This window comes from Erigeron canadensis, chromosome 4 (genome assembly GCF_010389155.1).
Source record: "Erigeron canadensis isolate Cc75 chromosome 4, C_canadensis_v1, whole genome shotgun sequence".
Classification (NCBI taxonomy): domain Eukaryota; kingdom Viridiplantae; phylum Streptophyta; class Magnoliopsida; order Asterales; family Asteraceae; genus Erigeron; species Erigeron canadensis.
The window spans coordinates 44,533,684-44,670,992 of record NC_057764.1 but is presented as its reverse complement, the minus strand read 5'-3'; the positions used below and the strand labels follow the sequence as shown (position 1 = coordinate 44,670,992).

The window sequence follows — 137,309 nt, the reverse complement described above, 5'->3', positions numbered from 1 at the left end:
TATTTATGCTCATATATAAAGCATTTCTTCTACTCTCCTTATGAATTTTAAGACTTTAATTTTTAAGTTAATCTTTATAAATTTTAAGACTTCAATTTTTAACTTAAGACACGATAAATTCATTTTTAACATGATGGATTAAAACAATCCATTCTCATCTTGCATTAACGACAAGATAATTATTTGACACACTGATTGCATAATTAAGAATATGACCAACAGTCCTTTCACATTTGTGGTTCATGTGGTCCTTTCATATTTCTCTCCCTTTCTCTCTTCATTTTTCTTTATCTCGACGGATTTTAAGAATTCACCAGAATTAAAAAAATTTTTGGAGTTAATCACACATCTCAAAACATTAGTGAAAGTAGAAACTATGTTTCCGCCGCTATGCAAGGGCAATTTTTCTAGTATTTTACATATATATAACTCTATACTGATAAGTTAGGTTGGAAACCCCAAAACTTAAAGTAATCCTTAACAAATTTTTAAATCAATCTCAATAGTTAGAGTCATTAGCTCAAAACGATGATGTCATATAATTTGTTTAGATTTAAAGATATTACCGATACGTGTACGGTGCCTAGAATAATCAAAAAAACAAATATTGTAAAAATTGCAACATCACCATTTTTCAACATTTTTTTAATACAATAGTTAGTTTTATTTTATAAATTACGAGAACGGTACCGGTGCGTTGCGGCGGTGATGGAGGTGATGGCGGGGTGGTGACGTAATGGCGGCAGCGGCGGTGGTGGTAATGGGGTGATCTACCTGACGGGCTCCGTTCTTAGCCATACGGGCTCTGCCCTCGGATTAAAAAATTCATCGAAAGTATATTGAATGACCATTCTAATGAAAGAGCATGAAATTTTAAGAACACCCATATAACTTTTATAATTTATCGATCTACAGTTTTTGAAATAAAAGATGTTGAATGAATTAGAAGAATAAAATGATTTATGAAAGAGAGATAAAAAAATGATTTGTTGAGATTTGAGGAGAGAAAAAAGGTATTATAGTTATTTTAGGTAAATATAGAATAAATAAGAGGAGTATAAATAGAAGGAGTATTTTGGGGAGGTACTTAAAATCAATATTGAAAATATGGAGGAAATTTGATTTATAATATAGTATGAATTATTATTTTAATTGATATATTCGTTATATCAAGTTAAAATGTATCAATAACACAATAGCATACATTACATACATTTTTTAAACATATTTTTGTTTTAAAGTTTTAACTAAATACTCGCGTAGACTAAAAGGACACATGTTGCTTAAATATTACGTCACGTATCCATTAAAAGATATTTCAATCCTCAAGATATTGCTTCACATATCAAAATATTATTTTCAAAAAATTTGAAAAGTAGAAAAAATAAAAGGAGGGTGAAATGCATGGTATTAATGAATGGTTGTTGTAAAAAGGAAAAGTCAAACGGGACAAACCTCAAAAGGACAAATTTTACCCCTTCAGTTCAAAGTCAAAACATAACTCTCATTAATGTTGTTGACTGACCGTTGACTCATAAGCAAAAAAGGTGAAATTTTTAGGTCATTAGGGGTGAATTTCGCCCTTTTGAGGTATGGTATCAATAGCCAAATTCTCTGGTGTTAATAGTATGCTCCATTCATAACTCTTGTTGGCTCAAATAAAATTCATAAAATATAATAATAAATAAATAAGTAATGTACAATGTTTATTATATATGTTAAGGCCTAAGGGTGTCGTGGACTCGTGGTCGTAGCAAATATTGAAACGCACACATAAAACCTTTTAAGTTTCAAATTCGTTGAAAAAGAAAGAAATGAAAAGAAAAAACTTAAAAGGTGTCATAACTTATCCAAACAATTTTGATAAGATGGCCCATGTAAAATACTGGGCCCTTCGTATTGTAGGACTTACTAGGCCTGATTTACCTTTGACAGCAACAACTAGAAAAACAATATCCAATCTTCTTTTACGTGTATAGCGGGCAACCTAATCTCCATCTAGTTTATGTTAGCCACCCAAATACTAAATCTAGAACTAGAAGTAGCTCATAATTCATATTTAGGATTTTACTAAACAAAACTCTAAAGATTGCGTGGATTAAATAGGTGTATACGTACATAAAATTTAGGGATATGCATGAAAAATATAATTTTTTATGCACGTTAAATGTAGCTCTTTTGACTACATCTAGTATCTTTCTTATATTTAATCCATCGAGTAGACAAGTATGCAAAACCAAATATACAACCTATATAGATATAAAATTAAGGGTTTTGCTAAAAAAAGCTTTAAGAGCTTTAGTTAAGGTGCATTAATTAGTTGTGCACTTACCATAAAATTCAGGGACTGACATTTAATATGGAAATGTGTAACATTTTTATGCACGTTAAATAAAGCCTTAATGGCTTCATTTAGCATTTTCTTAGAATTAAATACTAATTGTAATGAACTTTCTCACGTGATTCATAAGAAATATAATATTATTGGCTTTCGATTGACTTAAATAAGAAAAAATGAAAGAAATTAAGAACCTTAAATTTGAAATATCATAAATCCCTCAAATGAAAATGCGAGATTGTTACCTAAAACGATTTCGATAATCTAGTAAATTAAACGGGTAATCCGAGTCCTTAACATCTGAACCAAATTCCCCGTTTTTAACATTAAGTATTTTTTACTTAATCAACTACAATCACTCATTTTTCAAGCATTTTATTACTTTTTATCTATAATGATTTTTTTTAAAAAAAAAACCTTGATATACTCAAACTATTAATCTCTTGATTCATTAGTTTAAATATCTTCACATAATGTACATATAATATTGTTAATGAATAACTTGCAACATACATTTTCCAACTCTTACACTAATTACCATACCTCCTTTTAGATCAACTAGTTTTATATAAACATCGTAGCCACCACCACAACCACCGTCTCTATCGCCGCCATCACCACACCGATGCATCACGCGGGAATGTGCTCAGGCTAAACAATTCCTCTTTAATCTTATTATTTTTTAATCGCAACTATTAATCCCATCCAACTATTAAGAACTTTAACCATATAATAATTCATATTACCAAAAATTCAATAACTTCATTCTATTAACAACTTTGTTTTAATATTGACCATGCAATTGTTTATTGTTGTAACGATACGTTGTAAAGTACATGAGACCACGATTACATCTATACATGACGACTTTGACGTGTTGGGCTTAAGTCCTAAAACTTTAAAAGCCCATAATAATAGATTGTTAAGATTCGGCCCATAAGTACGGTGGTTACAAATGCTTCCTTGAGCTTTAGCTCAATGGTTGTATGATCATCTCCTTGCATGAGGCATTGAGTTCAAGCCATGGGGAGGACATAGGAATTAAGTCCCTTTATAAGGATTTGACTTGGGTATATAACTAGGTTCAAGTCTGAGGGGCATGGTTTATCCCTATTAGTCTTCGTGCCTTCGGGCAGATTAGTATGGGTTTTCTCCTCATCGGGTATTTGAAATAGGCATTTCTATTTCGAGAGAGCTCTCTAGCGCGAACCCGGTTAAGAAAAAGTATGCTAGACCTCCCGCTGTCAAATCACGACACGAAGTTTCCAACGAAATTCAACTTTCAAAAAAAAAAAGAAGTTAATTGGCTAAAGGAAGACCAATGAAACCCACTCCGGCTCAATCTAGTAGCAGCTGCAAATCTACAATACACGATGATTAAGTAAATGTATTCGTATAATCGTATTTACTATTAAGACCAAAATATTTACTTTGTTGATCTTAAATGTTGGTAAGGGTCTAATCTTTATCTTAAAATTAAAATTTTTTTCTACAACATCTTAAAACGTTTAATAATATACGACTAAAAATTTATGAGAGACAGTAGGGATGAAATCATATTTAAGAAGTATTATGTTTGCCATTTTAGCTAAAGACGACTAAAATGGTAAAAAAACATTTTCCATATTTTTTGATTGAGTAAAAACATATTGGTAAAAAAACATTCACCAACTAGCTTTTGATGGTAGTGTCAAGTTTGAGATGCATTCTTAATAGTTTATACACTCGGATTTTGTTCCCCGTAAACCTTAAATCTGGTTATGGTTAGTAAAACACTAAAACTCTATACGATGTACCAAAACTATCCAATCCATATATTGTCAAACTTGAAATGATTATAAATGACGTAATACATTAATTTAAATTGTTAGAGAAAAGTAATTCGTAATACCTAACAAGCCTTCGTGTAGTTTAATCATGTATGATTGTTTGGTCCTGCAAATTTTAATTGCGAAGTCTCCAACTTGCAAGTAATTGGAGGTCCTTACCAATATCAATATCAAACAATAAATATGCATTAACTATAATATTTAATCATGATATCCCATCGATTCATAATAAAATGTTTGAGTAAAATTCATTCCCAGTTTTAAATTAAAAAGGTAAATCTTTTAATATGTTCGTTCATTTACTTGACATGTCACCGACTTATTTAGTTATTGAACTTATAAACGTTGTGATTATAGATTTATAAAACCAATTGGGGAAATTTGAGAATGTGAGCAAATTGTTGACTATATCGGAGATAGAGGTTTTCAAGAAAATAATCAGGTTTCTTATGAAATTGAAGCTAGATATAGTAAAACCAAAGTCACTAAATTCAAAATTGCTAATTAAAAAAAAAGCTATACATAAACATAATGAAAAAGTTAATAAACATAAAACCTTGTTAAGGTACCTCATACTAGATGTCATTGTCATTTCCCCATGGAAGTTTGGTCCATAAAACATTGTTTTTAATAAATATATCATTGTAAATCCCTCATTAGCAAAAATAATAACAGTAAATAATTTCGGTTTAATGGTTTTGTTAATGAAAGTTGAAACGAATTCAACTTGATATCTTTGAGTGAGTAAGACAAATTTGGAGTTTGTTTGACATGGGAGGGCATATATGTGGTGCAAATAGAAATAGAAAAAAATTCAATCACACACTCACATCACAAACACAACCCCATTCCATCATCCACAAAATTTTTACACATGCGCATTTACTCACCCCAAAAATTCACCATTCTCTTTGCTCTCCAATGCCAGGATCCATTCATGTTTCAGGTTCTTTTTTTTATTTTAAATTAAAAAAATCTTTCTTTGTTCAACTTTATATTCATGTTTTCTTAAATTTTATATATAATACCCTTATGTAATGATGTGTGCTGTTTATTTATTTATTAATTTCATAGTTGTCGACTTGAAGGAGCTTCCACCTTCATCAAGTTTTGTCAAGGGTATGTCTTGGGTTTATTTCTTGTTTTGTGGAATTCCTAAATGGGACAACTTTCTAATGTTTAATCACTCATATGGCATATGTATTGAAACGGTGTAGTTTCATTGGGGAAAGTTGAGCATGAAGCTAGAGAAAATGAGACATTTTCTTTGTAAGCTTTTGGTTCTCGTATTTGTGTTCTTGTTTATGAACATTGTTTCAAGATATTGATGTTATATCAGTACAGCCCTTTGACAAATTTGAGAGATAATTTGATCATCACAATTCAAGATGCAGACGGGAACCAAGTGTCGCATTCAGGTTCATTATAATATTAGTACACATTGTCTATAAGTTAGGTTGATCTGAGTCTAATTAAGGATGGATTGATATTGTGCAATAGGTGTCACAACTATGTTGATAATTGAAAAAGGTACATGGGATGATGTGTTTCCCATTCAAGGAGGTGGACTTATACGTATGAAGTTGGAGTTTGTTCTTAGTGATGAGGAGAGGAACCGAATTCGTTTGATGGTACAACCTCTGTTCTTTTCTAGTTACTCAGGAGGTGTTTTGACGGGCATTTTCAAAGTTATTATTTAACTATTCATTTGCCACTTTAAATTTTGTGTAACTAGATTGTGTGAAGAGGATGTTACTTGTGAGTCACGAGCTACCTTATATGATTGCTATGATACACAAAGCAACCCAAGGATTTTTTTGTATATTTATTTTGTAAATTTATATCGTTATATGTAGAGAGAATCTGCAATGAAGAAGAAGGAAGCTGAAATTCTTAGTAGCAGGCTAAGAAATGCAGATAGTGCCCAAATTCTTGCATCCTCTTTGCGCAGACATGAGGTCTCAGGTTTGATCTTGCATTGTCTAAAGAAACACTTAAGCACAACTTAGAGATGACAATTTCAATCCTTTTAAGTCTCATGAATGGGTTGACTTTGGTTATGTTTCACATGTAAGGGTCATATTGGCTAATAAGTAAAGGGGCTAATTTGGTATAACGGGTTAAATGTTGCACATTGTTTAAACCTTTGATGCAGGGAACCTCCTAAATCACTTTACTCAAAAGATCTGATAAATATTGAAACAACTTATTTTTTGCCAATATACGATACACAAGTTGTTTACAATAAAAGTAAACATTTTGGACATAGCTTGTATATCCTTCAGATGCCATGGCGCATATGCATTTTGACCCATTACCCAACCCCCCTGCCTAGTGCTTGACTGCTTGCCCTGTCCAAATCACCACCTCTAGCACAGATGGAAGAACTAAATGACTTCCATAGGACACATGTTTCTTTTGTTTTCAATCGATCTTATAGTGAAACTTTTCTGAAAGGTTTTGTCTAGATGTTTTAAGGGCTAAGTCTTCTGAAGATTTCCAAAAAAGCAGTTTCAATAATGCTGCTGCAAAAAACGGTCTATCAACCTCTATCGATCCTTCCGTTAAGGTTTTAAAATCTAGTGATGGGATAGAAGAAGAATCTTTCCAGAGGCAATTATTTACAGTTAAGGATTAAAATGTGTAGCTCAATAACTTAACTGTTCTACTTACTGTAAACAAGGCTCGTGTTAGTTGGATATTCGCCTACAACAATTCAAAAACTAATTTTTGCGTCATTTGTTGGTTCAGTGATATCCTACGAATCGGTCAGTAGTGGACTGAAAAAAATGCATGTTATTGGTTGTTATTGTGTAGGTGTGTCAGTGGGTTGGGGGTGTAGAAATGGGATTTTTTTTTTTGGTGTAGGTTGGAAAGTGTCTGCTACAACTGTTTTGTCCATTTAAATATTTCTGGAATAACAAATGCCTTAAGTATGCATGAAGACTACTTTTAGCCCATTTGAAATGTTTCTCTTTTAGCAATTAGTTATTATTTGGCCCGTTTAAGATGAATCGTAGCGCAAACTGACCTTCATAAGTAAATCAGTGGAAAGAGTCTCTATCTACATTTTTAACACATAGATTTAGGTGTGGCTTTGTAGACTTTACTATTTAACACACAACCATTGTGTTTTAGAATGCTACAGATAGGAAGGATGAGACTTCATCCTCTCTCTTGACAGAACGGACTGATTCACCAACAGCCTCAGCAAATAAGAACAAAGCTGCAGAACCAAATACTTCTGCTAATTTTTCTAAGAAGATATCTGAGCAGAATCATGAATACAAAAGTATAAGTGAGAGCACATCTACTCCTTTGTTACAAGAGACCCAAGCTAGTTCAAACAAGAACAATGAGATTCAGTTAGAATTGCCGGAAATACCCAAGATTTCTTTAGAAGGGGATCAAGTAGCAACTGTAGAAGCTATCGATTCTCTCAATCTCATGAAGAAGAATAATTCAGCCAAATCAAGCTTGGACCATGATATGGGAAAACAAAGCAAAAGTTCTCCTATCTTACAAGAAAACGCAACGAAACCAATAACAAGCGGCAAGAATCAATCACAACAAGCGGATGTATCCACAAGCTTTCATGGTTCATCTGCTCATGATGTGGGATCTTCAAGATCAACTATAGCTGAAAAGATTAAATCTTTTTCCCCTAAGCTTATAGATGAACCGGATAAGCAGGGCTCATCAGAAAAAACTCCGCGCAATATTAAGAAGATGATTAGTGTATTTGAAAGTAGCGTGTCTCAGGTGTGCCTGTCCACTCTATTTTGGCGTGTTATTAATTTATAAAGTTACAAGTTTATACTTTTAGAGGTTGGAAAATTGTCGGGTCAAGCTAGTTGGGTAACTGGTCAAATTGGGTCGGGTTTTCTTGCCAAAAATTGTTCTACACTTTTTTGAACCCCTTCATTATTATCTAAGTTTCTTAGTTTCAGTCTCTTGACCCGTTGGTGATAAAATATCACCTCAATTGACCCATTTGTAGGTAAAGTGGTCAAACGTGTCACCTAACTAGTTTCTTTTGTTCGAATTGATTTCAGGATAGAGTACCTCTTAAGCCTTTAGGTACAAAACCATACAGAGCTGGAACCTTACGTTCATTAAACGATATGTTGATAAAGGATTATAATGAGAAGTCTGAATCTAGCCTCAAGAACTCAGAAACATTGAGTCGAACCAGACTCAGAACTTCTTTTAGTACAGGGGATCTGAGAAAAAACCTCTCAAGCATCATAACAAAAGAAGACCAGGATGCTTCTAACAACAGTTTTGTAGAACCAAGTGAAACGAATATGCAATTGAACAAGAATGATCCAGAGGGAAAAGTAAAATTGCCAAAAGATTCTGTAGTGGCCACAGATAGAAATGTAACTGTAAATAATGAAGAGAAGACTGCTTTCACGGAAACTAACACAAATAGTGTACAAAATTCATGTGAAGAAGATGCTGCGACTTCAGGAAGAATGTCTCCAGGTGATTTTAAAATTTTACCAAAAAAGATAGTTGTCGTGGTAGAACGACTACAAAAGATAATTTCGAGTACTTTGACCCTGATGGTTCCAGTCCATAGATATTTCTTGATGAGAAAAGACTTTTATGTATGACAGCCCATGGTGATACAGGAAGGAGCCTATTAGGTGGTCGCAAAATCGGAGAAATAGGCCATGAAGAAAAAATTGTTGCATCTAAACCTCAAGTTGTCATGAAAGTAAGTGACTTTATACTTATATTTCTCATCATTAAGAGGTGGAAAATGGGTGGGCTGGGAATGGGTTGACATGGGTTCAAGTCAGAATGGATGGCTTGGATTGAGTCAAACCATAAGCACTTGTTAGCCTTTTGTTTTCCGATTTTTGTATATATTAAATGTGTTAATTATTATGATAAAACTTTATCAACTCTTTTATGAAAAATGATTTAGAAAGTTTTATAGGCATTTTGAATACACATCTGAGCAATTTTCATTTATATAAGGGTTTATTCCATAAAAAGGTAACCTATTTACATGAAATTCCTATTAAAGGTAACCTATTTTGTTTTCGTCTATTTAAAGGAAATTATTTTCAAAAAATTCCTAATAAAGGGTATATCGTTAGTTTTTGACAGACGGAGCTCGTTAAGTGCCACGTCATCAGTTTTGATGACGTGGCACTTACCGAGCTCCGTCTGTCAAAAACTAACGATATACCCTTTATCAGGAATTTTTTGAAAATAAGATCCTTTAAATAGACGAAAACAAAAAAGGTTACCTTTAATAGGAATTTCATGTAAATACTAAATAGGTTACCTTTTTATGGAATTTTCCCTTTATATAATTGTTCTAACTTCATCCATTTTCCCCTTAAACAAAAACAAATATGTCACAAATCTATGTAGGTAAATCAGTTTGCCACCTTTTATAAACTAGAGGTTGCAATATGAGTGGATCAGGCGTGTTGGATTGGGTCAGATCGACAACACTTTTTGTCCATTTTTAAACATTATATTTGATAAGCATATATATATAATTATAAAAGCTATATTTCTAGATAGTACTCTCTTTAGGAGGTTTTAAACATTTAACTACAATCCATTTTTTAGTTTCTATGCATTTCCCATTTGACCATTTGGATAGAATATAATTTAAACGACCACTATCATCTATATTTTGACATGAAAAAGTTTGTACCCTTTCCTTGAGTTTTAGGATGAGGTGGATCATGGAGGTGCTGAGGTTTTGAACCAAGGTGAAAATATGGCTCATATTTCAGAAAATATGAGTCCTACGATCGAAGATGAAGAGGCTTATAATGGATCGCTTGGACAGGTAAATTTTTTGTCTTATCATGTCATAGTAAAGTATTCAGAGGACTAGACTTAAGAAATGGATATCCTTTTTTTTTCCAATCCTAATTTTTGTTTTTATCTTCAGGCAATCAAAATTGCACTTGTGATAGGATTTGGTGTCCTAGTTCTGCTTTTCCGACAAAGAGAACCTGGGTATGTTTCCACCTTCAATTTATCTTCTCCAAATTTATTGAATTTGAGCTAGAGGTATTGGTTTCAGTATGTTTATGTACAAATTTGTCAAAATATGGGTTATACGTTCTGTGGGTAAAACTACAATCTAGACAAAATGAAACGGCCAAGGACTAAACGGTTAAAAATCTCCCAAAGCATCCAAATATTTACAACCTCCTAATCACCAAAATGGTCTGTATGAACCTAACAACATTTGTTAACCACCAATCCACCGTGATTGATCCACCCATTTATTGCTTATAGGGGCTATTTGCTGGTGGGTCATGTGTGCAGTATTTACCTTAAGTTTTGTTGATTACTGTTTTGGTGTCTCAAAACAGTGATTTTTATAAGTTGTCTATACTTTTAAATATACATGAGTTGAATTGAATTTCTGTAACTTGGAATGTGTATCAATTTATACAGAAAAAGCAAGAAAAAGGAAAATACCCATGCGTTAAAGAATCAAGTGTTCATGAATAAACGAGGATCACTCGAAGAACAACGCAGGAAGATTGGTACTTTGAAGTTATCTTAATTGGATATCTTCAACTGTCACACAATAAATTATGGGTCAAAAGTTAGAATATATGCAGAATTCTTTCGGAAAATGTATTAAACGGGAGGCGGATATTTGCTCATCATCAATTGATCATAGCATCTGATGTAATATTTCTCTTGATGCTATTTCGATTATTATTATTTTTTGTGTCAATGTATGGCCAAGCTCAAGATGCATGCTCAAGACAGATTAGCATATCTGAAAGAGCTCAAGCTTTTTAGCTCATTAATTTTAAGGCTTTTTAACCGTACCTTGGGGGGGGGGGGGGGGGGGGGGGGGAATGGAGCTTATGTCTTTAAATAATCCAATACACGATGGCCCAAATTTATAGTCATTTCGAATGATGCATCGAAATACTGTTAATAGAAAGTGTCATGTTCATGACATAGTTTTCTCTCAGCTTTGATCCGGTGAAAATACCATGTGCGATGGATATCAAACTCTAACGAATAGGGATCCAATGAATAGCCAATGGTCCACAAGTCCTATGTCGAACTTTGATTTGATCCGAATATGTTATCCCGTTGTCAGATGCTGCCCGATCGATCTTAGCACAGACGCAATAACAGTACCAAAGTTTGTGCTTTTCACCTTTTACTTTTTAAGCTTGTTCGCTATCGTACTTTTACTTTAGAGAAAACAAGTATTCAATGATCACCATGATACAACAACGTACTAATACGAAACGACAAATAATCTTGAACATAATGATGCTTATTCCCTACGATAGATTTCAAACACATAAATTCATAAAATCGTACTAAAGAAGCATAAAATGAGAAACACACATGATCATGCAGTACAATATATAGTCTTATTAATCAGTGTACTTGTTTACATGGAATGTTTCTTTGTATATTGTACCACATCTTAATCTTAATCTATCTAGATTAGTTGTTAGGGTAAGTATTGATCTGCAACTTCGAAATTAAAATATCATATATTTTATAGTATTATATTTTGTTAAACAAAAAGGAAAAAAAATATCCGGTTTGTCCTCAAAAGGTAACAAAAAAAACTCTGGTATATGGTCCTCCACTGCAAATTTATTTGTCTCAACTCACCCCATTGCTTCCAAAACCATTTGTGTCTTATCTCTTTGCTTTCTAGAGTTTGCCAATGATCATACTGATATGCATATATATGTACTCTTATTTCCATACTCACTCATATTAACTTTGCAAATAAATAATGGCAACCAATTAAGTAAAACTTTTTTTTATATGCATAGAATTATTGAGGAAAAGATATAGGGGGTTCCCATCCAATTATTCTTTTTTTCTATGGATAAAAAAAAAGTTTTCGTACTATATAGTATGACTTCACATTTGCACTTGATCCATAAAATGAGCTAGTTTTGCTAAAGGGTTAACTTAACGAATGCCATTCCGTGTGATATACAAATTAATGGAATCAAAGGAATCATAAAGCAATGTTCTTTACCAGAAAAATGGGCAAAAAAGAGTGTATGTGGCGAACACATGCATGTTATGTTGAATTGAGACAATCTTCAAAATATGTATCAATTATCAAAAGGGTTATTTACTGAACTGGTACCTGGACTATCCACCATATTACTGATTTCATACCTATAACTTTAAAATTACTCTCATCATACCCCAACTTATCAATTCTCCACATGGACGATACCTGACCTGACGGGCGTTAGTTTGACCGTCAAGTTGGGGTATGACTACGGTAAATTTTAAAGTTTTAGGTATGAAACCAGTAATATAGTGGATAGTCCAGGTGTCATACAATAAGAAATGTGTAAAAGTTCCTTACGCTTTTGGATACTAAACCCAATTTTCCGGCACTACAATATTATATTATTGATAACACACACACCAATTTTAATTTATGGGCCGGGCACAAACACGATCTACTACAATCCAGACCTTCAATGAGGGCGTGTGAGGTATACAATTGTACAAAGCGCTTTCATTCAAAATTATTTAAAAGATCGACTTGAATTGAATTGTGCGAGTGAGATAGATATGTAATAATAACAATAATCATAATTATAATAACAAACTTTAAACACGTTGAGTTATGCTGTTAGAAATCAAAATTAGAGTCATACACAAGTTTTAGCGGCCAGTATTGAGTAATTTGAGCCGTAGAACTACTTTATTATAGGTCTCCTTGCACATGGCCTCTATTTATTTTTAGTTATTTATTTATTTTATTTTTAGACAAATCTTGTTTATAGAATAGCTTTATAAAATCTTTTTTTACATGTCTCGACCAGTCTACATTACTATTTGTAATAAAAAGTCACATATTAAGAAAAAAGAAATGATAAATATTTTAATAATAACTTAAAAATCTTTTTAATTATTAAACGGAGATAAATAGAAAAATTAAAAAATATAATTAGTGGAATTCACGTATCATCATTTAATAATTTTATGTGGATTTTTAAGGTTTAAATCATTTTTCTTAAAAAATGGTGTTCATATTTAGCCAATTTGCCTACAGATATGATATCTGAATTGGATGATTGGAGGAGATCATACCATTTTAATCAATATTACCAAGATTATATTGTAAGTTATATGAAATTAATAACTACTAGCTAGCAAATTGTAACATATATATGACATTAATAATAATAATTATTAGCAAGATTATATATATGTGTGGGCCGGGTTTCATGCTTGTATCTAAAAATGATGTCTCCATCTCTATCGGGTTGTTTCAATTCTACCTTCAACATGCAATTCAAGAGGGAGTGATTGGTAAGTAGCATACGTAGACATCCTCTTCATCGTACGTTTCTTCTCTCTTTATTCTATATATTAAATTAAATTAATTTCTAATTATATCTCTCCATAAATTAGTGAAATAAACCCAACAGTTAATATCTTCTTGTTAATAGATCGTAAATCGATACATATCTACTTACCTACTTACTACTGTAGTATATATTATTTCACGAAAAAGTGGATTACGGAATCACAATTAAACTCATATAATCTAGCAGACGCAAATCATGATGAGCTATCCGATAGAGATCGACTCGATCTAATTAAAAATAATCAAAGTTGACCCGGCCGACCCGTTTAACTTGGGTCGAGTTGGGATGAAGTATCAATGTAGCCTTATTTTGCTATTTTACGTACCCGGCCTTGTGAATCGCCTTAATAAATGATTAATTATGTTCTAAGTAAACTAAAACAAGTTTTAAAGTGAAACAAGTTTCTTTTCGTGCATCATAAAAATTAATGTGCACCAATAATATATACACTTATTTTTCGTGAATATTAGTGCATTAATCTTATCACATGATCTAAAGATCAAGATCTTGTATTATTAGTTTTAATTTAATACTTGTTCACCCAACAATATTACGTATTAAGTGTGGAGTCCTAGATATCAAGCATATATATTTGAAAGTAGGGATGAGGAAAAAAACCGTTGACCCGCACCCGACCCGGAACCGGCCCGAACCGACCGGCCCGAAGCCCTAACGGGCCGGGTCACGGGTCAAGCTTTTGGTGTTTTCACGGGTCACGGGTTGGACGGGTCGGGTGAAGGCAAAAACTGAAAAAATATGAAGGAAAGCCGTGACCCGCCCGAACCCGACCCGAACCGTGTCTTCACGGCCGGGTCACGGTTCACGTTTTTATGCTCTCGCGAGTCGCAGGTCGGGCCGGGTTTTCGCGGGTCGGGCCGGGTTTCGAACCGTGCTCATCCCTATTTGAAAGACATAACTAATGAGTAATTGTCCTCGACCATAAGCACGAATTGAAAAGAAATCCAAGGAGAATAGATTATTCATTACTCCCTATTATATTATTTCCAAATGAGCTTTAATAACGTTAAGTTTATATCATATCACACTATGATCGAATCTATGAAATGCTACCATAATAGAGACATATATATTACCCGTATGATTTATGACACTTCATTTATTATTATTATTATTATTATTATTATTATTATTATTATTATTATTATTATTATTATTATTATTATTACGTGAATAAGCCTGTGCAACTGACTATGTATAATAAAATTCAATCGATAAAAACAGAATTTCTCAAGTCGCTCCCAAGTAAATTAAAAAGCCCCTCAATGTTGCATACTAGCCTCATTTCCTTCGTCATAGCCGAGCAAAATATGAATATAAAGATAAAGATCTTGTTCGTACATGATTGCTCACACGAGGTATATACTGAGGCCATCCGGAGCAAGGCGTTATTTTACATTTTTTTTGTCAAGAAGCCTTATAAAGCCTTATAAAGCCATGTACATTGCCCCAATGGGCTTTATTGATTAAAAAAAATACTCTAGGCGCGTTGTACAAGACGCTTAAAAAAAAGGAACGTTGTGCAAGATTCCAAACGGCTACATGTTTTTTAATGTTTTTTTTTTTCAATTTAACCCACAAAAAAATAAAAAATACATGTTTGGCCCATAAAAAGGGCATTATGAAGAAGCCTTGCTCCATGTGAATATGAGAGAAAGCCCCTTGATGACTGGATTGACACTTGTCAAAAGATGCTTCTAGGAGGGGCTTTATGAGGAAGCCTTGCTCCGCTTAGCCTGAGATTAAGATGCTACGATCGATCCTAAAGTGTCGCTGACTCAAGAAAGAAACCGAGGCAGGCGTTACAAGGAGCAGTAATTTTCAGCACCCCAGAACTGAAAAACCAACTTTAGTTGCAATTGGGGAGGTGAATTGTGATATAATACACAGATGAATGAATTATATATAGTGGTCCTTACAAAAATCTGTTATAAAAACTTGTACATCGACCATTAGTACGTTGTGAAGTCACAGAGACAGCAGCAAGTAACAACAAAGGCACATATGATCAAAAACAAAAACCAATTGCCAGATAGGACTTGCCTCTAGCAACCTCTGATAAGCCACCGCCTTTTTTTTCTTTTTAAACACTCAGTTAGTATCTTACATCAAGAGTTAGTATCTTACATCAAGGAAACATCTTCATATGATGGTGAAACCATATACATACTTTATACAGTGCCGATTTCACAATACAAGTAGGTTAGGTATATGCTTGAGGCCCCCTAACTACTTGGCCCCCCAAAATTTTAACATATTAGACTAGAAGTATGATGAGTTTAATATAGGGCTCTTTTTATCTAACAAAAAGAATCACTTTTTTTATTTCGAAGAACAAGATTCGTTTTAAACATATACACTTTTTTTTGGAAATTTAAGTTACATTCCTTGAAATTCAAAGGGACATTCAAATTTATTTTTTAAAAAAAAAAGATATATTCAACATTTATTATTTTTAATTTTTCATCTCTTGTTTTATGTAATCTTTTAGCTCAACTCATCGCTCTTGTTGTTGTGCACCATTTGGTCCACTATCCACCACGCCATCACCAACCCGAAATTGACTTGTTTATATTAATCTCTTAAACTTACGTATGTTTTATTGTTTATTTGAATCTGAACTTTTATTTGATTGGTGCTGCAAGTATTATAGAACAACACTTTTTATTTTAGTTAGTTAGGCCCTCAAAATTAATCTTGTTTAAAACTCCCAAAAAGCTTAAGCCGACACTGACCCTCGACTACGGGATGTAAACTATGCATGAGAGAAAAACCTCAAGGGCATGTCAGTCTGATAAGTTGAACCCGTGACCGAAAGTAAAACCGAGGATTTATCACGTGTACTGAGTATAATGAACAGGGTATTAGCTTATCTTGGTTCCCGCAAAAACTATATGACTTTTTTCCGTATAGTGCCATTTGTCATGTAAATTATTGATTTCTATAAATTATATATGTGAGGTCTAATCCACATCCAACTAATTGAATTTTTTTAAGCTAGTTTTTTAAGAGCATAAATCATTTTCTATATATATATATACAAGGTCTAAGTGATATACAAGGTCTACTTCACTTATTTAATTTGTATTACAAGTATTATTATATTAATTTATTAGGTAATGATCAATCCTCCTAATTTGTTAACCTAAAAGTCTTTTTAATCGATAGGATTGTGACATGTGAAAAATCAGGGGTGAAATTAAGAAAGAGAATTAATGGATTTCATGTGTTAAAAAGTAGATATATTAAAAAGATTTTTAAGAGGATTGGTTAGAAGAATTTATCATTTTCCTAATTTATTACATCATTTGCACCTGGTAACTGGTAAGTAGTGTGGTAACACTAACTTTTGACTTTTGAGTCAGCACTAGAATATATCATCCATGTCCATATCATGACCATATGACATACATTCAATTCACTGCACGCATCGTACTGTTGTACAGTACAAATGGTTTCTAGAATCCGTATACGCTATTCTCCTAACGGTTTCTAGCTTTTTCTGTTTGTGAGTCAATTAAGTCCTTTTCTCATATACAAAAATTAAAAAATTGATCGTCCGTTGCATCCATAGTATCAACGGGGTTAAAACAAGTTTATGGTATATACGATTAACATTTATATGCCCTTTCTTCGGCAATCCAAAGCCGCTGGTAGGTGAAGCCGGCTACTTATTACTATGAGCCTTGTCGTATGCATTAACTGAAATTTACAAACTTTAAGGGTGCGTTTAGTTGGGGAAAACACCCCTTGTTTTCTATTTTCGTTTTCTAATAAAACATGAAAAACAAAAAACATATTCAAATCATAGCATTTCTCTTTCCGAGTAATGCTAGAGCCATAAACTAATAACAAATAAACTTTTACAAACTCATGTCTAACCAATCAAATCAAGGGAGAAAATAGAGAAAAAGAAAATAACTTAACATATAATTGGTCCACCTAATTTGCCAAATCATTTTGTAAACATTTGTTTGTATTTAGTTTGTATACATACCATTTCTCTTTCCAAAAATGTCTTCCATGAAAAATAGAAAACACAGTTTTCTACTTTTCAATGGAAAATTAGAAAACATTTGTTTATCGTTTTCTACTTTTCATTTTCTAAATTTTGAAAACCTCAAATTGTTTTTCAATTTCTAGTTTTCAATGCGTTTTTAAAATTTTTATTTGTTTTTTAAAAATAGAAAACTCTTTTTATATTTTAGAAAATTAGAAATAGAAAACTGAAGACATTTTCTACAACTAAACGCTCCCTAATTTTTTTTTCCAATTTGATTTGCACTATGATTTTTTGGGAAACCATACATATCACTCATTTTGCTAATACAATTCTAGTATGATATAAATATAAGCCGCATAGTAAAACAAATTTCATAAATTAAGAGCATGTGTTAACTTGATATTTTGGTTCAAAAAGAGGCCAGGCCGGGGCCATGGCGATCAGCATATAAAAGCTTAGAGTTCATATGATAAAAAAGAATAATGTGACGAGTATTAATGAGAGATTGGCTTATTATGTATCTTACTATGAATAATGTGGGTGTGTGGGGTGTGAGATTGGGGAAAGAGGAGGTCATTATGCTACAATCTTGTCTCAAGCCTGGACAGACATTGATTGATTTTTGGCAATACTATATATATATGATCATGGGATTAATTCATCTTCCCATGCAATATCCTATCCCCATAGTAACTTTCATATATTTATATTATATTATATTTTATTTGATAAAATAATTTCACTTTTGATTTTTAACATTAAACTTCAAATTTCAATATTGATTTTAAGTCTCAACAATGTACACATTCAATTGCATGATTTACTAGACATCATAGCCACATTACATCAATAATTTCCACTACTCACTGGCGTCAACAACACCATCACCAATCTCCGCTGCTACCACCACCCATCACCGCCATTACATCACCGCCACCATCGTGACCTCCATCACCGTCGTAACGCGCAGGTACCGTATATATATATAGAAAAAGGTTTATATGAGAACTATTTGAATTGAAAAAACCATGAGAATTTTTATATTTTAACTTGGTGTTCATATGTGAATGGTATATATGTGAACATATTTGTTCAAATATGAACTATCAAGTTATATTTATAATTATCAATGTTCAAATGTGAACAGTTCTTACATTAGTCTTACCCCCTATGACTTATCACCCTCTATGACCTATCACTCCCACCAGCTACCCATTATTAATATCCTTAAGGGCGAAACCCGTACCGTACCTTACATGTATAACTCACTAACTCGAGTTATATATTATTTTTTTTATGCATTGGGTTAATTAAAAAGTGAAAGAAAAAAGTGAAAAAAAAACCCTAAAAAATAAAATAAAAAACGGACATTCTCTCCTTAAGAACCTTCACTCTGGATAAATATATATATATATATATATATATATATATATAGGGAAAAGTTAAATTAGAGACTCCTTATTTTAAGGACTATTAAGAACACTTCTCAATCATTCATTTTTCACCATCTCTGACCACCACCACCACCATCATCTCCGACCACTACCATGATCCTCTGGCAACGGCGACTACCACCACCATGACTTACACATGTGTAAGTTATACAACCACCATCACCACCACCACCACCATCTCCTACCACCACCATGTTCCTTCGGCGACGGCGACCACTGCCACCATGACTTACTACATGTGTGTAAATTACAACTTATACATGTGTAAGTTACATGTCACTAATGGTCCCTAATTTAACTCACCCCTATAGATATATAGGGGTCAAGTGAGAACAAGTGATCAAGTGAGAACCAAAACAAAGATGATAACTTACATATATATAGTTCATGAGTGAAGGGATCAAGTGAGAACCAACATATATGGTGAGAACCGTGATAACCATTGAAAAATCATCTCTAAGGGCTTTGCCCTTAGAATTAAGGGCTACCCCCGCACCGTAACAACCGTCACCATCTCTTGAATCGCCGCTCATCAAATCCATACCATTCTCATATGCGTCCGGTGACAACTCCTTTAGAACGGACGAGGGTAACGCCTGTACCGTATCCATACGTTTTCTTAACACATAACCCATATGATTTTTTTGTAAACATATTTTATTTATTATTTTTCTTGGAATGGATTTTTGTTAAAAGAAAATAAAAAACAAAAAAAAAGTTTAAAAAAAATGAAAATTAAAAAAATAAAAAATCACACAAAAAATAAGAAAGAAGAAGGGAAATTAGTGGTTCTCACGGTTCTCTCTATATTTGTGGTTCTCACGTTAACCATACCCTAGTGCATGATATATATATATGTGTGTGTGCGCGCGCGCGCGCGCCTGATCGAGATCGATAGAGCTACTAAATAACACATACATTTACGAATTAAGCAATAGCAGGCTAGCAGCATACCAAACACATTTGTTATCTATAAGCATAGAGGTTCTAGCTATAAGAACATAGTTGTTTAATTTCCGGATAGTTTAAGTGAACATGTACAACAAAATTTATTTTGTTTAAGAAAAGCAAACCAAGTTCAATACTTGATAGATAGAATTAATTAGTTTACTAATTGTATGTTTTAAAACTGTTCCATCATTTGTAAGGGACCGTATAGCTAGAACGACCTCTATGCTTATAAATGGAAAAAGAGACATAATTCACGCATTCGAGCAAGATTGCCTTTCTTCGCTATGTAAATAGAGGGCCGGAGGAAGAAGTGCCAGAACCTCAACAAAAGAATTAAGGTGATAGAGTCTTACAGGAGACATACCTGCTTGGTATCCTTCCATTTTTTAATTTTTTATTTTTAGTTTAAGTGATTCTTTTAAAGAAACGTTAAAAAAAAATATAACCAAAATTAATATAGCAAAAATCGAAAACCCAAATTGACAGAAAACTAACGAACCCAAACTAACAAATTAAATTTGATCACTTAATAAAACCGAACCGTACAAATCTCTACCTATAATAAGAAAAACTAAAGATATGTATGGTGATCATGTGAATGAATGTCTATCACAATGATGTACATGTGTGGCCACGAATTTATATTATCAAATTGTTTTTCATTATTAGAACTCTTGTGACCGTACCCCATGAGTAGTCATGAGACCGTTTTTGGGGTTCAGCATTTCTGCAGAAAGATTTGTCAATGTCGTGTGGCTTATATTCAACTTCAAGCAACTTCCCTTCCATTGGTTGATATATAATGATCATACTAGATAGCTAATATGTGTTTTTTTTTTCTAAGTAAGTTAAGGTACTACCCAAATTGACTTGTTCAGTAAAATTTGAAGGTCAAAATGTCAAATTAACATTCATATATATAGCTGCATCTTTCGTTTTTGTTCGGATTGTTTATTGACACTCTTTGTGTACGTGCTCTAAAATTTGTGTACTCCACGACTACATTATATCCCACTTAACCAAATTAAACATATAGTTTATCACCTCATCCATATATATATAATTCATGTGAGAACCATTCCATAAATAGTTATAATTTAGAGGTTAGTTCTCAAACTTCTTTTAATTCAAATAGTTTTCATATAAACTTTTCCTTATATATAGTTGTACGATGTACGATGTACGGTACAACTATATATATATATATATAATACTAGTCCTAATACCCGTACGATGTACGGTAGCTATATAGATTGTATCATAAAAAAATTTGAATATGTCACATACATGATTCGTGAGTATGAATTTTTTTTTTAAAGTAAATCAATAATCAAAGGTAATTATAATAGGCAGTAATATATATATGTTTAGTTAGAGTGTTAGAATTTACTTTAATTTTTTACAATCACATCAAAATCAGAACTTATAAGCATAACTAAATAATATAAGTAATAAGAGATGAAGAAGTGAAAAATAAAAACAAATTTTATTAATGAAGGTAAAATTTAGAGTTTAATTCTAAGTCTAATAAGGAAATTAAATTTATGTACAATTAAAAAAACTAATTTATAAAATAAATAAATTTAAAGGAGTTTTAAAAACATGTTAGTTTATTAGTGGATATTTATTAATTTAATTTAATACTCCTAATAAATATTAATGTAGAGTTAGTGTGCCTTAAAATTAATAACACGTGAACGGCATATACATATGCAGCAACTAGCTAGCAAGGCAAAAAAATCTCCTTTTAAATAGAGTTGAATAAGCGGCCATTTAGGTTCCATTTTCTTGCCAATAGCTAGACATATATAGTAGTTTGCTTTCTTCCACTTTTTCCTTGGTGTTTAATTTGTTTGTGTGTTTGATCGTATATCAATTAAATTAATTAATTACACATCCATATGATGACTCCAATCTTCTTTAATTCATCATCTTCTACCGATCACACTTATTCACCATATCATCACCCAATGGGTAGTGATGATCACCTTGCTGGCAATAATAGTCACCAATTCATGAACCCTAATTATTCTCAAGCCTTGTCGTCGTCGTCTATGAATTCACTAGCTGCCACCCATTTATTTTTAAACTCAGCGGTGGTTGAAGATGATGATCAAAGTAGTGGGACATTTGATCATAGAGAAATAGAGCCTCCACCTCATCATCATCAACAGCTACAAGCAGTAAGTCTATCTAATTAACTCGATAATCAATATATACGAGCTAGCTAGCTAGTATGTGTGTGTTTTTAAGTCTAATTAACCTCGCTCCACAAAAAGAGTAATTATGATCGCAACAAGTGTAATATTGATGGATCAAATTTGAAGTTTTAAAAGCAAGCTAGGTAGGTATGTAGCTAGCGAGTCATATAACCGTACGTTCTTAAAATATATGCAAATTAACATTCTAGCTATTATATATATATGATCACTTATTCTTGGATCATATGAAAATAATCAATTTTTGATATATATATTTCATGTCTATATATATATATGTTAGGGTGATGATAACTTTGGATCACAAGCTAATTACAACGACAAAGATAACTCAATTGATGATCATCAGAGCAATATTGATATGACGATGAACAGTGATCAACATCAAATGATCAAGTGGCCGATGATGTCTTCCAAGATGCGAGTGATGCTAAAAATGAAGAGATCTGATCCCCTGAATTATATAAAATTCTATACTTCTTCGGCTACTAATTATAAATTAGAAACACCCAAACAACCACATGTAGTAGTAGATCGTCAGAAGAAGAAGGACTACTCACCAGCAACCTCCTGCAGCTATCCAATAGTTATGGAAGAAACTGATAATAATTCATCAACCATTAATACTACTACTGCTACTGCTACTTCTTCAAACAACAACAACAATAATAGTAGTAGTAATAATATTCCAATGATCAGGGTTTGCTCCGATTGTAACACCTCCAAGACTCCTCTATGGCGAAGTGGACCTCAAGGACCCAAGGTAAGTTTTATATATAGAGAAGACTCTAGATATATACAAATTATGATCCATCGATGCTAGAAGTAGTTATATAAACTTGGCATAATAGTATACAAAAAGTTAAAAAATCGTCAAGTTATGTGTATGTTACAATAACTACGTACTTTGGGTCTAGCTAGTAGTTCAAGCCATTATTCCCTTAATTAATTAGTACGTAGTTGCGTTATATAACTTATGTTTTTTATCTTTGTTTTAATGTATATATAGTCACTTTGCAATGCTTGTGGAATCCGACAAAGGAAGGCAAGAAGAGCATTAGCAATCGCGGCGGAAAATAATGGCAATAATAATATTCTAGCAGCTTCAGCATCAGGTGATCAATCAATGGTAATGGCACCATTAAATAAGGCCACAAAATCTCATCCATCTAAACATTTCATCATCAAAAAACCAAGTAGTTATACTACTACTAATAATAATAATAATGGGCAAGTAATTACAAAGTTCAAGAAAAAGCAATACGTCTCCAAGACCACCATGGTCACTACTACTAGAATAACTCCACCATCGTCACCATCACCGTTACCATCGTCATCTCTGGCTCCAAATCCAAAGAAGAATGGTGTGGAGGATTTCCTAGTAAGTTTGAGTAACAAGTACTTGACGACGACATTTAATAATAATAATTGCCAAGTCTTCCCACAGGATGAGAAAGAAGCCGCAATCCTACTAATGGCCATCTCTTGTGGCTATGCTAGCTAGCTAGCTTAATTTATAATAAAAATATCTTATCAATATAGTTTAATTATATTTTTCTTTTCTTATAATATGCAAGTGATAATCATCAGTTATAGTAGTGTGATTCAAAATTTATATGTTTGGAAGGAATAATTACCTTCAAATTTTCAATTTCATTAGATAATTAGTTATTAGTGATATATACATGAAGGCTAAATGATGTGTGTGGCCGGTGAGTTGGAGTATTTTGTATAAGTTAATTTATACTATATGTATGCTGACTAACATATATATATGTTGATCATAACCAAAAGTTGTGACAATAATATAATATAATGGAGCTATAACTCATGTTCCTTCAAAGCTAGCTATTCCATAAATAATAAAGTTTAAAATTTTTGTTAATTACTTTTTGTATATTTTTGTATTCGGTTGATCAATGTAAAAACACAATCTATATATGTATAAATAATATAGGGATATAGTAGACCAGTCATGATTCAGAAAAAGATAATCAAGACATATACGAGTAGTATATATATATTAGTCCACCATCTATCTATACTATATTATAAAACAAATTTTTCCTAGATTTTCAACATTAAACTTGAAATTTTCAATATTGATTTTAAGTACTTTCTCAAAATACCCCTCCTATCTATTCTATATTTATCTAAAATAACTATAATACTCTTTCTCTCTCCTCAAATCTCAACCAATCATCTTTTTTTTCTCTCCTCTATAAAATCATTTATTCCTCCAATTTATTCAAAATCTTTTATCTCAAAAACCGTACATCGATAAATTATAAAACTTGTATGGGTGTTCTTAAAATTCCATGCTCTTTCATTAGAGATGTCATTCGATATACTTTCGACAAATTTTTAAATCCGAGGGCGGAGCCCGTACGGTTAAGGCATTTGACTATCATACTCTATGACATATCAACTCCTATAACCTATCATACTCTATGACCTAGGTATCACCCCACCATCTCACCGCCGCAACGCGCGGATACTTGCACTCGTGTATATATATAAGTATGATTCGATGAAACAGAAAAGCTGGCCGATCGAAACACTATACTATACTAAACATTTGTAGGTGTATAATTATTTCTTGATTCGACCAGCTATCCTTTAATTAATCAGATATATATGCATGTGTTGCAGAATTAATATATAGAGACAGCTTCGATACAGAGAGAGAGAGAGAAAAAACGTTTCTGTTGCAGATCGAAAAGTGTGTGTGTCTGTATATGGTTCATCACGAGAAGCCATGCAGCTAACTATGGCCATCAGATGTACTTTTTTCAACTTGCAAGCTACATGTCGGTATTTGGCGGCTGCTAGCTGCTCACTGCATTATGCTTCCATTTACCCTAGATTATTATGTATACTAAATTAATTAATTAATTAATAGTTACTCGCGGTCTCACGCATTGCGGCAATAACTCTTAAAAAACGGTTAAGTCGAGATACCACGTTGATGAACCAATTAATTAGTTAATTTTATACACTTTATTTTACGCAATTTTGAAAAAAAGTGCATAAAATTTAATTTGTTGAATCGTTCGCACTTATAAATGAGTACAACGTGTATATTTACATCAATAAGTGCGTACAAATTTAAAAGTTTCACATTTAAAAGTGTGAGGAAAAATGTTCACACTAATAAGTTTGTACAATTTTTATACTTTTACCGGCATCATATGGCTTATACGGAGTGGGTCGATAGGTATCTAATTGTGGTACCAGGGCTAGGGTTCCCCCGTTACCCTTTTTTTTTTTACTTTATGCACTTATAAGTGTAAAGACCATTTTTTTCACGCACTCGTGTAGAACAAGAAATGATTTTGCACTTGTATGTATGCCACGGTCTTTGTCATTCATAATCTACTATGTCCATTGGGAGAACTCAATCCATTACTGTTGGTGGTCATATCATATGCTTAAAACCATCCTCCATATTTTATGTGATTAGAATTTTGTTACATATGTACGTCAGCATAATCATAAACCATTATATATAACTGATATATTAGCCTAATTATAGTCGTATAGAAAAAAAAAACAAGGTAACGAGAAACCTTCACGCTGATATCACAATTGGATATCTATGGACTCATCTGTATGAGTCGTATGATGACAGTTACATTATACGAGTAATAATCATATTTGTAATTTGTTGACTTATATCTTTTACATAACCTTTTGTATGATTTGGATTATCATTTATTTCTAATGAATTAATCTATACTATTAATTTATTATTTATTAATTTATAAAAAATTATTTTTATTATCCCTTTTACATGAGTTCCAAATACAAATCAACGTCATCACCATCATTACATTAATTACGTGGATACCTTTATGTATTCTTTAATTTTTTCCATCAACTCTTTGTCTCTAGTCTTTTATTTTGGCATTTCTCGTGTGCAACATCACCACTCCACATGATATCATTATTTTACGACATCGATTATTTGCTGGTTTTATTTAGCTCTATAATAGCTTGTGATAGCTCTATAAAAATTCCATCTCATATAAGATTTAAGACTTGGAAATTTTGTATAGTGATATAGAATTATAGATTATGGGCTTATGGCCTTGGCGTGATAGAGCTCAAAACAGTGGCTAGCCAGCCATTGTACGTAACTCCTATTTTTTGTTGGCACTACTCAGTACTCACTAACTCTTGTCAACTCTATCGTAGTGGGCCGAGAATAAATAACCCAAAAAGGACAATCTCTGAGTTTTGACTGGGTCTATATAAGGAAGTGTTTAAGCCCTTTAAGATGGGTGAATCGTGATTCGTGAGTGTAGGTAGTTTTTGTTTGTGTTTATGGTTATCTTTCTATGATCGAATAAATTTCGAACCTACTACTTCAATTCGTTTATCATTATATTTCCCGATGACACAATTCTTCTATAAACGTGAGGTACTCTATTCTCAAGAAATGTAGCTTAGTCGTTGGTTTTTAAATGGAAAAGCTTTTTGGAATCGGATATAACATAGTTTTCTATGCATGGTTGAATCCTTTTAAACGTGAGGTATTCATCCTCCGTCAAAATCATCCCCTTTTACCTATTGTAAACCAACGTTGTTGTATCTTGATGGTGGTAGGGATGACATGGACGAATCTTTATTGTTAACGATGATGGGGTGATCATAACACAATCCGATTTGGAGATTAGGGTTTGTCACCATCAAAAAGTGAAAGATGGAAAAATGATTGTTATTATCATTAACACCATACATTGAGTGAACAAAATAGAGAGGTTTTTACATCAATTTAACACTTTCGTAGGTCACTACATTACATAACCATTCACTCATAGTTGGTTACACTCCGGTGCCTTAATCCCTATTCATTTTTACGTCCAACGTGGCATTACCGGTTACAAGTAGGATGTTACCTGGTATGATACATTAAAAGAACAAAAATGAAAGGTACTTACATCACATAGCCAATTTGAAAGATAACTATATTACATAACCATTGAGTCATAGTTGGTTACACTCTGGTGTCATAATCTTAAAAAAAAAAAAAAAAAACACCATCAAAACGTCCAAGGTCTCTCTTTTTCCCTTTACCTTCTTTTCCTTTTTTTTTTCCAAAGTATATTAACTAGATAAACGAATAGTTACTAAACCTCGTTAGTTTACATTAAAACATTAAATAAAATTAAGTAAACATCATATGCAATATATAATTCCCGTAAAGATCCAAATATATTTGGTAATCAATTCTAATGCATAAATTAATCAATCACTAATATTATAATATAATATTATAATAATAATTTTCCGTATATTTCTTTCGACTTTTGTTTCCATATTTTCATGCTTAAGTTGATTTTAAGCTTCTCATATATTAAAAAAAAATAGAGAATTAATAAGAATGGATTATTAGCAAAGGAGGGAATTAAAGGTGTCAAGTGTATCCCAACCTCCTCTTTTAATTATATTATAGATAGATTATTACACTTTAGATTTGGTTATTTTTTACTTCATAAGACCTAACAAAATAACATATAACTTTTAAAAACTACTTTAAAGTTTATATTTATTTTTTGGAGGCTCACGTTTTCACACTTTTCAACCTTCTTTTAGTCAAATACTACACATATTTACTCTCTCAATTATATATATAAATTATATATATTAGGTACATAGTAGTAAAAAATTTCATAAAACATGTACACCTTTCATATAAGACCAAGTTTTACGAAAAAAAATAATACAAAATCAATTGTATAAATATTCATTTTAAACACCCATTGCTCGTCTTCATGTTGCCATGACTCTTTCGTGACACCTAGCTGTCAGTGGTATCACTGGATGAGACACGAGTGACATTTTCGTAAGTAACATTCACGATATATTCCACTTATTTTATATCTCGAACAATCATTGTTTTTGAACGATACCGATTTATTGATTTATCTTGAAAAATCTTAATTGAATGGTTAAGTTGATTGATCTAACAAGAGAAACTGATGCTACTCGTATGGAGTTCCAAACAAGATTTATTACAGTAATATTTTACTTATTCATTTTATTTTATTCAATATATTTATTTTATAGTTTTGGTACATTCTGGTTCACACAAAATTTTCTCTCTTACTCTCACTTGTTCATCAGAAATTTCTAACACACAAACAAAAACGCTCTTCATCAAACTTACTCGCTTATGTTACTTCCATGGAGTTTGATTAACTAACACTCGCACACTATTTATATATCATTATATACAAAATATATCCACATCATCTATCCTATCTATATCTATATCTATTGTATCTGTGTGTTCAATGGCGGCTTTTGTTCGGTTGTTATCATTTAATTCATCTTTGTTATCACCGTCATTAAAATCTCTTCAACAAAATCAACTACTTTCTAAAAATAACAGCAAAAGGGAATTATTAGTTGCTGCTGATTCTTGTTTATCTTCTGATTTCATCGTCAATTCTCGATTTGGCTTAAACCCCAGAAAGCAATTGTCCCAATTCAAGGTAAATTTTTGTATAAATCTTGTTATTTTTTCCATAAAGTTAGGGTTTTTATTTGTGGGTTTTTAGTAAAAGTCAAAACCCATGTGTTGATTTCGGATGCCCTTGTTTATTTAGAAAAAAGTTTTAATCTTGACTTATGTTTCTTGAGTTCATGGATTGTTTTGGTGAAAACTTTCATATTTGGCTTTGATTTTAGTGAAATTATGGACAATTTTATATGAATTCTTCATTTGGGAACTGGGTTTGGTTTTGAAGTTATTGTCATGATGCTTAGAAATCTTATCCTTAAGTTTGTGTTGTGGGCGAGAAATTAGGTTTTACTTAGTTTGTATTTTGGTAATGGTCATGAACAGAAGTTCGAATTTTTACTTTAGGAACCATTATTTCCCATATTGTTGCTTAGGTTATAGTTGTACTTAGGCGAACGTGTTTTGTCAATCTAGATAAAACAATGTACCTAGTTTTGATTATAGGTGTTGAGTAATTAATGGATAAGCATTATATGGTATTTCCACCAACAAGCAAAGTTATGCTTAATGTAATGATTTTAATGAACTTAGTGGTATAATTTGTAGTGATAATATAAGCTTATGTGACCGTATACTTCATGTTCGAGTTCACTAGCAACATAGCATGGCTATGATTATTCATTTCAACATGGATGGGCTCATGGGCAATGTGTTGAAGGATCCCCACTCATTCATTTCCTGTTTAGTTTCTTTATTGATTCCTCATGCAGCCCCAACTACCAGTTTGTGATAGAAACATAGTTCTATTCTTGTATATTCTCATAAAGTTGACAACATTTCTTATCCCTTAGTTTGTGCTCTTAGTGTTTAGGATGCATTTAGTTTTAAACTTTTAATTTTGGGTTTGACCATACGTAATGTTTTGTTGAAATCATTGGTTATTATTAGATTTAGGAGAAGTTATTTTTGTAGATTTAGCTAAAGTTATGTGCTTAAAGTTTGAATTGTAGGTGTTTGAGTAATAAAGGGCTTTTAGCTTAGAAAGTACCTCAACTTGTCACGTTTTACTTTATTGAGGTCCAAACAAAAATCTATCCTATCTAGGGGGAAAAAACCGGCTAAACCACCTTTGTTGGGTCTACCATCAGGTAGCCGGTCATTTTTAATTTCGAAATGCACTTTCTTTTTAATTAATGCCCAGTCATTTCCACGTGTACGCCTGAACCCCACTTAATACCTATAACACTACTGTATTATTTATTTATATATCTATATTTATATTTATTTATATCCATATACATATAAACACCTGCATAATCCACAAATCAAAACTAAAAATCAAGATAACAAATGAACTTATCATTCATATCAGATTTCCCATATTGTATAGTATACACACATTTCTCACGGAAGGAAATCGATATTTTTCACAAATCGTTGTGCACAAATCTCGACTTATATACGAGTAATATATATATATATAAATTGTTGTGCCTACATATATACAAAGTCTCTGTGTTGTTGAATTAGAAATTGCTTCCAAATATTATCACCTATTCGACGAGGAGCCTGGTGACATGAGGTTGGCGCTGGCGTGAAGCATCAGTGATGGTCGTTGGAGCAATAGATACAGTGGTTGTATCTATATCTTACTTGAGTACGACGCATCGATACCTACGAGACGCAACAGCAGCAAATGGATGGCTGGATCTAATGATCGAATTAGCATATTGATCTACAAAAACTCTAACCCTCCCTTTCGGCTCTTTTCCTGATCTCCGATGTGTGGTTTCGACATCGGAGATTTATGTGTATTAGGAGAGCGATGATTATATAGTACTATAGATACAGATTAGATGATATAGATATAGATTTATGTGTTATAGAAAAAGATTCGATATAGATATAGAAGAAACATGTTAGTGAAATGATGATGATGATGGGATGAAGTTTTATATATAAAAATCTGTTAGTGAGATTAATGGTATGTGAATCTTTGAAGTTTGTTGATCTGGATTGTTTTTGTAGTAGTTGAAATACTAGTTGCCAAGATGATTTTAATGTTAGGGCATGCTTGGTTAAGGGCATTAAAGGATAAATAATGGGATTGATTATAATTAACGGTGCTTGGTTTGTTATTACCTAATTAATCATTAACCACTAGTGGGTAATACACCATTACTCTCTAAATTGGGAGTATTGGACTAGGTAATCAGTTTATTAAACCAATTTCTTACTTCTCCTAAATTTACTCACCTTTCAACCGTAAAGTTCCTTTACTCTCTTAAAATATTTTTTTTTTTATTTGAAACTGCTTTTTGTTAATATTCTTTTAGCCGTAATCATTTTTTTCTATTTTTTTCACTTCAATTGTTTAGTAACTTGAGTAAATTTATATTTTCGTTTACAATAGGTTCATATATATAACACTATAATAAAACAATAATGATATTATAATATATAAACTACTAATATACATACTACGCATATCATTATTATTATTATTATTTATAATATGTTAGTATTACAGTACTATTATTAATATTGTACCAAGCAGTATCAATTAGAAATGAGTTATCCATTATATTCCTCAGTATTTTCATTGTCTTTCCCTTTCTCATTACTTACTTTTAACCAAGCACCCCCTTAGTTTATTACGTGTATTATGATCTGGATTGATTAAGTGGGGTCCTATTGACACATGGCTGCCAAGTAAGTGTTTACCTGTTACATGTCATGTCTCAGCCGGTCAATTCCCAATATAGGTGGTTTAGCCGGTTTTTTCCCCCTAGATAGGACAGATTTTTGTTTGGACCTCAATAAAGTAAAACGTGACAAGTTGAGGTACTTTTCAAGCTAAAAGCCCAGTAATAAATGAAAAACTATGAGTTTCTTTTGCATGTGAATGACATTATTTATGATACTAATCTTATTTATGCTTGGATTAAGGGTCTTCATGAATTTGGGGTTTATGTTATGGTGATAATATAACCTTACATGACCAAAATGGGAATGATGATTCATTTCAACATGGAAGGATGATTTTTGTGCTAAAGATTCTTCACTCATGCATCTCTCATTAAGCTTTATCATTTCCATTTTTAGCCAGCCTCTCTAGCAAGTGATATGAACATAGCTCCTGTCCTTATATAATGTCATGCTCTTGAAGTCATTTCTTAGTTCAAAAGGAAACATAGAAAGCATGTATCGGAATTATGTCGAGGATGCATACATTGATGTTGTTTTTACTTTTTGCTAGGCAGGATACATTGATATTGTTATGTTAAATGTGAACGATAGTCAATTCATATTCCATTTCTTTTTGCTTGTTTTGATGCCTGTTTTAGACACAAGCAACAATCACCGAAACAGAACAGCCAAAATGGTGGGAGAAAAATGGAGGACCAAATATGATTGATATTCATTCGACACAAGAGTTTTTGAATGCCTTAGGCAGTGCTGGAGATAAATTAGTCATAGTTGAATTCTATGGAACATGGTGTGCTTCTTGCCGTGCTTTATTCCCAAAGGTGAAGTTCCCATGTACTTATGTTGCTATTAACGCTTGTGTATCTCATATTCATGTGATCAAATCTTCACTTTGATGGTTTGACTTTTGACATCAGCCTTATTAACTCATGACTTCAAATTTACAGTGATTTTGCGAGTTCCTGAGAGAACTTTGATATCTATGAATTATGATAAACATGAAAGAGGGTGTAAATTTGTAAGATTCGTGTAGCTTTTGAATTTTGGTAGTCCAAAATTTAAAAGATACGATCTCTTTGTGTATGTAACAATCTATTTTTCTTTGTCTCAAACTGATGATATCGAATTGGATTCATATGATTCTGTCGTTGAAAGAATATTTCATACATTTATACAGATAGTAAAACCTTTTTATAGAGCTGTTTGGAACTTTGGATGTGCGTTTTTAGTGCTGTTATTCCGAATTGAAGTTTCTTTATCTAATGTTCAGCTTATTACTGTTAGGAAATGATACATTTATCTCAATGAAAATCTTTATCTAACATTACCGCGTCTGAAAAGCAGAATCAATCAGTTAGTATTTTTAATGGAAACTGGGTGATAACTTGACAAACTTGTATATTCAAGTCCAAACTATGTGCCCAGTTAAATGCTGTATTTTACAATATGGGGGTATTTTGTAAAGATTTTATATAAGATCAAGTAATCATGATTCATAACTTGTATTATCCATGACATTGATTGTTATTTTTGGCTTTATAAATTTCAGCTTTGCAAGACAGCACAAGAACATCCTGAAATTTTGTTCTTGAAAGTCAACTTTGACGAGAACAAGCCAATGTGCAAGAACTTGAATGTGAAGGTCCTCCCGTATTTCCATTTTTACCGTGGATCTGATGGACAACTCGAATCTTTTTCTTGTTCACTTGCTAAAGTAAGGAAATTTTCTTGCCCTGATAGTTCATTATCATTATGAAGCTACATGACATGGTTGGTTTATTGTGGATGTGGCATTATATACAGGTTGTGTAACGGGTCAAAACTGGGTACTTTTTAGTGCATACCTAACTGGTCGGGTTGGCTTGATCCATAATCACTTTCTTTTCATTCTTTAATTCTTATAAACAACTAATATGTTCATATGATACATTAACCAACCTCATTAGAAACTGGTCTTATGTAAATACTTGCAAATTCACTATTAACAAACTACATTACGACAAGTCTTACAATAGCAAAATATAAAATTCATCATGATTTAGCAGGTCATATGTGTTTGAATATACTTTTTCAACTTTCAATCTGTTTGACATGTATTTTAAATAATTTTTATTGAGTACCCATTTGACTTGTTAGTTATAATTAATATCCAAATTGGCCCTTTAATGGGTAAATGGACTGAAATTGCTTCTGCCATCAGTAGTTATTCTACAACCCGCCAATGCTTGTGGAACCGCAGGCTCTTTTTACATTCTGTGTCATTGCTTAACATTCTACATATATTGCATTTGCAGTTTCAGAAAATTAAGGATGCAATTCAGACACACAACACTGATCGCTGCAGTATTGGACCAAACAAAGGGGTTGGAGATATAAACCTCGAAACAACATCAACTCCAAAGAACAAATAGGTGGAATCACCAACATTCTGGAAATATAAAGTCATTGATTCTATGAAATTATATAAGATGTTCATAGCTTTTTCATTACTAATTCTGTAATGTAGTAGCCCAAATTTGAGATTTGGTATTTAATATATCATTATATATGTATTCCTCGTATATATCTTTCTGTTTCAATACAATTTGAGTGAGGCATATCAGGCATCTTTATTTGTCCCATTTCTGAGGTTCTTTTGTTTAATTATTATACGAGTAATAGGCATGAGGAAACTCCAGTTGTGTTTGGATGGGGTTTTATTAAGAAAGTTTATACTAGAAAAATGAATAATATTTTGCGTTTAACATTAACAAGGTTATTGCGACTTCATTAGGTACGCACTCAGCCAGAAATCTGGGCACTCTATGGCCATCACCAGCTTGTCACTTGCCCTACATCAACAAACCAACTAGTCTTGCAATTCATTAGATACACATAAAGCCAAAATTTTGGGCACTCTATGGCCATCACTATCTTTTCACTTGCTCTACATCAACAAACCAACTTGTCTTGCAATCGCCATCGCTTGCTCAACATAAATAAGCTGGATGTATCTTGGAAGGTGTGAGGTTGCCCGAATTATATATCGTGATTTAGCCGTTATATCTTGAAAATAGAACTTTTATTAATGATCGCAGGTGGAATGGTTAGATCAAATTATGCAATGTATGAACGTCTGCACGGATATCGAATTGTAAACGTAAACTATTTATAGAGGTCTAATGAAGACGTATTCTTGCACGCCACACAACTATTCACAAATTTGTTTGACTTAAACTCAGAATCTCTTGATTGTTAGATCACAGAAAAATATACTAGGGCAAACACTCTTTAATAATTTTACATTGTATTCTAATTACTATTAACCAACACGGTACTCGTGCAATGTGTTGACGACGGTTTACTGGTAATGATGGCGACGCCTATTGATGGTGGTGGCGTTGTCAGGTGGTGTAGGTTAATATAAATGTATTGGATGTAAAAATGACAGTGGAAATAGTTTAAAAGATGTGGTTTAAGGTGTAAATTAGTTTATTTAAGGCAAATCAAGTAAATTTCGTAATCTATTCCCAAGAGGAGTGTATATTAAGGACAATCGGGTCATTTTACTAACATTTTTTCCATCTATTTCTGAAAATTAAGGGTTGGGAATTTTTATGAAGTAGCAAATAAGTAAAGATAAAGATAGTTGGTACTCGTTTAGTGCTATAGAACCCAAGACAAATATTGATGCAATCATTATGGTCTCATACGTAAAAGCACACTAAAATGTGGTTACCATAAAATCATAGTAAAAACATTCATTAAGAATGGAAGTTTTACAAGAACTCAGCAAAAAGGTGGAGTTTTTCATCTTCGCGAACTAGATGCAAACTTAAGCCTGAGTCATGATACAACGAAAAAGGCAAGATCTTTTGCCCTTTACTTGCACTTTACACACTACCCTAGCAATCTGCATTTGATAAAATATCTAACTCTTAGTAAATTAACATAAAGCATCAGGTATAAAATGCTCAAACAGGTTAAATCAGGCGAATGACGCTTGATCATGCCACAAACAGCCTTTGTTTGTATAAAATTCTATTACGTACCAGGGATTCATTACAATGTTGCAAGAGAGGATCCCGCTTCAGTGAAATAAGATGCAAGATCTACTGCCATGTCATCAAACATATTGATGAAGGGGTGTGACTGGATATCAAGAGAGAAAATAAACATGTAAGTTGGTGTCATATCTTGAATGATAATAGATTGTTTTATACTTTGTAAAAAGGTAAGTGTACCATTAGTTCATTTGCTGATGGTCTATCCTTCGGATCTTTCTGCACACTAGAATAACATATAAATATGTGTTTGTTAGGAGATGGAGATGGAGATGTGAAGCTTTAGCATATGGGTTGTGTACCAACAAAAGCTGAGGAAAGGATCTGGGCCCCAAGTGACCGTACAGGACCAACACCCATATCCTAACCAGCAGGCAGCAACTTAGGTTTAGCCCAACTAAGGCTGGGTCTCTTTAATTACTACACAGATAGGTGGCCATTTCAACCCATTTACCTATCAACACTTAGATGACTTCGATCTGCCGATTTGGGTTACATCTTTATCTCTGACAGGTTACATGGATTGAAAGGAAGGCTAAAAAAATCCTGATCTAACAGTTTAAAAATCGCCAAAAATGCATTAAAATGTATATGACTTCCTAACTTGTTTTATTCCAAAAAACCAAGTTATTAGATAATAACTTGGTTTTTCGTAGTAGTATTTGGTTTATAAAGAGCTTTTGCTTATGGTGTGACGTCCACAGCCCACCATTGAATACTTCAACTTTGTTAATATATCAAAGAAAAAAACCTTGGTTTATGAAGACATATCTTGCACTTCAACATATTTATGATATTCTAAATAAATGGGGTAGTGGACAAACACAGTTTAGCAGGCAACCCAATATACCCCAATCTGGTGTCCCATAGTAAATGATTACAGCCTTTGACTCATTACCCAAGTTGCATGAACCACCAATTTGGCCAACTCTAGTAAAGAACAAAAAATATCTATCAAGAAACTATATGTTACCATGCTTCAATAAATGAGCAGAACTGAGGAGAAAACTGCTCAGGAGATGCCCGAGGTGGCGGTTGACCAACAATGGTTTCCATAAGCTCATAAACATTAACCCATCCTTCCCCTGGTTGTGGTGGAGAGTATGGAAAGTGACCTGTCGCACATTCCAGTAAAACTAAACCTAAGCTCCATATATCACTTTTATAACCATAGTTGCCTCCAATAATTCTTTCTGGCTGAAACCATACAAAGATAAACCAATCTATCAGCTTCAGTTTTTCTAAAGAGACTCAAACATATACAAAAAATGTACAAATTATAAAATCAAACACATAGTATTTATATGGTCCCATCAATACTTCTCGTCCTTCTCACATTTTCATTTCTTAGGCCTATATATGTGGAGATGTGAATGCAGTTCCAATCTATTGATGTGTCAAGAAATGGCGATGAGCCAACAAAACAAGGTATATGCACATGTGTTCTGAAAGTGAGTGCATGATATTAAATAAGCAAAAGCACATCATTAATTGTAACTAAACGAGTTGTAGAATCAGTTGTTAAAAGAGGACATATGTTTTTGAAGATAGGTAATTTCATACTATCCTTAAATAATTGGTTTTGTTGCAGCTAGTATGCAACTGATTATCCGAAACCATCACCTTGACCCTTAAGTAATCAGAAACGGAACATGTCTATCCACATAATAAAACTGATAAATTGTTATAATAATAGTCAGTTGTAAGAAGCAAATCCAACTTGCTATAAGTAGTTACAGAGTACTCACAGACATATAATTGTACGTGCCAACAAATGTATTAGCCAGTCCAGATGTGCTTGCAAGTATCGCGCTAACACCAAAGTCAGTGATCTTGACTTCACCTCGGTGATTTATCAGCAGATTTGACGGTTTTAAGTCCCTGTGAATGATATGTTTTTCGTGATGAAGGTACCACAGACCCTTAAGCACCTGTTTGTCGTTGTGTTTCATAGGAGCAACTATAATTATATTTCTTCATTGGTAATGTTTACATTTGTGACACAAAAAAAAAACTATATATTTCCAACCTGCTTACAGATGGCTGCAAGATTAGGTTCTGGAATAGATCGAACAGTTTTCAAAAAATCAGCTAAAGATCCTCCATCCATATACTCCAAGATAATAGAGACAGCACCGTTATCGTAAAAAGATTGGTAGCAGACAACAACGTTCGTACACTGGGATGACTGGTTGATTTTAAGTTCTTGTGCAATCTGTTTGCGGGCCGATTCTTCCACATTCATTTGAATCACCTGAATATCAAATAAACACGTTAGAAGAGGACTTTCAAGTGCAGCAAGAACTTTGCAACATTTGACAGGGGGCATAGCTTTAAATGGGCGCTTCACTTTGGTAAAATGTCTAAAATACCCCTCAATGACGAAAAATTGGTGTATCATGTATTGCAGTTTTTCATGTAAGTGACTTTCTTCCAGGTCTAAAATATGAACCTTGGTCAAATTACCTTCAGAGCAAAAAACTGCCCAGTCCACTTGTGCTGCACCAAGCGAACGATTCCACCATTTCCCTTTCCAACAACTTTAACCGCATCGAAATCAGCCAAACTTAACTGATTATCCGATGGCTGAATAAGGGGTGGCTGAACAAAAAATATGCAAATGTAAATATGAAAAGAAGGAAATTGTTACACAAACAAAAGGAGAAATGATAGTCATTAGGATACATATAAATCAAAGAACACTGTAACAAGGGGCATCCTTCATTACACTTCTATTCAAAAAGCAACTACTTGGCAGTACACAGTCATGGAGGGCCCAGTAGATGTGGTCGGCTGGTCGCTCTACTACACAACTTACAGGTATTGAGGTGTTTACGAAAGGGGCTTTGGCATAGAGTATTAAGGTAACCCAGCAAAGTCCCATTATAGACTACAACTGATGTTCGAGATAATAAGATGCTCGAGAGTTTCACAATTTCTGATTATTTATAGAATTACAAAATAAATTTCTAATGATCAAATAATCATAAGCACAATTTGTCTGGAATAATTTCATTGTTATCCTACATTCACAATGTCAGCACAACTACACTCGTCTTGTTTACTTCTACATCTTAAATCACATCGACGTATTACAACTTTCCTGTAAAAATATGGTTCAACTTCAAACTGTTGAATTAAACAAGACTATCACAAAGATCACGGTCTACCAAACTAACCCAAAAACGATGTAATCTTAGAAACTAGACATAATAAGGTAACTTTAACCATTAAGAGTTTAAGACTAACTCAAATGAAAATCAAACAACGTAAGGCAAACATGCCAGGATTAAATAGATGATTGATAAGAGATTCAGTAAAAAAATACAATTCTTCAATGTGATCCTGCATCCACCTCATTGTTTGACACTATACCACTATTACACTCATCTTGTTTACTTCTACAACCAAATCATATAAACCACCTTACCAATATAACATACCGATAAATTTCACACTGCTGGATCGAACAAGGCTCTACCAAAGTTCATGCTCTATCAAACTAACCCCAAAAAGGATGTAACTTTAACAACTAGAAATTGAATACAAAGAAGCCCAGATCCAAAAAATCAAGAAACTTACAGTTTCAGATTGGCCTTGAGAAACAATTCTAACACCATCTCTATTCACTAACAAATCACCATCCATAAAAGTCCCAGATTCAGTTCTACAAAACATAAACATTCAAAACAACATAAATAATATAAAGATGCAATCTTTACAACACACCCACAAACTTTAAACACAATACAATATATAGAAAAATAAAGCAAGAAAATTACAAGAACTTGGCAAGTGAAGTTTCATCAGGAGGTGGGAGGTTTAGCTTGAGAATTGGGGCCAAATTCCCCTTCTTCATGCTGTAAAATGTTTAAATTCCACAAAAAGATTATAAAGATTGAATCTTTTTATGTGTGTGTTATTATAGTTGTTTTATAGTTGTTTTTGTATATAAAATGTGAAAAGTCTTTGGGAAGTCTTCTTTATGTAAAAGTATTTAAATTAATCAAAATCAACTACCTTTTGTGAAAAGTTTGAAAAGTCGGATTGAAATCCGCTAAAATTAAAACCCACATTGGATTGAAATCAAAAGTCAAGATTTAAAAGCCATATTTTAATTGTGACCTTTAATTTTGATCTAAAGATCAAAATATTCTCAACTTTACCTGTAGAGTTAGAAAACAATTTTAAAGGATTTTTATCCAAATACTCCTTTTTATGTGTGTGTCAATGGTGGCTCTTGTTCGGTTGTTATCAATTCATTTTTGTAAGGAATCAACAATTGGTATTTGGAAGAATGTAAGACTTTAAGGTCTTGTGAGAAAAATGTTCCTCGTAAGAAAAGGTTGTTTTTTTCAAAACTAGCTAATCAACCATCATGAGCATTTGAATAAAATTTGATTTTTTAACGATACACCACAATTACGTGTTTAACTTTTTATTATATTGCATACTATTATATTATATATTTTGAGTAAGCGATGTTAAGACTACAATTTGTTTAAAAATTATAGCATATACATCGCATTAGTTATGTTAAAAATCTAATTATAACTCAAATCTCATACCATTAACTCTCAAATGATATTGTGGTAATCAATTTTGATCTACATATTTGTTTCTCATTTCAATGGAAGTCTTCCGTAATTACCTACTAGAAATATTTTAAAGTCATAATATGTTGCAATAAGTTTTTGTTATTCTTTTTTTGCCCACTTTTAAATATTACGAGAGTAAGAACCCGTGCGTTGCGGCGGTGAGATGGTGAGGGTGATAGCTAGGTCAGAGAGTGTGATAGTCAAATGCCTACGGCCTCCGCCCTCCGCCTTCGGATTTAAAAATTCGTCGAAAGTATATCGAATGACATCTCTAATGAAAGAGCATGAAATTTTAAGAACACCCATACAATTTTTATAATTTATCGACGTATGATTTTTGAGATAAAAGATTTTGAATAAATTGAAGGAATAAATGATTTATAGAGGAGAGAGAAAAAAGATGATTGGTTGAGATTTGAGGAGAGGGAAGGTTATTATCGTTATTTTAGATAAATATAGAATAGATGAGAGGGGTATTTTGAGAATGTATTTAAAATCAATATTGAAAATTTCAACTCAATGTTGAAAATCTGGAAGGAATCTGCTTTATAATATAGTATAGATTAGATAATATCATAATAATATTAAGATTATGTATTAAAAAGTTTTGTTTGAAATAAAATGACATCATCACAATCTTGTTTTATTAATATAAAAGATAATAAGTTCGGATTAGATATACTCGAAAACAATGTTTTTTAAGCTCATGCCATTAAAAATACATTATTCATTTTTGTTTATTACTCTCATTAAATATTTGATATGAAGTTTGAAATTATCTTGTGAAAATGGATTAACAACGAAATGTAGATTTATAGACCATATTTTATGAGTATAAGAAACTAACTAAAGTACGAAATGTATGATATGTGTCTCATATAACAAAGAATATCTCATAGTGTCAACGTATATATTCGAAGGTGTGAAATTGTCGGACTGATATGTCGTTAGCCCGTCATAATTTTTCAAAAATAAAATGGTTTGTAAGAATCAGGTAGGGAAATGGTTAGATCAAGCTATGCAATATATAAACAATCATAAATTAATTGTATACTGCAATAGCTTAAAAATATTAGTTGAAATATGAAAATGACATAAATTGATAGAAATTAAAATATACGTGAAATATATGACATGAATATTTTAGTTTAGAAAAATAAGAATAAAACTAAAATTAAAATACATTATTTGAATAAAAAAAAAACTCAGGGTGTAATCGAACGAAATCAATGAAACACAGTACTAATGCTCTGTTGGAATATGATCACGTAAAATGAACATATGTCCGAAAAGTATTTAAGCCTACGGGGTCACACCTCAACGTGAATGTAACTATAAATCGATTAATATATTAAATGTAATTTATTAATTAATTTGATCCCGAAAAACTAACGGAGGTTCGTTAAAAGAGTTAAAAGTTAACGGTACTTAACTAACGGACTTAACGGAGAAGAGTTGGAATTAGGAAACAATTAGGAAACCCCTCTAGAATGTTCTGGGGGGGGGGTCGACTAGGGCCTCAAAACCCTCAAGACTTGGTCATTAAGTTTCCTAAGCCTATAAATACAAACCTATGTTTATTTGTTTTGTATACAATTAAATCCAAAGGGTTTTTCTCTCCTCTTTTCTCTCTCCCTCTCTCGGCCGAAAATCAACCCACAAAGGGTTTTGATTTTCGGTTCTCTTAGCTAGGAAAAAGGGTTTTCGGGTTAGCTAGGTATTCGGGTTTAAACAAAGGGTTGTTCGTGATCAAGTACTAGCATACATACGTTCCACCGTTGAGTGTGCAATCGTAGAGAGGTTAAGTTAAACCTTGTTCTTGTCTTCAATCTCTCCATTATAAGGTACATCTTCTATACTTTGGTTAATTAATTAAACTACATAGATCTTGTCTTCCGTTGCGTGCTTTGTGATTTGTTGTGATAATTAGTTATATAACCCAACAGTGGTATCACGAGCCTACTATGTATGTTTTTTGATTACCAAAAGATCAAAACTTGAAGGGGGTTAGGGTTCTTGATCTTCAAAAATTTCGAATATATATATATATGGTTAAATTGTTTTTGTAATTTAATTACATTATTTAAATAAGAAAAAGGTTTTATTTAATATATATATATATGGTTCAAAAATTTATTCCAGAAAATAAAAAAATAAAAAAAGATTTTTTTTAGGGTTCCTAATCCAAGTTTTGATTAAATTACATGTTTATGTGATAAATTGTATGTAATTATGTGTTGTACCTTTAATTTTAATTGTTAAAAAGAAGTAAAAATCATGAATTTTTCATGCAAATCATTCATGATTCTTACTTAGATATATTGATATGAAATCTTGATCATTAGGGTTAATTATGCTAGATAATTGTATAATTAATTGTGTGACAATGTGAATTTTTCGTATAAACTTTCTGTTTTGCGACAGTTTACTAAAAAATTCATATCTTTTAATCCGTAATGAGTTAGAGGTCGTGCTTTGAACTGTAGATTCTCAACACATAGGGCTAAAACTTTGTAGTTCTGGTCGAAATCTGAATCGGACCAGAAACAGGGCTAAAACTTCTTTGTGCGTTCAAATAGAGCTACCGAGCTCTCTTGTGTTGCTAAGACTATACAAATGATTTTATTAAATATTATGTTTAGAAGATATGCATGAATCTCCTAAACATAACCTTTTGATCACATGTTAAATTGTATGACCCAATAAACTTAAGTCATTGCCATCCAATTTGTCAAGGACACATGGGGTCGTTGTTTTACTCACTGGTACACAGTGGTGAAATAACGATTGCATGGCAAAACCCATTCACTGGTACACAGTGGTGGTCAATTTTGCACGTTCTTAGTTGGACGACTTAAAGCGAGTTAAGCGGTGAGACCTTGACCCGTGGCAAAAGATGGGACAAAACATGACTACAAAAGATCGCTTGATGAATCGAGTGTCTTACGTAGGTCTCATACTTTCTAGGAATTGCACTTGTAATGCAATTACTGATCGTCACTTACCTTTTGAGTGCAATCATTTCTAGCAGATCAACTGATGAAATGGTTGCATGTCGATTGGATCCTAGCCTTGATGAGATTAATTGTTTATTCCATAAACATTTGGGTAATTAATTTCTCAAGGACTGATTATCGAAAATACTGATTTTTGAACTTAATCTGTTTTGTAGATGGCGATGAATCCCTCCACAAACACCAATGCTTTTCGGCAAATGTTTGAAAGAGAAAAGCTTATTGGATCAAGTTTCAATGACTGGTTTCGTCAACTACGAATTGTTCTGCGAGTTGAAGAACGTATGGATGTCATTGAAAAACAATGGCCTAATGAACCGGCTGAAAATGCTACAGCAGCTGAAAAAGCTGACTATAGAATTCAGTACACTAGATTCAATGAAGTTTGTTGTTTGATGCTTGCAAGCATGTCTCCTGAGCTACATAAACAATTCGAACTTTACACTCCATATGATATGATCAGCGAGGTGAAATCTTTATATGAGAAACAAACCGGAGTGGAACTTTTCGACAATGTCGTGGAACTCCATGACATGAAACTTGAATCTGGAAAGCCAGTTAGTAGTCATGTGCTCAAGATGAAGAGCATTTTTGACAAAATGGAATCAATGGAGTATGCTTATCATAAAGATGTTAAAGTTGGCATGATTCTCAAATCTCTTCCAAATGAATTTGAGAGTTTTGTGCAAAACTATAACATGCACTCTATGAAAAAGGGTGTTAATGAACTCCATGCTATGCTCATTGAATTTGAGAAGAAGATTCCTAAAAAGGCCAATGACTCTAATGTTCTTATGATCAAAGGGGGTCGGATCCAAAAAGCTAAAAGATCGCGAAGAGCTAGAGGCAAAGCTGATGGCAATGGAAAGGGCAAGCAAGTTGCAAACCCTTCCAAGTCAAAGAAGACTCCTCCAGCTAAGAAAGAGCATCCGGCTAAAGACCAGAGTTGTCATCATTGTAATGAAGTCGGGCACTGGAAGAGGAACTGTCCTAAGTATCTTGCCGAGTTGAACTCGAAGAAGAAGAATACTAGCGGCGCTAGTACTTCAGGTATCTTCACAATTGAATTATTTTCCTTAACTAAGCGTAAATTGTGGGTTTATGACACTGGCTGTGGAACTCACATCTGTAATGAATTACAGGGGCTTAGGAAAAGGAGGAAACTGAAGCCCGGAGCTTTGCAGTTGATAGTGGGCAATGGTCTACCAGCAGCTGTTGAAGCAATTGGAGAATTTCATTTAGTTCTTCCTTCCGGTTTAATTATTGTTTTAGACAATTGTCATTATGCACCTTCTATTACTAGAGGTGTTATTTCAGTTTCTTTGTTGAAAGACAACAGATTCATTAATATTTTTAATGATATTGGTATTTCAGTTTCTAAAAATAATGTTCATTATTTTGATGCTATTGCTTTTAATGGTATTTATGAAATTGATATGCGTGATTGTGTTTCAAATAATTCAATGTTTAATGTTAGCAAAAGAGCCAAGACTGACTTGGACTCTACCTATCTTTGGCACTGTCGTCTTGCACACATTGGCAAAAATCGCATTGAAAGACTTCAACGTGAAGGGATCTTAAAATTGAATGATGAATCATTTGATAAATGCGAGTCATGTGTTTCCGGCAAGATGACACGAAAACCCTTTAAGCATACGCCAGAAAGGGCTAAAGATCTTCTTGGACTCATTCATACCGATGTTTGTGGCCCATTTAGACATGTGTCAAGAAAAGGAGCTAGCTACTTAATTACTTTTACGGATGATTTCAGTCGTTATGGTTATGTTTACTTGCTTAAACATAAACATGAAGTCTTTGAAACATTCAAAGAGTTTAAGAATGAAGTTGAAAATCAACTCGGTAAATCCATCAAGATTCTTCGTTCGGATCAAGGTGGTGAATACTTAAGCCAAGAGTTTAAGGATTATCTTAAAGCATGTGGCATTGTCCAACAGCTTACTCCTCCATACACTCCTCAGCATAATGGAGTGTCTGAAAGGAGAAATCGAACCTTGCTAGACATGGTGAGATCAATGATGACCCGTACAACTCTCCCATTTTCGTTTTGGGATTATGCTCTAGAGACTGTTGTACGCATTCTCAATATGGTTCCAACCAAGAAGGTTGACAAGACACCATACGAATTATGGCATGGTGATGTCCCTAATTTGTCTTACTTAAGAGTCTAGGGATGTGAGGCACTTGTGAAGCGCGATACGCCTGACAAACTTGAACCCAGAACTACTAAGTGCATCTTTGTCGGATACCCTAAGGAAACGATGGGTTACGACTTTTATGATCCCGCTAAAAACACTGTTCGTGTTGCTCATTATGCTGAGTTCTTTGAAAAGAAGTTAGTTCAAGAGAACAGTGGGAGGATTGTAGAACTTGATGAGACTCAAGAGGAAGATGTGTCACCTTCTGAAGATACTAGCAATCATCAACTTGGGGGGGAAAATGTTCAAAGTGATGAACCTCAAGTCGATGATAATGAAACGATTCCACTTCGTAGGTCCGAAAGGACAAGACGTCCTACCGAAAGAATATGTCTGATGGTAGAAGAAGACGTTGTTGGAGATCTCGATGAGCCTCCCAATTTCGAAGCTGCATTATCAGATCCAGAATCTGACAAATGGATTGAAGCTACGAAGGTGGAAATGAAATCCATGAAAGACAATCAAGTCTGGAGCTTGGTTGATCTTCCACAAAATGCTCAGACTGTTGGGTGTAAGTGGATCTTCAAGAAGAAGACTGACATGGATGGAAATGTACACACCTATAAAGCTCATCTCGTGGCGAAAGGTTATACTCAACGTTTCGGTGTTGATTATGAAGAAACCTTTTCTCCAATTGCGGACATTAGAGCTATTAGGATTCTCTTAGCCATAACTGCGTACTATGACTTTGAGATATGGCAAATGGATGTTAAGACTGCCTTCTTTAATGGTTACTTGGATGAAGAAGTCTATATGGATCAACCGGAAGGTTTTATTGATCCGAAACATCCCAACAAAGTATGCAAGCTTCAAAGATCCATTAATGGACTAAAGCAAGCATCAAGAAGTTGGAATAAACGGTTTGATGAAGAAATCAAAAAGTTTGGTTTCGTTCAAAATCCCGATGAGCCATGTGTATATTGCAAAGCTAGTGGGAGTAATGTTACTTTCCTTGTCTTGTATGTCGATGACATATTAATCATAGGAAAACACATTCCGATGTTGCAAGATGTTAAATCCCATCTTGGAAAGTGTTTTGCCATGAAAGATTTAGGAGAAGCGGCATTCAATCTTGGAATCAAAATCTATCGAGATAGATCAACGCGATTAATTGGACTAAGTCAGAGTGCTTATATTGATAAGATCTTGAAGCGATTCAAGATGGAGAACTCTAAGCGTGGGTCTATACCTATGCAAGAAAAACTTAGTTTATCTGTCAAACAAGGTGCTTCTAAGCCTAGTGAGGTGGAGCGTATGAGTAGAATTCCTTATGCTTCGGCTGTAGGATCTATTATGTATGCGGTTAGATGCACTAGACCCGATGTGGCGTTCGCGCAAAACATCGTAAGCCGATATCAACAGAATCCTGGTGAAAGCCATTGGATTGCTGTTAAAAATATTCTGAAGTACCTACGAGCTACTAAAGATATATTTTTGGTGTATGGAGGAAATCCAGACTTAGAGCTCAAAGTGACCAGATACTGTGATGCTGGATTTCAAACTGATAAAGATGACACGAAGTCTCAATCAGGATTCATCTTCGTTTTAAACGGAGGAGCTGTGGACTGGAAAAGCAAGAAGCAAACCACAGTCGCCATGTCTGCAACAGAGTCTGAGTACATTGCCGCCTCAGAAGCCGCAATGGAAGCAGTCTGGATAAGGAAGTTCATTAGCGGGCTCGACGTGATCCCCTCAAATGAATTACCCACTGATTTGTACTGTGATAATACCGGTGCATTAATCATTGCCAACAAACCCGGAGTTCAGAAAGGTGCCAGACATTATGCTAGACGATATCACTATGTTCGAGAGCAGATCGAACTAGGAGAGATCAATTTACTCAAAGTTCACACAGATTTTAACTTAGCTGATCCTTTCACAAAAGCTTTTTCTAGGCCCAAGCTTGAAAGGCATGCCGATGGCATAGGACTTAAATTAGCTAGTTATTTCATGTAAATCTGTTGTTTCGGTATTTGGATAAGGGATGTTAACCAATTTATATTTTCCATAATGAAATAAAGTACTTGATATGTTTGATTTCATTCAATATTAAATTGTGTCCTATATTTGCATGTTTAATCCTTGAATATTTCATTTAATATTTTATATATTATTGAATATTCTAAATTGTCCATTGTCGATTAATTATATGAGAATATAATTAAACGAAGACAAATGTGAGTGATTGGTTATATTCTTGGAATATGTAATGGATGGATCCCACCAAACTCACATGATATCCATAGCAGATGCATATTGGACTACCCCACTAACGAATTATCGCTTTATGGATCATCGTCATTAAGTGAAATTCGCAAGTGGTTACTTTTATTGATCCTTTGACTTGAGATACAAGTAGGTCAGCATATATGAATCGCACTTACTTGATATAGTTCTAACTCACCTGAATAAGGGGGTACATAAAGGGCTATTTTCAGAAAGCGTCGTGAAATATGATGACTGACTCGTGTAGTCAATATAGGATTTGTTCCTTCAATTTGAAATTGAAGTATGATACCGTTTGGCGCCCTCATTAGGACTAATTAAGATGTTTGCATGGCCGTGCCCAAATAAATCCAGATTGTTCTCGATTATATTTGGTAATCATTAATTAGTTATAGAATGAGAAACATAATCGTTAAATTATGAAATGATCTCGATCCATATTCATATTTAACAAAGGTATCTGAACAAAGGGATAATAAATGACTTAACCATTTAAACAGTACTTAAATGTTTTCGGGAGCATTGGGGTGTTGCTAGACGCTTACCAATGTTATTACCTTCATTCGTTACGAGTTCAAGTGGGAGCTGTTGGAATATGATCACGTAAAATGAACGTATGTCCGAAAAGTATTTAAGCCTACGGGGTCACACCTCAACGTGAATGTAACTATAAATTGATTAATATATTAAATGTAATTTATTAATTAATTTGATCACGAAAAACTAACGGAGGTTCGTTAAAAGAGTTAAAAGTTAACGGTACTTAACTAACGGACTTAACGGAGAAGAGTTGGAATTAGGAAACAATTAGGAAACCCCTCTACAATGTTCTGGGGGGGGGGGGGTCGACTAGGGCCTCAAAACCCTCAAGACTTGGTCATTAAGTTTCCTAAGCCTATAAATACAAACCTATGTTTATTTGTTTTGTATACAATTAAATCCAAAGAGTTTTTCTCTCCTCTTTTCTCTCTCCCTCTCTCGGCCGAAAATCAACCCACAAAGGGTTTTGATTTTCGGTTCTCTTAGCTAGGAAAAAGGGTTTTCGAGTTAGCTAGGTATTCGGCTTTAAACAAAGGGTTGTTCGTGATCAAGTACTAGCATACATACGTTCCACCGTTGAGTGTGCAGTCGTAGAGAGGTTAAGTTAAACCTTGTTCTTGTCTTCAATCTCTCCATTATAAGGTACATCTTCTATACTTTGGTTAATTAATTAAACTACATAGATCTTGTCTTCCGTTGCGTGCTTTGTGATTTGTTGTGATAATTAGTTATATAACCCAACATGCTCGAGCTTGACTCGATTATAAAACTCAACTCATGCTCGACCGAGTCTTCCTTTTCAAGCTCGAGCTCGAGCTTGCTTTACTAATCAAGTATTATACTGAATTTTAAATCAAATTACCCCTATAAGCTCGATAATTTCAAATTCAATTTGGCACTTTTGACCCAACTCGATTAATCTTGACTCGTTAGGATAATAATTATCTAAAAATATACTCCCTCCGTCCCAATTTAAATGTACTATTTTGACTTTTGAAATCTTTTGTTTGTAACTTTGACCGTAAATTATTTTGTATGTGTTATACAATAGTTGATGTAAAGTATATAAATAGATTGAGCTTTACATGTATTTTTCATTGATATAAGTATATAACTTTCATTAGGTATTATATTATGTAAACAAATATATTTACAGTCAAAGTTCGAGGAAAAAAAATCAACAAGTCAAATTTGAACATTTAAATTGTTTGAGTAAAATTATAAAATAGCAGAATATTTAAATTAAAATTATAAAATAGCACAAGTTCGATTAAGTTTGTCAGCTTTTCGAGTAGGTTAACCGAAGTAGCTTGAGCTGTGCTCGAATAGTTTGTGTGGTCTCGACATCTCGTTTAAACCCAGTAACCCACCACGTTATTAATGCAAAAAATTCCGAATAAAAAGAAAAAGATTTAAGCAGAGCAAATTCAGCAAAACTAGCGGTTGATCTCCAGTCTACTAAACGGCCGATCAGACTGGCCGGTGTCTTAAGTCTCTCCGGCGGTTTGTCTTCTTTTCTTAATCTACATATCTCTTACTTTATTTTAGAAAAGTTACTTTTTTTACTTACACAATAATTAGTAAAAACCATAATTTGCTTTGCATTTTGTGGGTTTTCAAGAAACTCCAAATGCTGAAAGAATTAATAGTTTCCATTTGTTTGATTGGTATAGTTCTTGATTCAATATCATATATACGTATGTTTGTTTTGTATGTATGCACACCAACTGTTTGTATAAATGCTCAACTCACCCAAATGTCCTTATATTTATCTAAGAAACCCCAACTGTTGGATTGGTGTAAGAATCTGGTATTTTTGCTTAGAATTGGATTGGGCATCTTCTTGAAGAATTTATTTTATTAAAGTTTTGATCTTTTTAATTTTCATAAAGTTTTTTTATAGTTTCAAGCTTCAGTTTTTAGTTTAGGCATAACTATGAGGAAAATTAAAGAGCTAAAAAAAGTTCAGCACTTCAATCTTAACCGGATCATATAAGTGGCCTTTCACATGTACACATATTGCATTTTTGATAATACATTTGAGTTGTTAACAATGAACATGTTAAGCTTTATTTTATTTGGATCTGTTAGAGTTTTACATTTAAACTATGGTTGTTACAGATCAGGTAAGTTTTTGATATTTGGGAATGGCAACTTATTTGTGGAGAAAATATGCTGATTACCTGCACACTAAGTGGGAGAAAGAAGTACTTTGGACAATGGTTGATCCGTTCAAGCGTCCAAAATCATTTACACCTCTTGTTACAATCTATGTATGTGCCTTCTATACTGGGGTCATTGGAGCTGCAATCACCGAGCAACTCTACAAGGTACTCCTAGGGGTTGTTTGGATTTGCATTTCGAAAATAGTTATTTGACTGTTGCAATTTCAAGTTACAATTAAGTAATAAACTTATGCTTCTTTTGGTAATATAGGAGTCAGGTAATCAGTTTCATACTAAGTTGCAACTAAACATATTATCAAAGGGCGGGCTAAACTGTTAAAAGTACTTGTATACTTGTAATCGTATTTTACTTGAAGTTTGAATATTTGTAGAACACCCGACTGACAACCAAGATCATTGAAAATGATCATTACAACATTAAGCAATATATGCACATCCAAATATTGTCTCCTATAGCATGCTTTATTACAATTGATTATTTGTTTCTCGGAATTCAATATCATGTAGCCATTATCAAAAATCACATTCAGATGCCCTCTTAGTTTTGTCCCAGGTTGAGCCAAGAACATCATAATGATTTTTCTATATTATAGCTAACCATAAGGCCTTTTTTTAGTCGGATTAATGTAAATTGGATTCTACTATGTTTATCTCACAAATTGTCTAATAGCATGTCAGAGTGTGCCGATTAAAACTCATTTAAAAAAGGATGGCACGATTTTTAATAGTTTTTCTTTAACTTCTATTGGCCTTTATTGAACAGGAGAAGTACTGGGAAGAGCATCCCGGCGAGGCAGTGCCAATTATGAGACCAAAATTCTATGGCGGGCCTTGGAAGATTTACAAAGGAACCGTTCTTCCACCCAACAAGTGAAAATCAAGACTTAAATGGAGCTCAAATGATGGAAGAAAAACGTTATAGATGCTACTGATTCCTTTCATATGCAGTGATCTTGGTATGTCTAATTGTCTAGCTAACATAATCTGTACAAACAGTAAGTAACTACATTGCGTTATTTTCTTTGCATTGTTTAAATAATTCAGTGATATATGTTACCTTCTAATATGGCTATTAGGTATAATCATCTTAGGACTCAAAAGCTTCTTTTGTAAGATCATATTCATTTGTAGGAGCTCGTTCATCCCAATATTGTGTATGGTACGTCAATTTCTTGCTTGATCAGGAAAGATAATGATGAAACCATGCTTCTAGAATTTATTTTTTTAGTGTGTTTATAAATATGATTTAAGAGGTGGCTTTTTGGAGAGCCTCAAGGGCATCCCCGGTAATCTTGCGTACCCAATCTCCTAGCTTCTTCACTTCTTGATCACCACCAGACATTTCATTAAAGCAATCATTGCAGGTGTCTACATTGGTGGCGACTGCACTAATATCAAAATTAGCCTTTACAAGGTTTTGGCTTTCAAGGCTATCAAGAGTCTTCATTATATCATCAATGGCGGCCCCAAAGACCTCATCACATTCTGAAACACACTCTTTCGACCCCGGTGATGATTTGGGGTTATCTAATCGCTTCTTGAGTGATGCATTGAATTCATCAATAGTTTTCTGCACAGCTTGCATTTGTTTCGACACCACATTAGCCACTTCAGGCTTGGTTACAGCTTTTGCCTTATCAGTGGCTTCTTTGATGTCAGGAAATGAGAATTCAGAAGGGTTAGAAGGCTTGGTTTCCTTCTCGTCCTTTTTGGTTTCCTTCTCATCCTTTTTGGTTTCCTTCTTGGTGTCCTTTTTGGTTTCCTTCTTGGTTCCCTTTTTGGTATCCTTCTTGGTTTCCTTTTTGGTGTCCTTTTTGGTGTCTTTTTCGGTTTCCTTCTTACTGTCCTTTTTGGTTTCCTTCTTGGTGTCCTTTTTGGTATCCGGTTTGGTGGGTTTCACATCGGGCGTGGGCAAAGGGGCCTTTTTGGTTTCCTTTTTGGTGTCCGGTTTGGTGGGTTTCGCATCCGGTGTGGCTAAAGGTGTAGAATGAGCATCCTTGCATGTTGCAAGAATGATGTGGGCGGAAATTAAGATTAAAATTAGCGTCTGTTTTGCAAGAGCCATTGCCTCTTTTATTAGAGACAATGGGTGGAAGTTGAGGAACAAGGTTGGAGGGAGGTTTTATACCATGAAGGATTGGCAATGCGTGAATATAGCTAATTCTTTCTTAAAATAGAAACCAAGGGTTACCATAAAACTAAAAAGGAAAAGGTATACGGAGTATTTATTAGTGGCTATATGTGTTCTGTTGGTTGAGTTACTGTAAAATCAGTTTAGACTTACTATTGTTGTAACTTAGACGCACTAGCTCCGGTTCTATTATACATATAAACACGAGATCACATAGCGCCTTCTTTCGCTTATTTCTTGGTGTGATGAGAGTGAGTTAGCTAAGGCAGGTACCATAATCTCAAACATCAAAGCTTGTATGGTAAACAAATCTTCGTACAATAAACGTTCATTTGTGGTTTTTAAAGAAAAGGCGACACTTCTACTTAACACTAAATTTATTCATCGAAAGGGAAGCAAGATTCATCAAGCATTTGATATACAACACTAACACGGTTTGATAGCCTAATTTTTTTTATCTGAAGTTGTACACTGGTAAGTTATAATTTCAGATGGATAATTATTCGATTAACATGTTGATCAATTACCATAATTATCTTGCATCATAATCTTAGATCAATCAAATTACACACAATGAACAACTGTCAACACACATTTGGGTGAAGTATATTTCAACAATAACCTAGCAGTATCCTCTTGCCTCACTACCACCCCCTCTTTCTCCACCAACACGGCCGCCATGATCCGCTCATACCCACCGCCTCCAGCCACCATGTACGCGACCAACGCCGCCTGAACCGGCATCATACTTGGATTATAAGCCGCAGACTCCATGTAAGATCCCTTATACACATTCCCATCACAATCCATCAATGCCACCCCTGACGGGCACCCACTGTACGGCGCGTGAGAGCCACGCGCCGCCTCCAGAGCTTCCAATTTCAAAATCCCATCATTCTTTTTTGCCAATTCGCAATATCCATTTGCCAAATTCGATAAATTCCCATTTTGTGTGATAAAGTTTTCATCTTTGAAACACAAACCGTTGTCATGCTTTTCAAGAATCAATGGCATTTCTTGATCCAAAAGATCAAAAGGGCCAAATGGGTGTGGCAAGATCGACGAAATGGGCTTATAATCATTGTTTTCTGGATGCTCGTCCGTGATTATGATCTGAGTATCGGAAACTTCCCGGAGTTCTTGGAGAAACTGCCGGCAATGGCCACAAGGGGCGGCGGAAACAGCCATGTAAAGAAGCTTTGGGCCGCCGCCGTGTGCGGCGAGATTAGTGATCAGAAACTGTTCAGCGTGGATAGAATGATGAAGGGGTAAACCTGGGAATTCAATATTAGCACCGAAAAAGATCCGGCCATCGGAGGATAAGCCGACGGTGCCCACGTGGAAGTTGGAGATTGGGGGACGAGCAAGATCTTGAGCTTGTTTAACGAGTGATGGAAGGAGTTGTGGGACAGTTAAGCCTTTTGATTTGGCCATGGATTCAGCTTCTGCTTTTGAGATTATGTATTTATTGGCTGCCATTGATTTTGATAATTTTGCTTATTATTTTTTTAAGATGTGTGATCAAGAGAGAGATCAGAAAAGATGGGAGGGAGGGAGATTGGAATGGAGGATGGGAGTGACGTGCTATATAGGGATTGAAAGTTATACTAAGCCGGTTCGTGTTTGGTAGACTAAAGCAAAAACATGACTAAATTATGCAGTGGATTTAACTATTTATAAGTGGAATGAAAATAATATGTTCCTTTGATGATTTGTAATGAAATACTTTGTAATGTTATATTGTTACCTTTATGATTCATCTCAATAGAAGTTATTGGTACAATAGGATGAAAAGAAGAGAAAGAAAATAAGACGCACTTATCTTGTTTGGTTAATGGTTACAATGGATAATGGAATCGATAATAAATAAGTAAAAATGGTTTCCATTCTTTTCATTTTTTAATTGTAGAGAATTGATGATAATGGGGAAAAAAATGTTTAATGATATTATATGTGTTAATATAGATTATTAATTAAAATTTTATTATTATTATTTTTTTGTATCAAACAACATAATTCATTTTTTTTTTTAAATACTCATTATCTTTCTCATTATTTTCATTATCAATTACTTCTTTATTCCTTATGATTCCAGCCTACCAAACAAGTTCAATCAAACATACCAAGATCGTCTCCAACAAGAAACCCAATTTACATAACACTTTGATCATGTTTGCAAATTGGTTAATTCTACCGAATAAACACACTAAGTTCATTTTACCTTAATCTCAATACACTAAAAGAAGGGGAAGATTACATGGAGGCCACAGTAGGTTAATGAATTTCATGATGTGCAAAAAATAAGCAATAACTGGATATGTTTAAGACGAATGGAGTGGGAGTCGGTAAAGGATCGACAAATGGTCGGTGTGATCGGTAACACCGCCACTCATTAAGCTCGGGCCGAAACCGGGGGGAAGTTTAGGAGAGATGGAGAAAGCCAGTGGTGTTTCGATGAAGGAAAATCGACGACCATTTTGGGCCCTACAACGTTCCAAAAACGTTCGTTATCACTTATCTCGTTTTATAATTGCATGGATATAGCTTAGTACATGTTTGAAATTAGCTGAAATTTATTTGGCATGGTATGAAATTAGTGTGAATCTTCACATTTTATTTATATTTGGCTTTTTGACTCACAATGATTTGTATACATTTTATTTTTAACATTACACATTTGATTAGTACGTATATTTCTCTTATAAAATATCATTCAGTAAAAAGCTCATTCCTAGTTATATTATAAATCAATAAAGCTTAGGCAACCTAGTAAAGTACTAGACTGGCTGTTATAACCATGCACACAAGTGTAAAAATAACCAGAAGTAAAACCTATTTCCCATACATATTAGCCCCGTTTGGATATACATTTTACATTTTAAAAACCCCAGCCCCAAAAAGCTCCTAAAAGCCCCGAAAAGTCTTTAAAATAAAAGTTGGTAGAAGAAAGGTTGAAATAGAAGTCCCAGCTCCTAGCCTCATTTCTAAACTCAAGCTCCAAACCCCTAACCACAAGTCCAGCTTCAAGCTTTTGTGCCCAACACACCCATCATATCAAGAATTGAAAAAAAAAAGCAAATAAATAAAAAATCAACTACCACTTACTAAGGTGTCATTTGGTTCTAAAGAATTAAAAAAAAAATTAGCGTAAATGAATCTGTAACGTGACATGACAAAAGAAAAAAAAAATCAAATTTCATAATTTATGAGGGGAGATGTTTACCTCAAATTACCCAACTTGACTAAGTTAGAAAGATTTTGACCATTGAATTTCAATCAAAGCTCAATATTTAAAATATAATTTTAAATTTTGACCATTGATTATAATCTAATAATGGATATTTTTTTAATTTAGACCCTTAAGTTGAAATTAATTTGAGAAAATCTTCACCCATTTATGAGAACCAAACAGCTCCAAACGTTTGTAACGCTAGATTATAGCCTTGTTAAATACTCCGTAACAAACAACAATTAGTATCTGATAACCTTTATTTTGTTTTATACAACAGACTCGCTCACAAGGTGTAAGTTTGTATTCTTAATTTGCATATATATCGTTTGATAGTAAGAAACTACGAATAATAATATTCTGAAAAAAACTATTACTCCATATATAGTTGTTGACCAAGTTTTAACTTATGCTTTGATTTAAGTATTTTACGCCTCTACAATATACATATTCTCGTTTTTTTCCAATGTATTACAAATTTATTTGATAATTTGAACATGCATAAAGAATCTATATCTATCTATAATATCATTAAAAGAGGGAGTTGAGGGTACACTTGACACCCTTAATCTCTCTCATTTAGCCTAATATTTTCTCCTTATTAATCCTCTATTTTTTAATATTTATTTAATAAAAAATGGCCGACGCTTAATAAAAAAATCTTATAAAAAAAATCTTTATTATTAAAAAAACCTACGGCAAAAAAAAGTAACTATGATCAACTACCAAAAAGGTTTTTGTTTCTCTTTTTATTTAACTAAAGTTGGGGGAAAAAAAAGGTAAATTGAAATCAATATTTATATGGTGTTAATTTTCATATGTTTCTTATTTAGCTTTCGTATTCATTAAGTTGTAATATTGGTCACACACTTTTTGTTTCTTTTTTTATTTAACTAAAGTTGAAAAAAGAAAAGGTAAACTGGAATTAATTTTTATATGGAGTTAATTTTCATATGTTTCTTCTTTAGCTTTCGTATTGATTAAGTTGTGATATTGGTCATACACTTTTTGTTTCTCGTTTTATTTAACTAAAGTTGAAAAGAAAGGTAAGTTGTAATCAATATTTATATGGAGTTAATTTTCATATGTTTATTCTTTAGCTTTCGTATTCATTAAGTTGTGATATTGGTCATACACTTGTTGTTTCACAATTGTTATAAGATTTATATTGCTTGAGACTACCCATCCAATTGACGGGTTTGAGCACTAGTAATATAACTAAAAAAGGAGGTTGAAAGTACACTTGGCACTCCTAATCCTCCTCCTTTAGCCTAATACTTCATCCTTATTAATCCTCTATTTTTTAATATTTATTTAATAAAAAATTGCCGATCTTTAATTAAAAAAATCTTATTATTATTATCTCTCTCTCTATATATATACCACCTATATTCTCAACCATAACAAAAAACCTACTGCGAAAAATAAAACGCTGTGATCGATTACCAAAAAGGTTCTTTTATTTATATATTTTGTTCATATTTAATCATTATTTCTAATGAATTAGTACGTATTTTTCAAATTATATACTATACACTATTTGTTTCTCTTCTTATTTAACTAAAATTGGAAAAAATAGGTAAACTATAATCAATATTTACATGGAGTTGATTTTCATATGTTTCTTCTTTAGCTTTCGTATTAATTAAGTTGTGATATTGAGTTAATTTTCATATGTTTCTTCTTTATCTTTCGTATTAATTAAGTTGTGATATTGATCATACACTTTTTGTTTCACAATTATTATAAAATTTATATATCTTGAAACTACCCGTTTAATGGACGGGTCTGAGCACTAGTAAAGAATACACTATGTTTAGCAAGATTGTTATATTTTTCAAACTCGAAAATAAAAAGAATCAATTAAGTCTTCCAAGCTTTTTTGTAATTGGTTTCTCTAATAAAATATCACGTTTCTAATCTTTTCGAAAAAACAAAAAAATAAATAAAAACTCTGTAATTAAACGCAATCTTTTTATGTAATTGGGCAAGTATGCATAACAATAATAAATCACTTATTACAACTTTTGGATTTTATTCGAAATAAATTATATAAATAATTGGAAAATGATAAATAGGTTGCATTAGTTTATACTGGGCTGTCATTAATAAAACCCTAATAAATTTATAAAGAATAACACGACTATCTAAACTTTTATAAATATATATATATATTAACAAAGTTTTTTTTGGTTTTCTCAAAATACACAACCTAATCACAATAGTAAACTAAAAGCTAAAAAAAACAAAAATAAAAAAATAAAACTGTAATGCAATATAGAAAATAAAACTAAAATCTACAACAAAAAAGACAAAAAAAAAAAAATTTCTTTCATATATGCTATTGTTAAGTTACAAAATATCATATTTGCCCAAAAATATCATATTTGCCCCCAATTAAAATTTGAAATATTATATATGTCATTCCTACTACCCTCAAATATCAAATATGTCAGTGTTAAGGAAAAAAAAAATCATATGAACCTAAATACATTATTAAATATTATATATGGGGTCATTATTTTCTAAATATATGTAACATGTCATTGAAATCTCTTATATTAATAAAAGAAGACTGTGATGATGTCATTTTACTAAAAAGAATTTTCCATAATATGTCAATATATTATCTTAACGTTTGTATGACATCATCCAAAAAAATAGACAAAACAAAACAATTTCAAACTTATTTCAAGATATAATGATTTTAACATAATTTTAGTATATGGAAAATTTTTATTTTACTTAAATATTTTGGAGGAATAGAAACTAAAAATCAAAACCCGTATAATTAATTAAATTTTTCATTGTATTTTTTAAAAATTACATAACTATTTTTTTTTCGATGTCATTGTAACTTAAGTGAAATATTAAGTGTTATCAAAAGGGTTGATATTGAAATAGAAAACAAATTTGTAGATTAAAATTTATTATTGTAATTTTATTTTGAAGTTAGAAGTATGTGAATTAAATAATCAATTTATTATCAGATTTTTAATACAACAAATGTGATTTATATAATTTGACTTCTTAACAAACTGTATTTTTAACAACTTTTATTCAGCTACCCGCATAATATGCGGGTTGATTAGCTAATATATCAAATATATGTCATTCCTATTAAATATCGCCAAATAAAATTTTAAATTATTATATATTTTGTTGTTAATTTTGAAATACATCAAATATGTCATTGAAATATACCCAATATGCCCAATTAAACTAATGTATTCTAAATTAAAACATAAAAGTTCTTTAAAGTTATTAATAAAAAATTTAGAAATCACAATTACATACGTTTTTTCTCTTGCTTTTATAATTTAATCCATATTTTTTTCCCTAACTGTGTAAATTTAATTCAATGTTACTGACATAATTAACTTCATTGATATTTTTAAATTCGTTATTCAATTCGATTCATGATATATAATTAAGTACTGGGTGATGTTCTTATTTTTGCATAGTAATTAGCCTCTGCAGTCCGCAACATTTGATGCAAGAAAAAAAAATCATAAATTAAAGAAAAAGTAGATAAATGCAATTTTAAAGTTTAATGTTAATTTAAAGTATTTGATATATTTTAATGACATGTTAGATATATTTCGAACATAATGACCCTATATATAATATTTAATAATTTATTTGGGCACATATGATTTTTTTACATAACAATGACATATTTGATATTTGAGGGTAATAAAAATGGTATATATGATATTTTAAAATTTAATTGGACAAAATGATATTTATAACTTAACAATGATATATATTAAATTTTGCAACAAAAGGGAACCAAATTAGAAGTCAATATTACGATATTCCTTTTTTTTTATTGCAATATTTTGCTATCTTGGAAAACTCGAGTCCTGCAACGTATCTCATCACCCAGAATTTCAAACATTGATACGAACCAGAATAACGTCCAATCTTATTTCTAGATTGACTTGTGACAGCCAAGGTCTAAATATTGTCCCACTCCCCTCATCGGGTTCCTATTTGTATTGAAAGTTTTTCTAAATGAAGTCGTAATCTTTATATACGATAGCATAATGGTGGTGCGACTAGGCTTTGTGGGTTCGAATGCCAGTTTGAGATAGCAACGCCCTTCCCCACCTTTTTTTTAATCTGGGGTGTCTTTCTTTTCTTTTGCCCTCTTTTTTGCGGCTTATCCTTTCTTGGCCTATGTTTTATCACAGGTAGTCATTCCCCCATTCCTTTAGTCTTTCAACAGTCCATCGACTAAAAGAGAATGATTGTCGGAAGCGGAAATGACTTATGTCGCGTCTAATTTCACAAAATCTAAATTTATCTCTGTCCATTTCTAACTTTTTTTTCGATCAGAAATCCTCTTAGGCTAAAGCGGACAACAAAATGCCTACGGCTAAAAACCACCGACATGTCAACATCAAAATTCGAATTGGTTACACTTCGCCAGGATCGAGGAATTGTTGTAATTCTTTCTGAATAGCCTGGATTCTCCTGTTGAGCTTGCTTCTCGGGTGGCTCGCACCTTGGGTGGTGCGGCTGAGCCAGAGTGGGCTTAGCAAATTGACTCGCAGTTTCGAAAACAGGAAAGTGTACTTTGTTATTGTGATTTTGACTTTCTAGTCACGATTTTGATTTTTTTTTTATATATTGCGGTTTTTGCTTTCACATTGTGATTTTAAGTTTTTAATTATGAATTTATCAAGTATTGGATGATAACTGAAAAACACTCAATTAAAATAGTGTGTATATATAATCAATAGTGTTGATGCCATTTTTGTGGTTTTTTAATAGATGTAAGAAAAGAAAGTTTTCTTGGCGGTCTTGGTTATGTAATCCTAGTTAATTGATGTATATTTTTTTTCAGCTTTTTGTCGAAATATTATGTTTGTAAATAAAACTTTGCTGTTAAAAAAAATGGTATATATTTATAAAAATTTGATTAGTCGTGTTGTTTTTTCGCAAAATTTGAATTGGTGACATATTTAGTAGTTGGTGAAAGCTTTCAAGCATTATCCTCATTTTTAATTTTTAATATTAAATATAATTATTATAATCATTATTTACTTATCATTGGATAGAATAAAAAACAACCACAACATATCATTGTCAAACACTTTTGGAACTTCAAGCATCTTCCAACTTTATAATAATTTGTCTTGCTTCATATCTTTGCTTTAAATTGGTTCTACATTTAATTATATTTCTCTTGGATATCAGATAACTAACTTACAATTCTTTGATCATCAAACATATCAATGAATATTTCGCAAGTCGTGTATATTTTACTATGAAAGTTTATAAGTTAAAATCTCTAAATGACATACATGTTTCATGTTTGTCTAAAAGGTAAATTTACTAAAACGAGAAGATCCCTGTGCTTTCAATGTTTAAAAGTTCCGTTTCTATATGCAAGTCCATTTTTGAACAGAGAATAAATGGAAAGAGAAAGACTAATTTAGTCTCTTTTTAATCTCATAAATAAATTGTGTGACATCTTTTCACTCATGATGCCAACCATCTCATGGCATCGATCACAACACCACAAGTTGACCAAAAGTTAAGCCTAATGATAAGCATTTGTGGTTAGGCGACCACTAGTCTCACTCGGAACCACCACGAGTGATTGATAATTTTGGATGATATTTTTATCAAGTAGAACGGAGCGACCTTATATTGCCACTTATTCACATAATTTAATGGTAAAATCATCCATTTTATGTTTATTGACTTCATTTTTGTACCCAATGATAATATAAGAGTTTTTTTCCAAACTAGTATAATAGAGAAATTTATTTACCAAACTAGTATAGTTTAAAATTATTTACCATTTTAGTTAAAACTTAATTTAAACTAAACCCATTCATTAGCTATTCTCCATCTCTTTTCTAGATTAGATTTAAAAACTTTTTTCTCTGTAATGATTGTCTTGTGGTAACAATTGTAATATTTCCCATGTATCTATGTTTAATTAAGTACACATAGCAAATTTGATAGTGACATTTTTTTATTTTATTTTTTTGTGTGTTTTCTCATCTTTATTGTGATGTTTTTATCGGCAACTAGTACAATGAACCAATTGAACACGGTCCTTTACATGACCCAAATTAAAATTTTCAATATAATATATATCTCGTGCTGCTGTTGCGAATAAATTCGATGTTAATCATGCTTTAAAAGATGAAATTAATATGGATGATGTTCTTGAAGAAGATGAAATTGAGGATGAAAGTGAAACACAAGATTATCGAGATGAAATATCATATGGTAACATCGAAATATCTTCCACTTACACCAGTTTAGATGAAAATAATTTACAAGTTAATAACGATTGGTTAAAATCATATTCTAAGCGTAAAAATAATTTTGTTCTTGAGTTGAAAAAAATTCTTTCAATATTGACACTTGAAATCATTTCATTTGAACTATAATTCTCTTGGCACTTGGTATCATATTAAAAAAGTTTTGATGATGATGGTCACATCTCAAGTGTAGGTACATGAGGATTGACCAATGTCATATTTTAGTTGTTGGAGTAGTCTTGTATCATATGTTACAAACTTATAGTATGGTCTTCGTAAAGTGCCAACGGATTCCTTTTTCAAGTTGTATTTAATGTTTAATAAGGTTTTAACTAGAATGGTAAATATTTTTGAAACTATACTAGTTTGGTAAATAAGTTTTTTTATTATATTAGTTTGGAAAAAAACTCGATAATATAATATAATTAATGGCTTAAGTCGCCACACATTCGAGTCAATTCTTAAGTAGTTATCCTTACATTATATAAATCTCACTTCAAAATTTGTTAGTTATTGTCTATGTGGCATGCTTAAAAATGCAAGAAAGCCCAAAAATCATTACAATATTGCTCCTAGGAAGGTCTACGGATTAGTTACTTTTATAAGAAGTTCAAATTTTCGAAAACGAATTAGTTATGCTTTCAAGAAGTTCAAATTTTCGAAAATTTAAATGTATAACCGTTCGTGTATTGCTTGTGGCGGTTACTTCCTTGCATGTCTATGTCTATATAAGGCCACTTCCATTCAGTTTTAAGACATATTAAAATGTAAACACATGACAGATCAATTTCAGCATGGCTTCACTAAACCATGTTTCAATTAGAAATTTGCGTCCAAATAATAAGCCATGTACGATAACGGTTAGAATTTTGCGGCTATGGAAACAACCTCTATATGGAGATGTTAATAACATAGGTAGTATTGAGATGATCCTGATGGACGAACATGTAAGTATTCATTGTTTGTGAATTTTTCTTTTTTGATTAAATTACTTTTTAACATAACTTTCTTTCGAATTTATAACTAGCTTTTTAACATTCTAATGTATAAACATTTTCATTTTGACAGTTTGATAAAGTGGTTGTTGTTGTTGCAACAATCGGTTTTATTCCAACTGACCAGTTATGCTATTCAATGGAATGTGTGAACTGTTCTCAAGAAGTTAAGTTGACCGATCTCTACATTGATGAAGTCGACATTATTGATGCTTTAAGGGACAACAAAATGTGGATTTGTTGTTCATGTAACAAGGAAGGAGTTCTCATCAATCCTATGTATATATTTATATTTCATATTAAAACTCTATAATCATTAAGTTGTGTGGTAAAATTGTATCTCTGTTTTTTTTTTGGTAGGTTTAATGTGCAAGTTAGGATTGTAGATGTCACTGTTGCTATTGGAGTTAAAATGAATGATCAACAAATTTCAAATCTTATACAAAGAACAGCCTATCAAATTTGTGATGAAAATTATGAGGTATATTTGGTTTATTTTAGTGCTAAATATGACTTTTCTATGCATTTTAAGTCATTAATTTTTTTTAAAATGGTCATTAGTTGTAATAGGAGTACATTTACTTCGCTACATGCATGCTTGAACTAGTGTTAAAGAAATTATTTAAGGTTATAGCGCATCCATGTGAGTCTATATATCAAAGTGGGGGAAAATTCATAATACCTATCACATCCAAGTAACCAACATAATCCTTCTTATATGCGCCTACTATGGGCAACCAATTTTATAATTTCTCTCCGGCGTGCAATGTACGCGTTTTAAGTCCTCGTGTATCATTAATAAATCCCAAGGTATATCTAACATTCTTCTTCTTTAAATTAATCAACTCATAAGAATATTTGTATTATGTCCAACTCAGTTATATTTATTCATTAATACAATCTTAAAATGAAGTTTAAGAAAGATTATTTAAAGTTGTCCGTGCATCGCACGGGGTCTAAGCACTAGTTATATTATATACAGAAAGTCATGGTCTTAATGTTATCATTTTCTAATCTTTTTCATACAAAATAATCTTACTAGAAACTAGAAAGGCATCACAGTCTATAATAGAGTTTCCTTTTCTTTTTTTTTTGACATGCAACTTGTGCAAAAAACTCGGAGATGCACGAATCGGTTAGCATATGCTTATCATAAATGTTCGGTAAACGAAAATGACAACACAACAAACACGTTTTTCATGCGTGTGAGGTCTTCCATTCGTAAGTTTTTCATTTGATCATAACAAAGTAACCGGATGGAGTTTTCCCTATCTAAATGACTTGAGGATGGCAAACCAATTTTTAATTTGATGTAACGACCTAATCAGGATTTCATTTCCGTGGCCGGTTTCAATCATTTTCCTGACTACCTAGATAATTTGAAAAATGGTACTTTAAAATTGAGATTTACATGGAAATTATATTTCCATGAAAATCATTAATCACGAAGGGGATAAGTATAGATTTGACTAGACATCCTCCAAAAAACCGGTTTTGGGGGAACCGGTTTCCAAAAAACTGAAAAACAAAACAATTTCTCCCAAACAGGTTCCACTTTTTGGAAAGACCGTTGGTACCAAACCGGTTTTGGTTTTCAGTGTTTAGAATCGATTTTTATCTGTTTCATATCGGCTCAATTTTGGTATTTGAGAAAAAAAAACTGAAAGAAACCGGTCAACCTTTTTACTAATCCTGTTTGGTCAAAATCGATTTCGTTTTCGGTTTGGAACCAGTCTCTCCAAAAAACGGTTTTGGGCATGTCATATGAGTATATGACTATAACGAGCCGTGTTTTGTTTTGGGCCCATATCATCGAGTAACTATTGTTTACTTAACATTGATGCATATTGAAAAGTTTTCAGACGTAATCGAACTATCTTGACAAGCCCATTATTATGAATTATGATCCATCTAAATCTTATGAAAATGCCAAAACTTAATATTTCCATCTTTAATTAGTTTAAACCAACCCAGTCTCCAGCTACGCGTAACGTGTTCAAATAACAATATTTTGTACACATCAAATATTTTGTTATAATTGCCAATCGGTTTGGAAATGCATGCCCATTGCCCAGATCAATGTTATTGTTATTTTTTTTTCAATCTCTTAATTCACACAGAAAATGACGAATTTGAAATTATAACCAACACATGTTTTTTACTTATTTAGGTGCCTCTAATCTAAGCGTTTAGTTTAAACCAACGATCGAGTTACAGACATGGTGAACCGTGAAACTATAATATTTACTTATAATACGTATTATATCCTTAATTAAATTAATTTATAACATCAGCCGTTAATTACTAAGTTAACTACACCACTTCTTTTACATCAAGAACATACACTACTCGCTGTTCTAAAAATAAAATAAAATAAAATAAAAAAGAACATACACTACTCGTCCCTCCATAACCACTAATTGTCACCGCCGCCACCAGTGATGGAACTTGAACATTTACTATAGAGGGGCAAAACTCAATGAAACATAAAATCTGGCTTTGTTAAAGGGACTAATATGTGATATAAAATTTATTTATAAAGATATATAAGAAAATTAGTATTAAAAATAAAAGCTTTTGGAAGGGCTGGAACCGCCTTTGGTCCCTTAAAATTTTCATCTTTAGCCGCCATCACCACTACTTGTCCATCATCATTCGTCGTCATCGTCGCATCACGCGGATACTCTGTTACCATGCCATATATAAACTCAATACTCATGCGGATACTCTGATTTTGGTACCAACGCCAACTAGAAAAACATGTTATTTGCTCTCGTTGGGTCAACAAACTTAAACTATTATATATAGTTGTGCTTTTAACAATTAGTTTATAGACAAAGTTTTCAGAAAGATACTGAAAAAATAAATAAGATTACATCAAATATATGGGACTATTATTACCATAATGACTACGACATGCTAACATTCTTAGCAGAAGCGGTACCAGAAAAAAATCTCAGAGGAGATAAAATTAAAAAATCCGTGAAATATAAATATAAAAGGGGTCAAAATGTTAAAAACCTATAAGAAAAATTTTAAAAATCGATGAAAATTTTGAAAATACATGACAAAATCTAAATTTTGAGGGGCGCAATTGCCCCCTTTACCCCACGTGGTACCGCCCTTGATTCTTAGTACTAGCAGATGACCAAAAAAAAAGACATTGAGACGATAGAGTCAAAAACAATATTATTCTGTCGTTGTCGTCATTTATTCAAACGCCACATGATTTCTTTCATAAGACCATCACCAAACGAAACATATCAGTATATCACCTTCAAGAATTTTAATACTTACTAGCAGCAGTAATATGTGGGATCTATTCTAAGTTTCTAACAGCTCAAAAGGTTGGGTTAGATTGAAGTTGAGTTGTAACCAAATTTTCATACGAGTCCTGAGTCCATATTTCTTTTGCGAACCTACAAGACTCGAATAAGTGTGACATTGTTTAATTTCAATGCAATAAACCCGGCATCTGATTGTTGAGACATCAATTCCTCGACGAAAAAGATTCATCGTGGTACTGGTTGGTATTATGTCTCTTAACATTCGCCACCAAAAAACATTAACCTTCTTATTGACATGAAAATTGATATTCCCAAAAGTCTATTTATTGCTAAGAGATACTCCCAAAATTAAAAGTCACTAATCCATTATGTTAACATGAAAATTTGAATTATTAATTGGTTTGAAACAGAGTTTGTTTTGATTTGACTAAGGGTTACATACTTACATATTAGTACTGTAATTTAAGAAGGAAATTAAGCAAACCCATGGTTTGGAAAAAACTAAAAAAGGCATATAGACATTATCGGTCTTATAAAGTCGGTGCGTGCAAAGCCGCATAGTTGACAACAGACCCACGATGAATCACAAATCCAATGCAACTTTATTCACCAACTTCAAGAGAAACATCACACACAAATTCCCATTTTCGTGACATTTTATTTTAGGGTTAAGGACGTGACGTCGAAGTGTAACTATGGTAAAATATTTATAGTGGGAATTAACTATCAAATTGGATATTGTGTGTTAAGAACTTAGTAAAAATATTCAAATTATGAGCCGACCAATCAAAAACTTGCACGTGGCGGCTCATATGGGTTGCCACATATGTCAATATTATATAAATTGGACAAATTATCAAGTTGTTAACATACAATTCTAAAACCTTAGTTTGTTCCTACTATAGACATTTAGTTATAGACTTATAGTTAGTTACATTTCAAGGTACTTAACCCTTTATTTTATACTAATAATAAGTATATGTTAGATTAACACAATAATTCGGAACACTAAGGGAGAGAGGAGTCATGTAGGGCTGTAAACGAACCGAACGAACACGAACGAGACCTTGTTCATGTTCGTTCGTTTAACTTAACGAACGGTTCACGACCAGATAAACGAACATAATGACTTGTTCATGTTTGTTCGTTTGTGTTCATGAACGAATTTTCGCGACCACAAACGAACGAACACTAATGAACAAACACAAACGGACAAAAATATTTATAAATTTTTTATTTTTATTTGAACTTTTTCTTAAATTATTAGGTATTAATAATATATATTATATAAAAATATATTTATATTTAAACTATTTTCTATTGTATAGGTGATTATGTGTGTGAGTATATATATGTAGAACATAACGAACCAAGGTTCATAAACATATTATTGTTCACGAACGAGCGTTCACGAACAGATTATCGAACGTTCATGAACGTAAATGAACGAACAATAGCTTTGTTCATGTTCGTTCATTTAACTAAACGAACGAACACGAACGAACTTCCCGCCGAACGATTCATGAACTGTTCGTGAACTGTTCAGTTCGTTTACAGCCCTAAAGTCATGTAGTTGGATTCTCCATCCCTCCCAAATTTCCACCAATCAAATACCTCCAACTCAATTTTCTTTTTCAACCCTCCCAACCATTTTCAATGGCATTCATAACCTTCTCAACCCTCCCAAATTTTATTTTTTTTCCTTTTCATTTAATTTAATCAAACACTTTCTTTTTTAATAAAAACTTAAATATTTCATTAAAATTAAACTAAACATCACATAAACATAAATTAAAAAGAACATAACAACATGATAACGAAGACAACTAAATCAAACTCGCAACTGATGGTGGTTGCATTGTTGGATCGTCAAGGTATGATAAGTCATAAGCCGATACATGCACCGTGAGATCATATCGGAGCCGATGATGCACGTCCTCGTCCTGTAACTCCCTGTTTGCTTCCGGGTTATAAACTCTTGGCACAGGTGGATCCATAATATGAATTGGTGATATTGCCCGCCCGTTGTCTTTGATGATCATGTTGTGTAGTATAGTACACGCAGCGACGACTTTTCCGATCTTTTCCTTTGTCCATAGTCGGAGGGGACGGTCCAAAATCTTCCATTTTCCCTTGAGAACACCAAACGCCCGCTCAACATCCTTTCTTGCAGTCTCTTGTAGTCTTTTAAATGTCTTTTCATCTTGTTCCACTGGATGCGGATAAGCATTAACAAATGCAACCCACCTAGGGTAGATTCCATCGTTAAGGTAGTAACCACGCTTTGTAATCATGTCCATTTATGCTAAATTAACTGTCAGGCGCAGATCCATTACACTCGTTTTGAAACAACGGCGACTGCTGCAAAACGTTGACATCGTTGTTCGATCCAGCAGGACCGAAAAACGAATGTCAAATCCACAAGTCATAGGAAGGAACACATTCAATCATAATAGTAGGTACCTTGTGATCACCCCTCGTGTAATGCCCTTTTAAGTGTTTAGGCACATCCTCCATTCGATGTGTGTACAATCAAGACCACCAAGCATTCCTGGAATGTGGTTTCTTTCTTCGTGAGCTTGTGTGATGAGAGCAACGAAGTAGTCACGCATTAGTATCGCGTGATCTTCTTCTCTGTCTCGATCGATGTACCTACGAGTGTCGGAAGAGGTGCCAATATCTTCAAGCTCGGCATACACTTGATTAAAAAACTGAAAAGTACTCCCTGTAGACGAATCGTCTAACTCCGGTGGAACACAAAATGAAGAAGACGAGGAAGGGGAATCCATTTTTTAGTAATGTGGTGTTTTTTTGGGTGAAAGTGTGAAGATATGGTTATGTTTGGTGATTTTTTTGGTTAAAATGTAGTGTATATATAGATAAAGAGGTAGGAAAGTTTTTATATTTTTTTTATATGAGTTCAAACGGTCAAAAAGGTGTGGCCCCCACCTCCCACGCTCCTCCCAACGTTCAAATTCCTCCAGCCCGTGGCTGGCTTTTAGCCCGCTGAACCTCATGTCGTTCGCATGCCGCAGGGATGGCGGCGATGTGCAGTCAGCGGCTTGGCCAACCTGTCAAGCATGTCGCTGTCACTCCTTTCCCCTTAACTATGTTCTATTATTATTAATATTAATTGGTCATTTTTTTTTGCTTTTCTGACTTGTTAGTAATAAGTCCTAGAATTTGAAAAAATTAGTCTGAATACGTCATCATGAAGAATAAATAAATCAAATTTGAAATAATGACAAAATATAACAAAGGATGGACAAAATTGATTTAAATAGATATAATAGAAACATGATATAAATAGATAAAAGAAAACCATAGGTAAACTTGAATCCATACATATATGTAAGAACAGAAAAAAGAAAGGGTGAGATTTCTTCAAGTTGGCTAACATGCATATTAATTAAACTTTGACCCTTCAAGGGTCAAGATTTAAAGATGGACCATTAATTCCAATTCAAAGGTCAAGATGTGTCCAACTTGATCAATCAAGTTGAAAACAATTTGGGGAATCTCCTCCCGAAAAAGAAAAAAAAGGGGTTTTTTAAAGTTATCACAACTTAACTAGTCAAATTAGAAAGATCTTGACCCTTAGATCAAAATCAAAAGTTCAAACAATGGTTTGTAAATCATTTCCCAAAAGAAACATATACACACCACTACTAGCCACCATTCCACATCATTAATAACCGAAAAAAGCAGAACTAAACTAGATAAAGCACCTAGCTACTTAAAATAAACTAATTAATCGGAACACAACATTTTGAGAAATCCGGGTGCGTAATAAAACAAGATATAACAACACAAAATGCATTCTACATCAAGTCCATCCTTGTTTATACCTTTTGAAAATTTCTTCAGTTTGTGCGTTTCTATAGGCGCTACAAGCGATAAGATATAGGCATATAAGAGCCACAACGGCTACAATCAAGATCACGTTGGCGGTTCTCCATTCCTTCCTTAGGTTTCCCAGCAACCCGGCTTTGCAAGAGTCACAATTGTAGCACAATTGATTAGGGTCGTTGTTCCATATTGGACAATCCACATCACCAGTTGGGTTAGTCGGGTTGATCCACATTATTGGGTTCACGTATTGGTACCCACACGCAGTTGGAGGCTTGCAACACCCCGACTACAATTAAGAACATCAATTAATTAAAGAAACAATTTTTTGTTCATCATTAGTCAATTAATCACGTCGTATCATCTAGTAAATTTATATATATATAAACATTTCAGTATATGATTGGTTTATAACTTTATATCATGGGGACACATCAAATACCAACACTACTGGAAATGACAAGAAAAATGGATGCCATGTGATAAGCTTTTTCTTTCTAGTTTATTGGATAATGACAAAAGTAACAACGCTAATGCAGTTTGGATTCAAAGAGATTTAATCATTGCCACATGAAAGCAGGCTCAAATATTACTCATCGTTACGACTACACTCTAATAACATTAAGTCTAATTTTGCACTAGTTCATTTCAATAATCATGTAGACAAGATTGATGAGTATAATTTATTATAGATATAAAAAGTAGGCCCATAAAGCAATTATTTGATTTTATCACTATAGATTGAAAAAACTATGCATGGTCACCAATTTTTCAACAACAAACATCATATATGTTTATCACATGATTGATCTAAATGACAGTTGTGAAGAAACAATATGGTTCATGGTAATCGTCAAATTATGATATGTAATTTGTTTATAGATAACTTTGAATCTTAAGAGCAAAGAATATATACATCTTTGTGGTCATGATGGTTCACGCGTGATGACTCCAGGCTACATACATAGCGGGTAGTCGCTCTGGGATTAGTCAACTCGCAAAGTTGGTTAAATAGATATTGATAGCTTTAAAAAAGGAAGATAAAAAACCTTAATGTGCAATTTGTTTGAAGGTGTCATAGACGATACAACAGTATTCGAATTTCAACATATGAATATTATAGTTTGATTTAGAAATAGAATGATACAGAAAATTAGGTATAGAAATGACAATGCTCATCTGACCCGATGAACATCTTATTCCATATGTGGATATGAATAATGAAATTAACGAATATGGATGTAAATATAATTTCACCCGCTCCATATAATCGTAATTCCTAATCAGGTATAGAGGACCTTAACTAAGGAGTGGCTAATTTTCAAACTAGTTATATGATTATTAATAATCAAATCATACCAATCAATATGGAAACATACATGGCTTTGGTATAATTAATATGTTAAAATTTTTACAGCCTTATGAAGAATGGTCAAAATAGAAGAAAAGAGAAATAAGCTAGGTTACTCGATCACCTAGAAAGACATATGTAAATTCTGCTTTTAGAACACACAAGTTAAAAACTTTATGTCATTTTCAACCAGTAAATTTGTCAACCCCCCCTTTTCTTTCTATTATCATTTCATGAAATTAATGAAATAAAGAACAATGTACAACAATCCATGCACAAATAACAACCCATGGGCATCTAATCTCGTATAACAGAACACAAACAAACACAAGGTCAAATAATCGAAACCCAAACAAAACAAAAAGAAGAAAAAAAAGGTACCTGAAGAGGAGAGATATTAGTAGCGAAAAATTGATCAGCAGTATAAGAATCTTTCTGGGTCATTTTAGTACAAATCGAAGAAGAACTCAAACACGATTTAATGTTCCCCCAATGATCCATATCCGTAACATGATCCCGTAGCCATTCAGAATACCCACCCAATCTATATTCCTTATAGCTCCTCCCGGGAACCGAATACGCGCCAGATGGGCGCGTTACTACAAACGCTAATATAAGTAATATTAGGCCCGTTATTATAAGTGCAGCGTTACAGAATAAATAAAATGCTAATAAACCTTGTTTGTTCCAATAAGCCCCAACGAAACCTGTCAAGGCTAACAGCAAAAACAAGATGCCGATGATTAGAACCGGCCAACGAAGCCAACGTATGCATTCGTTGTCCGGTTTTGAAGCGAGCCAAATGCCCGCGGTTATAATTGGGATGGAACATAATATGGCGATGAAGTTTAGAGTTGCTATTATGTTGTTACTTACTGCCATTATTATTATTGTTTACTTTCAGAAGAGTTAAGAGAGTGTATAGTGTAGTGTGAAATGGGAAAGATTTCGAGAATGATGGGTTCATGGTCATGTGTTTGTGTTTATACTACTTTACTCTTTTTTTTTTTTTTTTCTCGTGTGGAGAATTTATGGGATCATCTTAAATAAATACCCTAAAACTCCTTTTAAGTATTAGATTGAGACATGTAACAAAATTAGCAGGTGAAATTAGAAAAAAGAGTTAATGGATAACACTTGTCACATTTTAAATCTTTTAGAAGAATTTTTAAGCTAACTTTTAAGAAGATTAATCATTTTTCATAATATATTGTTTTAAATTCCTACGTGTCTATCTATTTGATAACGATCGATTAACTTGATACGTAATGAATATTATTTTATAAATTTTGAAACTTGAACGCTACCTATTATTTATGGGATGAGATCCCCTTAAGTTTACGTAACTTGAGGGATAAAGTTGAGACGATCTTGACCTTTAAACTCAAATTAAAGGTCAAGATTCAAAAGTGATAAATGATTCTTAACCATGGATTTTCATTCAATGATCAATATTGCTTCAACTTTACCCCTCAAGTTACTTTTAACTTGAGGGAATCCCCAACCTTTATCCATACTTATGAAACATTTACATTCTATTCTCGAGTTTTTTTTAAAGGATAAGAAAGAAAAGAAAAGAAAAAAAAAGCTATATATCAAAAAGTCTTTCTCGAGTCACATGGAAAACTAATGAAATGAAAAGAAAATACAAAGTTAATAGTGTTCTTGGATTCGAAAGAAAAGAAAAAAAGTTATAACTTAACAATTATGTCATTTTCTTCATAAGGTTGTTATTAGTTAATAAGGATAGGTAAAAATAAATTAAAAAGTTTTTATCCAAATCCTCCCAAAAATGAGAGAAAATTTTTACATTAAAAAGGCCTTAATTTTCTTTTCTTCCCCTTTCTTTTATTTAAAAAAAGAAACTCAAGAATGCAAAATAAAAAAAAATTCTAATCCTTTCATTTTCTGCCCTTTTAAAAAAAACTTGAGAATTGAGTGTTAGTGTATTTAAGGTTTAGAAAATGACCACAAATTAAGCACATATCTAAACACACCGAGACGAAGTTAGCGTTTCTAAAATTATTTTCGACCTAAACTGATAAATTTAATATTTCACAAAATCTAATGTATTTATTAGTTATCCGAATGTCATGCATTCAGACGGTTTAGTTGGGGTTTATCCTCCTACTAGGTATTGAGGGTGAGGAGACTCTCAAACACGGACCCTGTTAAGACAACGTAAGCTAGATTCCCTATTGAAAACAAATGATCTACACCTTTAATATATATATATATATATATCCGGTAAAAAATACATAGTACTTAAGTTTAAAATTAAAAGATAATAAACTTTGTGTAAGAAATGATACTCGTATTAATTTACAAGTATCAATTTAGACATACTTGTTGGTTTTAGCTAAATAAGTGCTTATCTATCTTTTATATAAAAATAACTTGTTATTTTCACAAGCTAAACTCTAACAATCTGAAAATTATACACATTTTATTTCTACAAATCCCTTAGAGTATCATATAGATATTAGCGGTTTGAATGAATTGTAAATTATTAGATTTTGTTTGTCGTCGATACACTATGCGAATATAGTGCTAAAATTTGCTAAAAACTTAAATAGTCTTTTTTTCATTTAAAAATAATAAATCGTTTGTTCCATGACTTCACTCAAGCCACACTATTCACACACATACGTATATGTGTATATGCATATACTGATATACAATGCGCGCGCACACACAACGCACGCTGCTTCACACACGGCTTGGCAAACCGTGCAAAGACAAGTAGCTTAAATGGCAGCGTTGTAGTAGATTAGTAGCGACTTGTATACAGTGGCAGTAATTATCATGAGGATTGAAGTACCTAGACTAAGGTTATTATATTCATAAAAAATCATAGTTTAATTACTTAATTAAATAAAATCAAATACATATTTATTTATACGTATATAACACATATTTATTTGGTATACACTTGACACTCCTAATCTCTCTCCTTGAGTCTAATTCTATCTCCTAATTAATTCTCTATTTTTCTATTTTTTAATTAAAATTTTATAAATACATCATATGATATATTGACAATTAAATAAATAAATAAAGGTTTTAATTCTATTCCTTAACAATTATTGTAATTATTTATTTACAGATTTCATATTTCCTGTTTCTTTAAATTGATACTGATTATTTTGATTTATGTACAGAAGCTTAATCTCATTTGACCATTATATCCTTGAGTTTATTTTCTCTAACTTATTCGGTTATTCACTTGCTCCATATATTTATGCTTCAAAACCTATTCATGGAAGCAGCCATATCCTTTACAACAACTTCATTGCAACATCACCATAAACTCCATTATAATCAAAACAAGAATCATGAAATAGAAAGAAAACCGATTAAAAATTCTAGAATTTCTTTTCTCCTAATTCATACCTCCACATAAAATAAAACTAATACAATAACATTCAGTTTTTATCGTTGTCTTCAAATTCAAATCTGCTTAGAGTTGGATAGGAAAGAACAAATCTACACTAACAATTGTAAAAGATCAAGAGTAAAGATGATAGTCATATGATGAAAGTTCATGTTTGAATACCCAATTTAATTTATATTTTCTTTTTTAGGAAGAAAGTGGTTAAATTTATATTATATGTTTTAATTTTCTTGTATATTTGTTGATTTACAAAGTAATCTTAATTTTTGAATCACTGGTTAGGTTGTTAGTTTGATTTTGGGAGGAATCTGGAAATCGCAAAAAGGGAACGAAATTGGTTTCTTTACGGAAGACATAGATCGTGGTTAATAAATTAATGTGAAACTGGGGGTATATTAGTCAACAACATAAACTTTCAGTGTATGAAGTAAAAATCAGCTCCCTTATAAAAAGTAATATATTTTCATCCTCATTCTCTGTTTCCATTGTCATAGTTAAAAATCTAACAATTTTAGAAGAAATCAAATACGAATACTTTCGCGATAAGGACTCATCTCTAAATTATTTGTGGTATATATATTAACAAAAATCTCTTTAAAACGTACAAACTAAAACTCATTTGTGTGAATAGATTCAGATTTTAATCCAGATGATGAAGATTTTGACGATATCGATGCTGATAATGAAATGTTTCATAGCGATGAATCCAATGATGAAAGTGAATGAAACTATTCGGGTGAATAAGAAGACGAAACTATGTTTGATGACGAATATTTTGATAATGAATATGATTCCGATATGTATGATAGGTCTTCCCTAATGAATTAGTTAATAACGTATTATTTCTTTAACTTTTTGTCTTATTTGGATAGTTTAAAATTATATTTTATCTATTTGAATTTAATTTAGTTGATATCTATTTTTAAAACTTATAATTTATATATTTTAAGACTACCCGTATAATAGACGGACCTAAAGACTAGTACACTACTATAGATACTTACGGTCTGACACTCTGACGTATATAGGCTTTAGAGAAAAACGAGAGTAACATTAGGATCCAAAATAAGCAACTTGGCCTAAAATGGTTGGGCCCAGTTGCAATGATCATTAAGTCATAACATCCATCCAACACGAGCTTTTTCCGGGCTACTACTAAGCTATATTCTTTTAAGTTGGGCCATATTTAGCAATTGCTTCTGTCGATCCAATAAATCAACAAAGTGTTTGGCATATTTGATAAATTAGCTAAAGAGTAAAGAAATAGATAGGGAATCAGAAGATTATAATATTTGCTAAACGAAGCCCTAAGGGCTTTTGTTAACATGCATTAAATAGTTGTACACTTACTATAAAATTAAGGGGGTAAACTTTTGATATGGAAACGTACAACCTTATAATTGACATTAAGTGAAACTCTAAGGGCTTCATTTAGCATTTTCTTATTATATATATAGTTGGTAATTGTTAGTTGCTACTGTTGGCTGTGAGTCCAGTATTAACTTGATCTCAAAGTGAAACCAATCTTTTTATGAAGTCTTACCAAATAAATTCTCCATCACTATAATGATCACATCTTTCATCAATTTACTTTTAAGTTCTTACAATAAATCTTTTACTGAATGATTTTGATTCATTGCATATAGCTATAAAAGTATATAATACGAGTATATACCTATATAAGTATATAAAAAAGAAATATACAAACAAGAAAGAAAAACAAACAAAATTTTGTTTGAAGTCTAATATTGGCTTTTGCTGATTTTGGGTCTAGTGGGTTTTATAGTCCATTATTAGTTCGTCCCAGAGCTTCAACATTACCAAATACCGATAGAAACTAGAGAGGAACGAAATTTTTTTTTTTAGGCTATCTATAATAGGGTGCCCTTAGGTGTCATTGGATATTCTTTGTCGTTAAAACTTGTCCAAAACTAATGATTTTTTTAAGGATGCCCTTACCCAAGGAAATGCCCTTACTTGTCCTTACCTAATATATCTTTGTTTTTAGTGGGAGGTAAAAGGGTATGTAAGGATATGTAAGGATGTTTGTATAGTTGGAGATAAGATTATAGGATTTGAAGGATTTATAAGAATGTATAAGAATTTGTAAGGATATGATATGACAAATCAAGGACGCCTAAAGACGTCTTTAGCATTGGAGATTTCCTTAGCTTACCTCGAAAAAATGTAGCTTTAGTTTTATAACTTTATCTATGCAGCTTAACCATTATGGTAGTGGTGAAATCCTAGATTTTGTATGTGATTGTCTCAAAGAAATTTATTTTTAAATCCTTAAATGAAATTTAAATTTTATTTAGAGTTATTAGATTAAAAAAATTGATGTTATATACTTTTTTGAAAAAAGAAGTTTATATGTAATTTGGTCATTAATAATAAAAAATAATTCCTCCATTTTATAATTATGAGTTCTAAATTTTATATTATCTTATTTAAAATCAATTCTTTTGATTTTTTATAACATTTTTTTATGTCGTACTTATCAAATTATGACTTCATATATATATATATATATATATATATATATATATATATATATATATTTTTAATTATAACGTAAATTTTATTGATTATTAATATTTACTTTTACATCGTTAGTATCTTATGGTATTCAAACAACAATATTATCGATATGTATACGGTGCCTATTATAATAAAAGTCATATAAAAGATTGTAAAATGATAACATTACCATTCTCAACATCTTTTACTTATGTTTGTTAAATTAAAATATTATAAAACTTTAATATGTCATTAGTTATATATGTCTAACTAGTCCTAATACCCGTATGATGTACGGTAGCTATATAGATTAGATCATAAAAAATTTGAATATGCCTTATACATGATTCGTGAGCATGAAATAAATTAAGCTTAAAGTAAATCGATAATAGAAGCTAAATTATAATAAACATCAATGATAAAAATAATATGTGTTTAGTTAGAGTTTTGGTTTTACTATAAATTTTTAACATCACGTCAAAGTCGGAACTTATAAGTATAATGGATGGCGACAAATAGTCATGTGATTTCGGATCGTAAACTCAAGTTTTGAAATATTCATGTTAATAACTTATTATAAATGATATATTTAATAGAAGTTAAAAAATTGAGAAAGAAAAAAAAAACTATTTATTAATGAGAAAACGATAAATCAAATAAGGTTATAATGTCTTTTGTACTAATAAGCCAAGAGTTAGAGTTCAATTCTAAGTCCAATAAGAAAATTGAATCTATATACAATTAAAAAAACTAATTTAATAAATAAATTAAAAAGACACGTGTCGATCAAGGATTACGCTACATGTCGTTTCAAGAATATCTTAATCCTGTTTTAGTTTATTGGTAGATAATCGAGATGTTAATTTGTTATGGGAGGATTTGATAAGAAAGAAGCAAATACGATACTGTGCCGACATGGTGACATATATTTACAAACACTATATGGTGAATCATGGATTAAAAACCCCACATGCTAATCTTTAGGAAACCTTGTATATCCTTAAATGTGACAAAAGGTATCGTGTTTGATGTGAAGCCATGAGAAGGTAACTACTGTGAGGACCATTTCCTTCTTTCAGAAAAAGGTACTGTAGCTTTAATTCAATTCAGCCCCACAATTTTAATTCACTAGCTTTGTAAAACAAAGTTGTCTTATATTATATCAAGTTATTTATTTGTTTATTATTACTTATATTTAAAACTTTCTTAATTGATCTAAAGCGGTGTTTTGCCTGGTTTATATTTTTATGCTTATACTTTTATTTTACAAAGTTGTTTATATTTTATAAGCTTACAAGTTCTTTTTATAATGTTTGGATTAGCTTACCTAGCTTATCACCTATTACAATGGTTTGTGTTATAAAACTATTGTTAGAGAAGCTTATCAAAACTAGCTTATATAAATCCAAATGCATATATTCAATTAGCTAGGCCAAACACCTAAATGGTTTATCTTATAAAAATTAAGCCTAAAAAACAAGAAGCCCTCGTAAATAAGCTAGACCAAACACCCCCTAACATGGGCGGTACCACATGGGGGGCAAATTGCCCCCCTCAAAATTTAGATTGTGTCATGTATTTTTAAATTTTTCATCGATTTTAAAAAATTTCTTATAGGTTTTTAACATTTTGACCCTTTTTATATCTATATTTTATGGATTTTTTAATTTTGACCCTTCTGAGATTATTTTCTGGTACCGCCTCTGCCCCTAAGTCAAGAGAACATGAAGAGCAAATAATACATATGCACCAACATGCCCAAAAATTAAAAAAATACTAAACTAAATACACACATATCTAATACGAGTAAAAAGGTTAGAATATATAAAGGTCAAACCCTGTTACAATATAAGAGTAAATTTCTAAATGTTTGGTATTTTCATGAAAAACATGGTTTGGGACAATTTCAATAGCAGATTGACGATCACTGTACACACTTATAGGTAGAAATGTTTAAAGTTTTAATTTTAATTCATTGAGAAAGTTAACAAGTCAAATTATTTTACAATTAACAATTATTATAGTAGTGCATGTATATATTACCAACCATATGGGATAGTTTGATATCTGATGCTCAACCGACACATATTATCTCATGTGATTATAAGTTTGGTATACAAACAAGTGTTGCTAAAAGCTTTAATAAATGAAATACTTAATGATTGATTCATTAAGTTTTTTTTTCTAGAAATATCAAAGTGGTATAGAAAAGGTTAAAATTGATGTGAGCAATTTGCCAAGATCAATTAGAGAACATGGGATAAGGCTTGGATGAGATTGATGGTGACACTATTGGACATAACACACACCAACATATAATTCCGAAATACTAGATGTGTTAAAAGAAATGAGTGTAGTAGTGGACATAGTTTTTTTTTTCTTTCTGGCTAATTAAGTATATCAATATCAAGATTCCTTTTAGAATATAAAATATCACAATTTTTTTATTTAATTTATTTACGCATATGCACTTTGGTTTTCATTTTCATATAAGGAGAAGGGTATGTAGACCATCCGTTTTATTCGTATACCACAGATTCGTAGGTTAAAAAAGTAATGGTATGTACGTAATTATACCAAATATGTAGATTGCAAGTTTCTTAACTTGGTTGGATGTGACAAAGTTGTATCCTCCACACAAAAATGTGTGACTATAAATGATGATACATAAGATGAATAAACAAGCACAAAATAAATAAAAAGAAAATTAGTAAACGACAGCAAGAAATGGTTAGGAAAGGAGACAAAGGCTTTTGTTTGTATAGATATTTGTTTCTTTAAAGTGCACATATAAAGGTTATAAAACAGGAAAGTTAATGAGAGTGGTCAATTTCTTTTGAGGCAAGTTGGTACTTCACATTGAGTATCTCTTGTTACATGGCGTTTAAGCTTTTAGACTTTTTAGATTATATATCAAATTAAAAGATTCTGAAGGAGATGTATTTTGTCAATCTACATATCAAAAATTTCAAGGGTGATCAAATAAATCGTGTTTATTAGTCATATATAGTAGGCTATATATATATATGTGAGGACAATAAGTCATGATACAACTTAAATTATACTACTCAAAAAGATTCATGTTTCATCATGTATAGCATGGAGAGTAGAGTTTGGGTGAGATGAATTTTGTAGATTAAAACTTGAAAAACCTTCATATATATGATTTAATTAACTTGTCCAAGTTAAATGCATCTATCATTTTCAGAGACCCAAAAATCTTTCTTTGATGATATTGGTATATATACATCATATGTAGGATTGAATAACAAGGAGACAAAACCTTAGAATTAAAATCCTCTCTAGACTCATCTAAAAAATCTGTTATCAGATTTATTGAATCTTTCTGTATCTTGTCTTCTTTTTCTATAAAGGTCCACGTAATATCGGTTTTTTTTTTTTTTTATCAAGATTAATACCTTCGATTGTAGTTGCATACAAATTCTGATGCAAACAGTACAACTCCTTGTTAAAGTGTGGTCCATATATATATATATGTGTGTGTGTCTTTCGCAAATGACATCCCAATTAATTCTTGTCTAAATCCAGGGTCGACGTAACGGTAGTACCTTTGCTACTATATATATACACATTGTATGATATATCTTTTCATTGTTTTGTCTTTTCCCATAACTTTTTCCACTAGTGACAAGAGAAAGCCAGTGAACCAAGTGTTTTACATCTATCCTCAATTTTTCAAGGCCCGAATACGTATAGTACGTACCTAATTTAATTAGTAAAATCCCGGTACAAATTAAGGAGATTTGTAAAAATAAGTTGAGAAAAGTAACGTACGTGTTAACTGATATTATGTGTGAGAGAGAGGGAAAAATACTAGCTAGGGAGAAAATAATATGTTAATGCAATTTGTAAAATCAATGATCCTAATAAGTACATTGAAAACATTACTCGATCGATTATATAATATTAATGCAATACGTATTCAAGTTCCATGTATAACAGATGTAATGTTGGTTTTTATAAAGCAAGCACAAACTTTAAAGGGGGTTAATAAAGTCATTAACAATATTGCTCACAAGATTTTGAAACTTTTGTTAAGAAAATTATTTTTGTATGACGTATTATTTGCCGTTAATGCTATTAGTAAAAGCTTTATATAATTGATGTTATAAAACAATTACACCGGTTTAACTTTTCTGGAATATATTGATAAACAGATGACATTTCTTTCAATGGATCGAAAGAAGTACTTTTAATTAGAAATTAAATTTAGGGGAAAAAAAAGTACTCGTAATATACAATCAACAGTTTCGTCATGTAAAAGAATAAATGGACTGACAACTTTATCGAACTGGAAATATCATTCAAAACTAGTTTTAAAAACTTATCTAATAAAATTAGAAGAATAAACTTGACGTAAAATATCGACAATTAAGTTTATTCATTAGAAAGAATTGAAGTCAAGAACTTGCAGTTTTGAGTGCAATAAGTTGCAAAGTTTTGAGTGCTATTTTCGGCATTGGTTATTAATGGTTAGTGTACGGGCCAAAAACGACTTACTTGAAAGATCGTTAGTTTCATAGTATGAGTGTAGCATAAACGTACATGAGAAATACGTTCGTACACAACCTTTATCATGTTATTCTAGTTGAAATATTTTTTGCATAAATTTTCTTTTATGTGTTTATATATTATATAACACGTAACCGTACGCATGATCAACAATAAATAAAGGTGGTCGCGCGTGGATCATTTTTAAAATTTTTCTTACTTTAGATTCAATAAGAAAAATAACGGCCTTTCATATAATTTTTTCTTTAGATAGTTAATAATTCGAATGTCAACAGTGGTATACTAATATTTAAAGTGGGTAGTATGTTGGACTCCATACACTATAGAACAAGAGTGATAACGACACATATATATGATCCACAATCAAGCGATAAAAGCTCAAAATTATGAGAAATCAAGATTCGATCTTAGATATTAAAGCGAACATTTTCTTTGTTAGTTCTCTCAAAAATAAAAGAGAGAAAAAAAAAAAAAAAAACAAACAATAGTTTTGGTTTCAAATGCATGTGTTCGTAGTGTGTGAACTGCTTATGGTAAACAGTTAATTGTCTCTTTAAAATTTATTAGAAAATTGTTGGTTTTACACAGATGTGTCATCAATCGATTAGTTCACCGAAACAACGAACTACCTAAGGAAAGTATATATGGAGAGTTAAATTAGGTCTTGACATCGATGGGATCCTTTTTTCTATAAAAATAATGGGTTCATGATAGGGTGATCAATCATGTAAGATTATTACGTTATCACACCTCTAAAAAGATTATTAAAGATCACAAATCCTTTCAGCTCACATTAGAATAATATTACTACTTGGTCATTAATGCATAAGATAATGTAATAATATTTTCTTTCACATATAAATATCTATACTATTTTATAAAAAAATAATATTTTTTGATTAAAAGAATTCATTAACATATCTTTAATGAGTAATTACGATAAAATACATTATTAGTCTCTTAATTATCTTTTAAAATATCTTCATTAACTATTTATATCAATAATATAAACCACTCGACGCTGTCGTCACCATCAACCTTCGCCATCACCACTACAAGTCGCCAGGGAATAAAGCCCTTGCTTTCTCTACGACATTCTACTATTCAAAAATCATGAGCCATCACCAGCGATTGTCTTCGTCGTCGTATTGTGCGGGTATTAATTGTATTAGTAAAGATATATCTAAAATTAAACTTAATTAATTAGTGCAAGCCATTGTTATAATACGCGATTCATTATAAGTTGTTCTTTAATTAGGAACACTTGACAAAAAAATATCTCAAGATCACATGGCCCATATATAAAATTAAAAACATCACATGATGAAAATGTACGTTTTTGTAAGATCAGATATATATATATGCTAAAAATATCTGAAATACCGAGTGTTATAATAATAATAATAATAATAATAATAATAATAATAATAATAATAATAATAATAATAATAATAATAATAATAATAATAATAATAAATGTGATCATGCTTGAGTAGTACGTGACAGGTGACACTAGTTAGAAATAAATCAAGCCCGATCTAGCTACTTCAATATAGGGTATATATATATATACTTTTAGTTACAAAAATATCTTAATCTAACCAATTAAAGGACCATGTCAATCGAAGGTCTAAAAATTGAAGAAAATATATATATATATATATATATTTACAAACATGATCGATCGATGATATATATATATATAATAATTAGAAATTATTCTTTGTTTTTTTTGAACATAAAATTAATTAATGGTAGGGAAAAATTAAATGAAACTCAAAGTAAGTAAGTGGTGGTTAAGTAACACTAATAACGGGGCCAAGTTGAAGGGTAGTGGTAGATGACTGCTGCTTGTTTTGCTGGCGGTCCATTATGATTATTGGCTTTGGAGCAGTAGCAAGTGTAAGTTCTAAATCAAGATTATCACTTTGACAAGTAGTAGTAGTAGTAGGATGCTGCACTACTACTACAAGTGATGAACATTTTGATGCTGCTGCTGATTTCTTCATGTCGACCACCGTTGGATTAATGTCGTTGTAGTAGTAGTCGTTAATATTATTAATATTGTTCTCTTGTTTTAAAGAGCTGCTGCGGCTTGAATCTATATTATTGTGATCTTGATGATGTTCTTCATGATCAATAACGACTGAGCTTGTCGTCATCTGTATATCACTACTTTTTTCTTGATTTTGTTGTAGTAGTAGTGGTACGTTCTTGTTCTGATTGCCTCTAACCTGCTGTACGTGACCATCAAAGAGCTGAGCTAGCTAGCTAGAGTAACTTATAAATTAATGCAACCACATTTTCGACTAAATTAATTTGTTAAGATTATTAGATATATATATGACTCAAAAATTAATTAAGTGGGGTTTTTAAATCAAGATTAATTTGTGATGATATGTATGTCTGTAGTTTTGTACCATGATCTAAATTAAGGTACGTACGTATAGATAGAAGAACACTACTTAAAATTAAACTTTATAAATATATAGTCATTCAATATATAGATGAGTACTATGTAGCTACCTACCAAGTCAAAGAGGCTGGAACGGCGTAGTTGTTTCTTGTTAAGAAGAGAAGCCTGGCGGAGGAAGTACTTTTGAGCATGGCTGGCGACTTGAGTAGGGGTCCTTGTGTTGACAAAGTTTCTTGATATCCCTCTCCAATCCCCCTTTCCTAGCTTCTCCAGTCCGCTTAGGAACCGTCGGTGTTCTTCTTCCGACCAAGGTAGACCTACATCGATATCATATCCCCTTATATAGCTAGTTATCTTTAGAAGAGAATATTGAATAAGTTGTACGTACACTTGCATCAAATACACAATGTAATCCGAGTAATTAATATTTATATACAACACAAAGATAACTACTACTTTTTTTTCTTTACATGCATAGTTTAACTAACTTAATTAGTATTATTGTTAGTTTGAGTATTGCATACCCTTTTTCCTTTCTTGAGCTCTTGCAATGAGACCATCGGATAGATAGCCAACCGACACAGTCTTTTCGGAGCTGAGGTCGTTGAGGGAGACCCGAGACGAAGATAAAGAAGAGGAAGAAGGCGAATGTGATGAAGCCGAAGCCGTGGGTAAAGGTGAATTAGAAGAAGAAGAAGAAGGATCAAAGCAATCCATGCTAAGGCATTTCTTCATCATGACCATAGAGTGTGGGGAGTCAAGTTGAACTCCAAATAGCCTTAATCCACCTCCTCCTGATCCTACCATAATGGTGGTGCTATTCACATTAGTAGTAGTAGTGCCTCTATTAATATTGTAATTAGTGCAAGTTCTTGAGTTGTGGCCTATGTTTCCACAATGTGAGCATTTCCTCCCCATTATTATTTTTTGCTCAAAGTTCTTTTTCAAAGAACAAAAAAGGGAATAAGAATGACCCACAATCGCTCCACACCTAAAAAAAAACACACCTAAAGAGAGAAAGAAAGATAAGTGTTTGGTTTGGCACAAAGGTAAATGATAATGATGATGATGATATATGTGTGGTGTGAAGTGGGTTTTTTTTGCAAAAAAAATTGGATATATGTAAACCTAAGATCAAATTGAATAAATGATTGGATGGACATACCTTTTTACAACTTGGGTTCTTACCTGAAACAAAAAAGATAACATTTATATGACTAGAATCACTTATCTTTAATTTTTTTTAGGTAAAAAGAATCTTGAAGCATTATATTGGCATGTCAAAAGGCTATCACAACAAGATATGATATGATGTGTGAGTGATTAAATTTGTACACACATAATAGAGTTTTGATAGAGCAAGACATTCTTTTGTCCGTTTGGGGTCCATTAATTAATTATTAATTGGATATACTATTACTATTTATTTGTGAGTTTTAGTCAGTAAAGATATATATAAATTAAAACTAGTTTGGATAATGAGCCTGGTATTTTACCTAACAGCCGGCGTCCATTATTAAAGTATGTAGGTCATTGAAGCTTCAAATAACTAACATCATAGAAGTGTAAGTACAAAGGTGGCTCGACAGGACTATGGGACTAAGCGATTGCTTAAATTTTTAAGGCCTCCGAATCTTGTATATTAGACTTAGTGTTTAAATTTTGGATTAAGTATCATTATATATTTTGTATTGCAGTAACGCCTTTTTGATTTTTGCATCAACATCTGTATATTTTTTTTATTATTTGTAGTTCAATAACAAAAGACGAACTACTTTTCTTTTTTTTTTACTTTAGTTTATATGGTAATGAATTAGGCCCCCAAAATTGATCTCGTTTGAAGCCTCCAAAAACCTTAAGCCTCCACTATGTAAGCATATGTTGACATAATGTACAAATAAACATTGTCGACCATCAAGATTGGAAGCTTGTTTTGATTAATTGTTTGAAAGTGGTTTTATAGTTTGATCAACCAGATAAGAAAATGTATGCATTTTTGTTACTGCATGAGTCAAAGACGAAGTCAAACTTTAATGCTAAAGGAGATCGATCTGTTGCTTAATGCATCAATTACAATTCAACACCAAAAAGAAAATTGTTTGAAATATAATTGTGGTGTTAAAGGGTATTAATGAAAATAAGCTATATATATATATACCGTTAAACCTTAATTTTTGTAAGCAAGCCTTTTATATAACAAAAATCTATCTTTATCCTTATCTCATTATTCAAACACATATAAACACAATTTATAAGATCCAAATCCACATTTTATCATAATAATAGCTCATATCAATCGATTACATGACCAACTAGCTAGCTAGAAAAATAATTATAAACATATATTTTGAACTAACATTTTACATAAAAAATTGTACGTACGTGTTAAACACTCTCACTACCATATGTATCATTCAAACTAGTATTGCTTTCAAATTCGTTACTTACCCATTTTTTCTCTTTGGGATAAAATTAAAGTGTGTTACTATTCTTGATATATTACATATCACGAGCTTTCTTACGAAATATGATAACTTAATAAGTTCAAATGCACAAATAACACATTCTAATTAAACGTACTGTATGAAAAATGAATTTTTTATCGAATGTTAAACTAACATATATAAGGCCCTCCCAACGCTAAGTTTTCTGATGGTTTTTCTCAAAGACACGAATGACACCAACTTTTTGTCGACAATTTTTCTCTAGGCTGTCTACTGACTCCACCTTAATTTGGTGTGAGTTAGCTAGCTAGAATCTTAAAATTATAACTTTTTACACTTAAATTTTTTGCAACAGGGCTTGCATATATTTTCTATGTCTACTTATCACGATATGCATGGAAGAAATCAGTTTCATTTACTTTTATTCGTTTGCTTTGATCATGTGGTTTTGAGACAAAAATCTATATGATATATCAAGTCTAACATACAAGAGTATAGTTAAGTCCATGTTGTAAGTTGATCGATGTAACTTGAACAGAAATAGTATAAAAAAAAAAGGAATTGAAGCCTGTCATGACAAACTTTAAAATGAATTTTGTCTATAAATAGAATTATTAAAAATAGAGAGTTTGGCCGGTAAGAAAACAAAACAAGCGTTTAATCTTTTTTTTTTTAAAGCTTAATTGTTTAGTCAAAGATATATAATTGTTTGTGTTCCATTGGCTAGGGAAGAAACCAATAATTTTTCATACAAGTAGATATCTACCAATAACTTGAGGCATTACCTTAGGAAGCACTACTCCTATAACATAAAACTAGTAATATATATAAAGTAAAGATAATGAAAATAAAATAGAAGTCTACGTTTAATGGTTGAAGACTTAAACAAATACTGTAGTTATTATTATCTCACATCTAGTTTTAAATATATAGTTTTAGACATAACTAGATTAATCTCATGCATGCATTGCATGGTAAATAATTTTGACCGTAAAATTATACTAAAAATAAATAATGCATCTTTCAAAAGTATAAAACTAAAATATTATAGCAACAATATACTCAAATGTAAACTTACTTATTCAAAGGATAAAATTAAATCTTCTAAAATTTAAAGAATTAAAAAACAAAAAAAATACACTATATCATATTTAATTCAATGCTTTTATTCAATACGGTCAATATGTAATTATTATTTTAGATAATAATACTGAAATCAGGAAATTTATAACAAAATCAAAAGTTGTAAGATGTATATGTCAAGCATGAAATAATTTTTGACAAAGCAATGTAAAAAGATGGTGATCTCAGCTAATTAACATTAAAAATTAAAATAACATAATAAAGAAGCTAAAACAATATTAAGAAAAAAGAAAGGAAAAAAGAAGCTACAAACTCAATTTTATATTGGGTATAAAAACTTTGTCAAAGCTCACTATGAAGTTTGTAGATTGATAAAAGTGGCTTGAGTTAATATTTATATCTATATGCATTTGTTCACACTTTTAATGAGTATGAACAAATTAAAAATTTTGTCATTTTTTTGTGTGTAAAAATATATAAAAATATATAAAAGTGTGTATAAATTTCTCCACACAAAAAAAGTGTGTAGAGCAAAAAGTTCACACTTTTTAATATGAACTTTGATAATTATTTTATAACATCTTATTTGTCCATGTTTTTGTAGTGAGGTACTAATATTTATAAATTATTGTGTTAATCAATTTAATATTTCCAAGCCGAGTTATAATATATCAATAACAAAAATTATATACGTTTTTTAAGATTTTTTTGCTTTTAAATTTTAGTTAAAATGTTCGGGTTAAACCCTGATTGATTAGCTAGTATTAAAATAATTAGCAACTGTGAAATGCAATGAAAGGTGAATTATCTTTTCTTACAAATTATGCACTTTAAACGATGAATCAATTAATTGATATGGAATAGATATCACACCGTAGTAATATTAAAAGGGTTAGTTATTAAGTTGTCGATCTTATTTTTAAAAAGTTTTTTTTTTTATATAATAAACCTTAACAATCAAGAAAAGATTTATCAAAGTTTTCAACCCAAGTCCAAAAAAACAATAAAATTACACTTAAGTTAAAAGCTAACTTGGTAAGCAATTAAAATTGTCACATAAACTTTAATTTATCATCTCTTAGTTATATAAAAAGATATATTGGGAACTTTTTATTGTTTTATCAACTATATATGTCTCTATACTAAATCCAAATGTTTTAAGAACAATATAATAATTTGTAGGTCTAAAAAGGTTAATGATTTTAATGGGTCTTTGGACCAACCATGTCATGATCATATATCAACTTCTTACCACTTTTTTGTTACCAATTTGCTGGTAGATTTTACTTACTATTTTCACTCGTGGCTATAAGTTTTGCATTTTGTAAACTTTTTTTGGGTGTTGAGTTATAGTTGTAATATATATATATATATATATATATATATATATTGAAAAGTTATTTTGAGAAATTTTTTTTTTGCGAGAACCTTTGAGAACTTTTCAAATCAAACTTAACCGATGATTATTTTTTACATGAAAATTGTTTTTTGAATAATTTATGTGTAATTTTGAAGTTTATAATTGTGTGAAGGCATGAATTATCATCTGTTATACAATTATGTGGAGATTTAAATTATTGATCACATGCGCACGAATATTGTTATGATTACATGTGATAAACTTGCATACATGTGATCATAGCAATATTCATGCACATGTGATCAATAATCCAAATCTCCACATAATTTTATAACGGATGATAATCCATGTTCCACACAATTATAAACTTTAAAATTACACATAAGTTATTCAGAAAACAATAAAAAAAACAATTTTCATGTAAAGAACAATCATCAGTTGGACTTGATTTGAAAGGTTTTCAAAGGTTCTCGCAAAAAAAAGGATTCTTAAAATAACTTTACCATATATATATATATATATATGGTAGAGATCCAGAGAAAAGTGTGTTAAGGAGAGAAGGTCATATGGACCAACCAAAACGCAACATGTGTCAAAATTAAAAAAAAAAATGTGCGGTGACATAATTGAAAATAAATTGAACTTTTGTGAAGCTTGGTCAGCTTGGGTTCTTGGTCAGCTTGGATTGGGTCAGCTAGGGTTAGGCCAGCTTGTGTTGAGTTAGTTTGGTCAACTAGATTGGGTAAACTTGGGTTGGGTCAGCTTGGTCAGCTGGGTTGGGTCATTTTGGTTAGCTTGGGATGGGTCAGCTTGACACAATCTACACATAATCTACACAAATGTAGATCATGGGTTTTGGGTCAGCTTGGGGTTTGGATCAACTTGGAGTCTGTGTCAGCTTGGGGTATGGGTCAGGTGGAATCTGGTTTGGGTCAGGTTGGGTCAGATTAGGGTTGGGTTGGGTCAGCTTGGGGTTGACTAAGCTGACCCAACCCAGCTGACCAACCAAGCTGACCCAGAACTCAAGCTGACCCAGAACCCAGGCTGACCAAGCTTCAAATAAAGGTTGATTTATTTACCAAAATGCCACCGTGCTTTTTTTAAAGCCACATGTCACGTTCTGATTGGTTCATAAAACCTTCTTTCCTTAGCACACCTTCTCATTTGATCTCTCATATATATATATATATAGACTTTCCTTATTTTGAGAACCATTATTTTTGTATGAACCATGAGAACTCTCAAATTATGCATTGGATCACATGTTTTTTTTTGTTCATTCACATGCGAAATGATATAAAAAAGTATGTTGTGGAAGAAATTTTTTTAAAAAACCTTCAAAATAGCCTTTTGTGAACTTGTGAATGAATTTGTTCACTTTTTCGTTCACATGTTAACAAATGGGTATTTATAAGGTTTTGAAAAAAACTTTCTTCTAAAACATATATTTATATAACGTTTCACATGTGAATGAACAAAAAAAACATGTGATCCAATACATAATCTAAAAGTTCTTACAAAAAAATGAGTTCTCAAAATAAGGCTCTCCTATATATATATATATATATATATATATAGTTTCCTTATTTTGAAAACCATTTTTTTGTTAGAACCAAGAGAACTTTTAAATTATATATTTGTTCACATGTTTTTTTTTTTTGTTTATTCACATGTGAAATGATATAAAAATGTATGTTATAGAAAAACTTTTTGAAAAAACATTTAAAGTAACCTTTTATGAACTTGTGAATGAATTTGTTGACATTTTCTGTTTACATTTGACAAACGACTATATATAAGATTATGAAAAAAAATTTCTACTGCAACATATAATTTATAACGTTTCACATGTGAATTAACAAAAAAAACATGTGATCCAATATAAAATTTAGGAGTTTTCACTGTTTTTACAAAAAAAAATGGTTTTCAAAATAAGGGTCCCCTGGTATATATAATATTATAAAAAATCGTTCAAAGTGATTATAGTGTTTAAGTTTTAGATCTATGAAATATTTAATATACCACGACAACTTATATCTCTAAATTAATCAACTTTTCATGGACTCGATCATTTGGTATATTATAACTTATTTTCAAAAAAAAAAAAAAGATAAAACAAAAAACAAATAATTTTTTTCATTGAATCTTATTTTTTTAAAGAGTAAAAAAATTTTAAAAATATATAATGTAACAAATTACGTTATCTTCGGATGTTTACCAAATATTTATTCACGTCTTTGGGCACAATGCTAGTTATCTATAATGCGATACTTCCTAAATAATAATAATAATAATAATAATAATAATAAAAGAAAGGAAAAAGACCTTGTTCCCAACGCCCATTTTTTTAACTCATTAATATTGAATATATTAAGTGGTTGAATGTATGAATAATGTTTATATGTATTAAGTAAAAAAATAAGTAATTGATGATAATTTTTGTTTATTAAGTCAAGAAAAAAGCATAATATTTAATTAAATGCATTAAATTTTTTAATTTTAAAATATATTATATAGAAGAAAAACTGGGCCTTACACGAGCATTATTTGTGTAGTACTACTATACAAATTGTATAGGAATTATTGGACCCGGTTATCAGAATAGTACTTAAATACTAAAAATCTATGTCTTTTTTCACAAGGCTAGCATTTTTGACACGAAATCTGTTAATGACACGACAAGACCTGTTTTTGACAGATTTCGTGTTTGACCTTAACAGGTTTCGTGTCTTAATGTTAAAACCTGTTAAAATTCGTGTTTTAACAGGTCCGGACCTGTTAAGACCTGTTAAAATTATACATATATATAAAATACTAAGAATTGATATTATGATTTGATATATGATTTTTAATAGGTAAGATGTCAATGAACTTTTGTAATGTAAGGATTATTATCACACTATATATTAGTTGAGATTTGTAAAAGTTTTTGTATCGTTAATGTTTTTTTTTAGTATTACTCAAGAATTCTATAAAATATATGTTAACAGGTTTCTTAACAAGTCTTAACAGGTGCACTTGTTAATTTTCGTGTCGTGTTTGAAAAAAAATGACACGATTAGTTAACATGTCGTGTTCGACATTAACAAGTTCGTGTCTTAACAGGTTTCGTCCATAAATGAATATACATGTTAAATTTCAACAATAGGAAAATATTTAAACAATACTAATCTTTATTATATCTGAAAAAATCAAGTGATTAGTTAAGCAACAAAGTAATCCCATGATGTAAGGTAAATCTCATCTTTATCTTTTCTGTGAAAGACATATATGATTTATATATGCATATGAGACTTGGGAAGAAAACAAGGAAGGTATTTAAATGGGTGATCTTTGTCACTTGGTGGTGTATTTGGAAGGCAAGGAATGAGAAGAAGTTCGAAGGCAAAGAGATCAAGGTGGAGAAGATTATTCATGAGATTAAGGCCTTGAGTTTTTTGTGGTTTAAGAATCGGTCGAGTCTAAGTTCCCATAGTTGGCAAGAATTGACATTTTTCAATGTAAATTTGTAATCTTTATAGTATACTTGTAAAAAAGTTGGTCACTCCATAGTTTCTGGGTGTTTGACAGTTTATGAATAAAATTTAACTTTCAAAAAAAAGTTAGAGCAACAAATAAAAAAAAAAGAAAATAGTAATGCTACCTCTGTAAATAAGGACAAAAATATCAAAATATAATTCTTACATATTATATGTCAAAAACTACGTTGTTCAACATCTTGAATCTTTTAAGGATTCGTCTAGACTTTTCATTTCAAGACGATGGGTCATCAACAGATTCAACCAATCAGATCTGATTGGATTTCATATATAAATATATAAATAAATTCTGAAGATAAACAACATTAAGATTCGTATCTTATTTGGAATTAATAATAAGGTTTCGTCTTTATCAGCTAAAAGGTGTGGTGTACTCTATGTCTCAATGCATCCTCAAGTTTTGACTTCTGATTAGTAGTAACAAATTAATAGAATAAGAAATGATAAATCCTTTTAACAAATCAACTTAAAAATCTTCCTAATTACAAGATCATTATATGTGACAAGATCAAAAGATGAGATTAATCCTCTTAGCTATAAGATCATTACATTTGACAAGATCAAGAGAGATTAGATAAGAGAATTAGATCTTGGTTATCTTTCTTATAAGTTAAATACTTTATATACTTATTGCATTCTAGCTAAAACTAGTATATGATAATATGTTTACTATTAAAAGGATATTATATAATAACCACTTGATAGCTCACTAATGAATATATTATAGTAATTGAGATTCATAAACAAAAAAATCATATGATTGGTTGATCTATGTAAAAGCATAAGGCAATTGGCATTACAATAAAGAGGAATCTTCAACACCATATATGGCTATATGCGGCCCAATTAAACTTCTTTGACCATGATTTGCAATGACAAATGACAATATATTTCAAATTAGTCATAATCATGCAGCAAGTTGAAATATCTTGAATATATATTATCAACAAAACATTGTTTAAGAGTTCATGAAAATATATTATAATTCTGCTCTAAATCATATTGGCTAAACAAGATAGTCTCCACTCTGCACAAATCATATATTATAAGGTTGGCTTCATATGAACACAGCATAAAATAAAGCCGCATGTTACCAACTTGAGCTTTTTTAAAGCAAAACTGTGGTTCCTTCTGGAAGAGCAAATTCTTCGTATACGGGTACTACCATGCATGCATCACATACAACCTCGAAAAGCAAGATAGATAACCTCTATTTGTCATGTGCATCACATACAACCTCGAAAAGCAGGATAGATAACCTCTATTGTCATGCGTCTAGATCCAAACACTGAGTTGTAATAGAAAATATGAGTAAAAGGTTCGGCATATGGAGCAACATAAAGATTTCGAAGGTTTCTTGATATGCTTTTATGTGATTATTGCAACTTGAAGAATCCAAATCAAGATCAAATAGATAGATAATATACTAAAGCTAGGATGTTTTAGATGAATTTCCAAAACTAATTATTATGACCATAAAAACCTTTGTTGTACGAAAAAGGTCAACAATCTTTGAGCACTAATATATTGTAACCTAAAACTAATTACTTTTGGGACCATAATATGAGTTTTCATGCATATCAGGTGTGGAAAAGCATTAATACTAGATTCTGGACCAAATCTGATTACTTTCCAAGTACGATAGCACGTTGATCTAATCAAAAATTCTAAAGAAAGCTAAAAAAACATATTAAAACTAAACAATATATTGCCCTTTTGTACTTGTATGCATCTTTATGGTATATTATCATAATCAAGCAATCTAGTACTTGCTAGTTGCTACAAAAGAAAGCTTACAAAGAAAACTATGTACGTATTCAACAACCCCACATGTTTAAACAAAGCCTTAATGACTCCAATCCACTTAAGCATGGAAAAGAACATAAATAGAAATAAAAAAAAAGGTCTTTAAAATAGTAAGTGTAGGCCACATATTAGTGTCACAACATAAGCAACTAGACCTAAAAAAGTATAACTATGTAAGCTAAAGGCTAACTGGACTACAAGGTTCCGCGATGCAGGATAAAAAGATTTCTTCATTTGTTTGAATCATCGGAAATTCTAATCATTGACATATTTTTGGTACCACATTGCAGGTAAAATTAGGAAACGGAAAGTTGGCCTTCAACGAGAAAATTTTTGGTAAGTTGTTGTAATGACGTATATTTACCATTTCATAAGACACAAATCATGTACATCTTTTCTGTCTACACCTACGTCCACAGATAGTTTTCAAAAAGTCATCAACAACTGAGCAACTTCATATGAACGATTGAAATCTCAAAATTATAATATATCCAGGCAAAATCTAGAACTTCAAGCAGTCAAAACTCATATGAAGTATGAAGATCCCAAGCTTATGACATATATGTGTAGAAGAAATCTGCGAAAACTGAGAAAAGAGTTGATGAGTACAAATAGCTGAAAGACTAGACTTCAGTCAAAGTTTTACTTTTGAATATTTTTATTTTGTACTCAGCACTAGAGACTACAATTATTAACCCAACTATCAAAACCAGGTTGCCTTGGGCTATATTTGATCACTAACGGGTGAAGTATTAAAATAGTGAATAGCTTATAAAAGGAAGAAAAATAGTACGGGTGGAAAGTGTCTAATGTTATTCAAAAGCTTACAACCCATATTTTTCAGCTATAACTTAATACGCCAAGTATTCAAAATTAAAAAATGGATACAAAAGGTTTTTCTTTTTGTTGTTGCAAAAGCATGGATACAAAAGTTTTAGCATTTTATGAAAAGTTACTTTGATCTGAACTTATTCTAACCCATTATGCAACCGACCCGAACAGCTCATTTTGCTACCATTATTATGCATGTCAATCTTACACTCAGTCTATATGAGGTTTTGTTCTTTCTCTAAGATTAGCACCATATAGACAAATGAGTGTCGTCACCCTCTCCAAGCCAATGATACTACTTTAGTAAACAAGATCGATTAAAGCCAGTATCTCAATGTAATGAATTGTCTTCATCAATTACTTTTGAACGAAAGTGTATTAATAATATTTCTTGAAATTGGATTAAATACATAGAAACACAGTAAGAGAACTTACCACAAGAAGATAACATATAAAGATACATATACACTCAGCCACTCAGGAAAAACTCCAAGATCTGAATTTGCATATTCCACGACGATCTTCTCCAAGAGATTCACGTATGGACTGCACGAAGGAAAGCACAGCTGGAACAAGGGACAACTCTTCATGAGATTCCTGCAGTTTTTTAAATTTTTTAATCTCAAGTAACATACTAACTGGCCATAGACATATAGTATCTCAATGAACGTCAACGATACTTGAGAAAAGTTTCAGAAAGAAAGATTATATTACCACTTCAGCAAGACGGTCCTCAATAGCTCCAAGGTTTGCATTAGTAGGCATAAATATCTTCCTGTAAGCTACTCTCAGGCTCCTAATCTATATCATTGCAAACAAAATGAATAACCTGATACGAACCCATCGCATAATAGGCTCGTATCATGCCATAAGCTAGGTGTAGAACTCACTCCCAAAAGCTAGCTCAAAGGAGGAGGGGACACCTAGGCTTATAAACCACCAACCAATCCCATACTTGGCCGATGTGGGATCATATCATAACCACTACTGTAAGAGCAGCACAAATCAAATAAGTGAACACATAAAAGCAGATGAGCACGTCAATTACCAAAAAGGGTTCTATGTTGTTACAGTTATAGGTTGGAAAAATGGACAGGTTGGGTAATGGTTAAAGTCATTTCAGGACTTAATGGGTAAACATTTTGTAAGGGCTGGGTTGGGTTGGACGCAAAATTATTTTTATCTAAAACAAAAAGAATTTTTTTTTCAAACAACTAGTCCATCAAATATGATTACGAACATTCATATAATAGTCTTAAGCCTACAACCAAAAACTGACCTCATCAACTGAGAAGCCACCTCGTCGAAGACCTTCTAAATTCAAACCTCGTAACTCTGCTCGGTCTCCAGCAACCATACTGTACTTGGGGACATCTTGTGAGACCTTATTGAAATATTAATGAAAGATATTTTCATGGCAAAAGTAATTCATAATATGGAAATCCCTACTAGGCTTGGCATACTAATTAAAGCATAAAAGATAAAGAAAGAGAAAAAAAAAAACTTACAACTGAACCACCACCAATGAAACAAAAAGAACCTAAATGGCAGAACTGATGAACAACAATGGCTCCAGCTGTGTGTGCATGGTCCTACACGCAGACTTGTAAATTAAGACCTCAACCTGACAATAAAATATCTAAATTGATCACAACAGAAGACTAACCTCAACGAGCACATGGCCTGCTAGGAGGGTGTTATTCGCAAAAATGTTGTTACTACCCACTTTACAATCGTGGGCTATATGACAAGATCCCATGATAAGATTATTATCGCCAATAACCTGGTGATCAATCTTCCAATTCAAGAACAAGCTTAACTTGAATTTATCAATATCAAAAAGGGAAAAGATAGTCACATACAGTTCTGTCACAAGGCTTTGAAGATCGATGGATAGAAACATGTTCTCTAATCTCATTGTTATCACCAACTTGAAGAAAGCATTCATTACCTGCCTGATAACATAAAGAAATTACAATCTTTATCAATAAAACACGGTGAACTTGTTGAATAATACCCATACTTGTGTATAACAGTATCTAATGATATGAATGGATCAAATAATGATCTACTGGTACATCGCATAGAACTACCTTATACTTCATATCTTGACATTTGATGCCAACCACGGCATGATGACCAATAACATTGTTGCAACCGATGACTGTTCGCCCAGGCATGTTATCTCCAACAACTGCCCCACTATTTGATCATAGCATACAAATAAGAAATGAGGCTATAAGAACAATCTTAAGTAGAGGTAGTAATTTCAACCCATTTTACGATTTGTGTTATCTTTCATCTCTAATGGGTTAAATAAGAAATATAGCTAAAGAGGGAAGAGAATGAGAGTCACCCAGAGCGTATGATCATCTCTAACCATAACTATGTATAAATTATTTTTAAAAATTAAACAAAGAATCTTTCAGTTATCCCAACCTGCACCTATAATCACCCATTACTACCAGTTATGCCACCCATTCACTTTGATACATGTGATATTTAGCAATGAAAGTAACTAACAATCTGAAAAAACCTCATCAAGATGCAATTATCTCCCAATTTCGTGTTTCCAGCAACATGACTTCCAGGATGTAGCTTGCAATCATTTCCCACTATCGCTGAAGAACCCACTGTGCAAAAGGGACCAATTGAAACACCCTACAAGCTAGAATTGTATCACTATATAAGTTACAAAAAATTCTACCCACTTGGTAACCGATGCAGTTTCAAACATGAGATTAAAGGACTATATTATCTAAAACCATGCCATCCTGAAATTTTATCTGATTGTCATCACTCTAGTAATTAGTGAACACCGAATCCAAGTTTTACTAGGTGTCTTAAGCAATATATACAATCATTATTCATCGTTTTTTGGCGCTGTAATAAAGCTAAATGGGAATCCCTCATAGATTCAACTTGAAAGGAATTTATGGGATTATAAGCAGGGGAGTAAACAAGATGAGACGACTCGCTTAGCAAGAATTCGGGCTCGGCTTGTTTGTTGATTACCCAGCTCGAGTTGGACCCTAGCTCGAATAACTTTTCAAAATTGTGTTCTCGAATATTTCACTAATGTGGCGAGATCGAACTCCGGGGTTATTTATATTGGTTAAGAGCTTTAACTATGTTATTTTCAAAATCAAATTAATCATTCACAAGCTTGATAAACTCACCTAATAGCTCAAACTCGAACTTGAATAATCTCAATTATAATCATAAACAACCTTATATTAGAGATCAAAAGCTTATAAAAAAACACTTTAACTAGTCATTAAGCTCAGTTAACTCCCTCAACACAAAATAACTAAACAAGCTTTCTAACAAGCCAAGCCCAATATAAGCTTTTTAAGTTGGGTTTCTATAACTAAATGAGCAGTAATGTTTTTTTCAAGTAAATTATTATGCTAGAAAATCAACCTGAATGAGCTTGAAAGCTCGAATAGCTTGTTAAATACTCGAAACACCCCCTACTTATAAGTAGCTGGATAGAGGATTCCTAGATCTACCTTCCACAAAGACTTGAAAGAGGAAGTCCATGTGCAGTAACTAGACGGCCTTGTCATTCATGGAAGAAAAAAAAAAGGTATGGTATACAGGTTTAAAAAGAATTTGATGTCAAGATTGATGAATTCTTTCATCAAGAAGGTTTCCAACAGAGTTCAAGCGAGCCTAATCAATACACGAAGAAACAAGGTACAACTAAGGTTATTTTAGCTAGCTGCTACGAAAGATACAGATACTAGTTATTAAAGGATTAAAAAAGGCTATGATAAGTATGTTTAAGATGACAGACATGGGAAAACTACGTAACTTTGTTGTTAAGAAATAAAGCAATATTTCTAAAAAAACAGCAGTATTTCGTACTCCATATTCTATTCTTAAAAACTCATGCAGTTGTTAGTTGAACACTACTCTCCACTTACTAATCATTAGTACTACCATGAAATTACTATATACTTGCTGATCTCCAGTAAGCGTATGCAAAATTCGGACAAAACCGTGGAACCTACACCAATTACACTACTTTCTACCAAATTATCTAAACTATTATAGAAAACATTACTCTTACGTCACCATTGGCCGAAACTATTCTCGTATAGCACAGGCCACAGGTTGTACTACTATTCGGTATATAAACAGTCTGTTCTGCTGTAAAGTTATTTAACAGGTTTTAAATCCAGTTCCCAATAGTGATATGTAATTAATTTAAAATATAGATTTGGCTGAAAATGAAAAACATTACCTGACCTATAATAGCGTCAGGATGAACAACCGATGAAGGATGTATACAGCTGGATTTAGGGTTAGGGTTTCTTTCATCATCTTCTTCTTTATTGTATAAAGCATCTGTACATTTACCCGTATATAAAAAAGTTTTTACATACATATAATAGACTTATATATATAACAGATAGAGTGAGTTACAGTTGATTGAAGAGTACTGTTGACGGGAAAATGACCGGAGAAGACCAACTACAAGCTGCCGCCGGACTCTGAGGACTGAACTTGCCATTTCTCAAAGTTGAGTTACTTTTCGGGTTGCAAAGTAATATTTGTATTTCAAGTTACAATTTCGCTCCCTTTTTATCAGTGTTGTCATATACTCATATTATTTTTACCTTACATTTACCTCATCACTGTTAAAATTTATAACTAATTATCAACCTCATAATAATTTCATATATACTACTATTAATAATTAATTTCATATATACTACTATTAATAATTAACAATATTATCACTTTGCTTATCATTTTATTAAATTATTATTATCCAACCGTTTATCAAATTAAAAATTTAAATAAATTGATAATAAATAGGTTGGTTTGGTTGATGACTAAAGATATTTTCTTTCTTTTCCTTGTCACTTAACCGACCCAATAAAACTGGTTTGTTGATTGTCAAAGTCGTGTCTATGGTATTGTAATAATGATGTATGTCATTTTACAAAGCGATAAAACCTTGGGGTGCCCGGTAATAATATTTCATCCAATGATAAGATATGATAAGGTATAATAGGTTGAGTAACAAAAAAAAAAAGGTAAAGAATAAAAGAAATTTTCCAAGTTAAACACCACACATTCTAAGAATAGTATGTTGAGACTGTTATTAGACTTTTTCCAATTATAACACCTTTTGGACTTTTTCTTTTTGGTTTATCCGATCTTGACACCAAAGTAATCATTTTGGTATAGAAATCTTTAGACTCTTTTGATGTAACATCACTTATCATGTTATTATACTCAATTTAATAAGTCTCATTGGCACCCTTTTTGGTCTGAAATTATGTTCATTTGCCCGACTAAAATCTCTCTATAAAACTTGATTTCGATATCCAATTTGCGCTAATAAATTATTATGGTATATCTTACCAAACATTCTATGGTTGAAACTTGTCACAGACATATATGATATATGTACCAATTATAATCTATAAGTCCATACTCAATAAAAAACAAGTCTCTTAAGTTTGATTTTTCCCCATTTTCACAGCAAAAAAATATTTATTTTATTGGATAAAAAAATAATAAAATATGTATATGTACAAGTATTGCGATAGATGCGTAAAAGGACTTCAAAGAACCATGGACAATTTGTACTCAATACAGCAAGCATGATGTTCCGACATACGCCTGGCTAGAAAATGGTCGCCGGGATCACACCAAGTGCCTGGAGTGCATTTTGATCACTTGATATCATCATTTTCCAACATCCAAAGCACCTATTTCCAAAAAAAAAAAAAAAACGGTCACTAATAATCATCAAACAGAAACAGTTGGAAACTATACAAGGGTTCAAGGTTTATACCTGAGACATCCGAGGTCTCAAATGTGGGTCACGTCTGATACACAATGAGGCACAATGCGACATGCACTGAACCTCAGGCTCAGAGTATATATCTCTTAACCGTGGGTCTATCAACTCAGTGATGGCATTTTCTTCAAGCAATGGCCGTGCCTGTCCATCATAATAAACAAAAAATTAATACTAAAGTACATAAAACGTTAATATATAAAACCAAGGGCACAAAATTTGTACCCATTCAGTAAGATATTGTTGGCCCTTTGGCTGGTTTATATCAACAGCTTTTCGTCCTGTAATGAGCTCAACCAACACTACCCCAAATGAATACACATCAGCCTTTTCGGTAATTTCTCCACTTTGAGCATATTCCGGAGCCAAGTAACTAGAAAATCGGAAACATGTTAGAAAACAATACCTATAAGATTGCTTATACTGTGGCCCTAACATGTAAAACACTTGACATGACATGCGAATATCACATAGATACCGATAGCTACAACTAGAGGTATTAATTTGGTTGGCTGGTCTAACCCTACCCAATCCGACCCGTTTTAACTAGCACCTAGAAATTGCCCAATTTGATATGTTGCCCAACCTGCCCATTTTGCCATATCTGCATACAACTATCATTGTGTGTGGAACTACAGAGTACAGATCCTTATATATGTGTTATGTAATTACCCAAATGTTCCAATTATTCTTGTTTCCACACCCGTCTCCCCATCTGGTTGCCACCTTGCAAGTCCAAAATCTCCAACCTGTCAGGAAAAAACGAGATTAGGTTTGACTTCAAAGTTAACATGATTCTCTTTTCCCAGAAAGAAAGTAACATTAATACATACCAAAGCTTCAAAATCATGAGTTAGTAGAATGTTGTTTGGACGCATATCACGATGAACTATACAACCTACTCTGCATTCTTCATGTAGGTATCTTAGCCCTCGAGCAGCTCCAATAGCAATCTTTTGTCGTGCAGACCATTCCAACAGCCCATGATCGTATCCTGCAAGTAGAAAACAAACCTTTCATTAGCCACACCATCAAATATAGTTGATAGGCATGAGAAAATAGGTGGCACAAACAAATTCTGGTCAAAACAAGAGAATTGTGGGTCAGGTTGGGTTAGGCTAACCCCTAAACACTTATCAGTTCTTATATTAGCTACTACTAAAACAACTAAGACTACAAAAACTATAACAACTGAACTTTTCTTATATATAAAAACGATTAGGTGGTTTTATTCATATACGCTTTTATTGACTTTCATTCCATTTTAATGGACTTTGGGCTATTTCATTCCAGTTGAAGCTTTCAGCTTGAACCATTCAAGCAATTAGAAATATGAGTAAAATATAATCCAAATTGACTTGTTGATAACAAGATAGATAAGTTGATATTGTAAAATATATAAGTTGATATTGAACCTCTAACCATAGATAACAAGATAGATCTGTACCGTAAAGGTGAGAATCTAAAGACCCATTGCAAATGTATTCATAAACAAGCAACCGCCGTCCATCTTCCACACAAAATCCGATTAACATCACAACATTCCGATGCTGTGCACAGCTTAAAACCTCAACTTCCGAAAAAAACTCATTATCGCCTTGCGAACTAGCAATCTTATGCTGTTTAACTGCAACCATTCGACCATCTTTCAGTACCCCTCGGTGAACTGACCCATACCCACCTTCTGCCAAAAAGTTAGCTTCTGAAAACCCGTCTGTAGCATCTTTAAGCTCCGTAAAACTGAACCATTTTGGAGGTTTTCCAAACACTGGTGCTTTGTGCTGACAGATTGTACAAAGCGGTGGGGATTTTGGAGGCAGGTGTCTTATTGCTGGAATCATCTCCCTGACATTCTTGGTTGAGTTTTCGAGCCGGAGATCCAGCTCTGAGAATTTTAAACGTAGTGCATCTGTAATTGGATTGTTGTAAAGTTTTACATTTACTTTCAAGCGTTTTTCCATAGAGGTTTTCGAAAACTCATCAGAAGAGCTAAGAACATCGGCCATCCATGGTGAACATAAGCTCGTTGATGGTGATGAACTCAAGTCTTCACTATCCAAATCAGAATCAGACTCATCGAGAAAGTCATCTTTCTTTGTGTCCCAATCATGATCAGCTACCAAAAATGGAGATAAACCAAGCTCAGAACTTGATAATGAAGACGTTTTGTGTCCGGTTGTGGTGAATGATGAATGTTCTGGACTGCTTACAGGGGTTACATTGGGAACTTTAGTTGTATTCCAAATAGTTTCATTTTCTTTGAAACAATCATTAAGAGTCTCTAAACAAGAAGTTAAATTATTTTCGTATTCTTTTGTTGGTGATCCGACTAAATTCAGGCGAAGTACTTTTGGCCCGGACTTTTTCATCACAACAACATTGCATTCTAGCTCCTCGATGCATACTTTTGCCTCTTTCTTCAGGTGCCTGTGATTAGAAAACATGTAAACATATTATTAGTCGACACAATATGGACTATGGAGACAAGGGTTCGGTTTTAAAAACTAACAGCACCCTAAAGGACTAATAGTATGTCATGTATCATTCACCATGTTTGCTTACTTATCCAAAACAACCCATTGTGTTTGGGCTTTCTTAGCTTCTGCAGCCACCACCCCACGCGCAGTGCCACAAATGACTTTGATTTTCATCTTTATCTAACAAAAATTTATCGAACAAAAAAAAATAAACTTAAAAATAGACTAGACAATCAACGATATAGAGCAACAACAGGCAGAGGAAACAGACTCACCTTATCTGAATCATACATATCATGAAGCCGAAGCATCATTTGAGAGCATGATTCGGTAATATCTTCCTTCTGATCTCTAACGTCACCCGAAAGAGATTTCCATTGCGCGGTGGTGCAATCGCTGTTGAATTTTGAAAATTTCCATAACTTATGACCTGAAAAGTCAACACATGGCATTTAGCTCATAGATTGGATCAAAAATATGCCTACAAAGAATGAAACTTGACCATAAATGTAAAAAGCCAACGATTTCAATCACAAAAAGATGATAAATGAACTCTTCAACTCAAGCTCACATGCATGCTACATAAACAATGTGCATCAAGATATGAAGCATCAAAAATTCATACAAGTAAAGAGTGATAAACCCTAAAAAGTCAAAGTTGCACTTCTGCAAGATCAAAGAGAACTAATAACCCTAAATTACAACAAAAACAAAGAACCACTGGCCTAGTGGCCAGGTGTCCTGACCCTAACCTCATTCTTGTTTATTAAAATGGGATTTAAAAGAAAGAATTACTTGAAGTGTGAGCAGGGATGACCACCAGCAGCTTAGCACAATCACCAGGCTGAACAACATGAGTCAAAGCCCAAACCAAAGCATTACTTGAAATTTCTCTTGATGCTTTCACAACAATTAGTACAATTCTCTCTCCAAGACTATTATCTCTAACCCCTTTGCTACTTTTTTGCCTCTTCATTGTTAGTTAGGAAACCAGCAAAATCAACCAAAAAGAAAGCTATATATATTTCTTTCACTCTGTATGTGCCCAAAAAGAGCAAAATTTTACCAAATATGAAAGAACCCAGTTACCAAATTTATATTTGTAACATGATAGACCCACCAACAGACTCAACTTTGTTTTACAAGAAAGTTCTAAAACAAGAAAATGTAGTAACTTTTCTCCAAAATCAGTGCCCAAAAAAGTATGTTTTTGAGCACTTTTGATAAAGATTTATCCAAATACCCACTTTCTAACTTTTACCATTTACACAAATCATTGAATACCCACCAACAAGTTTGTAATTTTAGTTAACATTGTTGACATTGATATAAAAAAAACATCAAACAAATTTTTTTTTTTATTTTATAAAACAAGAAAACGTTATTATATTTTATAAAATCAGGGCAAAAAAAAAAAAAGGTGATCTTGAGAGAGCACTTTTTAGTCAAGATTTCACAAGAAATGCATGTAAAAGAAAACAAAGAAAGCCTGCAAAAGAAATCGGATCACATTATTTAGGACAACAAGGTTAATTTTTATTAAGAGTAAAACAACAAAAAAGAAGAGCCAAAAAGAAAGAAAAAAAGGTATCAGAAAATATTAATGAAGTCTACATTAAAAAACAAAACCTTGAAGAGACATGGTATGTTTAAAGTAATGACAAGGGTGTCCCACTTTTATGAAAAAAATACCAAAATTATTGAGTCAATGATGACGGAATTGGACCTCTCTTTTTTTTTTTACTCTATTAGCTAGATTATATTAGATTTTGCTGGATCGGCAACAAACTAACAATGCCGCCCTCGGTTCTTAAAATCGTTAGCACGGTCCATTCTTTGGGAGCTCATTCGTTCGTAAGAGACGAGGTGGGTGTTAGTTCCGAACCCTACCAAAATTTTATTAAGAAAAAACTTTCAACCGAGTTGAATCAAGTAGTTGGAGCTTTTATTTTGGATGCAAATAACAAGGTTTCGATCTTTAAATTCGGCAGACCGAATGTCTTTGATGTTTTTTTTGGTGGCAACGAAGGCTTTCGATCTAATACACGAGGTATTATACCGTTGATTTGTTCGGTTATTATACCCTACCAAAATTTGGTGGCGCGAGCTTATAGCTCGCTGGAAGATGAAGGCGACAGGGACTGGAGATGTAAATTGGGGTGTACCGTTGGGGGACCTGTAGTGTAAAGTTAGATGTGCCAGAGATGTAAAGCGATAAGTCTGCCAAACTGTTTCTTTTTTTTTTTTCTTTAGCTGTTGTACACTTTTTGTTAATTGGAAAAGTGAAATAATTTTTTTTTTTTAGCAAAGTGAATTAAGTTTTTTTTTAGCAAAGTGAAATATGGTTTTTTTTTCCAAACATTTTTTTTTTGCATAATATAAATTTTTTTTTAGTTATGTAATGTTTTACTTTTAATATGTAATGTGTTTTAAGTATTATGTAATGTGTTTTATTATTAATAAAACATATAAATTTAAAAAGGTTTTTTATGTAAAGTTTATAATATTAAGTATAAATTATTAAAATGTGAAGAAAAGGTTGAGAGTTTTAATTGACACTAAAAAAAGATTGAAAGGTCTAAATGAAATGAAGTAATTTGATTAGGTATTTGAAAGGAGATAAGAATTCTTGACTCCCTCCCCTATGAGCCTTGAAGAGGTTGCTTTAAATCTTGGATAGTACCAAGTACCAACTAGCGTCGATGCCATGATGGTTTGGACTTTGGATCCATTAAAACTGATTACTTATTTTGGTTTTATAATGCTTATTAAGTTATTATTATTTTGATGTATGTGTGAAGATGAATGGGGTTAATTGGGTTGAGTTAATTGCTTTACAAGTTATTTTTCAATTTAACAACTAGCGAATTTATCCGAGTTCAACCCGGGCGTTTTAATTAAAATTATAAAACTATAAAATATGCATGTAATTTTTGTTATTAATTTAAATTAATATAGAGATAATGAATTGAATAACATAATAATTATTAAAAAAAAGTTTGTTTATAATAAAAAATTAGTAACTTTAAATAAGTATCTAGTGAAGTATTTTTAATTAAATATATTTATAACATCATATTAAAATAAAGAGTTTTTAAGTAAAAATGTAAACTTGTCGCATCACAATTTTTCTAAAAATACTTTTAAAAGTCAATTGTCTTTTATTTAGTATAGAGATAGAGATAGAGATATTGATAAACTTATATTCAAAACTAGGTATTTTACCCGCGCGATGCGCGAGTTGTCATATTTATTTTCCAAAAATGTTTAATTACAATGTATAATAAAACGACATTATGAATGAATTTTATTTTGTTGATTGGATTAATCTTAAACACTTTCGCCTCAAAGAAACAAATAAGTAAAAATCATTTTGTCACTTGTACGTTGTATCATTTGAACAATATTATAATAATAATTCAATAACCATTACGATTTTGGTCCAGTGGTCAGAGTATTTCCCCTAAGAGGTTTTATATGTAGGGTCATGGGTTCAAACCCAACCAAAAACATTTGAGGAAATTGTAATGTTATACAAATCCAACACATGGGAGAATACCCCTTAAGGCATTATCAGAATTCGAACTTGAGTCGACACACCAATTCCAAGGTTTTACTCGTTCTTCTTCTGGCATTCAATTCAAAATAATACATAAAAATTCAATAAACAAATATATAATTTTTATGATTTAAGTAGACAATATCAACTATTAAAACTTCAATGTTGAGATCTCATCATATTCAAAGATTGTATCATTTTGTATCATTTTTTTTCTCTATATACATATGTTTTTTTTTAAATTAACAAATTTGATAATTATCTTTTTATTTAGTATAGAGATATGGATAAACTTATATTCAAAATATCAGTGATCATGAGATTTACTATGATGATTGAAGCATGATGTGAAATTGTGGATAACTGGATATATACTATTATATTTATATTTATACTATATACTATACTATGCATCTCTTACACTTATACTGTATTATTTAACCCTCTACTTTAAATATTATATATAATTTTTTTAAAAAAAGAGTATTATAATATACTTCTAAAATTTACAAATATAAATATCATGTGCCATTTAATGCGGCTTGATTGTATGTCATTGGATCCATTTTTTTCTGTTGAAAATTCGAATTTAAGTTATATTATAAAATTAATTTATATTATATTTTATATTTTGATTAAGCATATGGGACAAAGATAAAAGTTGCCATATAATTTTCACCCACCTATGGGGTATATAAACACGTCATTTGATTTCTCGAATAACTTCTCCATATAATTCTCCAAAATATCTTCTTTATATATGGGTGGTAGTTTTATTTTCTACTACAAAGATAGTAGGAATCCACCATATGTACTAATTAACTTATCAAAAATCCTTCTTCATATGTAGTGATAATCTGCAATTAGATTTCTCGAATTGATCATAAAATGTTTCAAAGTTCAAAATTTTAAACGAATTTAGAACGGTTAACACTAAAACCGTTTCAAATAATGTAGATTTGGAACCCTTTATTGCAAACCGTTCCATAAAACTTTTTAAATACCATTGGAACTTTTTATTTATTTATTCCAGCATTTTTTTTTAATATAACGATGACGATGATGTGTTTCTTGATGGTGGCTTCATGATGACAATGATGGCCTAACAGGAGTTTGTGGTGGCAGCTAGAGGTATTTCTGGTTGGTGGGTGGTGGCAGCTGGAGGTATTGGGGGGGGGGGGTGACTTTTAAACCATTAACCAAATGATCGACGTCGAAGTATCAATCAAAAATAAACCTAATTACCTTATACTAGATAGGGTAAGTGGATATCATTCCCACGAGGAGCGTCTGTGGTTATAGTCAAGTTTTAACAATTTATGTGAATTTTAAAGACAATACTAAAAGTAATTTTAATTAAATAAAGCAAAGATAAATTTAATTAACTATACTTAAACTAATAAAACAAGGCAAAATTAATAATAGAACTTGTAAACAATGATGAAAAGTGCATCCCTCCCGAATACCAAAAGTTGCGTTAATTTACTTAATAAACTTTACCGAGTATTTATTCTAAATTACATAGACATAATTTTATTACTTGACAAAAACAGTTTTGGGCACAACCTATGTTAATTAGATGACCTGTCTTAATCCCTAAACTAGGTGGACTCGGCACAAATCATTAACTCGCAATAAGTTGTCTTACGAAAATTCAAATCAAATAATAGTGAATAAATACTCAATCAGTCATATAAATTATAATCTAAAAACAACAATGTTTAAGTGACTGAAAATAAAGTTCATCAAATAAAATTAACTAACAATTGTTCATCGGGAGAGATAGCAAAAACTTTAGCTGGACATAGTATTCAAATTAGTAAGAGTTGATGCAAATTTCTCCATCTGTTCGTTCGTCTCTTCGTTCGACTTTCAATTCGTCTGCAGCCAAAGATGTGTCGAATAATAATGAGAGCTGCCAAATCTAAATTCAACCCCCTTCTCAAACGCAGCCAAAATAAATATATATAGCTTTCCTTCGTTTAAACCCACGTAGCCAACATAAACAAAAATCAATATATGGGCCTTTTCTAGTTGTAATGTGAGTTCCCAATTTAGCAGGAGTTTAAGGTGATGGGCTGGTGGAGTCATACGGCCCAATTAACAAATTCAAACACAAGTCTTCAAATGATCAAATGTAGTCTCTGTCGTATTTCTACTTATTATTTCTTTTATGATCTTTAGCTTTATGACATGTCTCTGTCTTAAACAAAGTCACTTCATTTAATCACCATTTTAAGACATATTTTACCTTTTTAACTTAAACCTGAAATTTATAAAATATATATCAAAATAGGTCTATTCACATAAAAATTAATCTATTTAACTATTTTTAGACCATTAAATATATATTTAGTTATGACTTATCACCAAACAACAATAATATAGAGGAATATAATCATTGTAAATCCTTACCCTTTCTCATTCCTTTGTACTAACCAGGCACCCCCTTTAGGTAAGGCACACATGGTACAATATTATCATTTTTGTTGTTTCCTTTGTACTTGAGACATGCAAATGTAGTAAGAGGACTTAACAACGATATACCCATCATAGAGAGCAAATCTTTTAAGGCATTGCCAAGAGTCGAACTGACATGGACGCATCTGCGTTGAGGGTATTAGCAATTTATCCATTATATTATAACCTAATTAAAAAAAATTGGTGTTAATAGTAAACTTTTGGTGTTTTCTATTTTAAACACAAAACTTTGAGTTTTCATAATTTTAAATTTTTGTTTTTTATATAGTTAGTAAACTGTTTGACGTTTTCTATTTTAACCATTAAACTTTGGGTATTTAAAATTTAAAATTTTTGTTTAAATATAACTGAACTTGATCTTTATAGTTTATTAAATAACTTTTACTATTAAAATTTTCTATCACCAAATTTTTATTATGTTTTTTACTTTTAACTTATATTTTTTAGGCTTTTACAGTTTGATTATCAACCTATTACTATGTTTTTCTTTTTGCTTTTAGCTTTTGATTTTCCATTTGGTCATAACTTTTTTCATTTTCCATTAAACATTCAAAATTACGATTCATCGGCGAAGCACTATGCTTTGTTTTGTTTTTAACCTCTCGCTATCTTTATATGTTTTCTATATCTTTGGGTTTTTATTTTTAATATTGATTTATATCATTACTTAATTTTAAGTGGAATGTTTTAGTCTTTCACACTTTAACCATTAAATCTTAGTTAAGTCTTTTTTTTTCAATGTCAAAATTTTTAGCTTCTTATTTTTGTCTTTCAAGAGAGTTTGCTATTTTTTTGGGCCACTAAAGTTTTGTGTTATAAAATTCACATTGTATTGTTTAACGATGCATTTTTTTTTGTCTGATGGTAACGATTGACATGTTAAAATTAATGATCCGCATTCAAGTCTATGTTCATTTGTTATCCCGGTTAATGGCTGGGTAAAGCACTAGTTGCTTTTAAAAAAAAAGGGTTCAAGTATATTTTTTTGAAAACCAAAAAATTATATAGGACAAAAACTCCGAACAAGCCTGGAATCAAATTGAGCCTGGTCTATCAGGCCACTAAATTCAGCACAAAATAGTCACATTACCGGCTCAAATTGTACCGGGCTTTTAAGAAAGACTATATAATATTATTGTTTGAAGTTGACTCCACTTTTGTCTAGTTCGAATTATTATATAAGGCTTTTGTTAAAAATTCTTTACGTTTATATCGTGAGATTTTTTTCTGTTTTTAATGGTGAACAATTAGCATAATTCTATATGCTCTATTCGAGTTGCAATTCTAAATGAGGAAGGAAAAAAAAAAAAAAAACATAACATCATAAACAATAGATAAAAAAAGATTCATTTATGACTCCATTGTAATGACCTATCTTTTGTTTTTCTCTTTAGTCGTTCTCTAACCATTTTTTTACTGCCTTAAAATATCTACTTAAAAGTTAAAAACATGATTCGAACATGAGGAAAATATGTTAGTACTCGCACGTTGTAGTGGTTAAACGGTAATGACAATAGAAAACATTTGAAGTGAGGGGACGACGATAAATTAAAAAAACCGAGAGAAATCAACCACAATAACATTTGAATATAGGCGTATAACACCACAAAATATCAAATAGTAATAGTTCTCGTAACAGAGAAACATAAAGTGCCAAAAATTATTAAAAGCTACTTGGCCTCAAAACAAAAAACACGAGACATCGTAAAGAAGAAACATAAAGCAGTGCCTATTGCAACTTTGGTAAATTGTGAAAAGGGTAGAATTGGTATTTCAGTGTTGTATTGTATTGAGGTAATATACATATGGGGAAAGGGAATTTATGGCTGACTTGTACCCAACATTGGGTATAGAACCCATTAAAACTACGTCGTTTCATTAAAAAAAAACACGGTTCTCAAATAGAAAAATGATCCTCCACATCAAAAACCCAAACATCTCTCAAATCCCTAAATCCATCCCCACTGCAACACAATCTTGATCCTCAAAACTGTATTCCTTGTTACCAGATTGTTGTTTATGTAATTTATAAGGTATCTCTTTTTTGATTGATTAATTTGATTTATAAGGTGTTCCCATTTTCTTAATGTTATTTCGCATTCATTTTTCATGGTAATTTCATCAAATAACACTTGCGTTGATATGAATTAGTGGGATGTGATTGAATTTCATTCTTATTTTGGGGAAAGATTTGACTTAACACTCATTGGTAATTTGTGTTTTATAGAATGCATACCACTTGTTCGAGGAAATGTTTCATTAAAATATTTCATATACATCTTAATACCAGGTTCAAGTCAACTAACTTTGCAAGACAAGACGAAAATGGATATAGGAGGGCAAAAGAAGACCAGCATGTGTCTATTCTGAGATGAAATTTCGCGATGACGTTTTGTTCTTTTTGTATCTTTGTTTGTACAAAGTTGAATGTATACTTTTACGCGTAATAAAGTTTTGCAGTTTTTTGTGCAATATCGTGTGGTAGTTGATCCTTGTTTCCGCTTGCTTAACTAGTTAACCAGTAAATTTGTGACCCGTTAACTTACTTGTATTCTACTTACTTGTATAAAGGGAAATGGACACTAAAGGGATGTGTCATGTTTATCATAACTTGCTGCATTCTTGAAACAAAATAACAAACAAAGATACAAAATAGGTAACTGTATGCAAGAAGCAAAAATGCTTTTGATCATTTCACACAAGATTCAAAAACAAAGATGAAAATCATTGGTTTCTAATGACACAAAGATACAAAATAGGTAACGGTATGGATGAAAATCCACCAATGACACATTGGTTTATTTCACAATAAAGATGAAAATCATGATATCCAAGATGTTTCTGATAGCTTTCTAACAAAATCCAACATTCTCTTTAGCCCACGAGCAGCAATCACAACAACTTACACCAAAAGTGTCACTGTTTCTTTCCCAAAGAATCATTAACCTGATACATATTCATACAAGTAAACTAATGAAACATGTGATATGACCAATGAAAGAATTATCAATCAACCTGATACATATTAATAAAGGTACCTTCTTTGTTGGACACCCAGTTTTGTAGTGACCCAATCCTCCACAATAGGAACATGTCTTCTTTTTCCTTACTTCTATAAAAGGCTTAATTCTGGTTGCCTTTTTTGGGCGCCCTTTAGTGTTAGCACGATTAGCAGGATCCCTGACAGACATTTGGGGCATCGCGTCTACTTGAGAAATTCGTACATTAGAATCTTTATTTTTATTCTCAAGCATAGTTGGCTTTTTACGCTTCATTTGCTCTTCTAAAAACTTCAAGAAGAAAGCATTTAGCCTGTTAATTTCATTCGGAGAGTCTCTTGCTTGATCAACGGCTTTTGTATAGTTGTTATGAACACACCATAAAGTTAAGGCACTAACTTCATTTTCACTATTTGGGTCTTCGATACTAACACTACCAGCCCTATACCTGGAAGCAATTGTCCACCTAGGCAGAATGTAATGATCAGGAAGGGTCTCAACATTCTTCTTCTTCATTACATATAAGATATGCTTGCATAATATCCCATGTGTTTCAAACATAGCACATGAACACCTAGCATCCACCTTATTCAAGAAGAAAACCTTGACAGTTCTCCAATATTTTTTATCAACATTCAGTTGACCAACCTTATAACTACTTTCTTCCATACTCTTGCTTAAAGTCTCATGAGTTAAATTATTAGTTGCTTCTATCCATTCCTTTTTGAAGACCTAGAAAATCTTTCTAGTATAAACTTCACCTACCAGTTAAAAAAAGCGATATGATATAATTAGATAAATTAAAAGATAAAAATGTAAACCAATAAACATTATGGATACTAAAAGTTTACCAGCTTTTGCTTCTATTGGATGAACCGACGAAAGAACCGGCAACGTGTTTATAGTCTGAAAGTCTTCATCTTCTTCGGCAACCCTCCGATCATCAACAGCTTTATCATATTGGATTACAAACTCATTCAACATGGTATTTGAATTAACATATCCATCAAAGTAAGAATGGATGCTCTCACTTCGTTGGCTAGTTGTCATGCCTGCCAAAAAAATATCTTTGAAGAAAGCTTCAACCCAAAAGTTTCGTAGCTTATACATCTCCACCATCCAATTACTACTATCTAAGTTATACTTAGAATTTATAACTTCCCATTGGGTTTCAAATTCCTTGGTTGTATCACTCTTTACCCATCGTTTATAAGACTCCTGGAAATCACTAAAGCGGGATGCAAATTGGTTCAAATGTTCCAACTCGTGCCTGTTAATGTGCCAAACACAATAGCGATGTCGGGTGTTTGGAAAAACTTTGCAAATTGCATTGCCTATAGCTTTATCCTGCTCGGTTATTATTGCAGCAGGATACTTGTTAAACATGCACTTTAGGAAATGCTCAAATAACCATTGGAAAGTCTCTTCCTTTTCGTTTTCTAGCAATGCACCACCAAAAAGTATAGATTGACCATGATGATTCACCCCGACAAATGGAGCAAATGGCAACCTAAATCTGTTGGTCATATACGTAACATCAAACACAACAACATCTCCAAATTTCAAATAAGCATCTCTTGATCTTCCATCAGCCCAAAATATATTTCTTGGAGATCCGTCGGCAAACAAGTCAATCTCAAAGTACTGGTTCAAATCTCTTTTTGATTTATCTTGAAGATGTTTTATTAGCCCATAAAACTCTTTGCCTTTGTATTGTTTTCGTTGCTGAGACAAAACATCAACGCATTGCTTAGAGGTAACTTCAATTTCAAATGGAGACTTAATTGCATTTACAGCTTTCTTGATTTGTGAGGGCCTCAAACCCGACTGACCAAGGTTCAACATAAGAGATCTGCAAGCCATGGAGCGGTGAAACTTACTGTGAGAACGGTGTTTCATTACTTTTTGCGGTGTAGTACTTAACTCATGATTGTGTGCATCAATAAACTTATCCACATGCCATTTACCGTCTTTTGTTTTTGAAACGCGAAGTCGAGCGTCACAACCTGTTCTTGTTTCTCTACGACTTATCTTAGAATCCCCACTAGAACCATGATCCTTCACCTTTTTGAAGCCTTCTTTGTTGCACACAAACAACTTTCGATATTTCTCATTTGTTGTTTTATTTTTATAGTCCCAATGAATACGTATACCAAATCCATGTAGAAAAGCATATTGATTATAAAACGTATATGCATTTTCATGGGTATTAAACACCCTCCCGATAATATTATCATCATTAAATGTATTTTCATCTTCATAAGAATCAAGATACTCACCAGTACCTAAATCCACATCCACATTTTGACTGTTACATTCAGTTTCTAAATCCACACTGTTAACCAAATAACCATTTGCATCGATATCATCAATCAAAGGAGTTTCAACCAACTCGTTTCTTGGTATATTATCCAAATGCATAAGTTCCTACGTCAAACAAAAAAAAGGGCAGGTGCAATAAATTATAAAGAAAACTATTATTATACTTTCAAAAAGCCAGTATACATAGACTGTGTTCAAGCTATAATTCAGCTATGATTCATGATGGCAATTAATAATAGTCTAAATATATCGTTATTGAACAAAGGAAACATTATAATCTATTAAGGTATTAAAAATAAATATTTTTACCATGATATGATGATAATAGAACCTGCTTTTGCGATACTGTGAAGACTTCGAGACTTGAAATTCCAATGGAAACCCCTTATGATCAAGATTGTGTTGCAGTGGGGATGGATTTAGGGATTTGAGAGATGTTTGGGTTTTTGATGTGGAGGATCCTTTTTCTATTTGAGAGCCTTGTTTTTTTTTTTTAATGAAACGACGTAGTTTTGATGGGTTCTATACCCAATGTTGGGTACAAGTCAGCCACAAATTCTCTTTCCCCTATACATATAGAGGATATATTTGGTATTTCAAAGGTAGAATAGTTGAAATGAGGAGAAGGCGGTTTGCTTTATTATAAAGTAAAGATAAAGATAAAGATAAAGATTAATTGGTAGTTAAAAGCTATAACATCATAAAGCTAATTGAAAAACTCTAAAACAAACTCTTTACACTGAAGTAATGAGGGACTAAAAAGTTAAAGTTATATGGGTTAAGAAGAATGAAAAAGAAAAAGCAAAGAGTTTAGGGGCAACTTTAACTTTATTCAAAATATAAAGTAACCGCGCCGCTTGAAGTTAAAAAAAATGAAAATAGAACTGTTTATTTTCACAACCACGGACCACCTTGTAACGGGCGGTTCCGAAACTGACGCGATGGTAAGAATGGTGAATGCCACCGCCATCACCACCACATCGCCACCGCTGCTGAAAAGAGAGAATTGTAAGCACACCAAGCATGATTCTGTCTTTTCATATTGGAAGGTTAATTCTTCACGTACTTTCTATATATGCTTTCCATTTATATTATATGTAAACATAATTTAATATGATTTTGAAGCAGATCTGATAGTATAGATGTGTATATGTTTGTTAGAAGATTTTGAATGTGATAATATTCAATGGAACAGTAAATTTTAGAATGATTCAACTTTAATCACCAGGTGTTTGTAATCAAATTTATAATTAGAAGTTTGTATATGTAGGAATTGGTTTTAAAGTATCCAGGAGTTTTTAAACATAGGGGGTTTTGAAATAATTTTACACTTCCAAAACTGAATTGAATTTTTGTTGTAGCTCTTTTTTGATGTCTTATTTTAGACCGTAGTACAATTGGGTTTTGATCTTATGTATGTATGAATGATAATTTCCAGATCCTTATAGGGCCTAATGATTGGGAAGATTATTTGTTGAACAAGGAAGGTGTAGAGAGATACAGGACTTGTAATCTTCCAAATTGCGCTTCATGTCCAGGGATTTATGAGCTTGGGATACTTGTTTCACCCCGAAGAAAAGAGGAAAATGCTAGCAGCAAACTTAGTTTTAAAAACGTAATTCCTGTTTATCTTGGACAAGCTGACAATGTTAGGACCAGAATGCAGCAGTATGGTCGAGATGGTGATCATCTGGAGAATGGCTTGTCAAATGGTGAGCAAAATGACCGGAAAGTACTTGGATTGTTCTCTGACATATTCGCATATGGGTTTGCCATTGCGTTTAGATGGGCTCCGGTGAGGAACTTCTTCTGATTTAAATTTAATTTTCTTGATGGTGACCACTAGTCAATGGCAGGTGTCTAGTATGATCATGATGATACTAAGCAATTAAGTTAAAGTTAACTATCTATATCTTGTACAGTAAACAAGTTTTATAAATTGTTTTCAAAGATCTTATACTTATGAATTGCTTGTGTTATATCTCAAACAGTCCAACAGATTAAGAAGTGTCCCAAAGTATGAATTCAAGGCATATAATATAACCTTTTTCATTGTTACATTCCTTAGATCCGGTTTGTTAACTTGTGATAATGTTGTTGTTATCGTTTATCAATCTATCATCTCTCAAAAAGTGTTAAGAATGTACAGAATAAGGTGCTGGTCAAATGGACCACTTTTTACCTGTTACCCAACCCACCCATCTTGCATTAAGAGGTGTAGGGGTAGCAAAGTTCTCAAATGGCTCTCTAAAGAATAAATTAACTCTTCTATGTGTTTTTCTTTGCTCAAGACTTGAATGCTTTACTTGACTATCTAAGAGATTTTGCATGTGCTTTGATTTCTACAGATGGATAGCAAGAAAGATGCTGAGATAGCAGAATCCCAGCTTTTAAAAACCTTTGATTATGCATGGAACAGAGGGATGAATGGAGAGCGTCGCCCAGGTGATATACATCAAAAGCTCAGTAATGCTGCTTCACATACTAAAAGGGTACATCTGATATTCAAGAAGCTTCATGCCTTCCCTCCGAAGAAAGTGGGTCTAAAAATTAAACGTTGTGACTCACCTGTGTTTGAAAATGGGTCCAACTTCTATACTAATCAAAAGGACACAAATATCCTCTCCAGAATTTTCAAGTTCAGCCGATTTCGACCTACCTTAGTGTCCAAAGAGAGTTTTATGAACAACAATGATGTCGATATATGCGGTGTAGCATTGGGTCATGGTTCCATATGCACAAGGGCTCCGGTTGAAGGAAGAAAGAGATGTATGGACCACAAAGGAATGAAAGTCAACGCGTTTGTAAAACCTCATTTACCTACAAACAACACAGAGATCACACCTCATCTTACTTGTGGAGTCACTCTAGATGATGCTTCTTTTTGTACAAGAGTGCCCGTTGTAGGGAGAAAAAGATGTGAGGAGCATAAAGGCATGAGAATCATTAGGAAAGATAAACATTATATACCAAGCTCTGGTTTAGATTTGGAGTCCGGGAGATTTCGTAATGAGCAAAAGAGTTGTGAAGAAAATATCATGGGGATGATGGTCAATGGGAACAAGTCAAAGATCTCGAGTACTGATTTATTGACTTGTGCGGCTATTACAGTTAGTGGTTCATTGTGTAAAAGGAAACCAGGTCAAAATAGCAAGTTTTGCTGGCAACATGAAGCAATGAGGGGTCATGAACAATCACTAGCCATATAAAAGTTCTTCCTGTTTAACTAAATAAGGTACCTTGTGCTCGACGTTAACAAAATATAAGGACAAATGTGTTTTTTTTTATCTATTAAAGCATCACATACCCTGATGGCCTGATACCTCATTGTAACACCAGATACTTCGTAACATCATAGAGTTTCATCATCTTCGAGATAACATAATTCCATACCGCTGCAAAAGGTATGTAATACTTATACAAATGGCAAATTCATACCATTCAGTTTCTTTTTATACGAAATAATCATGTGTTGTATGAACGTTGGTTCTATAGATTTCCCATTGTATTTAAATGTCTTTTGTGTTTGTCTGTAAACTATGTATTCTTAAAGGATATCGTTCATTTTTCATTCAATCAAATTGTGTAAAGGTAGGTCCTTTTACAATGTTAATGCTCACAAGATCTAGTGCATCCGAATCTTCAACTCCAAAGGTAGTAAGCAGAAGCGTTGGAGCAAATGTATAAATCGATGATGATCACAAAAAAATGTATTTTAATGTTGGCCAGGGTAAAAGGTCTTTACCCAGAACAGCTCGCAATTAAGTTGATTCATCCGTTAAAAACTTGTGAAATAATGTCTTAGCATAACATTCGCTCTATGACAAAAGTTGGTATTGGCCATTTCACGTTTTCAGATTTACGATTGCCTTTGTGTGGAATATATGACAAAAGTGGAGTGTTGGAGTAAATCTTGTAATCTTAAGGTTGGAAGAAATAAAATTTAAGTGAAATTTTACCAAATGCCAAACTTGTAAAGTTGTACTTTGTTTATAAAATCAAGGGGGTGAAAATTATACCAAGATTATGGAGGAAAATTTTGTTAATTAGATGTAACAGATATATCTAAACCATACAGATATATAATATATCTTCTTTTATTATTATTTGTTAATTATAATAGGAAAATACAAAACAAAGAAGGGCTAATTGCTTGAAAAGTGCTTCAACTTTGACACTTTTGTTTTTGTGGGGATTCAACAAAAAAAACTTCTATTCGAGGGTATAAAACCGGGTAAAACGACTTTTGTGGGGCTCCGTACAGGTAGCCAGTTGAAAATATTATTAAAACTAATTTTCTTTTTTATTTTATCTACTTTATCATTACTAGGATATTCCAGGTGGATATTTCATGTTATATCACTATATCAGAAACATATATCAACCGGTATATTGGGGAAAAAATCAATTCATTAGAATAACAATGATTTCGAGATCTGCCATTTCATTTAATATCATGGGACATAGAGAAGGGAAAAAAATCATCAATTCTTATCATTTTTCAACATCATCGATTCATCAGAATGTGATCATTAACATCATCAATTCTTATCAAATATCGTAAATTTAGATCTACACTAGTTCTAAAACTTTGCATTCGTAATATGACCCCGAACAAACAAATGCATACAACCACGAAAAATCCAGATCTCACCATCGTTACAACGAGATGAACATATATACAAACGCATATAACCTCAAAAAACCCAGATCTGAATCGCCGGTATAAGCCAAGAACCACACCACCCACCACCGGTGCCTCCACCACCACCTTCGGTTTCTTTTATAATTTCTAAATCCACTTTGTTTAAGCAAATATATAGGCTTAAGTTCTAAAGGGTTAATCTAGCTTAGGAAGGGTTGAAAGGTTGCATAAAGCTTGTTGGCGGTTCCCAACTGGTGTGAGATTAGTGAGATAATCGCACGCCACCAAGCTTATATGAGAGTGTTTGTGTGTGTTTCATTCTGCCTTGAACGAGATTCATGGCAAGGTATTTATAGGGCCTAAGGAAGGATCTAGACCTGGTCCCAAATCCATGACGCCATGGATGCAGGAAGCCGTTGAGCAGTGCGTCGTCTAGTGTAACAGACTCTTGTCTTCATGCAGTACGGAGGGTGTCAGATATATAGACGTCATGATATTGTCGTAGTCTATGGATGTGTATAGACGTCATGATATTGTCGTGGTCTATGGATTATATTCCATAGCCTAAGGATGGTAGCCTAAGTAGGCGGTAGCCTAAGGGTGGTAGCCTAAGGGTGATAGCCTAAGTAGGCGGTAGCCTAAGGGTGATAGCCCTAAGGATTACGTCAACTAAATCTTTCTTTAAGCATAACCGTAGGTATACGTTATCAAGCCCCCCAGCCTAGCACTTGTAAGCTTATAAAGTGTTGGGCTGAGAATTCATTTACAAATCCAAAATTTGAATGTCATAAACTTAAACATGGACGTAGGAGAACATTTTAATTTGAATGTCTCTAAATTAAATTCATGTGTGAGGTATATGTTATCCTCCCAGCTTAATGCTATGTACAAATACATGGTGTTTTGGCTAAAAGACAAATTTTTGATTATTGTTTAGTCGTAGCCATTGACTACTTTTAGCCGTAGCCTATCAAACAAATTCATGGCCGTAGCCCACTATTTTCATATACTAAAATTTACTTTTGGCCGTAGCCTATCGATATTGTTTTAGTAATTGATATAGACATATTATTGTATTGGGATTAGATTTTGGGTATTTGCATTTTGATATTATTATTTCGAGACCGTAGAGGTGGCGACACGCAAGGTCTAGTTAAGACACTGCCCATGATATTAATTCTAAGTGTATACATTACTAACTTTTGAATAGTCCATGGAAACTTAATATTTTGTTTTCTTTTTGTAAAAAGACGTGGACTATTGTTTTTAAAGCATGGTGGGCCTGAATCTAATGAATGATGTGTCTCAACTTTATTGGTTTGTAGTTTCACCATAGAGTGTTAGCTGATGTATATTTATACTCTCTTGCCCCTCTAAAAAAGAAAAACAAAAGACTATTGGAGTAAACAAAAGATTCGAGAGAAAGCATTAGCGATATTGTATATGCGTGGTATAAGTCTTGTCCGCGCGTGGGGCAACAGCCTGCTGTTTCATATGTCTTGTCACATCTCTTATAAATAAGCAGGCCACATACCCCGATCACGGAATATTCTGTAACCCGACCACCCCTCTTTAGGAGCAACAGTCGCTCCTAAAGGGTAGACCCATTAATTGCTCGCGGATACCTATGCATATACCCGCTGACCCGTCAACCCCCTCTTTAGGAGCGACGGTCGCTCCTAAAGGGGTGCATTAAACCCCCTCTTTAGGAGCGACGGTCGCTCCTAAAGGGTGCCTCGAATAAAAAAACCGATCGATCCCCCTTCTTCTTCATCAGTTTCTCCATACTCCTACTCCATATTTTCCGACCCCCGCTTTTCTCTTCTCCTTTCCAACCGATCCAACCCTCTCTCCCCCATATTTTCCGGCCAAGATATTCCGGTGAGGCTTTAGGAGCGACCCGTCGTTACCTCTTTCGTAAACCCCAACCGATCCAACCCCCTCTCCCCCATATTTTCCGGCCAAGGTATTCCGGTGAGGCTTTAGGAGCGACCCACTTTTTCAGTGAGGCTTTAGGAGCGACCCGTCGTTATCCCTTTCCGACCGTCGAAGTAAGTTTTAATTTTTTTTTTTATTTTGTATCTATTAATTTGCTATATAGTATATGTATTAGTTTGATGTTATTCTTGTTATGCATAAATGTATTAGGATCGATCTTATATGCCCATAGATTTAACGTATTGTTGTTGTTGTGTTGTTGTTGTTGTTCTTGTTGTTGTTCTTGTTGTTGTTGTTGTTTTTGTTATGTAAAAATGTTTGTAAAAAAGTGTAAATAATATAAAATGTAAAAAAAGTGTATTACATAGTATATAAAAAATATATTTAAAAAAAAGTTTATAAAAGTTTGTACTAGAAAATGTTTGTATTAGAAAATATAAAAATGTATAAATAAAAAAGGTATTAAAACATAAGTATAAAAAGATATTAAAACATATATTGAAAAAGTAGTAGTACAAAAGACATATAAAAAATTAAGTTAAAAAAAAGTTGTTAAAAAAGTTGATATAAAAAGTATTATAATACGTGTATTATTTATGTAGATATAAGAAAAATGCTAGGAAAATGTATAAGTAAAAAGGTATTAAAACATAAGTATAAAAAGATATTAAAACATATATTGAAAAAGTAGTAGTACAAAAATTATATAAAAAATTAAGTTAAAAAAAAGTTGTTAAAAAAGTTGATATAAAAAGTATTATAATACGTGTATTATTTATGTAGATATAAGAAAAATGCTAGGAAATGTATAAGTAAAAAAGGTATTAAAACATAAGTATAAAAAGATATTAAAACATATATTGAAAAAATAGTAGTACAAAAGTCATATAAAAAATTAAGTTAAAAAAAGTTGTTAAAAAAGTTGATATAAAAAGTATTATAATACGTGTATTATTTATGTAGATATAAGAAAAATGCTAGGAAAATGTATAAGTAAAAAAAGTATTAAAACATAAGTATAAAAAGATATTATAACATATATTGAAAAAGTAGTAGTACAAAAGTCATATAAAAAATTAAGTTAAAAAAAAGTTGTTAAAAAAGTTGATGTAAAAAGTATTATAATACGTGTATTATTTATGTAGATATAAGAAAAATGCTAAGAAAATGTATAAGTAAAAAAAGTATTAAAACATAAGTATAAAAAGATATTATAACATATATTGAAAAAGTAGTAGTACAAAAGTCATATAAAAAATTAAGTTAAAAAAAAGTTGTTAAAAAAGTTGATATAAAAAGTATTATAATACGTGTATTATTTATGTAGATATAAGAAAAATGCTAGGAGCTCACGGCGGCGACGGCGATGGGAGGGATCCGCACCGATCGTGGTGGAAGAAAATATCAGGCTGCAAAAACAGCGGTAAGAAAATTGACTTTACATTAAATTTAGTTATGCATTGAAATAATTTTATTCTTATCGTTTAAAGTAACTTATTTATGTTATTGTTACTTATTGGTTTTGTAGGCTCGAAGAAAACACCACCACCACCAAGAGGGGCAACCAAAAATCTAAAACTTGAGGCTGCCTTGAAGAAAAATGGAGGCCCGTTACCCATGTACTTCGACTACAAATCAAAGACCTTTCAGTCGATCGGGGACTACGGGGCTATGTACAAATCTTTGTTAGGCTCGTTGATCGGAGATGTCCCCCAGTACTACGAGTCATGGGATGATGTGCCTGAGTCTATGAGGGACCATATCTTGGAGGAAGTACAGGTTAGAATATGTTTCTTTTTATATTTTTTTACTTAATATGTTTTTCAATGATAACCCTGAAAATGCTAACTTGTATTTGTAAACAACGTAGCGCTATTTTGCGATGGACCAGTACTTAGAGCTTGATGAGGACGACCCCACCCGGAAGGCAGCAAAACTGGCTTTCCGTGCTGATGCAGCTAGCATATATAGGCAGAGAAAGTCAAAATTCAAATCTCAGCATTTTACAGCACGGGGGGGTGTAGGCTCAGCAGATACCCTGCAGACAGCACCGCCAACTGGTATGGACCCGGAAGAGTGGGGAAAACTATTGAGTTTCTATACGAGGGATGACCGGGTGAAGCGGGCCGAGACAAACAAGACAAACCGGTCCAAACAGGCGGTGGGGACTCAGGGTCGGCGATCTATTTCTCTTGCCCACGATCGGGCGTTGGTATGTTTGGTTTTAACAAAAGTATACAACTGTTGTGTTTTTTAAATGCTAATTATTTGACTTGTTTGCAGGCCAAGCACCATAACGAAAAGAAGGAGGGGCCACCCCCACGTGGGAGTCGACTTGGGCGGCAACCCACAGACTACAACCTCCGGAAGTTGTGGTATATACATAACTTTAAGTTAAATTACTTTTAATTACTGCTCCATTTATTAAACTTACCTTACTATTTATATGCAGTCCCGTCTGGAAGCTGTGCAGCAGAGACATTCACAGGATCCTGCACCGACACCTCCAACGCAGTTGTTCCCGGAAGCGTTTGGATCGCGATCCGGACATCAGCGCGGACTAGGGAGGATTCTCAGGGGTTTCGGATCCCATGATTTCCCTGGTGAGTTGCCGCAACCACATTATGGACCTCCGGAAGGATCCTCCTCCGCCCCTCTGCATCCTATTCTGGCCCCTCTGCATCCCAACCTTCCGGCTACCATGTTGACTTGAACCACCCTGGTGATGACTATTTCGACCCCCGCCAGTTATGGGGTGGGAGATCGGCGCATTTTGGACCTCCATAAGGGGATTTTGGTAGCTTCTCGGATATGAGTGGATTTTTTAGTGGGACAGGCTCTGTATCCGGACCAGGTGTGGGTGATGATAATGCCGGTGAGGACGACGACGATTCCGATGATTAGACTTTTTTTGTTTGTACGAAATAGGGACATTTTTATAAATACAGTTTGTTATGTACATTTTTATTATTGTGTTTGATATGGACTTTTTTATTATTGTGTACTGTTTGTTTATAATGATGCTGGACTATCCGGTTTGCAAAAATTTAACACCCCAAATTTCGTAGTATTAAATATTATTATAAGAAATATACCAAGTAAAAACATGATAAAGTTATGAAGTAACACCCCAAGTTTCCTTTAATAAAAAAAAAAGGAGAAAAAAACGGGTAAAACAAAAACAAATAACTTTATTACAATCCTAATCAGATGAGTCCACTGTTCCCATATAGATGGGAGGAGGTTTAGTTGCATCTATATATCTATTGTAGGCTAACTGGCGGTGTCCGTACAAATCTTTCCATTTGCTCACGGGAGGCCTTACACGATCCTGTACCCAATATGCGATCTCCGGGGCCATCGGGTAGTCACCTTCCAACTACACCATGATATAGTGACCGTGACCCTGTACTAATGCTATTGATATGGGCTCTGTCCTAGGCATCTCATCAGGACCATAGGTAAATGGGAACGAAGTCCAACTGGCGGCAGTAGATAAACAGTTAATTACTATACCCATCCTGTTGGACAACAACATAGTCCCCATAGTCATGTGCATCCAATAGGCAGTTGGTCTAAACACCCCTACATAAGACCGCGATAACCCCTCAAAAAAGCTCGCTTCAACCTGTCCCCATCTTGTTAGTTCATCGTAGAATTGTTTGTTATTTTCATACTCGGCCAACATATGTAGTCGGATCCACTCGTAACCTTCGTTTTCATCGTATCCCAATGCAACAGCAAGTGCCTTGAATCCACAGTTGCCATCACCCTGACATTAATAATCCCTTGACGTATGGTCTAAATACATTCGGTATGTCGTCAAGGTAACTCTTTATACCCGTCGTCTGCAGTGGGCTAGTGTTAGGTGGTGGTACTGGTAGAGCAGCCAATTGCTGCTCAGCTGATATGGGAGATATTGGTGATGGTGCTGGTGCTGCTGGCATCGGAGGTGATGGTGCTGGTGGCATCGAAGGTTGTGTGGGCGTATTGAAAAAATCAAAGTACGATGATGGTGCAGCTGGCATCGTAGTGCTAGGACCTGCAGGAAAATAAGTATCGGCACTGAAGAACTGATCCATTAAGCCTGTTGGTGTTGTTGGTGGCACAGGATAGTACGCGGGTTCGGCTGCGCCGAACAACTGATCTAAGAATGGGGTTTCGGTTGTAGGCTCATTACTCGGCCCTGCTGTTGAATATTGTGACGATCAGATCAAGTCATCAATATATCCACGGGTGTCCTCCCGTAAATCGGTGTCAGGCTCCGCGAAACGTGACTGCGTGGGCACATGCTCACTGTGTCTCGCCGGATGAAAGTCTCTGTAGCATGAGCCTGAGTCTGGTGCGGTATCCGGATTTTTAGGTGTGGTCACGTGCACGGACCTTGACTTTTTCAACTTTGGTGGTGGTGGCATCGGAGGTGATACGTTCAAGTCTGGCATCTGCAATGAATGAATGAATAATTAAGTTAGATGATAGTATTTAACAAGTAATAATTTGCTAGACTATAATAATATACCTTTTTCTTTGACCCAACAGGTCTACCACGTGTTTCTTTTGGACCTCTGGATCCTTATTTTGGACCGACCCGGATAGATGAGGTCCTTTATTTTGGACATCAAGCTTTTCCTTTGTTTTATGGGTTGTCGTTCCAAGACAGCAGTAACCTCGCCACAAAAGGCCTCAACAGGCTCGTCATCATCCGAGTCTTTGTTCACATTTCCAGGCAGGCAGGTGGACTGGGTTATATCGAGCCTGCACCAAAATGCATCTATCTCATATTCTTGTACACGCCTTCCTGCAGGAATAAAAATATTACATTAAGTATTTTTAAGTAAAATGGACCATTTGTATCTGAATGAACTGTACTTACGTTCCTGCATGTATGTTAGAAGTCGACAACTACATGGCAAGCCACAACTAGCCCATACCGTACACCCGCACTTTGACACGTCCCCTTTTACTGTATTTTTCAATCGATCAATTTCGTCAACCATAATTTGCAAGGCTACATGGGAGGCTTTACCGAGCAAATCCTTTAAACAGGGATAGTTGTGTTTATTTTGATTGTACTGCCTGCAATGTTCCAGTGACCCCTTTATTTCGGTGTATTGCCCGCTGACAACAGAGTTAACACATTCAACGATTCTGTGGAACGTAAGCCGCTTTTGATGCATAACTGACTTCAGCAAAGAATGCTCGCTTTCAACCCTGTTGGTAGTGTAGTTACGATAGTTGCGGTGTTGGTCGACCCAACATGACACAAATAACTCCTTGTACGAGGCAAGCCACTGTATTTGTAGATACTTATAAAGATCTGCAGGAAAATAAAAAGTGATTTAGCTACATGGTTACATCGTAAGCGTTATCATAAAAACAGTATGGGGACGGGATGTATATACTTGGTTTATCTGCCAAGAATACTTTTAGCCGCTGCTCATTCTCTGCGTATTCTTTAACCGTGATTGAGTTTACGAGTTGATCCCACCGGTGTCTAAACAAACCATAATCTTTTTTTGACCTAAACGATGGGTTGGCATGTAACTCAATATTCCTCCAAATGTGTATTCTACACAGTATCAGCTTCGTTTCCGGCATCACATCCTTAACCGCTTTCATGAGGGCCAGATCCCGATCAGTGAGTGCCACACGCACGACGAGGCCTTCTTCGAGCGTCGACCTCAAGCACTGTAACACCCATGTGTATGTCGCATGTTGCTCATTTTCAATAAGTGCGTGCGCAATGCTGAATGTCTTGCCAGTTGGAGTGACACCCACAATCTCAACAAGCGGCATGTTGTAAACGTTGGTTTTATACGTGGCGTCTATTTCAATGATCCAAGGAAATGCACGCCATATGTCAAGTGATGTAGGATGTACGAAAAAGAGATTGGTCAAACATCCGGTTTGCTATCCGTCGTGTACTGATACGTGTACTGATGGTCAGATAGTAATTGGAGCACGATCTGCAACGGGTAAACAACCAAAGTATAAGGAATTCGTATTTTTTTAAAAAAATAAACATATAGTTATATGATCCACATGCAGGTATGTTTCTTATTTCACCTGCATTCGAGTTTCCCCTCGTTGTTGGGCGTGCTTTAGCCGGTGTTGCCGCAGGTAGTTAGAAATGTCTTGTGAACGGGTCAAGATACCGGGAAATGCATCCTTCAATTGGTCCCTTATGCTATTTGGCCCTAAACCTAGCAACGCCTTTTCGTCCACAAATTCTTTTTGAACATCGGTTAGTCGTCTTGCGTACGCAATACCTTCCAAATTACAAGCTGATGGATGGTTATGTCGGTGATCTATAACTTCAACCCACCAACTATGGTCCTTTGTCAGACGGCCTACCAATTTGAATGGACAGTCAATTTTGGTACTCCCTTTGGGTGCCCCGGTTGACCGCTTATCTTTTTTTCCACCACGGTTGCAAATAAGGACCACCTTTTTAACTTCTCCGCCTTTTGTGACATTTGATCTTCGTGTTACTAACACATAACCAAGCTCCTTTGCCGTTCTTTGAGCCCAGTCTACCAAATCTATGTGTGTGTCAAACACCTGAAATATTTTATACACTTTTTTTTAATACACTTTTTATGCACTTTTTATAATACATTTTTTTTAATACACTATTTTATATACTTTTTATAATCCACTTTCTTATACACTTTTTTATAATACACTTTTTATACACTTTTTATAATACACTTTTTTGTACACCTTTTTTTTAACAATCTTTTAATAGCTTTTGTTAATCTACATTTTTACGTACATTTTTTAATATGTTTTTATAAACAATATTTTATCCGTAGTTTTAATAATTAGTTTTCTTACATACTTTTATAGCAATATTTTATACACTTTTCTTAATACACTTTTATGCACTTTTTATAATACATTTTTTTTAATACACTATTTTATATAATTTTTTATAATCCACTTTCTTATACACTTTTTTATAATACACTTTTTATACACTTTTTATAATACACTTTTTTGTACACCTTTTTTTTAACAATCTTTTAATAGCTTTTGTTAATCTACATTTTTACGTACATTTTTAATATGTTTTATAAACAATTTTTATCCGTAGTTTTAATAATTAGTTTTCTTACATACTTTTATAGCAATATTTTATACACTTTTTCTTAATACACTTTTTATGCACTTTTTTATAATACATTTTTTTTAATACACTATTTATATACTTTTCTATAATCCACTTTCTTATACACTTTTTTATAATACAAAAATGAAAAGGTTGGATTATATACATACCTCCTTGGTATAAAAAACATCGTGATCGTAATCAAATTCATCACGGACATCTGGGGATTCAAATTCGTCATCGGGCTCTTCGTACACAAACTCTTCATTTACACCTTCCGGCGCATTTGGATTTAAGAAAATTTCCTCCAAGCAATCCATCTAAAATAATAAAAACACTTAACAGTAATAAATGAAAATGAATGAATCAAAATGAATGAATATAAAACCAATCGAATATCAAAACGATTGAATATCAAAATGGAAATGTTGCTCCAAGAATGAATATGAAACGAGATGTTATAAAGGATGAATCGTCACGGGGAAACAGTAATAAATGAAAACGAATAAATCAAAATGAATGAATATAAAACCAATCGAATATCAAAACGATTGAATATCAAAATGGAAATGTTGCTCCAAGAATGAATATGAAACGAGATGTTATAAAGGATGAATGTTCACGGGGAAACAGAAACATTACTGTACGATTCGTACCCACCCACCCTTTTGGAGCGACTGTCGCTCCTAAAGGGTGTGTGGGTACGAATCGTACAGTAATGTTATCGTATGCTGTCGCCCGTTGTCGTATCCTACTACCCCTTTAGGAGCGACTGTCGCTCCAAAAGGGGTGGTCGGGTTACATGAGGGGTGGTCGGCCTACACGTCCCCTAAATAAGGGGTTGTAAGGTTTATTTTACACGCATCTTTTTTCAATCAAAATTTTTGGTTCTCCCATGGATCGAGAGCCGTAGGGTTCTCTTTTTTTTTTATTTACTACTATATTTATATTTGTTACACATCTTGTAGGGTATTTGAATATAGCGGCCTCCATCCGTAGGGTATTGATCAGTAGGCTACCTCTTCGATCTGTAGCTTACCGAAATTTTGCAGGTTTGTCTCGCTTTCTTTATTTTTAATTATGGGTGGTTGTAAGAAAGATTTAGCCTTGTATACATATAGTATAGACAAGGAAGACATGCTTTGGTTTCTTAAAAAGTATAAGTTTCCTCCTCGTATGGGTTACATGGTTCCTAGGCCTTCAGATACCATTAGGAAGGCTCCACAAGGAAAGATAGGTTTATATTTTGCCATGTTTGAGGTTGCTAACGTCCGGTTACCTTTTACACCTTTCTTTCTAAGTGTTCTCCATTATTTTGGATGTCATGTTTCGCAAATTACCCCAATGGGAGCCGCCAGGATCGCCATGTTTGAGGCTTGTTGTAGGGCTCATGATGGGGAGCCTACAGTCGAATTGTTTCATAGATTCTATAAGTTATGTTGTTCCGGGGATTGGTTTTCTATGGAGAGGAGGTCTGAGCCTGGGTTGGGTGAGTGTATTATAGATTACAAAGATTCTTTAAAGATTCATCAATTGTGCTTCCTAGATATTATCAGGCTCTCGAGTTCAAGGATGTTCTTAACACTAAAGGAAAAATGTCTGACCCTGTTCCATATGATGGGTTTGACGTGGAACTGTATAAGTCCCTGTTGGCATCTAAGGTTGTTTGGAGGACATTGCCAGAGGAGATTCTTTATCTTGCTAGATTAAGTAAGACATGGGCCCATCATCCAGCGGAGCCACTGATCTGGGGCGCGGATGGGAAGGGTATGGAGCTAAAAATTACTTTAGTTCGCTTTATTTGACTTTTACGTGTGTATAATCCATAGCTATGACTTGTAGATATGTGCATATTTGTGACATTATATCTTGACTGTATTTCTAATTAAAAGATATCTTTTGATTGCAGTGATGGACTTTACCACTTTTTTGCTAGAAGGTTATGAAAATGCCTTTTATACTCCTGACGTCCCTAAGGGCGAGCGGGTGCCTAATGTTAAGGACTTGGATTATTCTAAAGAGCTTGAAGTACTTTTGGATGATGATGAAGAGCTTCAAGCTATAGATCCTCAGGCAGAAGGGGCGGAAGGTGTGAGCAGGTCTCAAACTTTGGGGTTGCCTGCCTGTGCTAGTGGTTTTGGATACGTATCAAATAAGCAGAAAAAGAAGAAACAAGTGGTAAGCCAATCGGGTCCGAAATGAAAGGGTAAAATAGACAGGGAGACAGTATCTGATCGTCCCAAAGTTAAGAAACCTAAAGTTTTTGAGGGAATAAGGTTGTCTGAGCCATCTGGTGGAACTTATAGGCTTCGCAGCGATGGCCAAAGTACTTCTGGTTATGGTATGGGGAAAAGTAGGGCTTCCCTGGTCAAGGTATTTGGTTCTAAAGCAGAGAGGACGCTCCCTGGCGAGCTTTCAGATGGAGAAAGGGAGAAAGAGGAAGAAGAAGACGAGGGAGAAGAGGAAGAAGAAGGGGAGAGTGCCACGGGAGGATACTATGCTCCTGATTTCAAAGTTGATGAGCTTCCCGCCATTCCTTCTGTTAAAGATTAGGAGCCTCCGGAAATCCCAGATGTAGATGGTCCTTTTACTTTGACGCTTCCTGGGGTTCCTTATAAGAGTGGTCTGCTCGAGAGGAGTGAGAGGGCGGCTTATGTTTCAGGCGTGGTGATGCCTTCTCGCCGTAAGGAGATGGCTGGTCGCACTACCGATTCCTTCCACGATCACGGTCGTGAGATAGCTATTCAATATATGTCTTGGCAGGTAGATTTTATTTTATTTTGATTATTATTATTATTAATACATACTTGGATATACAAGCTAAACCTTCATTATTATTATTATTATTATTATTATTATTATTATTATTATTATTATTATTATTATTTTGCAGGATGATAATTTTCGCAGGTGGACGATTATGGAAAAGAGCCTGAGTGAAACAAGGAAACAGGTGACAATGCTAAAGCGCCAGTGTCGCAGATATGAGGATAGAAATGGCACCTTTGCATTCGGACACCAGGTTGAAGATCTTAAGACCGAATTTCAGATTGAAAAACAAAGGAACGATATGGTGGATGCAGAGTTAGACCGTGAAAGGGGCAAGATATGGGATTTGGTGAAGTTGGCGGAAGACTGGAAAGAAAAACATGATAACAGTCAAAAGAAAATTGAGGAGTTGATGTTGGAGTTTAGTGAGAAAGAGAAGTGTTATCTTAATGAGGTTCGTGAATTAAAAGAGAAAGTAGGCAAGCTTGCTGGTGAGAAACGGGCTGTGTTGGAGGCTGTTCCAGAGTTTGTCCGGAAACTTCATTCGAGCCTTGAATTCAATTTGGCCATGGCTGAGGTTCAAAAGTTTGTTGTCCGTTTGGGTGCTCACTGTAACCTTGAGAAGTTACATGCTAGGAATTCCAAGTTGGACATTACTAAGTTTGAAGGGTACAATCCAGGTATTATATCTGAGCTTCAGAATGCGGGGGAAAAGTTTCGAAAGAAGACTTATGCCTATCTTACTCAACTAGCATCTAGTTCGGGACTCTCGGCAGAAGACTTATTGAAGATTCCGGCTCCAGAGGCTACCCCTACTTCGTTTTCAGCTCCAGCTCCATCTACTTCTTAGGCTTTTCGCTTTCTATAGCTATGTCGCCTCTGTTGGCTTTAGATGTATTTCCTTTTAATCTGTATGTTGCCTCTGTTGGTTTTAGACATTTCCTTTATGTTTGTATGTTGCCTCTGTTGGCCTTAGACATTTGTTGGCCTTAGCCATTTCCTTTTGTGTACGCTTCATGCTAACTTTGTGTTGAACACTTTTTATGTTGCTTGCCTTTGTTTTAATGATGTTGTTACCTCTGGTCTTATTATGCTTTATTGCATTCGGGTGTTGAACATGCTAATGCTTTGGATTCCTATCTTGGTAGCCAGAGCGTTGCCAAGATTGGTGGTAGGGTAAGTTCTTTAATTACTTCTTACCTTTATACGAATTGCATGTTTCAATGCCATAGATTAAATTTAAGGCTTATGCACTTCTAGTCCTAGTAGCCGGAGCGTTGCAAGGACTCTATAAAATCTAATTTTTATATATGTATGGTTTTTGCACTACTAGTCCAAGTAGCTGGAGCGTTGCAGGGACTGTATGGAAACCCTCAATATTCATGAAACAGGAAAATAAAAATTTGCTCTTGAATGAAATGGAAACCTTTGATTTTCATGAATTTTCTGGGTCTGAGCCGCTTGTACATGTTAGGCCGTGGGCCGTAATGTGAAAAAGTTAATACAAAATGAATCATTCTAACAATTTAGTAGTGCATATTCAGATATAGCATTTTTTGAGTTGGCTTCCATTCCATGTCCTTGGGAGTTCCTCTCCCGTTGGTGTAGTTAATTTGTAAGATCCATTTCTGCAGGCTTCAGAGACTAAGTAGGGGCCTTCCCAATGCGGGCCCAATTTGCCTTGGGCTTCTGCCTTACTTGCATCATTATTTCTGAACACGTAGCTACCTGGCAGGAAGGTTTCTTTATGTACTCGCTGGTTGTAGTACTTCTGCATCTGTTTTTTGTATTCGGCTTCCTTAATGGCTGCGACTTCTCGTCTTTCTTCTAAAAGGTCCAAGTTGGTTCTTAGCTGTTCTTCATTTTCCGTGCTGTTTATGAATCTTCTGGCCGTTGGAACACTAGCTTTAGCTGGGATCATTGCTTCTGTCCCATACACCAGGCTAAAGGGAGTTTCCCCGTTGCTGGTTTTGGGAGTGGTTCGGTGTGCCCAGAGTACTTGATGTAATTCGTCCACCTAACCATTTTGGCTTCTTCCCAGTCTTGCCTTGATCCCCTTAACTATCGACTTGTTTGCCGACTCCACTTGTCCGTTGGCCTGTGGGTGGGCCACTGATGTGAAACTTTGGTGTATTTCAAGATTTTCACAAAAACTTTTAAACTTTCCTTCACAAAACTGCTTCCCATTATCGCTCACGATTGTTTCTGGGATCCCAAACCTTGTTATAATATGTTCCCACACAAATTTCTCCATGTGTTTCCCGCTAATTGTAGCTAGCGGTTTGGCTTCCACCCACTTGGTGAAGTAGTCAATCGCTACTACTAGGAACTTGAGTCTACCTGGGGCTGTTGGGAATGGTCCCACAATATCGATTCCCCATTTGATGAAAGGCCTGCAGTTACAGGTATTAGATCATTCTTGGGAGCCTTCTTTACTGAGGAATGTATTTGACACGAATCACATATTCTTATCTCTTCTTCAGCGTCTCTATGCATTGAGGGCCAATAGTATCCCATTCTTGTGATTTTGGCTACAACAGTTCTTGGACCAGAGTGGAGACCACATGCTCCATAATGTATTTCTCGAATAACTTCCTTAGCTTGCCTTGGTCCTACACATCGAAGTAGAGGACCCAAGTATGATTTCTTGTATAAGCCTTCTTCCTCGAGTACATATTGTGGAGCCTTGACTCTGATTTTCCTTGCTTGGTCTCTATCAGCGGGAAGTGTTCCATTGGTGAGATAATCGATAATTGGTGTCATCCATGTAGGGTCGTCTTCTTCTATCGGGGCTACAGTCGGACTTTCTTCAATCGAACTTCTCTCTAAGGTTTCTACCAACACTTTCTTGGTAAGGTGAGCAAACGATGTAGATGCCAATTTGCTTAGGGCGTCTGCTATCTTGTTCTTGCTCCTACTGATATTCTGAATCTGAAAAGAGAGAAATTGTTGTCTAATCTGCCTTACTTTCTCAAGATATTTTTTCATAACCGGCTCTTTTGCCTCATAAGTTCCATCTACTTGAAAAGCCACTATCTGTGAGTCCACAAAAGCGTGTATGTGCTTCACCTTCATTTTTTGGGCTATCTGGAGTCCTGCCAGTAGGGCTTCATACTCTGAGACATTATTGGTTGCCTTGAAGTTGAACCGAAGGGCATATGTGAATTCTTGGCCTTCTGGATTAGTAAGTATCAATCCAGCTCCGGAGGCATCGGCACTGGAGGCTCCATCCGTATACAATTTCCATGTTTCTGGCTCCATAGGCTCCTCATACACTTCTTTTGTCGGGGTCTTCCTTTTTTGAGTAGGCTCTTTACTTGGTGTCTCTGCTAGGAAATCTGCCAGTACCTGTCCTTTGATGGCATTCCTTGGGCGAAATTCTATCTCATGCTCCCTTAGTTTGATAGCCCATTTGGCCAATCGCCCGAATACTTCTGGCCTAGTAAGCACTTGCTTTATCGGCTTGTCTGTGAGGACCTGGATTGGGTGGGCCTGAAAGTAGCGCCGGAGCCTCCTAGCAGCATGGATTAATGCCAGGGCCAACTTTTCAATTTCTGGGTATCTTGTTTCTGGACTTTGGAGCACTCTACTCACAAAGTATATAGGCACTTGCCCTCCCTTTCTCTCCGCTGTTAGGACTGCACTAATGGTTTCTTCTGAGGCTGCCAGGTAGACTTGCAAAACTTCTCCCTTAATGGGGGCTACCATCACCGGTAAATGCGTTAAGTATTCTTTAAGTTCACTGAATGCCTTTTCTGCTTCTCCGGTCCATTTGAAATTCTGCTTGTCTAAGCAGCCTTTCAAAGTCTTGAAAAATGGGAGCGATCGTTCTGCTGACTTGGATAGAAATCTGTGTAGGGCTGCTAGCTTGCCGTTGAGGCTTTGGATTTCTTTGAGAGTTCTTGGTGCCTTCATGCTGTGTATGTCTTTTATCTTCTCTGGATCTGCTTTAAACCCTTCTCTTGTTATCACGTGCCCTAGGAATTGGCCTTCTTCTACCCCAAATGAACACTTCTTGGGGTTCAACTTTATGTTTATCTTGAGGAGGGTTTTGAAAGTTTCCTCTATGTCTACTAACATATCTTCTTCATTGCGACTTTTGATAACCACGTCGTCTACATAAGCTTCAAGATTGCGGCCTATTTGTCTTCCGAAGGCTTTGTCAACCAGTCTTTGATATGTAGCCCCAACGTTTTTCAACCCGAAAGGCATTTTTCTGTAACAATAGATTCCATCATTCGTGTAGAATGTTGTCTTATCTTCATCATCTGGATGCATCTGGATGCATCTGAATTTGATGATAGCCTTTGTATGCATCTAGGAAGCATTTTAGACGGAATCCTACCAGCGACTCTACTTTCCAATTTATCTCCGGCAGTGGGTAGCAATCTTTTGGACATGCCTTATTGATATCAGTGAAATCTACGCACATCCTCCAGCCACCGTCATGTTTTCTGACCATCACTGGGTTTGCTACCCAGCTTTGGAATTTAACCTCCCTTAGTATTCCTACCTTCACGAGATTTGCTACTTGTTCGCAGGCTACTTTGCTTCTTTCTGGTGCTAAACTTCTTCTTTTTTGCTTTATTGGTTCCACATGTGGTCGGGTATTTAGCTTGTGTTGAGTGTCAAACTTTTCTCCGTCAATGGTTATTTACCGTGGGACACCAGTCATGTCTGCCAGGGTCCAGGCAAAAACTTCTTTGTGTTTCTCTAGGAGGATTCTTAACTTTCTTTTGAATTCTGTTGGGAGCTGTCTCCTGATTAGCACATGTTGATCTGAGTACTTATCATTGATGAACAGCTTCTTCTCCGGCCCTTCTATCTTGTTTGGCAATTCTCCCTTTGGTTTATCTTCAGTTACTTCAACATGGGCACAACAATACTCTTCTTGACTGTCTGCCTTAATGCATCCAATACCGTAGGGTGTAGAGAACATAACCATGCCATGCATTGGGGAGGGAATAATTCCCATTTTTCGCATGGCTGTCCAACCCAAGATAACATTGTAAGGGGAGTCAGCCCGAACTATGATGAAAGTTAGCGTTTCCGTTCTGATCATCGGGATCGTCCCCACTGTTACATGCAGGGTGATCTCCCCTAAAGACCAAGATCTTTCCCCTGTGAAGCCTATTAGTGGGCAAGAGATATTTTTCTTTGTTTTCCTTAGTGCATGCCGAAGTTTCAGGAAGCAGTGTTCATACATAACTTCACAAACGCTTCCTATGTCTACGTATACTCTGCTCACTGGGTGGTTCCCCATCACCGCGCTTACTATTAAAGGGCCTTCGAATACTTCTTCTTCTGCTATGGGGGGAAAGTTGATCATTGCCTTTTTTCAAGCCTCAGCCTTTCTTGCCTCTACTTTAGTATGCCTTACATCTGCTATGATTACCATGATTGGTTCTTCGAGAGGCTCTTGCTTCGTCTCCGAGGGTCCCGCCTACTGTTTTCCTTTTGGACTTGGGGTTTTTATTCTCCTCACCAAGCTAGAAAGCTTCCCAGTCTTCAACGCTTCTTCCATCCTCCCCTTCAATACCATGCACTCGTTGGTGTCATGACCATGAGAATTGTGAAACTCACAAAACTTTGTTAAGTCTTTGGCTTTCATACCAGCTCGTGACTTTGTTTGTGGCTTTTCAGCAGCCAAAATGTCTTTTGATCTTGGAATGTGTTGTAGAGTGCTATGGTTGCTTGTAGAGGTGCCATGTGGCCTTTGGTACAGGTTGCTTCTATTTCTTTCTTGTCTAAAATTGTTGTTGCGGCGTCCCCTGTCATCTCGTTCCCAACCCCTTCCTTCTATTGGGCCTGCGACATTCCCTGCCGTTTCTTGACCCGTCATAAATATATGGCATTTGTTGGTGACCTCTGTGTACAGTTCTGGTAGATCTCTAGATAGGAACTCCACTAGAGGCTTCCACCTTAGGCCATGCACAAAACCA

General features: G+C 33.2%; 16 protein-coding genes across 26 annotated transcripts; 6 read left to right on the top strand and 10 right to left on the bottom strand.

Moving 5' to 3' along the window:
* The first annotated feature begins 4,996 nt into the window (after positions 1-4,996).
* On the top strand, positions 4,997-10,897 carry LOC122595600. 4 transcript variants are annotated; one of them, XM_043767995.1, is made up of 13 exons: positions 4,997-5,113; positions 5,242-5,286; positions 5,385-5,436; positions 5,512-5,585; positions 5,668-5,798; positions 6,024-6,132; positions 6,636-6,793; positions 7,306-7,929; positions 8,223-8,655; positions 8,805-8,890; positions 9,869-9,988; positions 10,094-10,161; positions 10,609-10,897. In XM_043767995.1, exons 1-13 carry the CDS (start codon positions 5,089-5,091, stop codon positions 10,718-10,720), a joined length of 2,037 nt encoding a protein of 678 aa, XP_043623930.1. In that variant the 5' UTR covers positions 4,997-5,088; the 3' UTR covers positions 10,721-10,897. The 4 variants fall into 4 exon arrangements, with proteins under 4 accessions (XP_043623930.1, XP_043623929.1, XP_043623931.1 ...); XM_043767994.1 differs by having other exon boundaries at positions 8,790-8,890; XM_043767996.1 differs by lacking the exon at positions 6,636-6,793 and having other exon boundaries at positions 6,024-6,125; positions 8,790-8,890.
* A 10,856-nt stretch (positions 10,898-21,753) lies between these two features.
* On the top strand, positions 21,754-24,074 carry LOC122596047 (GATA transcription factor 21-like). The gene is made up of 3 exons (XM_043768551.1): positions 21,754-22,153; positions 22,473-22,952; positions 23,199-24,074. Exons 1-3 carry the CDS (start codon positions 21,872-21,874, stop codon positions 23,691-23,693), a joined length of 1,257 nt encoding a protein of 418 aa, XP_043624486.1. The 5' UTR covers positions 21,754-21,871; the 3' UTR covers positions 23,694-24,074.
* Positions 24,075-28,327: 4,253 nt separating this feature from the next.
* Positions 28,328-33,988, top strand: LOC122598419 (thioredoxin-like 2, chloroplastic). Its single transcript, XM_043771015.1, has 4 exons — positions 28,328-28,689; positions 32,006-32,188; positions 32,917-33,081; positions 33,662-33,988. Exons 1-4 carry the CDS (start codon positions 28,489-28,491, stop codon positions 33,776-33,778), a joined length of 666 nt encoding a protein of 221 aa, XP_043626950.1. The 5' UTR covers positions 28,328-28,488; the 3' UTR covers positions 33,779-33,988.
* Positions 33,989-35,033: 1,045 nt separating this feature from the next.
* Positions 35,034-39,371, bottom strand: LOC122596206 (mitogen-activated protein kinase kinase 2). Its single transcript, XM_043768741.1, has 9 exons — positions 39,193-39,371; positions 38,993-39,077; positions 37,877-38,011; positions 37,440-37,664; positions 37,159-37,341; positions 36,384-36,607; positions 35,591-35,636; positions 35,399-35,498; positions 35,034-35,259 (listed from the first exon to the last, which is right to left on the bottom strand). The coding sequence occupies exons 1-8, from the start codon at positions 39,267-39,269 to the stop codon at positions 35,409-35,411; spliced, it is 1,065 nt and encodes a 354-aa protein (XP_043624676.1). The 5' UTR covers positions 39,270-39,371; the 3' UTR covers positions 35,034-35,259; positions 35,399-35,408.
* A 9,929-nt stretch (positions 39,372-49,300) lies between these two features.
* Positions 49,301-51,338, top strand: LOC122597830 (uncharacterized protein At4g29660). The gene is made up of 3 exons (XM_043770403.1): positions 49,301-49,507; positions 50,126-50,334; positions 50,954-51,338. The coding sequence occupies exons 2-3, from the start codon at positions 50,152-50,154 to the stop codon at positions 51,062-51,064; spliced, it is 294 nt and encodes a 97-aa protein (XP_043626338.1). The 5' UTR covers positions 49,301-49,507; positions 50,126-50,151; the 3' UTR covers positions 51,065-51,338.
* Positions 51,339-51,436: 98 nt separating this feature from the next.
* On the bottom strand, positions 51,437-52,255 carry LOC122597711 (cylicin-1-like). Its single transcript, XM_043770278.1, has one exon. It carries the CDS (start codon positions 52,253-52,255, stop codon positions 51,437-51,439), a length of 819 nt encoding a protein of 272 aa, XP_043626213.1.
* A 548-nt stretch (positions 52,256-52,803) lies between these two features.
* On the bottom strand, positions 52,804-53,943 carry LOC122595707 (cytidine deaminase 1-like). Its single transcript, XM_043768131.1, has one exon. It carries the CDS (start codon positions 53,798-53,800, stop codon positions 52,886-52,888), a length of 915 nt encoding a protein of 304 aa, XP_043624066.1. The 5' UTR covers positions 53,801-53,943; the 3' UTR covers positions 52,804-52,885.
* Positions 53,944-67,945: 14,002 nt separating this feature from the next.
* On the bottom strand, positions 67,946-68,419 carry LOC122597710. Its single transcript, XM_043770277.1, has one exon. It carries the CDS (start codon positions 68,417-68,419, stop codon positions 67,946-67,948), a length of 474 nt encoding a protein of 157 aa, XP_043626212.1.
* Positions 68,420-69,734: 1,315 nt separating this feature from the next.
* LOC122596768 (tetraspanin-2-like) lies at positions 69,735-72,266 on the bottom strand. Its single transcript, XM_043769397.1, has 2 exons — positions 71,701-72,266; positions 69,735-70,257 (listed from the first exon to the last, which is right to left on the bottom strand). Exons 1-2 carry the CDS (start codon positions 72,199-72,201, stop codon positions 69,946-69,948), a joined length of 813 nt encoding a protein of 270 aa, XP_043625332.1. The 5' UTR covers positions 72,202-72,266; the 3' UTR covers positions 69,735-69,945.
* An 11,182-nt stretch (positions 72,267-83,448) lies between these two features.
* Positions 83,449-85,260, bottom strand: LOC122598000 (transcription factor MYBS3). Of its 2 annotated transcripts, none has more exons than XM_043770608.1 (3): positions 84,707-85,260; positions 84,297-84,499; positions 83,449-84,000 (listed from the first exon to the last, which is right to left on the bottom strand). In XM_043770608.1, the coding sequence occupies exons 1-3, from the start codon at positions 85,098-85,100 to the stop codon at positions 83,563-83,565; spliced, it is 1,035 nt and encodes a 344-aa protein (XP_043626543.1). In that variant the 5' UTR covers positions 85,101-85,260; the 3' UTR covers positions 83,449-83,562. The 2 variants fall into 2 exon arrangements, with proteins under 2 accessions (XP_043626543.1, XP_043626542.1); XM_043770607.1 differs by having other exon boundaries at positions 83,449-84,003; positions 84,707-85,258.
* An 8,273-nt stretch (positions 85,261-93,533) lies between these two features.
* Positions 93,534-99,801, bottom strand: LOC122598446 (probable acyl-[acyl-carrier-protein]--UDP-N-acetylglucosamine O-acyltransferase, mitochondrial). 5 transcript variants are annotated; one of them, XR_006323618.1, is made up of 12 exons: positions 99,677-99,801; positions 99,495-99,598; positions 97,782-97,906; positions 97,339-97,447; positions 97,108-97,200; positions 96,912-97,028; positions 96,754-96,837; positions 96,525-96,629; positions 95,960-96,046; positions 95,681-95,842; positions 94,779-95,000; positions 93,534-93,896 (listed from the first exon to the last, which is right to left on the bottom strand). XR_006323618.1 is itself a non-coding variant. In XM_043771040.1 (11 exons), the coding sequence occupies exons 1-10, from the start codon at positions 99,762-99,764 to the stop codon at positions 95,723-95,725; spliced, it is 1,032 nt and encodes a 343-aa protein (XP_043626975.1). In that variant the 5' UTR covers positions 99,765-99,801; the 3' UTR covers positions 93,534-93,896; positions 95,681-95,722. The 5 variants fall into 5 exon arrangements, 2 of the variants coding, with proteins under 2 accessions (XP_043626975.1, XP_043626974.1); XR_006323619.1 differs by having other exon boundaries at positions 93,537-93,896; positions 97,782-97,913; positions 99,694-99,783; XR_006323620.1 differs by having other exon boundaries at positions 93,537-93,896; positions 97,782-97,878; positions 99,694-99,783.
* A 935-nt stretch (positions 99,802-100,736) lies between these two features.
* On the bottom strand, positions 100,737-104,919 carry LOC122595474 (inactive protein kinase SELMODRAFT_444075-like). Its single transcript, XM_043767841.1, has 9 exons — positions 104,339-104,919; positions 103,819-103,973; positions 103,629-103,723; positions 102,514-103,493; positions 101,900-102,060; positions 101,739-101,815; positions 101,292-101,439; positions 101,061-101,210; positions 100,737-100,974 (listed from the first exon to the last, which is right to left on the bottom strand). Exons 1-9 carry the CDS (start codon positions 104,517-104,519, stop codon positions 100,939-100,941), a joined length of 1,983 nt encoding a protein of 660 aa, XP_043623776.1. The 5' UTR covers positions 104,520-104,919; the 3' UTR covers positions 100,737-100,938.
* Positions 104,920-112,499: 7,580 nt separating this feature from the next.
* On the bottom strand, positions 112,500-115,003 carry LOC122597709 (protein FAR1-RELATED SEQUENCE 9-like). Its single transcript, XM_043770276.1, has 3 exons — positions 113,423-115,003; positions 112,622-113,314; positions 112,500-112,529 (listed from the first exon to the last, which is right to left on the bottom strand). The coding sequence occupies exons 1-3, from the start codon at positions 115,001-115,003 to the stop codon at positions 112,500-112,502; spliced, it is 2,304 nt and encodes a 767-aa protein (XP_043626211.1).
* A 788-nt stretch (positions 115,004-115,791) lies between these two features.
* On the top strand, positions 115,792-118,775 carry LOC122596111 (protein EFFECTOR OF TRANSCRIPTION 2-like). Of its 3 annotated transcripts, XR_006323290.1 has the most exons (5): positions 115,792-115,953; positions 116,343-116,699; positions 117,253-118,139; positions 118,244-118,308; positions 118,496-118,775. XR_006323290.1 is itself a non-coding variant. In XM_043768634.1 (4 exons), exons 1-3 carry the CDS (start codon positions 115,846-115,848, stop codon positions 118,111-118,113), a joined length of 1,326 nt encoding a protein of 441 aa, XP_043624569.1. In that variant the 5' UTR covers positions 115,792-115,845; the 3' UTR covers positions 118,114-118,139; positions 118,244-118,480. The 3 variants fall into 3 exon arrangements, 2 of the variants coding, with proteins under 2 accessions (XP_043624569.1, XP_043624568.1); XM_043768634.1 differs by lacking the exon at positions 118,496-118,775 and having other exon boundaries at positions 118,244-118,480; XM_043768633.1 differs by lacking the exon at positions 118,496-118,775 and having other exon boundaries at positions 117,253-118,480.
* An 11,840-nt stretch (positions 118,776-130,615) lies between these two features.
* LOC122598449 lies at positions 130,616-132,417 on the top strand. Its single transcript, XM_043771045.1, has 2 exons — positions 130,616-131,361; positions 131,492-132,417. Exons 1-2 carry the CDS (start codon positions 131,269-131,271, stop codon positions 132,215-132,217), a joined length of 819 nt encoding a protein of 272 aa, XP_043626980.1. The 5' UTR covers positions 130,616-131,268; the 3' UTR covers positions 132,218-132,417.
* A 1,272-nt stretch (positions 132,418-133,689) lies between these two features.
* LOC122597708 lies at positions 133,690-135,645 on the bottom strand. The gene has a single exon (XM_043770275.1). It carries the CDS (start codon positions 135,643-135,645, stop codon positions 133,690-133,692), a length of 1,956 nt encoding a protein of 651 aa, XP_043626210.1.
* Between the last annotated feature and the right edge of the window lie 1,664 nt (positions 135,646-137,309).

Excerpts from the sequence above, each read along its gene's own strand:
- LOC122597830 (XM_043770403.1), top strand. The coding sequence starts at position 50,152 with ATGGCAACTTATTTGTGGAGAAAATATGCTGATTACCTGCACACTAAG. Across the intron at positions 50,335-50,953 it reads TCACCGAGCAACTCTACAAG|GAGAAGTACTGGGAAGAGCA; the intron begins GTACTCCTAGGG and ends TTTATTGAACAG.
- LOC122597708 (XM_043770275.1), bottom strand. The coding sequence starts at position 135,645 with ATGCATCCAGATGATGAAGATAAGACAACATTCTACACGAATGATGGA.
- LOC122598449 (XM_043771045.1), top strand. The coding sequence starts at position 131,269 with ATGCCTTCTCGCCGTAAGGAGATGGCTGGTCGCACTACCGATTCCTTC. Across the intron at positions 131,362-131,491 it reads TTCAATATATGTCTTGGCAG|GATGATAATTTTCGCAGGTG; the intron begins GTAGATTTTATT and ends ATTATTTTGCAG.
- LOC122596111 (XM_043768634.1), top strand. The coding sequence starts at position 115,846 with ATGGTAAGAATGGTGAATGCCACCGCCATCACCACCACATCGCCACCG. Across the intron at positions 115,954-116,342 it reads CTGTCTTTTCATATTGGAAG|ATCCTTATAGGGCCTAATGA; the intron begins GTTAATTCTTCA and ends GATAATTTCCAG. Across the intron at positions 116,700-117,252 it reads TTGCGTTTAGATGGGCTCCG|ATGGATAGCAAGAAAGATGC; the intron begins GTGAGGAACTTC and ends TGATTTCTACAG.
- LOC122596206 (XM_043768741.1), bottom strand. The coding sequence starts at position 39,269 with ATGAAGAAGGGGAATTTGGCCCCAATTCTCAAGCTAAACCTCCCACCT. Across the intron at positions 38,012-38,992 it reads CTCAAGGCCAATCTGAAACT|CCACCCCTTATTCAGCCATC; the intron begins GTAAGTTTCTTG and ends TTTTTTGTTCAG. Across the intron at positions 37,665-37,876 it reads GGCAGTTTTTTGCTCTGAAG|GTGATTCAAATGAATGTGGA; the intron begins GTAATTTGACCA and ends TTTGATATTCAG.
- LOC122595474 (XM_043767841.1), bottom strand. The coding sequence starts at position 104,519 with ATGAAGAGGCAAAAAAGTAGCAAAGGGGTTAGAGATAATAGTCTTGGA. Across the intron at positions 103,494-103,628 it reads CAATGGGTTGTTTTGGATAA|GCACCTGAAGAAAGAGGCAA; the intron begins GTAAGCAAACAT and ends TTCTAATCACAG. Across the intron at positions 101,440-101,738 it reads AGAATAATTGGAACATTTGG|TTACTTGGCTCCGGAATATG; the intron begins GTAATTACATAA and ends CCGATTTTCTAG.
- LOC122598000 (XM_043770607.1), bottom strand. The coding sequence starts at position 85,100 with ATGGGGAGGAAATGCTCACATTGTGGAAACATAGGCCACAACTCAAGA. Across the intron at positions 84,500-84,706 it reads AGCTCAAGAAAGGAAAAAGG|GTCTACCTTGGTCGGAAGAA; the intron begins GTATGCAATACT and ends ATATCGATGTAG. Across the intron at positions 84,004-84,296 it reads GTTCCAGCCTCTTTGACTTG|CAGGTTAGAGGCAATCAGAA; the intron begins GTAGGTAGCTAC and ends GGTCACGTACAG.
- LOC122597709 (XM_043770276.1), bottom strand. The coding sequence starts at position 115,003 with ATGCATTTGGATAATATACCAAGAAACGAGTTGGTTGAAACTCCTTTG. Across the intron at positions 113,315-113,422 it reads CAAAAGCTGGTAAACTTTTA|GTCTTCAAAAAGGAATGGAT; the intron begins GTATCCATAATG and ends AAGATTTTCTAG. Across the intron at positions 112,530-112,621 it reads CTGGGTGTCCAACAAAGAAG|GTTAATGATTCTTTGGGAAA; the intron begins GTACCTTTATTA and ends AATATGTATCAG.
- LOC122595600 (XM_043767994.1), top strand. The coding sequence starts at position 5,089 with ATGCCAGGATCCATTCATGTTTCAG. Across the intron at positions 9,989-10,093 it reads ATAATGGATCGCTTGGACAG|GCAATCAAAATTGCACTTGT; the intron begins GTAAATTTTTTG and ends TTTTATCTTCAG. Across the intron at positions 10,162-10,608 it reads TTCCGACAAAGAGAACCTGG|AAAAAGCAAGAAAAAGGAAA; the intron begins GTATGTTTCCAC and ends CAATTTATACAG.
- LOC122598446 (XM_043771040.1), bottom strand. The coding sequence starts at position 99,764 with ATGGCAAGTTCAGTCCTCAGAGTCCGGCGGCAGCTTGTAGTTGGTCTT. Across the intron at positions 97,029-97,107 it reads CAAAGCCTTGTGACAGAACT|GTTATTGGCGATAATAATCT; the intron begins GTATGTGACTAT and ends ATTGATCACCAG. Across the intron at positions 96,838-96,911 it reads CAGGCCATGTGCTCGTTGAG|GACCATGCACACACAGCTGG; the intron begins GTTAGTCTTCTG and ends GTCTGCGTGTAG.
- LOC122597710 (XM_043770277.1), bottom strand. The coding sequence starts at position 68,419 with ATGGACATGATTACAAAGCGTGGTTACTACCTTAACGATGGAATCTAC.
- LOC122598419 (XM_043771015.1), top strand. The coding sequence starts at position 28,489 with ATGGCGGCTTTTGTTCGGTTGTTATCATTTAATTCATCTTTGTTATCA. Across the intron at positions 28,690-32,005 it reads AGCAATTGTCCCAATTCAAG|ACACAAGCAACAATCACCGA; the intron begins GTAAATTTTTGT and ends TGCCTGTTTTAG. Across the intron at positions 33,082-33,661 it reads TTTCTTGTTCACTTGCTAAA|TTTCAGAAAATTAAGGATGC; the intron begins GTAAGGAAATTT and ends TTGCATTTGCAG.
- LOC122597711 (XM_043770278.1), bottom strand. The coding sequence starts at position 52,255 with ATGGCTCTTGCAAAACAGACGCTAATTTTAATCTTAATTTCCGCCCAC.
- LOC122596047 (XM_043768551.1), top strand. The coding sequence starts at position 21,872 with ATGATGACTCCAATCTTCTTTAATTCATCATCTTCTACCGATCACACT. Across the intron at positions 22,154-22,472 it reads ATCATCAACAGCTACAAGCA|GGTGATGATAACTTTGGATC; the intron begins GTAAGTCTATCT and ends TATATATGTTAG. Across the intron at positions 22,953-23,198 it reads GTGGACCTCAAGGACCCAAG|TCACTTTGCAATGCTTGTGG; the intron begins GTAAGTTTTATA and ends ATGTATATATAG.
- LOC122596768 (XM_043769397.1), bottom strand. The coding sequence starts at position 72,201 with ATGGCAGTAAGTAACAACATAATAGCAACTCTAAACTTCATCGCCATA. Across the intron at positions 70,258-71,700 it reads CTAATATCTCTCCTCTTCAG|TCGGGGTGTTGCAAGCCTCC; the intron begins GTACCTTTTTTT and ends TCTTAATTGTAG.
- LOC122595707 (XM_043768131.1), bottom strand. The coding sequence starts at position 53,800 with ATGGCAGCCAATAAATACATAATCTCAAAAGCAGAAGCTGAATCCATG.